The sequence below is a fragment of the Vulpes lagopus genome, chromosome 12, assembly GCF_018345385.1.
Source record: "Vulpes lagopus strain Blue_001 chromosome 12, ASM1834538v1, whole genome shotgun sequence".
NCBI classification, from domain to species: Eukaryota; Metazoa; Chordata; class Mammalia; order Carnivora; family Canidae; genus Vulpes; species Vulpes lagopus.
Window position 1 is genome coordinate 69,150,745 of NC_054835.1, and position 144,179 is coordinate 69,294,923.

General features: G+C 44.0%; 1 protein-coding gene across 5 annotated transcripts; it reads left to right on the forward strand.

The window, feature by feature from the left end:
- The first annotated feature begins 36,744 nt into the window (after positions 1-36,744).
- Positions 36,745-120,175, forward strand: KIT (KIT proto-oncogene, receptor tyrosine kinase). Of its 5 annotated transcripts, none has more exons than XM_041726464.1 (21): positions 36,745-36,932; positions 72,656-72,925; positions 75,699-75,980; positions 77,062-77,198; positions 81,592-81,763; positions 85,727-85,916; positions 88,838-88,953; positions 103,173-103,287; positions 104,968-105,161; positions 106,372-106,478; positions 106,572-106,698; positions 106,984-107,088; positions 107,176-107,286; positions 108,478-108,628; positions 110,517-110,608; positions 111,093-111,220; positions 112,323-112,445; positions 115,987-116,098; positions 116,212-116,311; positions 116,678-116,783; positions 117,862-120,175. In XM_041726464.1, the coding sequence occupies exons 1-21, from the start codon at positions 36,866-36,868 to the stop codon at positions 117,988-117,990; spliced, it is 2,934 nt and encodes a 977-aa protein (XP_041582398.1). In that variant the 5' UTR covers positions 36,745-36,865; the 3' UTR covers positions 117,991-120,175. The 5 variants fall into 5 exon arrangements, with proteins under 5 accessions (XP_041582398.1, XP_041582400.1, XP_041582399.1 ...); XM_041726466.1 differs by having other exon boundaries at positions 104,968-105,149; XM_041726465.1 differs by having other exon boundaries at positions 81,595-81,763.
- The last annotated feature ends 24,004 nt before the right edge of the window (positions 120,176-144,179 follow it).

Consider the following 144,179-nt stretch of genomic DNA (forward strand, 5'->3'; position numbering starts at 1 on the left):
TGTTTCGTGTTTTTTTTTTTTTAAGATTTTATTTGCTTATTTATTTGAGAGAGAGAGAGCATGAGCACAAGCAGAAGGAGAGGCAGAGGGAGGGAGAAAGAGAGAAGCACGCTCTCCACTGAGCAAGGACCTGGATTCAGGGTTCGACCCCAGGACCCCAGGGATCGTGACCTGAGCCGAAAGCAGGTGCCTAACCGACTGAGCCACCCAGGTGTCCTTTTGATGTTTCATGGGCTTTTAAAAAGATTTTATTTTTTCATCTGCAAGCCAGGCAGAGGGATCTCAGGACTCACTGAACATGCAGATCAGGGATGTCCCAGCTTCCAGAACTTGGAGAAACAAATGTCTGTTGCTTCAGTCACCCGGTCCATGGTGTTCTGTTGTCACAGCCTGAGCCGACTATGACGAGAACCATAAGTAGAAGAGGAGGGGCTGATGGAACAAACAGAAAGGGGCAGCTGGTCAGTGAGGAGCAGACTCTGGGTCCATCGGGAGCCCAGAGGAGAAGCTCAGCCCTGCGAAGGGGGTGAAGATGCTTTTCTGAAATGGGGGAGATGGGGGAAAGAAGAGAATAATAAGTGGAAGATAGTGGTGTATTTCCATGGAGAAGGAAGAAAACTGGGACATTAGAGTTTGACCTCATCCCTGGGCAAGTGGAGAAGATGCTGCTGCTGACAGGGCTGGAGGGAGCAAAGGGGGGCTGCAGAGGGAGGAGACTAGGGACCCCCAGGCAGGATGGCCACAGCCCCAGACTTCCTGGCACAGCCCTGGGTGCAGGATCCTCTCCCATGACCCCCTTCATAAACTCACTCAGGTGGACACTGATCTGTGTCAGACCTCATGCCCAATTTGGGATTCGAAAATGTGGTCCCACCAACTGGGGCTGAATAAAAGGAGCAATGAGCAGTCTAAAGCAGAGCTGGGATTGGAGTGAGCAAATCCTATCGGCAGCCCTGGGTGACTCTCTCTAGCTCCACAGGACAGTCCAGAGAACCAGAACAAAGGAAAGCTCGGGAGGGGGACGCAGTGGAAAACCAAATGGTTGTAGGGTTCCATGGCCAAAATGGAAAGGTAGGGGTATGGATCCTGTCCTGATCCAAAGCAAAGGAAGCTTGGCTTATGCCCCCACCTTTCTCAAAGAGTATTTCCTGTGGTCAAATAAACTAAGAAGCATGGTGCATGATATTCTCCACGGAGGATTTATATTTACAAATCAGCATATTAAAGGCTCTGAAAAGTCCTGCAGTACAGAAATAGCATTGAATACATTTTTTAAAAATGCATTTTAATACTATTGCTCTCTGGGAAAACCCTACAGGTGGTTGAAAAGAGTATTTTGATAATCTTAGTAGATCCTTAGTAGGATTGAGGCAGTACTGAGTCTATAAGGACCACTTAAGAGACAACAGATGGTCCCTGAAAACCCTCTATGAGAAGGGGAGCCAGTCAACTACAAGACTTTCGTTCTACTGAAGGCGATACGCAGGCTTGAGGCCAACATTCTCAGGACAGTGAAGAAACTGGATGTGAATGAGGGAAGGACAGAGAGGTGTGTCGAGAAAAAGTGATCTTGGAAAAGAGATGTGTCTCGTGAGGATATTCAAGATAGCTTGCTGTGGGTAGAAGGATAACCCGTCTTCATTTTCCCTGAGAAAGCCCAGCAAGGACTGAAAAGAATAAAATCACAAATTGGCTGCCTGTAATGGAAATGTCCCATGAAAAATGGTGAAGGGGTTGAATGCCACTAGGCATTCAATACCATAGGGGTTGACATGGTATTGGCGTAGGAAGGTGGGGGGGGGAGTTAAATGTCCAGCTGGGTTATATCCATTCAACCCAGTAGTCCCCAAATGTACGTGTCCAAACCCTACTTTCTTGTCTTGTGACACCTATTTACATCTCACAACCAGTATCCCTCAGATCCAAATTTGGGAGCACCCCGGTCTTACTCATTCCCCTCTCGCATAATCTGACGACAGCAGGGAGCTTGAGAGAGTTCTAAATTTGACTTCTGGCCAAAAGAAGCAAGGATGATATTTAAAATACCTAAGAAGTCCAGCCTGCTTTCCAGTACGTGAGGGTGGGCAACTGCTAACCCAGAGCCTTCAAGCTAAATATCAGTCCTCCCAAATCCTGCCTGCTTCTCAGACTACGTTTAATTACCTGAGACTCATCTCTTAATTGCAAGAAAGAAGGGGCCTTAAGAAGGGGCCTCTGGCATCTTATTCTTCAATTCCTTCTTGCACAGAAGTGGAAATCACTGGTTAGTTGGTGACACAGTAGGGGCTGAGACTCCAACCCACTAATGGTAGGACACACCAGGGGTTACTTTGTGAACGGCAGGGAGTTCATCGCTGCTGGCTATCCAAGACCAAAGTCATCAGATGCCGCTGTCTTCCTTCTGGCCCCCCTTCCCAGCTTGCCCCCTATCCGGTTAGGGTCTACGGTGGCGCATAAATCCTGCGCTCCGGGATAAGACCGTAGCACTTGGGCATTGCCTGAGTGTCTAAGGAGGACCTCTCCGGACCTGGTAGGATGGGCTGCTGTAATAAAAAGACCCAAACAGGTTGTGGGTCAACACAACAGAAGCTCATGTCTTTTCCTCACATGAGAGTCCAGAGTGGTCTAGTTCTGGGAAGTAGGGTGTGGTGTCAGGGACGCTTCGATTATTCAGGAACCTGGACCAATGGCATTGCTGCCACCCTTAGCATACGCCTTCTGAGGCTGCCCCCGGGAGCTCCATCTCAGGGCGTGGGAGGAGGACACTCGGAAACTTATGAACTAGACCAGAAGGAGCACACATCACTTTTGCTACGCGCCCACTGGCTGGAACTCAGTCACACGGTCACTGCACGGGATGGGAACTGAAGCTCAGCTGTGAAACGAAACAGAAGAAAGGCATTTTGGTGAACAGAATCTCTGAGCCTCATCTTCCCCTGAACTTACGAAGCAGGAGGATTTGAGGTATCAGCTTACCCATCTATAACCTTGTGGATAATAGAGAAAGAAGACCACTGGTTTAATTGGTGTCTTTTAGGTTTTGCTTTTTTTTTTTTTTTTTTTTTACTTCCAAATGTTTCTGGTCAGCTGATTCATATTTAGGATCAAAGCTGGTAAAAGTTGATTGTAAATTGAGAGTTCTGTTTCAGCTTCATATAGGTTCCAATGGCCCTTCTTCCTTTCCCTCCATTTTATGAATGTGCTGGATCCCAGAAAGCCTATTGGTGTAAAAGACACAAGGTTTGGATCCAAACTCTTCTACATCCTTGCTACGTGAGCTAGAGCTGGTCAGTTAATCTCCTGGAGCCCCAGTGTCCCTTAATTGTAGCTTAAAAATGCACATATCAGCTCTACCAAGACATCTGGTCCAGAAAGTAGAAGTGTCTCCTCCGTCACTTCCCACCCACATTCATACCAGGATCCTTCGTGGAGGACTCATTTCAGACAAATGGGCATTATTCACATAAATTGACCAACATTCCTGTTCTGGGACTGGTGGGGGGGGATGAGGAGGAAGGCTAAGTCAAACACTGTCAAAATATCACATTTGAATAAGGCCATTTTGGCGAGTCATGTCTGAACTGTTCCAGTTCCTGGAAGGGCAAATTTTTCTATAAATTTAATATATATATATTTGCCATTTCCAAGCCACCAGTAGTCTGTCTGAATTTACACCCTTTTTGTGTTTGCATCAGTTCTTAAATTAAGGTATATTGCAGGGTAGAGATTTGGGGAACAGGATTATACACGGAAAAATTAGTGCAGCTGATGAAATACCATGAACCAGAGCTATATTCTTATTTCCCAAGATACACCAGAGTTCAGGATAATTGAGTTTTTTTGACATTCGTAGGATCAGTGATTATTATTATTATTATTATTTGCACTAAGAATACAGTGCTGATTTAACAGGAATATAAATAAATACGTTAAATATTACTATGACATCCTCAGACATCTTAGTGGGTATTGAGAGGAAAGGATACGGTAAGGTCACTAACCTGCTAGAGTTCTTTCCTCCCAGTGGATTCTAGGAATTGTGCTAATAATGCAATTTGTCCCGTACAAAGTGAGCTGATACCCAAACTGTCTCAATTTAATAAATGAAAAAAATGAAGCCAAAAGACGGATATTCGCAGCTTATCAAGTATTAGGTGTAGGAAAGCCATGATGTAGGTCTCCAATTTTCTGACTTCCATCCTGCAGTTTCCGATTCATTTACTCGTTCACACGCTCATTCATTCACTTACGTTGTCGTTCAGTCAGCACGTACACTGGACGCAGCAGTAACAGGGGCTGTGAAGGACACAGGAGAGACAGAACACAATGCTCGGAGTCTAAGAGCATTCTCCCGTCAAAGGGACAAAACCAACACAGCAAAAAGCAAAAAAGCAGCAAAACCAAATCCGAATGATTGAAGCGCCTGGTGAGAGGAATGCTCACGGAGTTCAGAGGGTGTCCACTTCGTGTGGCTGCTGGCCTGGCAAAGGTGAAGTTTTGCAAAGCTAGCAGAACTTGGTCTCAGAAATAAAGACACGGCTGGGTGTTGTTGTTAGTGGGGGTAGGAGGGCAGGGGGTGGGGGTTAGATGTGTCAAAGGGAAAAATTATGAGCAAACCAGTAGGAAGACAGCGATGAACATGCTTCGCTAGGGCACACTGGGAACTGGGTTGACTAATCAACATTTCTTTTGTAAGAGAAGCAGCCAAGAGAAGAGAGAAGGTTAGGAGAGAAACAGCAAACCAAGGAGAAAGGAGACCGGGTCTGCTGCCCATGCCCCTGACTATGGACGTGCAGAATTCTTGCCTATTGCCTTCGACTGCACACACGCACCACAGAAGCTGAGGGCAAGACCAACATTCCAGCACATTCTCCGTCATCCAGCATCTCCAGCTTTTGAGCATGTCACCTATGCCTTGCCCAGAAAGGCTCCAGGTTTGGCTCCTCTGTGCGTGGTCTTGTGACCCTGAATGATTTGAGCTTTGAATTTGCGTTTTGTAAGCGAAGTTCAATGGCAAGATGGGGCAGGTGCGTGAGCAGACGAGATACGTGTGATGGGAGCATCTGTCCCCCTTCCTTGACATGCCACCCCCAAGTAGCTCTGGGGGCACAGAATCTGGGATGCCCTCAGTGTGCAGGAGCTCAACAAAACGCAAAACTAGCCCACAGTGAGTGCACTACCTATACAACTGGACACATAGTACAACCCCGAGAGGCCACACCTTCCCCTTGAGGCCGAACCTTACTTAGAACACAGGAAAGAGGTAAAGATATTTTTCAAACCATGAAACGCCAGGGTACCTGTGTCAGATCTTTTCCTATTTGCTTACCTTTTACTTCCCTGTAGATTAACCAACCACTTATGCTAAAAATGAAGACCTGCAAAGAGAGGGAAGGGCAGGGCAGCCCCAAGTTCCTTTCCTTTTCTGTTCTTCCTTGCTCATCAGCAAGCCAAAGGCACAGAATCTTGATGGGATGTGTGCGTCTCAAAAAGCGAATTAAACCTGCGTGGCTCAGTGGTTGAGCATCTGCTTTTGGTTCAGGTTGTGATCCCAGGGTCCTGGGATTGAGTCCCACAGGGAGCCTGCTTCTCCCTCCACCTATGTCTCTGCCTCTCTCTCTCTCTGTGTCTCTCATGAATAAATAAATAAATAAATAAATAAATAAATAAATAAATAAATAAATATAAAAGAAAAAAAAACATTGAATTAGTCATGGGCCATGTTTCCCTTATTCGGATAGGAACAAAATACATATGCATATACAAGCTACAAAATACAGATCGTGGGATTTCAGTGATTCAACATGCAAATTAAGGGCTGTTCTATTTGTATTTGGAACTGGCATGGCACAATGGAAAGATAAATGGTGAAACTCATGCTAATAATTTGAATTTTTAATCTTCCTTCCCTGAGGAAGGCATTGACAGCAAACGGAAAACACTTTTAGTTGAGAGACTCCAGAAGAAAGGAAAAGGCTTTATGTGCTAGCCAACAGCACGTTTTTCCTTCTTCTTGACCAAAGCGTCCTGCGTTTTCATGTTGCGAGGGGTCCCGCGTAGTAGGTAGCAGGCCCCAGGCCCCAGAGTGAGTCCTCTGTGGGAGATCAGAAGGGTCAAATAGTGTGGATGTCACTCCTGTCATTGACTTCACTGCCACTGTCTGAGGCTAGTCGTGGCTCCTGGTTCATGTGGCTTTCATCACAAGATGAAAATAATGGGAGTTCAAACTAAGTGGAGATCCTTACCTATTTTGAAGGCGATTCAAGGTCTGGGGTTTAATAATAGTTTTAAATTAATTTTAATTTCTTTTGTTTTAAATTAATTTTAAATTCTTTAATTTTAATTTTCTAATTCTTTAATTTTGACTCTGAGGCAATACATTTGTATATTTTTTTAATATTTTTTTAATTGAAGTTCGGATTTGTATAATATTTCAAATAGTGTATGACTTTTTATATGATATATCTAATTTGCCTACAATAACATTCACCTTTTCTTTCTTTCTTTCTTTTTTTCTTTCTTTCTTTCTTTCTTTCTTTCTTTCTTTCTTTCTTTCTTTCTTTCTTTCTTTCTTCTTCTGAGAGGGAGGGGCAGAGGGGCAGGGGGAGAGAGAGAGAATCTTAAGCAGACTCCACACTCCAGCATGGAGCCCACTCAAGGCTCAATCTCACAACCCTGAGATCATGACCTGAGCTGAAATCAAGAGTCATATATTTAACCAACTGAGCCACCCAGGCGCCCCAACATTCACCTTTATTGGGGACGCCCGGGTGGCTCAGTGGTTGAGCATCTGCCTTCACCTCAGGTCGTGGTCCCCGGGTCCCGGGATCGAGTCCTGCATCAGGTTCCCCGCAGGAAGCCTGCTTCTCCCTCTGCCTATGTCTCTGCCTCTCTCTCTGTGTCTCTCATGAATAAATAAATAAAATCTTAGAAAAAAAATTCACCTTTTCAAAGTGTACAATTCTATAGTTCTTAGTTTCACGAGATTGTACAACCATCAACCATCGATTCCAGAATATTTGTGTCATCCCAAAAAGAAACCCGTTACCTATCAGCAGTCACTCCACATTTCTACCACTCCACCCTTGCCCCAAGACCCTGGCAACCACTAATCTGTTTTCCGTCTCTGCGGATTTGCCCGTTCTGAATATTTCACCTAAACGGAATCATACAATAAGGCCTTTTGTGTCTGGCCTCTATCACTGAGCATAATGTATAGAGCAGTAGTATATTTGCTGCAGCAGGTATCCGCACTTTAGTCCTTTTTATGGCTGAAAAATATTTCATTATATGGGCACGCCACGTTGCGTTTATTCACCTTTGGAAGTGCAGTAGACCCTTGAACAACACGGGTTTGAACTGCACGGGTGCACTTATACATGGATCTATGCCACCAAATACTGTACAGCACTGTACGTACGATTTTCTTGATAACGCTTTCTTTTCTCCAGCTTGCTTTATTGTAAGAATACGGTGTATCATACCCATAATGTACAAGGTTGTGTTCAGCAACGGCTATGTTATCAGCAAGGCTTCTGGTCAACAGCAAGCTCTAGTAGTTTAGCTTTGGGGGAGTCAAAAGATCCATGCAGACTTTCCACTGCGGGGAGTCAGGTGGCCTAATCCCCGCTTTACATGAAGAGTAAACTCTTGCTCCATTCTTTCCTTCCCCACCTTCCCACCCACCCCGCCAAAGAAGCCATTGTCTACTTTTCAGTTACTTCTCATGGTAGGCACCTTCCTGTTTCCATATATCATCTCCATACAGCTATTTCTTTATAATGTTGAGATATTTATTATATTCCTACTTTGAAAGATGATCACGGGTCACTTTGACAACTCCCACATACCTACTCTCGCTTCTTCCTTTCTCTTAAGACAATTTCATGGACACTTTTTGGTGAAATCTATCACTGTTGAGCCAAGAATTGTATCATTGTCACTTCTGCTTTCCTGAACCTTCCTGTGCTGGAGTCCCCCCGCAGCCCGGGCCTTGGGCTACTTCTCTTCTCAGTTTGCACTCACTCCCTCTCCCATCCCTATGGCTTTAAAAATTATCCAAACATTGATGACTCCCAAACCCAAATGGCCAGCCTTATCTTCCCTTGAATTCCAGGCTCCTGTCGTCCACTGCTGACTTGACATTTCTACATGGATGTCCAGCAGACACCATATACTTAACTTGTCCAAAATAGAACCCCCCCTCTTCCCCTCCTCTGGAGCCACAACCTTCCCCATTTCAGGAAATGGCACTTCTGTCCTTCCAGTTGGTTAGGCCTAAACCTTAGAATTATCTATTGTCTCTCTCACTTTTTTTTTTGTTGTTGTTGTTGTTTTGCCCTTTCATGCCCTATATCCAATCCATGGAAAATGTGGCCAACTCTACTGTCAAAATACATCCAAAATCCAACCACTACTCACCAGCTCTACTCCTACCAACCCAGGTACGGGATACCCATCATATTTCACCTACATTATTACAATAACCTCTTGACTGGCCTTCCTGCTGCCGTCCTTCCCCCATATACCTCATTGTCCAAACTGCAGCTGGAATTGTCCTTTTATCACACTCTTTCTCTGCTCAGATCTCTCCTGTGGTTTCCTATCTCACTCAGATAAAAGGTACTGTAGGATCTGACCATGCTATGTCTTTGACCTCATCTTCTTTTAATCTTCCCCTACTCACCCTGTTCCATCACCAATAGCTTCTTCACCATACATGGAACCCTCTAAGTTCATTCTAACCTCAGGGCCTTTGCACTTGCTGTTTCCTTACCTGGAATGCTTTGCTCCCATATAGCAGTATGCCTTACTGCTTTACATTTCTCATGCCTTTCCTGCTCAAATATCGCCTTATAGGGAAGGCTATTCCTGATTAGCCTGTATAAAGCAACACCCTGCTGTACCCCTTATCCCTCTATATCTTTTATACTGCTTTATTTTTTTCACAGTATTATTTTCACCCGACACCTTATCTATTTGCTAGTGTGTGTTGTCTGCTGTCTTCTCCCTGGAAGGCAAAGATCATCTGTTATATGTACTACTGTATCTCCATTGTACTGAATGTGCCTGAAATACCACCTAATAAATATTTGATGGCTGGAAGAATCAATTTAAAATTGTCAATAAGTGCGTGTATCCAATCTACAGGTTGAATTCAGAAGCAGAATTTCATATTCTGCATTAACATTTTTATGTAGTTTCCCTTCATGACTGCCCCCTGGTTGGTATGACTCTGCATAGGCCTTGTTCCCTTCCACTGGACCGAAGCTCCTCAGGGGGGTTCTCAGTTCCTGGCCCAGGGGAGACCCTGAATAAAATGTCCTTGGGACTTGTAACATCTTAGGGGTTTTTAGAACTAATATAACTGCTCACCAAGGTAATGTGTTGCTCATCCCTCAAATATATATTTAGGATCAAACCCAATACATTTAAGATAGAGGATTCTACGACCTCATCCTTCCATTTATTCATCCAAGCATTTGATCTCATATGTATCAAGCACCTTCTCTGCGAAAGCCTCTGGTTCCTAAATACTTTGTGTTCTTGTCTCTAAATTACCTGCCCTCCCCCATGCTGATCCAAAATGTTATTTTTTGTTCTGACCTCAGTGGAGCTTGGAACAGCTGGGTACCAGCATCTGTCTAATCAGCCTTCATCCCTTGGCAACTATTAAGACATGCCAGGATGCTCTCTGCTGATCCTCTCAGATTTAAAATGGGGACACTGGGTATTCAAAATAGAGGGCCTTGACGTTTAGAATACCTACCCCTCCTTTCTTTGCCTGAGAGAAATGCCTGGCAGTTGACTTTCAGGGTGCGGCACAGGCCAGCCATCCTCTGGAGGGCTAGTGTTTGGTTTGGTGGATTGATTTCATGGACGATGGGCACATTTTCATAAGTCATCACACCAGGAAACACCCACATTGTGTGGGAGTGTGATGAAAGAGGGGTAGGTAATATTTTATGTACGGAACTTGAATTCTACTCAGCCAGTCTGGGGTCATTTAAATGAGGCCAACCGGGAAACAAAGCCCCCACCTCATATAGGAGGGCTTTTTTGTAGTCTGGTCCTTGGACAGTCTTACAAAGTCCCAGGGCTCAAAGTCACTGGGCTTGCTCTACATCCTTCCATGTTCTTTGCTTTAGTTGGAATGAAAAGGTGTCCTTGGAGTGTTTCCTGAAACTCCGTTGTGTTATGTAAATAAACCTGCTTAATAACGAAGTCTCCTGGGGGCCTTTTACTGGAGGGTCTTGTTTTTTAGGTCAGAGGTCAAGAAAGAAGGGCGATTACTCATCAATATTGTTTTGCAACAATCCCTCATTGTTTTTTCGTTAGCATCATTTTTATCTCCAAGAAGTAGAGGTTGTCAGTGGAGAGGCATGTTTTACTTCAAGAAACAAGAGGCAAAAGAAAGAAAGAAAGAAACAAACAAACAAACAAACAAACAAGAAGCAAAAATTTTTCTTTAAACAAACAAACAAAACTGAACCCAATTCTTTTATCCCAAGAGGGGAGTCCTTGAAGTTGCAAACTCTCCTATTGTATTTAAAACGATTCAGTTTGCACAAATGGGTATGCTTTCTCTCTCTCTCTCTCTCTCTCTCTCACACACACACACACACACACACACACATACAATTTGATTTAAAACAACCAGGTTTTTGCTTTTATTTTATTTTTTTTTACTTTGGTGCCACGGGTTCCTTGCTATTGTGTAAAGGAAACTCTGGCCACACTTTTGCACATGGGGCATTAGTAGGGGAAATGGGCTCATCTGCCCGGAATGGTGAACAAGGATTGCAGGATATAAAACTGATGTGACCTGATTCCTATCGGGTGCATTTGCCTGTGAAGTGATCCATTCAGCTGTAATGAGGTGTGGTTGTTGCCTGGGGCCAGGTTGTTGGGAGCCCGCCCCGGAGTCCTCCGCACCCACCCGCAGGTGGGGGGCCGGGGGCGGGGCCGGTTTCTGGTACAGCTCCTGGGTGAGACTAGGGCTTCTTTTGTTTTCCTCTGTGAGTTTGGCTCCAGCCTCCAGAAACTTGCTTGTGGCTGGTTCTCCTGCCAGGTGACTCTGTCCTTGAGAAGGTGTGCGCTGTGAACACAGGGACACAGGGTCTGTAATATTTAGGAGATACTGCATTTTTTTTCAGATACGCACAGCCTTTTGCCAAAGATCCTTCTTTGCCCTTGACCTCAACCATAGAAGTTACTCTCTTTGGCTCTCTTTCAGGTATTTTCCAAATCCTGAGTTCTTTAGGCTAACTTCCCAGCTTTTACCCTGTTCCTAACTGACCCATAAGCCCCAGGTCGGAGCGGTCCACCCACCTGGTGGTGCGCTCAGTTTCCACTTGAGCCACACTTGCTCTTAGCAAGGATGGAGGATGTGAGCAGGTTTGGGAATCTTGGGGATGGAGGCCCTTAAAGCACTTGTACAGTCAGATCACCCAGCTAAACAAGCAGTGTTTGTTTTTGATGGGGATAAATTATCAAGGATCGATTGGAAAGCAAATTTTAGGGACATGACTGCAAATTCCTTTCATGATTCTATCATAAACTCCTTCTGTGACCTCGAGTTTGCAAGACTTATCACAAATACAGAGATATAACTGCAGATAACTTCCAGGGCTATTTTGAATTATACACTTTAACTGGTTAAGTAAATAATGCAGCGATTACAGATCACTCTGTAAATGCGAAGCTCTCTCTCTATGTATACAAAGTATGCATGACTTACCAAATGACTGGACTTAAAACAATGGAGAGAAGTCCATTTTGTCCTATAATAATATATAAAACATATAATATATATAGTGAGATATATAATAAATACCTCAGCATAGGATAAGAGCTGACACGTATTAAGCTTTTACGTACCAGGTGCTGAGCTTAGATTATCTCATTTCGTTTCCCCGACATCCCTTGCTGGTCAATACTTTCATTTCCCCCATTTTAGAGATGAGGACACTAAGGCATAAAGAAATTAAATAATTTCCCAAGTCTTACAGGCAGAGAAAGCCAGAACCAAGGTCTGGACCTCGACTGTTCATTTTTCATGGTTCCTCTTGCCTACTCTGCTGTAATGCCCACCTCCGTCTGGAAGTCTCTCAAACCACTGCAGGGAAGTTTGGTAATTCTGTTTCATTAAAATCTTCCATGCATCGGATGAAATAATAATGAACAATGAATACTTGTTGAACAATTGCTTTGGACAATTACCCATAACCAACTGAATTCTCAATCAACCCTACGAAGCTGGTACTTATGTTAGTCCCAGTTTGTGGACGAAACACAGAGGATATTAAGAAGCTTATCCATGGCCATGCAGTTAGCAAGTGGCAGAGGCTGGCTTTGAACCCTGGCAGTCTGAATCCAGAGTTCTTAATCCTTAAATTCTTCAAAGCCCATAAGACTCTAACGTGCCTGCCCTTCTCGATAGGAGTCTGGACTATAATCATGGAAGCTTCTGGAACAAGTGGATAGCAGCCATTAAGGTGCTAGGAATTGGAGACAGGAAGTCTCCACAAGCTTGGGTTTTTACTCAGGAGCCCTAGGACACCTGAATCCAGAGGTGCTGGTGAGCCTTGCAGGACATAAAAGCATTTGGCAAGACATTGGTGTTGGGTCAGCTCCAGGGCAAGTGAAGAGCTGGTGTGGGGGACAGATGCAGTGTGGAGGGGCCCTGGAGGAGTCATCTGTAGAAGGAGGTGGGAATGTGGTTTCTGAAATATATATAAATTGGCATTGTGTTCCATGAATTTGGAGAGGACATTGGAAAAGGAGGAGAAGTTACTATTTGATCAATGTTAAAACATGAGTCTGAGAGTTAGGGCAGCGTGTAAAGAAAGAGCCCCAGTGCCAGGGCTTGGAATCGAACAGGTGTGGGTTTGCATCCTGCCGCTGCCACTTCTTAGCAGACCCTGAGTAAGTGCCTTAATTTTCTCCTTGACAAAACTGGGATCTTACTGACACTGAGCAGAGACTCAATAAATGCGACTTTCCCTTCCAGCGGACCAGGATTGCTTCTCTTCCCAGCCTCACCCCCAAACCCGAGAAAGTCAATACTCAATTAACGCTTAGCCGTGATGAAAAGCTCTGATCTTAAAGAGGGATGAAGACGTCATATCTGCCCTGTTTTTCCTTTCAACTTGCTTTAGGCTACTCAGAGAGCTCGACCCTGATCGCAGATGAAGGGATGGGAAGGCAGTGAAAAGCAGCAAACCAAGCACCTGTGATCAGAGGAGACCAGCTGGCTCCCAAAAGTAAATATAGCAGGGCTCCGCTGGAAAAGGCATAATAGGAGTGTCCTGTCCCCAGTCCTGGGTCCTCACCTCCACCCTGGGTAGGGGTGGTATATGATTCCCTGATCCACTTCCCTGGACAGAGGGCTAGACATATGATGTCCACTACTGTGCCCAGCACAGTGTAAGGGCATGGGTGGTGCTTATTCCCTACCCCTTCTCGGGACACCAATAGCAGGTATTAGTGGGGCAAGTGTTCAGAGAGGGGTTTGGAGAGGGCACTGGGACACTTGGCTGGCCTCACATGTTGAATTCCATTCCTGGGAAAGCAGATTTTTTTTTAAAAAAGATTTTATTTATTTATTCATGAGAGACACACACAGAGAGAGGCAGAGACACAGGCAGAAGGAGAAGCAGACTCCATGCAGGGAGTCTGATATGAGACTTGATCCCCGGATTCCAGGATCATGCCCTGGGCCAAAGGCAGGTGCTAAACCGCTGAGCCACCCAGGGACCCCCATGGAAAGCAGATTTTGAGATTTGTATGCAGGAAGCGCATTGGGAAGTGGTCTTAGGATCAACACGTATGAAGGGATGGGGGGGAGCAGCCTGGGGAGGAGGTAGACTGTGACAGAAGATACAGCAAAGACTTCAACTTACATAGTGGGGAACTCAGGCTTGACTCAAGGGTAGGACAAGGGACTGAGCTTTCCCATCTCTACATCTAGTCATTGTATGTGGGTTGCCCAGGGAGGGGCACCATGTTAACCAAGGTGACTTTCTCCCACCAAGGGCAACCCTGGAGAGGGATCCGTAGCAGCCAAGCTGTCTGTCCTGGAACTGGGAGGGTGGATCCTCTTCTTGCAGGGGGATCTGGGCAGTGCATCATCCCACCCAGCACAGCAGCCAACCCTCTTGCCTTATGGAGCGAAGACCAGAGATAACACAGATGATGAGTCCTCGCAAGGTGTGTGGCTCACAGGCCCCGAGGCTGAGAGCATGCAGTCCCAAGCAGGTCACCCTGATTCCCAGTCACAGCTCTGTTCCTTCCTGTGTGTGGTTTGGACCTGTTACTCAACCTTTCTGTGTCTCCACATCCTCATCTCTCCACTGGGGGGGATGGTACTGACCTCTGAGAATTGGGGCAAGGCTGAAGCAGATAGTCCATGTGCACTGGGGGGTCCCCTAGATGTTAGATTTGGGGGTGATTACTATTCTCACAGGATCTCTTTCCTACTTTATCCCTATGACTCAATCCCACCTGTGTAAGGTGTGAGCTGAAAAGGAGAAGGATGACTCCTACAAGGACACTTATCATGACTTCAAGATACCTATCAGAAAAACCAGCAGGGGGGCAGGGATTGGGGGGCTAAAGGTGGCCAGGAGGGGCAGTAAAGGCAGACACCTGCAGCCCTGCTGCTTGAGTGAGACTGCGTGCCACCAACCATCTGGTTGGCTCTGCAGGGCCATTTTTAAGATCTAAAGGAGGTAGTTGGGGTCAAGCCCTTGGGATGCTGCCCAACACCCTAGGGGTCATGGTGTTTGCTATTCTCAACCTTAAGCTGTGGCCTATCCACAGAGGCAACACTGAGGGAAGAAGGCCCTGATTCAGACCTTGCAGATTTCCCACGATGTTTAAAACCCCAGGGGACAGACAGAATTTCTGAAGTTGACTTCAAACTCTGTTTCTTTTTCTTTTCTTTTTTCTTTTTCAAATTCTGTTTTGTCCGTTACTAGGTTAGCCCTGGATTCTCTGGGTTAAATGTTGAATCCTTGAAAGGTGTTACCAGGGTGGTCAGAGAGGCTGGCAGTGTTTTTCTTTACTCTGAGGTGGGACTGGCTGAAGAAAAGAGGTGGAGGACAAATGACTCCAGAGATCAGCTAAAGGAAGTGGTGTTCCTTGAGAATCCCGTGCCCCCACCCACCCACTGCCCCCCACAAAGTAACATAAAGGATGTAGGTAGGGCAGGCTGTACTCTTTAAGCATCTGTAACCTTTTCTTAATTCTCATCTCACCTGGGGAGTTCACACTTGAGGAACTTCAAACACTCCAACTCTAATCAATCTGCTATGTTCTCTTGTATTTAGATATTCCCCAGGTTTCTTTTTCCCTGGCTGAAACCCATGCTGGGGGGACACCTGGGTGGTTCAGTGGTTGAGTGCCTGCCTTTGGCCCGGGGTGTGATGCTGGAGTCCCAGGATCAAGTCCCACATCAGGCTCCCTGCATGGAGCCTGCTTCTCCCTCTGCCTGTGTCTTTCTCTCTCTCTCTGTCTCTCATGAATAAATAAAATAAAATAATAAAATAAAATAAAATAAAGAGAAGAAACCCATGCTCAGAAGGGGTGCAGAAGATGGGAATGATGAGAATGAAATAAGGGGCTCAGAGGCAGGGAGGAGGAGTTTAAGGGAACATTCCCCTTGCAGAGGGCCTGGGTCCCAGGCTGAGAACTCCTGCTAACTCCCCCTGCCCCCAAGCTCTCTCCTTGCCCCTTCCTTGCATCAGGTTGAAAAAAAACATCAAGAATTTACTCTGATTTACCTTTCCAAATGTCCCTGATTTCCAAGCCCACCTTGTGGGGAACACTGCCCCACTCACTGGGTCCAGGCTGGCTTCACTGAGTTCTTAGAACCTGCATTAAAAAAATAAGTCATGGAATCCCAAGTCCCAGACCCTGTCAGTTCGATGGACTCATTTAAACTTTCTCCAAGACTAACTCCCCATTCATTTTATTTGAAGAGTCACAGTAAAGTCTCTTCTGCAATCATCATGTCAGTTTTCTTTCTTTCTTTTTTTTTTTTAACAAGTAAGCAATAAAACACATACATTATTTTGATAAGAGGAGCAGCCGTGCTGTTTGTTATCTTTCAGAATGCAAAGAACTGATGACCCAACTTCTTGGCACTAAGGGAGATATTTACATGGGATCATAGCCTTGATTTTTATCTTTGTGGACTTAAAGTCCATGAAAGTCAGTTCACAGAGATGTCATTACTAGGCCAGAATGGACTGTCCATTTCCTGCCCTGGCTTTTTTGTAACAGAAAGCATAGTTGACTTTAACCTTGTGTTTTTATTCCTCAGGAAAAAAAAAAAAAAAAAGAATAGGCAAACAGAGAGACTCATGGGACCTAAGGGAAAACCCCCAAAACAAAATGTATCTGAAATCTGTGTCCTTCTTCCTGTCTCCAAAGCCACACTGTCTTGGGGCACCCAACCATTATCTTGAGACTACTACTTATCATGGCCTCCTAATTGATCTCCCTGTGTCAGTGCTTGCCTGACCCCTGTGTGTTTTTTGCACACACAATGGCCCTGGTGATTTTCAAAAAGTGTACATCAGGCCATGTCACTCCCCCCACTGAAACTGTGTAGTAATTTTCCTCACTCTTGGAGCAAACCCCAAGATTTTCCTGAGGATACATGGCCCTGCTTGTCCCTTCTCCGTGCTCAACCCACTGTCCTCTAGCCTCACTAGCTTTCAATTCTTTAAATAAGCTCTTGCAAACCTCAGGACCTTTGCATATGCTCTTTCCTCTGTTTAGAAACACTTTATTCTGATAGGGGGTTTTAAATTGGCTGCTTCTTCCATGACGTAGTTTGCTTTTAGAGTTTTAATTTAACTCTATATGGCATGCTAATCATCTGGTAAAATCACCTAGTTCTAGGTTTCGTTGAGGCTGTCTCCGTCCTCTGCTTTCTCACATTTTATTGTCTTGTCCTTTACGAATCCCACGAAGATGAATGTATGCTGGAATGTAAGCTTCATTTTGTCTGTTTTGTTCCTGCTGTATGTCGAATAGGGGTTGGCACATAGTAGTCATTATATAAGTACTGCTGTTACAGAAGAGCCATCCAGGTTCAAATTTCTGAACTGATTTAGTACTGAGACTATAAATCCACAGAGCACTGGTTCTTAAAATAGAGAATTTGCAAACTGGCTAGAGGTATCTTACAGAAGTGTACTATTTGACTTGGATAGTATTTTAAATTGTTTTAAATCAATTGCCTATATTTTAAAATTAGGATTTCAGGGGCATCTGGGTGGCTCAGTCAGTTAAGCATCTGCTTTCAGCTCAGGTCATGATCCCAGGGTCCTTGAGATCAAGCCCTGTGTCAGGGTCCCTGCTCAGGGGAGAGCCTACTTCTCCCTCTCCCCGCTACTTGTGCTCTCTTTCTCTCACTATCTCTCTCCCTCTCAAATAAATAAATAAAATCTTAAAAAATTGGAATTTCATATAAATATTTTGACGTCAACTTTTCTTGGAAAGCCAGAAGATCTAGCCACACAGGTTCCTCTTTGCCACATGGCCCAATGGGCTGAAGCTGGGTAGTGGCCACCCCTTTTGGAGGCTCACATCCTCTCTGTTTGCTTTTCCTAATAGTTTGTGTTGATGCAAGAATTCTGCCCCAGTGCAATTATCCTGAAAATAATAGTGGGGGATTTTTAAAGTAGGTAAATACAGAGTTTCATCAGAAGACCCACCAGAAATGGAGAACCATCTGAGGGAATATTTGTGCAAATTGAGATGGAGTTAGGCCTGATTAGTCCTTCAGAGATTTGCTCAAAGCTCTCTGCAAGTAGTGCAGTAGGTAGTGGCTGGAATAGAAATTATTTACCCTTGAGATCTTCTATGTTGTTAAATTCTGGGCATGGAGTAAGAAGCTAAACTGATTTCTTCATCTTAGGACCAAGGTAACTGAGCTCATAAAAGTTACTCAAGGACACCATGCCTCCAACTTCTAAAGAAAGGAGGAAACAAATATAGGCATTATTTAAATCTGTTCCTGGGCCCCATGTATTGAAAATTGGCAAAAAAACAAAAACAAAAAACAAAACTAGTGTCTGGACAAACAAGTCAAAGTGCATATTTTATCAATTGATGATGAGTTAGCAGCAGCAGAGCATTGACATCATATCCTCACCAATGAAACCTGAGCTTTCATCTGAGCATTTGAAAACAAGTTAAGCCCCCAAACAATATAAGCAACTGTTTGAACTTGATATAAAGAGGTTCTAGTTACATTTCATCAGGAAACACTTTGGCCATGTCGGCAATAGGGGTCAAAACAATAAATGATTTATGAGACCTGGGAAGGAGTTATTGGCCTAAGTCAATCTGGGCTGATTTCAAAATGATAATTAGGTTTATTATAAGCATTTTCCCTTGAATTTTATTTTTTTGCCTCTATTCCTTTATTGTTTTGGTCACTATAGGGGAAAAAAAATAGGCCTGATGAGGGCAAAAACATCCAAGTACTGTGCAGTTAGATTTAGTCTAGCAATTAGATAGATTTTTACAAGTGCTACTAATTGTCCCTTAAAATAAACTGGAATGCTATGAAAATGGATGTTGCAGTCTAAAATTACTCATCTATTTTGAAATCTAATTCACAGCTTCCACTTAAATGTTTACAGATTATAGTTTAAAAAAAAGAACTATTAAAATTATAAAATGTTTAAGTATAATTTATGAGGAATCTATCATTCATGATTTAATTTCATAGTTCACTGCAGCTGTTCAGGTTCACGCTGGAATAAAAATATCTTGCACCCAGCAGTACTATTGAAAATCAAAAGTTTTACCACAACAGGATTAGAGTTTCTTTTTTTTTTCTTTTCTTTCCTTTTCTTTTTTTTCCCCCCTAAAAGTGTGAGATGTAAGAATTTGGAAAGACATTGGAAACAAATTCTAAAACATGGAAAAAATTAATGTGCAGTCACTCACTGGAAGAGTCACACTGCTCTACGTTCACAGGGTTGGATTGGGATTTATGTGGAATTCGGGGTCTGGTCCACATTTATTCCTCACCTAGAGTGGTCGAGCTTTAGACTCACTGAGAATCATTGATGGAGCTTATGAAAAACATACATGTCCCTAGAGCTTCAGATTGCTCTGTTCTAGGAGCCTGGAAATCTATCATTCTGAAGATTCTTCAGGTCTACCTGATGGTCAGCCACATTAGGGAAGGGCTGGTCTAGTACCAGGGGATTCGAGAGACAATAGAGGGACCTGGAATGCATCTGTCATCCAACCGTCCTTCAAACTCCAGTGAGTTCTGAACCCTGTTTTGAACTAGGCAAGAACCCTCCGGGCTGATTTGATCCTGACATCCCAATTGTCTCAGATTCTAATGACTGATCAGAGGTGAATGATTCTAAGGGGATTGGCAATCAGAGGACTGGGGTTCTAGCCATCTTTTTTGCTCCCACCCAGCTGTGTGAAATTTCTCTCTCACTCCTGCAGCATTACCATATGTAAGATGAAGGAGATAGGCTAAGATTTCCCTAAAATGAGAATTGCAACCCTGGGGCTTCAAGCCACTTCCAGGCTATAGATTGACTTTACTTGGACTTACATGACGTTTGAAAATAAATTTCAGTTAGTTTCCCCACAGGGAGATTTCCCACCAAACTTAGATTTTTAGCCTCTCTTGGAAAATTGGAAATTCTGGGCAATAATGGGACGCTCCTTCTTACCTAGCCAATGTCACCTGGGAAAAGAAGAGTTTGTTCCTTTTAAAAAGGCCACAAGCTCTTATATTCCAATAGTAGCCATGCTTTTCGTCCACCAGCCTACTCACACGTGGATGTTTCTGCTTGGTACCTAGAGGTGGTCCAGCAGTTGGCTCTTGCTTGCCCCCAGGGTCATTTTCAATACTAGCATCCTTTGATTCTCTAGATTACATTCTAGGGGTAGATCTTTTAACCAGATCTGTGCCTGCTTGTTCTTCCTTAATTTTTGAGTCAGGAAAGCAATTTCTGCTATTCCATTTTCAGGGCACAGGGAGTCTTTAAGAAAGAAGCAAGGAAGTAGGAGCCTGAAGGAATGTGGTGACTGCTTCTCCAGAAAGGACCTAAAGAACTAAAATTTCTATGTTTACAAATTCCTAAGTACAATACACCCAAGTGGGCCTTAATTTAGGCCAAATGTTTGTATCACTGGTTATGTGCAGTGCCAGCAAGGGTAAAGACATTGCTAAATTGCCAGGTCTTTGCAAATTATAATGAAAATTGTATGGCATGGAGTCCAAAATCCTTGTATCAATATAATAATTACTGTATGACTAGAATTACTGCAAGGAAGTGGCTTTTCTGGGAAAACACAAGTGGGAAAAATTCTTTCAAGTTTTGCAGAAGCATCTTCAGCCTCAAGGTGGGCAGTTGGGGTGGGGGTGGAGGTCTCAGGAGAGGCATTTGAACTGATATAAACCTGATTGGAATTCCTCCGATCTCACGGTTATTGGAGGGATTGACCGACTCGGGATATAGTTTTCCCACCACTTCCACCTAAATTCTTTCAAAATACACCAAATGTAAAGAGTGGCGAGTATTGATATTATTCTCAGCTTGCCAAGACCAATTAGTGCTAAAAGCATATTCCCTATGGTCACTTAATTCAAATCAAACATTTCTTACCCCCTAATTATGCACATGATTCTAGGTTACAGAAGATGAATCATTTTTGACCCCAGAAGTCATGGTATGTTACAGATATCTATGTGAGTGAGTAAAATATCTATTGGCTGTTCTAAAGGATTCCGTTGTTGAGAAATGAGCAACATGCTATGGAAAAGGAAGGAGGATATCATTTAGGTTGGGCCTAGAAAGATGGGTTGAGCTGCGTGGTAGGATGACAAGGAGCATTTAGGTACAAAGGGCCTGCCAATAGGAACACATGTTTGGAGAATCCTGAGTGGTCTGCTTTGATTGGAATGGAAGCTTCCTGAGTGATGAAAGAAATAAAAGGAAGGAGAATTGGCCAGAAATAAGGCTAGAAAGCTCTATACCAGCCGAATTGAGAAGGCCATGTTAAGGCCTTGGAATATTATTTTTAGGTAATGGTGAAAGCTTTCTGAGGTAGTCATGGGAGTGATCATATTTCCATTTTCTTTTTTTAAAAAATATTTTATTGGGATCCCTGGGTGGTGCAGCGGTTTGGCGCCTGCCTTTGGCCCAGGGCCCGATCCTGGAGACCCGGGATCGAATCCCACATCAGGCTCCCGGTGCATGGAGCCTGCTTCTCCCTCTGCCTGTGTCTCTGCCTCTCTCTCTCTCTGTGACTATCATAAATAAATAAAAATTAAAAAAAAAATTTATTATTAACAAAATGAAAAATATTTTATTTATTTATTTATTTATTTATTTATTTATTTGAGAGAGAGAGAGAGAGAAAGAGAGAGCACACTAGCAGGGGGAGCTGCCGAAGGAGAGGGAGAAGCAGACTCCCCATTGAGCAGCGAGCCTGATGCAGGACTGGATCCCAGGACCCTGGGATCATGACCTGAGCTGAAGGCAGATGCTTAACCCACTGAGCCACCCAGGCACCCCTTCATTTTTGAAAAATAACTCTGTGCAGTGTGCAGCATGGGTTGGAGAGGTCGGGGTGTGGGACGGGAAGAGTCAAAGTTATTTTGAGGGTTCTAAGTTAGGTTGATTTCTATCTTGTGCCTCAAATCTAAAACATAAAAAAATATCTATTAATTTATACTTGGTTCTGTGGTGTGGTTTAATGTTAATGTAATGTTATACTTGAGTCACTGTGCTCCTAGCAAATGGAATTATTTCATTAAAGCATATACATATTATTTTGTTCCAATCTGCTCTTTCATTAAAAAGTAGTATAAGTGGAAAAATAGCTACATTTATTTAAAGATACCCCCTCCTTCACTTGATGGGATGTTATACTATATATATATATATATATATATATATATATATATATATTTATATATAAAATACATATTAAAATATATATAAATAAACAAATATATTTATATATAAATTTATATATAAAATGTATATATATAAAATATAACTGGGTATTATAGGATATGTTGATATAAATAAATAAATAAATATATATATATATATATGAACTTATTTAAAGATAGCTCCTCCTTCTTGATGGGATGTTATACTATATATATATATATAACTGGGTGTTATAGGATATGTTGACAAATTGAATTTAAATTAAAGAAAAAGGAAAAGAAAAAAAAAGATATCCCCTCCTCTTCGTGACTTTTCTAGGCTTTTAACCTCCTTTCCCCTCTTTTCCCCTTCACTGCGTCCTGAGTAGTGATTGTATCTCTAGAGCAGTAATGCGAAGCCTACCATTGAAGCAGGGATGGGCAGGCATTGAAGCAAGGAGGGTTTCAGATATGGTTTGGGGGTCTGAAGGACCCTCAATGTCCCTGTTCTTTTTTACAACAGAGAGCTGAACAGGGTTGTAAGAGCTGAAAGGGTTGTAAGATGTATGAGATGGAAACTATCCAATCAAATGTAGTAACAAGCCAATAAACAAGAAATCTGATTATGACAAGAAGTAGTAATGAAAAAGAAGCTTAGCCTACTGAGAAGGGGAAAAACAGAACACACATACTAATATTTCTAATATGTTTTATATTGGTCCATTGTATATGGAACTAGTTCAGGCTCATGGAAAATGGATGATTTTCAGTGGAGTCTACCAATGACAGGCCTTTGGGGGTTTTGAAGAGAAAAGGGACGCTTCGTGTATAAAATACAATTACAACCATGTGAAATATCTTATTGCCGGGTCTGGGTTATTGCTGTGCACTGGTCGAGACGTACTTTAATGTTTAATTCTTGTAAAATATGGGAAATGACAGCTGATAAGGAATGGAAGGCTGTTTCATGACTTTCACATAACTTGGGGCACATTTTGCCCACTGATACGCATAGCTGAAGAGAAATTCCATGGAATGGGGAAAGGCTGGATTTCATATTTTGTTACTCTGCTAACACTTCTCCTATTTCAGAGAACTATTTGCAAACTGCTTTCTTACTAAATAGCATTGTTACTAATCATAACTCGTTATCTTAATAAAAACAAAACAATCTCAGACCGTTTTAGTTGAAAGATGACAAAGGGCAGTGAGTACACTCCCAGAGTTCACATTTTGGGCAAAGAGGAGAGGTGGCGCCTCGAGGTTCCTGAAGAGTGCCAGCGATGGACAGTAGGTCCCTGGGTCAGTGATTCTCTGTTATGCAACCACAGAGTCCACAGCTAAGCCAAGATCATCTGTTTCCGGCCATGCCCAGTATCAAGGTGAAGTCCTCCAGAGTCAGACAGGCTCGGACTGAGCAGTTGCTCGGCGGCTCACAAGCTATGTGGCTAGGAAGAGCTACTCTACCTCTAATCCAGCTCATGCCTCAGTTTCCTTATCTGTACAATGGAGACAATACTCTCTTGGGGCTGTTTTCAGTATTAAATGAGCTGATTCATCTAAAGCAGCTTATTAATAGTTTATTAACCTTGGCAGTCTCTCGATATTTTGAGCTGGATAATTTTTTGTCGTGGGAAGGGTAGCCCTGTGCCCTGTAGGAGGTTTAGCAGCCTCCCCACTACCCCTGACCTCCATCCAACCAAATGCCAGTATCATCTCTCTCTGCTCCCCTCTTCCTCAGTGGTGACAATTACTGTCTCTAGGCATCGCCAAAAGTCCCCAGTTGGGCAAATCCACTGCCCCCCACCCCCCAACCAATGATCTCGGGAAACTACTTGACACATAGCAATGTGCTCAAAAGACATTCTCTATTATTATTATCATTTTGTATTGCTTTTAAAAAGGAGCGACCACTTCGGTCTACAACATCTCTTTGTTTCTTTCCTTGGCCTCCGTGAGAACGTGCAGAATAAAAAAAAAAAAATGGTCAAATGCAAGGAGTAGGAAAGGATGGTCACAAACTATATAATCAGCTCCTGACAGTTTTGTTAAATGTAGTGATTTTCTTTTTTTTTCTGCCACTAAGGAGAAGAAGGTGACCGAACCCTGGGATCTTCCCTGATATTTTCCAGATTTGACCGGCTGCCTGAGTAAGAGAATGTTGTCACTTTCCCAAGGCCTGCTGTATGAGACAAGGGAAAAAGATAATATGGTTAAGTCACTTGCCTGCGATTACATGAGTTGCTCTGCTGCTGTCCTCGAATGTCATTTCCATGCATTTCTTCACCTCTCGCCTCCCAGCATCGCTATTACTTAACCCACTGACCCAGAGAGCTGCTTATTAACATTTAATACATGTTGAAGTGTTAGTGGGCTTTGAACGAAACATGAAGAAGTTTCTGACTTGCTTTTAGCTCTTTGCCCTTGTACCATTACATGAGTAATTCTTTAAAGCTCTACTCTGCCATTGCCATAACCGTGGCATGTATTTTTCTTTGAGATGAAAATGAACGATTTATGAAAAGAGTGTGTCCCTCTGATGCATGCAAGCTTTCATCCATTGAACGGATTTTTTTAAATTTTATTTATTTATTTGAGAAGGAGAGACAACAAGTTGGGGGGTGGGGAGGAGCAGAGGGAGAAGGAGAAGCAGACTCTCCACTGAGCTCCATCCCAGGACCCCAGGATCATGACCTGAGCTCAAGGCAGCCGCTGAACCCACTGAGCCACCCAGGCATCCTCCCGCCCCCCCCCCATTGAACAAATGTGGGTGAGCCCCTGTTGTGCTGGACACTGCAGGCTAGGGAGGCTCAGGGGTGGAGTTGGTGTTAGTTTTCTAGTTGCTGACAGGTGGAGAAGGGAGAGAGGGGGGCACTGGGAGACACAGGCAGGTAAAGGGGTGAGAAGCACAGAATCACAGATGTGCCACCAATTAAAACACATGGCAGGGGGGCCCCCGACTCAGCCCTCAGGGGTGAGAAATGTTGCCTCCCTTTAAAGACAAAAGAAAAGAAAACTATCCCCATTACCCTCTCCTCCTCAATAAAGTCACGCCGAGGAGAAAAATACAAAATTCAGTCAAGGCGCAGAAATTGGAAGTTTGTGCCATCCAAAGTGTGTGGCCCGGGTCTGTGCAAAATGCAAAAACACTTGAGACTAGGAATGTTTAATTTGACACAAATATTTATTAATTCCGGGGTTCGCTGCAGAAAATATTTGACGTGGCTCCATTTGGCCAAAGAAATCCCAACTTATTCTTTCATTTTTAAATTATAAAAGTCATGCATGAACATCCTTGAAGAAGAGTTCCAACAGCACAGCAAGGAAAGGGGGGACGGAGTGAACTTCCTTCCCTACTTGCCCTTCCTCCTTCCCACATGGGCCCTCCTGGCCAGAGGTGACAGCCCCTCGATGGTTTGGAGCGTAGCCTTGCAGAGAATGGGTTAGATATTAGGTGGAACCAGGTAAAACTGCGGGCTTTGTGGTTCAAAAAGGGCACAACCTGCAGCACCTTTGTATGGTTCCACCTACTATGTAACATGCTCTGGGTCATCCTGCACATGTCATCCTGCCACCTCCTCATTTTCTTTAGCAAGCCATCCTGAAACTCGATGTGAACACAGAGATCGCCTTTATTTTGGGGGGTTGCATGACATTTCTAGAAGAGCTGTTAAGAAAATAATCTTGGGAAGATAAATGAATGCTGCCGAGAGAGGCAGAGAGGCTGCAGAAGGCACAACTGCTGGAAAAAAGGATGCATAACATGCTCCCACTTGGAAAATAAACTGGTCACCGCAGGTCATGCCCAGAAGGCCCTGTTCTTCCCAAGGGGCCAGGCCCTACAGGGTGAAGAGGGTGGCAGGGTGGCAAAGGAGGCCCGCCCCCAGCCCCTTCCCTGCGGTGGGGACTCCTGCGGCCTGGTGTGACTCACCTCCCCGCCACCCAGCTTCCACTGCTCTGGGCTGGGCTCCAGGCTGTCTGGGAGAGACGCTGGCTGGCTCCGAGACGCAAAGTCCACAGTCTGCAACCAGACTAAGTTTTTGTGTTAACAATAAATGTTAACTTCGTTTCTGATGACTGCTGGAGTCGGAGGGTAGTACCTGATTCTCCCAGATTGTTGTTTAGTATAAATTTTCATAATTGCTATCTTTCATAATAATGCCCTCAGAGGGCAGTTGGAGGGGAAGCAGCATTGGATTTATGGTCAGAAAAACCTGCCTTTGAATGTCTGCCTAGGTTTATGAAAACTGATAGACTTCGACTAAACCACTTCTCCTCGGTGGACCACAATTCCTTTGAATAGCTGTAAAACTAAAATAGTGGAAAATACCTTGGCATTTATTGGGTGCTTCCTATATGCCGGGTGCTGCTTTTTGCACTTGATGTGTATTAACTCACGCAATTGTCACGGCAGCCCTATGAAGTGACCCTCTTCTTATCCCATTGTATAGGTAAGGAAACAGGTGCAGAGGTTAAATGACTGGTCCAAGGTCACACAGCTAGGGAGTAAGAGGAGTGGAAGCAAGAGGTTCAACGTGTGAAGGTTAAAGAAGAATGAGTGTTCTGGGCAGCTCTGCTTGGCCATCATGGCAAGAATTTGGTGTTTTTTTTTCTCTTGGACTTATTGCCCCCAAATTAGATAATCATGAAAAATTTGGAGCTGAACAGACCCTCAGAAACTGTCAAGGGCACACCACTTTTCCTTTTAAAAGAGGAAGACATAAGTCCGCGCATCCACGGGAGTTGGGCAAAGTTCGAGCTGATGAGCATGGGGGGCATAGATTTTGCCTCCTGCCCTCAGTCTTTTGCATGGTTTTCCCATTGGGTTAAACACTGCAAGAAATTTTTTAAAAACTGTCTATCTTGGAGAAAGTTAAATTTCAACAATAGTATAGGAGAGCTCTGTGTCTCACCACCCGGCTTCACTGGCCATCACCCACTTGGCCAATCTAGCTTTATCTATATTCCTGCCCACTCCCCGCCTTCCAACCCCTGCTGGAGAATTTTGAAGGGAATCTCAAGCATCATACATTTCAGTATAAATCTAAACAATAAGGACTCTCTCTCTTTTTTTTTTTTTAAATATCAGCACAATGCTATTACCATACCTCAAAAATAACAATATCGCTTAATATGATCAAGTGGCTTGCTGCTACTGTTCAAATTGCCCTCTTTCCCGCACGCTTTTTTTAATAGTTGGTTTGCAGTGAGCAAGTTTTGAACTTTTAGCAAATGCAAGACAGTGTGGAGGACACAGGGATGGTTAAAAAAAAACAAACTCTACTCTTTGGCTCTGAAAGGTCAAGAATGAATCTGAAACTCTACTGTTAAAGTGGATCAAATGTACACGGTGGTGCAGGGGGAAGCGATACAGGGTGGATGGAGGCTTGCTCACTGGCTGCCTGGACCTAAGCCTACCTCCACCACCGACTCACCAGGTGACCCTAAGTAAGGCACATGGCCTAGCAGTGCCCTCCCCTCCTTACCTATAAGATGGGGCTGGTAATACCCTGACCTCAAAGCCTTGCGATAATACAGGTAAACACTTACATCAGCACCTGAAACATCATAATTATGCACTAAAGACTAGATATTATTATAATATCCCAGCATGGTTATGACCCATTAATAAGTCTTGGAGGCACTTTGTAGTGGATGGTGAAAGGTGGATAGTTCTGCTTATTATGCCACGAATAATAATACATAATAATAATTATTGTGGATGATGATGATGATAATGATGATGATGATGATTTGGGCCAGGGTTTATTTTTTTAATGTGCAAGTCAATTAAAATTAATTGCCTTTAATTGTCAATTACCAGTAACGCACAAGTGTTTTTGCACTCATATTCTGTCTCTTTCTTTTTCTCTCTCTGCTCACACTTTTCTCCAAGCTGAGGTCGTAAAGGCTTGATCCCTGAAGCCACATCTCCAAGGCATTTCTTCCCTTCAGGGCCTAAAGGATACAAGAGATCTGATTCCTAACTGAAATGGGATAGCAGCAAAGACGTTGCTGTAATCCCTATGCTCAGGATAACCGTCCTTCCTAGATTGCTTGATTTGGGCGGGTTGTCCTCTTCCACTCCCCAAACGGTCCCAGTTTGGGTGATGAGTTATGTGATCACCCTACCTACACCTAAAACATGAGGCATGTTTTAAAAAACGTGGTTTGGAGTCACCCTTCCCCTATTTACCTTGTTGCTCACCTCTACCCCTGTGCACCTGCCACTCCCACCCTGCTGGGGGTATGCCCTGGTCTCCGCTGTCACCTTGCTGACTAAAGGCCCATGGACAAGCTCTGCCCAGAGCTACTTATTTCTATCACTAACAATGGTTTATGCTACAGTTTTGGGTTGTGTAACAAGGACCATGCTCCTATCGCTCTCCTTGCAATTATGGAAATCATTTCTATCAATCAAGAATGAGGGGTGGGGGGTGGGGCACCTGGGTGGCTCAGTGGTTGGGCACCTGCCTTTGGCTCTGGTCACGATCCCTGGTGTCCGGGATCAGGTCCCACATCAGGCTCCTTGCAGGGAGCCTGCTTCTCCCTGTGCCTGTGTCTCTGCCTCTCTCTGTCTTTCGTGAATGAATAAATAAACGAATTAATAGAATCTTAAAAAAAAAAAAAAAAGAATGAGTGGTGGATCCCTAATCTGAGATCATTTAGCTGCCAATTTTAGGAATTGCAAATATATTAAAATGTCTGTTTCCTCCCTCCCTTACCAATCAAGAGACCTGATTTATATGTGCTTTGCGTCAAATACATTTCTTACTCCCTGTATTTACTAACTCACTTCATAACTTTTAATCTTTTTTTAAAAAGATTTTATTTATTCATGAGAGAGGCAGAGAAGTAGCAGAGAGAGAAGCAGGCTCCATGCAGGGAACCCGATGCGCCACTCGATCCCAGGACTCGATCCCGGGACTCTAGGATCACACTCAAAGCTGAAGGCAGACACTTAACCATTGACCCACCCAGATGTCCCAATAACTTTCAGTCTTAAAGCAAGTTTTTCTTACCCCTGCAGTATGACTTCTCTATCAGATCCTTAGGAAAATGTAAAAAGGTGAAAAAGTCATGGTGCTTAGTATGAGGATAAGACAGATTTGGATTATACAAATGTATGACAACAGTAATACATTCTTTTTTAAGTTGGCTTTCTTGGAGCCAAAACAAATCCTAATAAAATAAAAATCGTAGAAAAAGCACCCAGATGCATAATTTGTCACTTAATTCCATTTTGCAGACAGGCAGCGCCTACTGCATGCATCATGGCTTTGTATGGGGCAAGCCTTTCAGTAAGATCCACAGTGGAAACAGCACGGTTTCCTCAAAGAATGTATTATTTAGTGGAGAGGCTATGACAGGGTTGCAAATAATCCTATTAAAAAGCAATGAAAGATATATGACTTAAGAGAGAGAGGTCTGAACCATGTGCTGTGGGGATTTATAGGACACAAATGTGACTCTAAAGTTGAGAAATACTCCTAATTCTGGGAAGTAGCGTGGATTTAGATAAGAAGCCCTATCTTGTTGCTTTTTTAATTTATTTATGTTTGTAGAGTGGCCCAGGCATATGAAGTTCTCAGCAATGGTTGTTGATAATTACAATAAAGCAATCTTGTGGTGTCACATTTTAAGTACTAGAGGTAGATAGTCATGTACATTACACACATACATGTAAGGCATGTTCATATAATACACGCCACACATTTATGCGTACACATCCATATATACTTATATATATAATATGTATAAAATATTAAGTCCTATATAAATATGTAGAGAGAGGAGAGTGGCATATATGTGTATGACTCTAGGGTTTTCTTTCTTTTTAAGATTTTATTTATTTATTCATGAGAGACACAGAGAGAGAGACAGAGACACAGGCAGAGGGAGAAGCAGGCTCCATGCAGGGAGCCCGACATGGGACTCGATACCGGGTCTCCAGGATCATGCCCTGGGCTGACGGCAGATGTTCAACCACTGAGCCACCCAGGCGTCCGACTCTAGGGTTTTCAAGTCAACTCCTACATCTCTCCCATTTCTCACTTCTTTCTTCTGTTTTTCTCATGTTTCTCTGTTTTCTTCATTCCCTTGTCTTGGCTTCACATTGGGTTTCCACCTCCCTTTTCCGACCATCCTCCCCCAACAAAAAGATCTTCAAAATCTCCCCCTTCTGGTCCTGTCACCTTCCTTAGCCCACAAATTTCTCAAGCTCCCCAGATTCCCCTCAATCTCTTGCCCCATCCCCTCCCTTCTTGCACCATTACGTTTTTTTCTTTCTTTTTCCTTTTTCTTTTTCTTTTTCTTTTTCTTTTTCTTCTTTCTTTCTTTCTTTCTTTCTTTCTTTCTTTCTTTTTCTTTTTCTTTCTTTTTTCTTTCTCTCTTTCTTTCTTTCTCTCTCTTTCTCTCTCTCTTTCTTTCTCTTTCTTTCTTTCTTTCTTTCTTTCTTTCTTTCTTTCTTTCTTTCTTTCTTTCTTTCTTTCCTTTTCTTTCTTTTTTGGGGAATGAGATTGAGCAGAGGATAGGGCCAAGAAAGAGAACCTCAGCAGACTCCACGCTGTGCGCAGAGCTGAACATGGGGTCCACCCCATGACCCTGAGATCATGACTGAGCTGAAATTAAGAGTTGGCCACTTAACCCACAGACCCACCCAGGCGCCCCTGCACCATGACATCTCTTGAAAACTTATCAAACAATAAATCCTTGGGTCCACTTCTTTGCTTCAAATTCATTACTCAATCCTCTGCAGCCTGGATTCTGGCCCCACAAACTGTGTGTGTGTGTGTGTGTGTGTGTGTGTGTGTGTGTCCAAGGGTGAGAGCACATGTTTAATCACCAAAGAGCTCTGGGTTAACCAAGAAAGTGAGGTATCACAGTAATTAAGCACAGTGCCTATGGACTCAGCCCACCAGGGGTTCAAATCCTGGTGCAGGTTATTTAATTTCCCTGTGCCTCAGTTTCTTCAACCATAAAGTGGAAAAAGACGGACAAGTTATCCGGCAGAGTTCCTGTGAAGATTAAACGATTTTGTGCCCATAAAGAATTCCGAACTAGGTGTTGCCAATTCCTATTATGGTTACAAACTGCACTGGATGCTTTTCTGCCCTTATCTAATTTGACTTCCCTAAGAGAGCAAATACAACCGAATCCTCCGACTTCCCTGAAAATCTCCTTTTGCGGCTCCCCTCTCTGTTTTTTTTTGCCTTTCTGACCCTTGCTTCTCAGGTTCCTTTGTGGAACCTGTTTCTGCTTGTCTCTTGCATGTGGGTGGTGCCCAAGGCGCTGGCCTCAGCCCTCTGCTCTCCTGGTGGGGGGCACTGGCTGGGGTGACCTCGCCTGGTCCTCGGGGGCAGCAGCCACCTCCCTACAGCCTGATCCTATCTGAGCTCCAGGCCTGCATCTCGAGCTTTCAGGAACTTCCTGAGCACCTTGAACTCAATATGCTGAGCCACTAGACCTCCAGCTGCCACTCCAACCCCACTTTCCTGTTTGGCCAAAGGGAAGCACCTTGTAGCTCACACTTGAAACCCGGGCACATGCTCTTCGCAGTGATCTTCCGTAGGGCTGTGGGTGATGGGGGCCTACCCGGTTACCTACCTTCTCTCTTATCCGCCTCTCTCACCTTCTCACCTGCACCAACTTGGTTCAGCTCACCGTTTCTCCTGGGGATCACCCCACCAGGCTCCCTGCTATTTTCTTCAGGCCCCAAGGTTTGTCCCCTTTCAACTCACCCTTGACTGGGCTTCCCCGCTCTCTTTCCAAAATGCAAACCTTACCGCATCTGGCCCCAGCCTAAAGGCCTGGAGTGACTCTTCAGAGGATGAAGTTCATGTTTCTTGGCCCGTATGGGCCTTGTTTATTTCTGTGCTCCCCACTTCCCCTCCCTGCACGCCCCATCTTGCTAGCTGTCCTGTGCTTCATGACTTAGGGTTCTGGAATCCTGGTGCTGTGTCTTGCCTCTGGCCCCTTCACACCTGTGCTTTCTGTCTCTTGAACATAGTCCCCTGTTGGCTCTGCCTTCCTCTCCTCCTGACCCCTCCGAATCTAAGCGCCACCTCTTTGGGGGAGCTACACAACGTGATTTAGCTGCTCATCTGTGTTCAGACATCGCTCTGTGCGTATCTCCATTTGGGTATGTGTCACAGCTTCATCTCTGACCCCCTTACGTGTCCCTTCTTTCTCTCCAAGTCCCAGGGGGGCAGCATCTGTGTCTTACCTAACTTTGCATTCCTCGCACCTCGGCTGGCACATCTGGCACACGGAGGGTGTTCAATAAATACAGAATGAAATCTTGAGCCAAGGGCATATATCATTTTCTTTCATCTTCGTAAACTGTGAGGTGGCTATGGTTAGACTAGGGTCTACCAATAAGGATCGTACGTTCGTTTCTTCCACTTTACAGACAAGAGACTTTCAAACAGTTGCCAGGAGAGTCGGGACTACGAAGTGACAACCTGGAAAAGGATTGTACCCTTTGTGTAGTAATTCTATCTCTAGAAATCCCTCCTAAATAATCAGAAGCAGAAAAGCTTTATTCACCAAGATGCTCATCACCAAGTAATTCATGATAGAAAAAATACTGGAAAAAATAGAGAAATAATTCAACATCCAGAATTATGGTACATAATGCAACTAAACGTTATAGTGCCATTATACACGGCTTCCAAAGAATGTTTAATCACCCAGGACAACGCTTCTGTTATGCCTGGTAAAAAAAAAGATGGATAGAAAACTAACAAAAATTATAAAATCTTAAATCACAAAAATGAGAAAAAAAAAACCTTACAATAAGCAGAGAAATAAGATTTGACAGAAACATACCAAAATGAACTCTTTAGTAGTTATGTCTTGGGTGGTTTTTGTTTTTTTAAATAATCTTTGGCATTTCTTTGATTTTCTACAATGGGCACCTTTGCTTTTACAGTCAGAACTACAAAAATTGTTAAGTTGTAATGAGCATCTTTTGTTTTGTTCCTTCTTCCTCCCGTGGGAGTACCTCAGTTTTTCTTTGGGGACACATCCTTCCTCATTCTTAGACCTCATGGTGTGGGTGAAGTGGATCCTCAACCCCGGGCTCCAGGGGTGGGTGTGGGATCCAGACGCAGTCAATCATCATATTGTACCCATCTGGCTTCAGTGATGGGTCCCAGGTGAGCATATGACTCAAGCCGGGTCAGTACTTCTATAGGAGATGTTCATGGGGGCAGAAAAGCTCTGCTCACATTCATACTAATACGCTGTGAGCCTAAAGCTGCCTAAGTGCATATGAAGACAGGAAGCCATACAGGCGTGTGCTGCTGAAAGATGGACGTGGAGAAAATGCATGTACACACACACACACACACACACACACACATCACTCCACACCACACCACACCACACACATTACCTTCAAGTCCTGGTGACTTTGAATTCTTGAATCTAGGAAAGTCTCGAATGCGAATGCTATCATCACTGGACTTTCCAGTTATAAGATCCATAAATTTTAGGTTTTTGGTTTTTGGGTTGAGTACGTTTGAGGTGAGTATCTTTTCTTTTTTTTTTTATTTAGGATTTTATTTATTTATTCATGAGAGACAGAGAGAGAGAGAGGCAGAGACATAGGCAGAGGGAGAAGCAGGCTCCTTGCAGGGAGCCCGACGAGGGGCTCGATCCCAGGACCCCGGGATCGCGCCCTGAGCCAAATACAGATGCTCAACCACTGAGCCACCCAGGTGCTCTTCTTCTTTTTTTCTTTTTTTAAAGATTTTATTTATTTATTTGATAGGGGAGGAGGGGCAGAGGGAGAGGGAGAAGCAAACACTTGGATGAGCAGGGAACCCAACATGGGACTTAATCCCAGAACCCTGGGATCATGACCTGAGCCAAAGGCAGATGCTTAACCGACTGAGCCACCCGGGCGCCCTGAGCTGGGTTTCTACAAGTTGCAATCAAGAGTCCTCACTAACACAGTTATGAAAACAATGAACTATGTAAAATATAATTTATAAAGGGCTGTAGGAGGGCTGTCACACAAAAAAAGTACAGAATTGGCCCTGTACACCCTACCTGACGACGTAAAACATTTCCATCGTTGTGTTTCTACTGGACGTGTTCTGAAATAGAGTTCACTCGCGTAGCAGGCCACTCTCAGTACCCTCTATATGCCTTCTGTCAGTACATGGCTGGCATGAGGTGTTATTAAAAATAGCTTGTAACCCTAAAGGCACAGCGGCTGGCGGCTTCCTGTTATGCCTGGCATTCAGTCTTTCATTGCTGGACCTGAGGAGATTTGGGGTCTCTCAGGAAAGAGCTTGGAGTGAACGAAGGGGTACTTGGGGGTTTGGGGCAGGGACTTTTTTCCCAGTTGATTCAGAAGGACTTCAATATTCTAACAACCTGTATGGCCAACTTGGTGTGTCTTGGCTGAACACAAACCACGTTAGCAGAGATCAGAGTTTCTTTGGGGGGATCTGCCTACCTTCCCAGGCAAGGACTTTGTCTTTATGAATTATTGGGGGTCTTGTGCCTACCAAGGTGCTCAATAGATATTTGGGATGACTGACAGCCCAGCATTGTTTAATTCCCTATTCTGGTTTTTTTTTTTTCTGATAGAAGTTTCCTGCCTAGAATTAAATTGCAATATGGTCCCTTTTCACCCGCTCTTCTGAAGACTTGTTATCCTCTCCAATATCAGTTGATTGAAGAAGAAAATTGTAAATTTTCTCTCTCAGGCATAATGTTGATATTTTAACTCACAGTGATTTTTTTTTCTTGCTACAAAATGGATTTTAGAAATAAATCAAGATCCCAGAAACTTATGATTGCTTTGAGTGGTAGCTTTTATCTCTGTCATCCCAAGAAAAAGATGTGGTCTGATGGCCCAGAGCACAAACAGAGACCTTTGAATTTCAGTTTTCCCACAGCTGTATGACTTGACATATTTGCTAGGACATGACATGGGGGTGGGGGGTTCCCAGTCTTGACTCTAAGGAGGGTGGCAGGGTCCACCTTTGTCTATTAAAAATGGTCCTCCCGGGGATCCCTGGGTGGCGCAGCGGCTTAGCGCCTGCCTTTGGCTCAGGGCGCGATCCTGGAGACCTGGGATCGAATCCCACATCAGGCTCCCGGTGCATGGAGCCTGCTTCTCCCTCTGCCTGTGTCTCTGCCTCTCTCTCTCTCTCTGTGACTATCATAAATAAATAAAAATTTAAAAAAAAAACGCTTAAAAAATGGTCCTCCCCGTACCCAGCTATTCCTTGTTAAGAGTAGACACTTAGATGCTTGTTGAATGAATACATGAGTTTAAGGAGAGGCAATCACACATATTGACCTCGAAGTGATAATTTTTTGAAAAGAGTATTTATATATTTATTTGAGACAAAGAGAGAAAGAGAGAGAATGAGTGCAAGGATGTGCAGAGGGAGAGAGAGCAGCAGTCTCCCCCACTGAGTGGGAGCCCGATGAGGGGGGCTCCGTCCCAGGACCCCAGGATCATGACCTGAGCAGAAGTCAGATGCTTAGTCGACTGAGCCACCCAGGCACCCCTAGCAGTGATCATTTTTAAGTGATTAGCTTTAAAACTCATTTCTTTAAAAAAAAAAACAAAACTGACTTGGGTCCTATCATTATCCAACAGGAGAGCTTTCGATATTAAATAAAGTGGGGCGGTTACTTACACATTTTGGATGTCATTTTAGAGAAAAGTCCAGGTATATCTATATTATTCGACCACTTTTTCCGATGGGCACCCTTTTTTTGTCTATTTTCCACTCTTAAGCTCTCTGGTAAGGCGTTTTACTGGGTTTATTAAGAAGCCAAAGGGAAAGGCCATCATACCTGGAGTCAGCCTTAAAAGGACTCCCTGGCCCCTGTACCTGCTGTGCGATCTGAGGGCACTTTTAAAGCCCAAGTAAGGAGCACTGCGCTCCCCCTGCCTCGCAAAGCTGCTGCTGTGAGCCTCAAACCGGATTCAGAGCCCGGAGGAGCGGCAAAGCCCGGGGTAGCCTCGGGTGGAGCCCCTCCCGGGCGGTGGAAGCTGGTTGAAGAGAATTATTTTACTAATACGTTGCCCCTGGTGCAGGTTAGGGCAGCTAAGGGGACCGGGGACGGTGCTCTGGCTCCGAGGCAGGGGCGCCGAGCGATCGGCCGGGTGCGGGGCTGGGGGGTCGGGGGTCGGGGCTGCCGGATTGCTCAGCGCTGCAACTGTGGCGCAAAGTCGTCTAAAAACGCGGGCTCCCAGAGCAAACTTCGCCGCGGCCGCCTCCCCGGCCCGGCTCGCAAGCCAAGCCCGCTCCTCCGAGAGCCGCGGCGGGGTGGGCGGGCGGAGGCCGCAGCGCCCCGGGGAAGCCGCCGGTGCGCTCCCGCCGCGGAGCAGGTGGAGCCGGGCGGAGGGAGCGACCTGCGCCCGCTCGGGTCAGGCGCCCCCTGGGGCCCCCTCGACGGACGGCGCGGGGGGAGCGAGCGGGGGCCTCGCCGCTAGTGCCCGGCGCGCCCCGCCCCTGCCGGCTCCTGCACCCCCCGCCCCGGAGCGGGCTCGGCGGCCGCGCGGCGGACCTCATTGTCTGGGGAGCACCTGCCAGGTGGCGGGCCCGCGCCCTAAGGTGCGCTGGGTGCCCGGCTTCACGGCCCCTCCCCGGGAGCCGCGCCGGGCGCGACCACATCACAGGGGAGGCGGGGAGGGGGCGCGGTGCAGGGCCCCGGGACCAGCCCGTCGGAGGCGCGGCGGCCCGCGAGCCCGGGGCGGGGGGGAGGCGAGGAGGGGCGCGGGGAAGGGGCGTGGCCGCGCGGAGGGAGGGCGCTGGGAGGAGGGGCCGGCTCGGCGCTCGCCGCTCGCCGCTCGCCGCCCGCCGCTCTGGGGGCTCGGCTCCGCCGCGCTCCGTGCACTTGGGCGCGAGCAGGAACGGGGAGCGGAGCTCCGGTCCCGGCGCAGCCACCGCGATGAGAGGCGCTCGCGGCGCCTGGGATTTCCTCTGCGTCCTGCTCCTGCAGCTCGGCGTCCAGACAGGTGGGCCCCCGGGGCGCGCCCCCCGCGTGCCCACCCCGGCGCCGCCGGCGCGCCCCGGGGCTGCAGTCCGCGGGCCGGGGCCGGGGCCGGGGTGGGGTGGGGATGGGGCCGGGGTGGGGGTGGGGCCGGGGCCGGGGCCGGGGTGGGGGTCCGCAGGGGTGGCCGACGCCCCCCCGGTGCCCGTGCTCCTCCGCCTCCGGAGGCTCGAGGCGTGCCCGGGACGCCCCGCGCGCTGCCTCGCTCACCTGCGCGGGGAGCCCCTGGGGCGGGCGGCGGGGGCGCGGGGCGGGAGGGCGCGAGCTGTGCGGCTCGCGGCGGCTTTTGTGCGCGGGGCGCGCGGGGGCCGAGGCGGGCGGGCGGGGCCGGGTCCGCACCCAGCGCGTTACCTCCGCGCGGCGAGGCGCGGCCGCTGCTTCCTTTTGTTGAAAGTTGCGCGTGTGGCCGGAGCGCGCAGGTTCGCGGCCGCGCCGAGGGCGAAGTTGCCGAGGCCCCTCCGCACGCCGCGGGCGCCCTTTGCGGCCCGGAGCTGGGGACAGAGCCGCCGCCGCCCCCCGGGTCCCCCCCGCCCCCGGCTATAGGCGTGTCCGCCCGGGGACCGGACCCCTGAGCCCGGAGGCGGCGGCTGCGGGGACAACTTGGGCAGGGCGCGTGCAAAGCAGCCGCTAGGCTGCAGACTTTCTGCTGTGGATCCCACGCCGGAGGCTCGCCCCTTTCCGCCGCGGGGCCGTTTCTTTCCTGCCACGCGCCTCCGAGCGGCCGGGAGGCAGGGACCGCGCGCTGGGCGCCCCCGCCCCCGCCCCCGCCCCCCGACAGCCCGGCGGGGCTCTGCGAGCCGCTCGAGCCGGGTCTGCGCCCTGCAGCCGCGGGGCCGCGTCCTCCCGGGAGCTGGGAGGTCTGCAACACCCCGCCCCACGTGACAGCTGCACTCCGGGGCCGCCGGGGCGGGGGTGGGAGACGCAGTGGAACTTTCTGCAAACCGTGCTTGCATCTGTACTGAAAACCCGGTTCTGTGTGCGCGGGAACTTGGGTCTGAAGGCGGTGGTGGAGGAGGAGGAGGACTCGCAGGCTCCTGGAAGCCCTGGGTCAGATTCCTCCCCTCCCCTGCACCCCCCCCCCCGTTTTTTTTTTCTGGGTGTCGCTAGTGCACGAGCGAGTGCAGGGCGCCCGGCTAAGCCGTAAAACCCAGGTCATTTTTTTTTTTTTTTTTTTTTTTTTTTGCAAAAACCCTTTAAGGCCACCCCGATGGTGCAAGGACAGAAAGTGAGTCTGAACTGGAATTTAAGGGGCTTAAAAAAAAAAGAAAGAAAAGGAAGCATCGTTATGAACTGTCGTGTACTCCATTGACCGCCGGCCCGTTCCCCTAAAGTCCCCGGGTCCAGCCGGCCTGCTCCCGGGCTCGGAAGGAGGCATTGTGCGGGGGAAGAGAGGCCTTGCATCTGGACCCTGTGAGATGGGGGGGGGGGGGGGCGTGGATCATGAACCAGGGCCCGGTTTCCGTGGCGGATTTGACCGCCTAAGCTTCAAATGACACATTTGGTCCTCCTGTCTTTGTGCCTTGGCATTTTAAATTGCAGTTAAGGTATGTTCAGGGACCCGAATAGGGCGCCAGAAAAGACAGACCACGCAGAATAGTTCCCTTTTTAAAAATTACATGAATCGGTCGCCTCTGTCTTCATGAATATCCTGCTCCCTTCAATAGATTTTTGGCAGAGGGAGTTTTAGGGCTGGCTCCTGGGGGGCAGTGTGGTATAGTGACAGAGCCTTGAGCTGCCCTTCTCGTTCTCCTTTTTGCAGCATGTATTAGCGGTGTGCCCTTGGCAGGTCATTTAAATTCTGGAGGTCCCAGTGTCCTCCAGAGAACAGTGAGGCATCGGCATCATGAAGGATCCTTTGGGTTCCACATTCTCCTCTTCCAGTGTTCTGGGTGTAGACTACAATTTTTCTGAATTCTTCCCCTGATTCGTTTCTGGCTCCCTGAAATTGCTCTGCCTCTCCCCTCTGGGGAACCACTGGTGGTTGCTACTGCTCCAGCCTTATGCTAAAGCAGGGGGGTGTGGTTTATTCCTGCTCCCTCCCCAGTCCCCACCTTTGCCTTGTTTCCCTTTGAATACAACCTAGGAGGTGCCAACTCCGTAGGACCCTCCATCACCGCTCCCCTCAGTATTTACAACTCCTGTGCCCGGCAACACGAGCCTGCCAGGAATAGTGAATCACACTTTCCTCTCGTTCCTGCAGGTGTGAGGCCAGAGTCATACCCAGCAGCTGGCCAAGGGACATTTTGGTTCTTATCCTGTTGGGAATAATACGGTGGTCCTGTAAAGGGATCCCAGCAAAGTCACTTAGCCCCATTCTGGTCTTTCCCCCTCATCCACACATTTTTTTTTTATGACTTGATAAAGTCTGTATGCTGTGTTATTGCGATGCATTCTCTGAAGTGCCTTACATTTCATTTTGTGTGTTGTGTAGTTGTTTTTTATTCAAAACTGGGCTAGGTCCGTGTTTTGGGGTGGGGGAGTCGGGGAGACGGTTTCATGTGGTATTTCTAGTCCTCCCAACAAGCCCTGGAGGCAGTAGTCTTACCATCCTTACCATTTTTATAGCTGGAGACAGTGGCTGAGGATAAGTCTGTTATCAAAATCATCAATGGTAAAGCCTGACATTAGCCCAACTGTATATCCATTCACAGCCTTAACAGAATCAGTTGTGAGATCCTTTGAAGCTATTCACTGAGCACATATTGTATGCCGGGGTATCGCTGGAGGCTCTGAGAATATGGGATGGCCCTCCAAATTTTGGTAAAAAAAAAAAACAAAACCTAGAATTGCCTGTCTTAGGACGTCTGACTTAAAGTGTTCTCAGTTTGAGGGAAGTATTCACTGGGGAGGGGGAATCATTCAATATAGCTTTGATGGGGGGGTACTTAGGCAACTGACCCTGCTCCTGAGGGCTCTGGTGTTAGCTGTCCCATTCCTAAGGCCTCGGAAATGAAGACCAATGGTCTCTCAAATGATGATGAAAGTCAGTTGAGATTTTTTGTTTCCATCCCCCTCTCCAAAAAATTAAAATGCTCTTAGCATTATCATATACTTGTGGCATAGCTGTGAAAGAGCAGACTCCCAGGAATGAGTTCACACCACCGGCCATTTACCCTGAATGGGCACAGTTGAGCCAGAAAGGCAGTTTACCACTCATAACCCCAAACACATCCTCATCAGAAACGTGCCAAGTGTCTCGTGGGCTTCCCTGGTCGTGTGCGTTTGTTTAGGGACAGATGTTGTTGTGCTGATGGATTTTGCTGCTGTTGTTGACAGCTGCCAGAAGTTGCCCTTAGGATTTTGACTCATTTCCTCAAGTCTCCCCCCACCCCCACCCCCACCCCCCCCCAGCCGATGAGAGGACACCGGGAAATGAGCCACGGTGTCCCGTTGTCCCGAGCAGAAATCTTAAAGCTGGCCTTGCAGGATGAGAACCTCTCCCTCTGAGGCAGTGGTCAAGGCTGCAGCAGCGTTGGCTCCAGAATGGATTTAGTTGGAGGGTCCACAGGCTGGGACGAGGGAAGTGCTTTGTTTTGCAGCATGCACGGGAGGGGACTTTCCAAATAAGGGACTGAAAGGCCTTGGAAGGAATCTCAAGTGTGCAAAATTTCATAGGCGGTTTCTGTAACTTGAATAAGGATAAGGTGGCTTTGTGACTGCAAGTCCAGAGCGAGGAGCACCTGCCAGGGAGTAAGCAGAGGTACCGGTGTGAGTCGAGGGCAGAGCCAGGGTAAATCTGTGTCGAAGGGGAGGGGACTCTGAGGAAGCCTGGCCCAGGACCTCTGATTCCGGACGTTTGGGACCCGAGACAGCCCAGCTTTTGACTTCAGACTCTAAGTAGGGAGACTTTACCGGCTGCTGGCCCCTGGACATGTTTGTTTTGTTTTGTTTTCCCCCACATGCTGCTTTTTAGGAAAACATCGAGGCAGTGCTTAAAAATCTGGAGAATTTATGTCAAGTTCTCGATTTCTCTGTTCTCTTGAAGAACGGAAAACTCTGCCTCTTTAGATGGGACTTGTGCTCCTTAGGAGGCTCCAGGAGATACCACTCTTTGCTGCCAGCCCTAAGACATTGTAGGCTTTAAGCCTCAGGCGCTGGTGAGCATAGATGGGCCACGCAGGTACCTAGTGGACAGGTACCTGGTGGACAGGTATTTGGTGGATGGGTATCTGGTGGGCAGGTATTTGGTGGACAGGTACCTGGTGGACAGGTATTTGGTGGACAGGTACCTAGGGGACAGCGCAGGCCTAAGGAGTGAAGACAGCCTTGTATTAATTAGTCTGCTGGCTTCGTGGCTGAGACCTTTGGGGGCTTGGAGCAAGTCTGTCACCCCACTGAATTTCCTTTTTCACCCTCGTTTCAGCTGTGCGACTTTAAATTACGAAACCATTCTGTTCCAGTAAATCTGTTCTACGTGTAGCGTTTTTAGAATGGTTGCCAGTACAAGCTCAATACATGTCAGTCAATAATTACCATCTGTAAAATAGGAATTACTGTTTTCCCCAAGATGGAAATCATGCCTACTCTCATATGATTGTCCTAAAAATCAGAAAGAGATTCTTGTCCAGATGCTTGGCACAGGGCCTGGGATGGGATGGGCACCTAATGAGTGAGTGAGCTCTGTGAGGATGTAGAATTTGACGGTTTCTCTTTGGAACCTTTCATGCAAGGTACCAATTAAGTACTAACATGACAGCTTTTAACGTGAAATAAACTTTACTTCTTGTTTTGAGTTTTATATAGCTTTTGACCTAACCGTTGGGAATCCCTACTCGGAGACTGGATGGATGTTGAACTTTTTTTTTTTTTTCTCCCCCAGAAAGACAAACAACTCAGACGATTTCTCCAGTGAAAACATTCACATCTGCTGGTTTTTCCATTCATCCTATGCTCTGGCCTTCATGCTTTATTTTGGTTACCACACACTTTGTTGGGTACCTGCCTCCTTTTCTGATGGTTACGTTTTCCACACTTGCAAACCTCAGGCCAAATTGTTATCCAGGGCGGGTGGCATCAGACTTAAGACCTTGGGCTCCTAAACGGGACCACCTGGGGTCTGTGTCTACTTGGGCCCCTTGCCACCTGTGCGATCTGGGTGAGGACTCTTCCTCTCTGTAAGCCTCAGTCCTTCATGTGTGACCCGGGGATGATGGCATGGGCTCCCAAAAGGGGATCACATGCCCTAGCATGGTGTCTCACGGGGACAGCATGGGAACTCCACATGAGGCTGATTCCATGGCCCTCTTTCAGCTTTGTCTCTTAGAAAAAAAATTGGAAATGGTTTGAAACCAGATTTTGTAGAGGGCTGTTTTTGGTACTAAGGTGAGAAATGTGTACACTTCATGTCTAGCTTTTTTAAAAAAAAAATCCGCTGGTAGTGGCAATGCATAGTTCTCCCCTTGGTTCTTTGTTCCACTTTATTCTTAGGCCTGTCTTGGTGGATCCAGATTTCCAGACGAAAGTTCAGGAGGGGACAGGTCTGTAGAATGGCCATTTTCTCAAGGTGAATAAGTGGGTCCAGGGTCCAGGGACCTTGTTACTTTGTGAAGTGGGGTGAAAGCACCTCAAGAGTGGGGGGTTTTTCTGTGACCACCTTCCCTAGGAGTGAGGACCCGGCTGACCTTGGCCTTTGCCTCAGGCTGGACACACAGCGGTGCTCCGTAGATGTGAGCTTAACATCTCCCGTTCTCCAGCACTTGTGCAGCATTTGAACATAGTAAATGCTCAGTAAACCTTTCAGAACGGGTCTTAGGAAGATCTGTCAATCCCTAGGCCTTGGTCCTCGCAGGCACTACAGGTGTGGGCCAGAGGGGAGGGGGGCCTGAGAGCAGAGCCTCCAATTTAAATCCAACTTGGTGTCAAAAGAAGTGCAAAGTGATTTCTGTGCGTTGGAGGGTAGAGTGTAGTTGAGGCTTCAATTGGGAAAAAACCGTGGGAACAGAGGACAAGTCTTAGGATCTTATTTGAGGATTGTCACATCTTCCAGTTGGTGTGGTGGTTGGTGTGGGTAGGGAATCGAAGGGGAAGAGAGGCAGGAAAGGTGGGCTCTTTGATTAGCCTCAAGGAACATTGGAGGGAGGGAATATTTATTGTTGCGTTTGGTCCAGATTCTTTTTTTTTTTTAAAGATTATTTAGTGTTTTATTCCTGAGAGACACAGAGAGAGATAGAGACATAGGAAGAGGGAGAAGCAGGCTCCCTGCGGGGAGCCCCATGTGGGACTCGATCCCAGGACCCTGGGATCATGACCTGAGCCGAAGGCGGATGCTCAACCATGGAGCCACCCAGGCGTCCCGGTCCAGATTCTGAAAAGAGCTGAGAGGTCAGGGCTAGTGTGGACCTGACCCCGTAGTGGCTCTCTGGGTTTTGCTCACCATCAGGCCAGGGCTGCTCGCTCCACCATTCCATCCAATCCCCAACCTCCCCTGAAAACTTGGACACCCCCTTGCTGTGGGTAGCCAAGACCAAGGGAGGTGTGTATGTGCTTGTGTGTGCATTTTAGGAAAATACCCATAACGTAATATTTACTATCCTAATCATTTTTAGATGTACGTTCACGTTGTTGGGCAGTCCGTCTCCAGAACGTTTTCCATCTTGCAAAACAAACTCTGTGCCCATTAAACACTAACTCCCTATTACCCCTTCCCCCAGCCCCTGGCAACCGTCATTCTGTTTTTCTGTATTTACGAGTTCGACTACTCTAGGGACCTCATAGAAGTGGAATCGTTCAGGATTTGTCTTTGTGACTGGCTTAGTTCACTTGGCATAATGTCTTCAAGGTTCATCCACGTTGTAACATATGTTAGGATCTCCTTCCTCTTTAAGGAGGGAAATGTATGTATATGTGTATGTATGTATGCATATGCATATGCACATGTATAAGTTTATGCCATATTTTGTTTATCCTTTCATCCATCAATGGACCACTGGGTGGCTTCCCCCCTTTCGGCTGTTCTGAATAATGCTGCTGTGAACATGGGCGTATAGACACCTAAGGGAGAGTTTCTCAGGAGCCTCTTTGGGGACAGTCAGTCTCATGGCTTTGATGGGGAGCAGGGTAGAGCGATGGTCAGACTCTTTAGGTGGCCTCTGGGGGAAGGAGGGGTGAGGGCCTGAGTGTGAAGGGTGCATGCTCAGGGAAGCAGGGAAAACACTAATGAGATGTGGGGAAGATCAAGATGGCAGACTTAATTCACTTGGCAAATTTACAGGCATCTTGGATGTGTCAGGCATGGATGAGATTGAGGGGAAGGGGAGCAGGAGTTCCCAGTAGGCATGGGTAACTGGGAGAACTGGTGGTAGGTACTATGTCATACATGGAAATAAAGCCAGAGGAGGAGCAGTCCGTTTGAGGGGAGGAAGAGGAATATGGCGTTGGACTCTGTTGTGTTTATTTATTGACTATTTACAGCCCACATTTCCTTGAAACTCCATTTCATGATGGTAGATACAAATGGGATACTTCTTAGGGTCGGGTCCACGTAAGAGCAAAACTGTGCCCCAGAAGTCAACAGGACATGGCTGTGTGATATGAATGGTAGGATTTGGCGATTTTTAAGGAATTGCGTGTTGTGTGTCAGTCATACAATGAAAGGTAAATTTTCACGAAAACAAATACATAGCAGGAGGATAATTCTGCATTTATTCTCCACATGAAGCCATTTTTCAAGAGTGTTTGTTGGTTTTCTCAGAGAACAGAATGGACAGTGTGGGTGTGAGGGAGGACAGAGTTGATTAAAGCTTTGGCAAATAGGCCCTTTGAAGGCAACTTAAAGAAATTGGATTTATTAAGCCTGGAGAAGATAAGGTGAGGAAGTTTTAGGGAATGACAGTCTTCAAATATTTGCAATATGTGAGTGAAGAATGGGACAAAGTGAGAATAGTTTAAATTGCCCCAGAAGGAAATTGAGATTTTTTGGGGGGGCGGGGAGGGGTGGATTCTTTGATTGGAGCTTTGGAAAATACGTTATTGCATTGCCAGAGCTAGTTATAGGGTCTTTGCTGAAAGTATGAGGAGAGCCAGATAATTGTCATTTGAAATGGTTAGGTCCTGCTTACCTCAGCTGGTCTGATGACCCTTTAAGGGCCTGTCTGAAATCGTTTCTAAATAAAATCACCAGCCACTTTTTCCTTCTTTCCTGCCTTGGATTTGGGGAGAGTGTTTCTCTAAATTCTGGTTCGACTCTAACGTGATCCACCACTCTTCACAGTTTTTGGCCATATTGAAAATAGCCAATAAAGAACCACAGCTTAAGCCTGGGTTATTGATCTCTTAGGGTTTGGGGCTGTCTCACCAGAGTGGATCATGCAGTTGTGAGATCACTTAAGCCAAGTGCCAAAGTAAGAGGAACAAAAGGAAGTCCGAGGTCCAGAGGAATCTATAATCGATCATAATTCACCCTAACCTGAGAACCACTGTGCTCTGTGATCCCCCCACTGATAATTTTGAGAGAAAGCCAGCCGTGCTGCAGCTAGGCCCAGAGATCTGTGAGGATGAAGGAAGTCCTTTTTCCTTGATTGCTCAGGGGTGGATTGCTCGCCCTGTGGCTTACCTACCACCCAGACTTCCCTTCCCACCTGCCCTTTCCCTTGGGTCATTTCATGGTCATGGCTCAATGGCACAGATCAGATCAGTCAGCCGTCCAGTAGGGAAGACGGTAGAAATGAAATTGCAATTCAACAGCTTCCAGTTGATTATGCCATTTCACTTGTCATGTTGAAATGTGTGATGATGCTCTGAGATGTGATCCCTGCCTTGAAGGAGCCTGGGAGCTATGGGAAGATAAGGGCTGGGGTCGGTGCTAATGTAATAGGATTTGTAATAAGATTTAAATACCAGTCCTGGACCAGAAGCCAGGATGCATATTCATTACCACTGGATTAGAGGCATAGGCATCCCTTCTGGAGGAGAGAGGCTGAATCAGAGGAAGATGTGGGGCCTGAGTTAAATCTCGGTGAAGGCATGGGGTAAGGTGTGAATCTTAAAGGAAGGGGTTTCAGCTAGCCAAAAGACTCCCATGGAAAGAATCTACTGGAAGATGAGATAGGGTAATTTCTGAGGATTTTTTTTTTTTTGATTCGTCAGTAATTGTAGTATTTCCTCCGGTGCCATATGTGAGGAGATTTTTGTTAAGTGTAATCTGGTCAGGTAGTTACTTATTCAGAGAAATTAACTTTAAAAAATGGAAAAACTACAGACTTTCTTTTTGCATGTATTACACATGATGCATGTACAATGCAAATCCAGAGTAGGGCCACGGATACGTACTTTGAGTTGCTTTTAAGTCCAGGGCTAATTACCCTCCCTCACCTTCCTACCTCCCCACCGCCAGCCAAGATTACAGATTTCATAGGCTCAACGTCCCGTAGTGGCACTAGATGGTTTTTTTGGTTCTTTACTTATTAGCAGATTTTAAATATTTAGTAAAATGATAATCCAGGCATGTGGCAATCTGCATACATCCATTCCTTTAAAAAAAAAAAACCCACTCCAAAAAAACCAGGAACAAGCAAAGCCTCTCAACCTTGATAATCAACCTCTCCTGTAGGGTTTAGGACATCTTGAGGTTCTGTTCTGGGTTCTCCACCCTGCACTAGAGGGCATTTAGAAGGTAATTGGGGGCACTGGTTTCCTGCCCTCCCCAAAGCAGGGAGCCTTGGGTGAGGAGGTGGCTGTTGGTGGGAGGAAAAGTCAATCACTTAAAGAAAAGGTGTGAAAAAAAAAAATAAAGGTGTGTGATGGCACTCACCTGGGAGTGCCTTTGTTCCTGACCAAGTGGGAAAAAAATAATAGGGAAATATGAAAAGAGGAGACACCCTCACTCCTTCGCTTGCATCTTTTAAGTTCCTGAGTGAGTTGAGTGAGTGAGGCAAAATACTCACTAGCTTCTTTGGGATTTTTACCCCAGATGACTCAGGTTATTTCAAAGGGTGTTAGAAAATTCTTCAAAAACAATCCCAGGCTGCCAGTAATTTACATAGAATGACCTATGGAGGTAGGCTGGTAAGCAGCAGCAGAATTGCTTAGCAGAGTTAGAACAAAGGGGGTATCATCACAAAGAATTTTGGGGATTATTTGGTGTGTCTTTTTATTGGAAGGAAGTATTTATAGAAAGGTTTCTAATATAGATTTGGCTTCTGGGGAAAACACTGGCGATTTTAGAAGTGTGATGGGGTAGGGAGGTGGGGGCATTGGCTCTCTGTTACTGGGCTGGCACATGTTTGAAAGAAAACAAGAGCATGTTAAAAAAAAATTGAGAATTCTTCTACTTGGAAAGGCTATGGGTACTTTTAAACCGACTCGGTCTTTTTGGCTTGTGAAGTGTTTTAAGTGCATTTCCATTCTGATTTCCACTGATTTCTCTTTTAATGGGTGATGTTGAGTCCATGTACCTTGGGAAGATCTTCGTTTTAAGAACTGGCCTGGTAATAAAAACCACACAGGGTGGTCTTTAGGCTTCTTGTCATTGTTAAATGAAACCCGGATTCTTAATCCAAAAGATGGCATTAGAAGAGCCACTTGAAAAGGTTTAATTGGGATGTGGAAAAAAATTTTTTTTCTACATATAGTATCGTCAGGGTATTTACTGCAGGGAAATAGTAGACACGTTTCTAGCTCAACCCAAAGGCATCACTTTCTTAAAAAAAAAAAAAAAAAAAAAAGAACCCCCCCCTCCTCTTTTGCTTTTTAAAATAAACTAGCATATGTAGAAGGGTTTATGAATTTTTTAGTAGATCTGAATGTGTAGCCTAATTTACATTTGTGCATTTTCAAGGGATATTATTTAAAATGATCACCTTAGGATCGGAATGACTGCCTTCCAAAGAGAGGCTGGCCAAGGGAGGGGGATGCTGGAGAGCTGAGGTGGTGGCGGGCCAGCAGGTGAGGACAGTTCTTAGCAGGGTGTAAGCCAGCTTCTCTGTCCCTATGGGAAATCTGGACCAGCAGCTCTATCCATAAAATTGTAGGCTTATGACTCAGTTTCATTCCCTTGGTCCCTTCTAATATCTTTCAAACTGACCTTTTAAAATAAAATCTTTTTAAATTTAATTTTTAAAATTTAAAATTTAAGATCTTTTATCATTCATAGGTTGGCTCATCCAGGATTGTTAAAGCATCGGGGGAGTGGGGAGAGCAGTGGGGAGAGCACCAAGCAAAAACCCTCATCATCTTGGGGCTTCTGTTCCAGTGAATTCTTTTTTTGGCTCATGAGCCCAGGCCCCACAAAGAGCCCAGAAAGAGAAGAAGAAAGCCTAGGGTCTCTCGTAGAAAGCGGCTTAATATAGATTTATTTCAGTTCTGTGTTCTGGTCACTCAGGGAAGGGAGCAGAGAAAGGTAAAGGTTTCTCAGGGGGTCTGGGCGGCCTGGGTTCATGAGGAAGGAGGAGGGACTGGAGAAGGCAAACCAGAAGGGGAAAGAGGAGAGACAGGGAAGGGGCGAGGGGCCCAGGGAAGGGGCCTCCAGAACAACGATGAGCCACATGAGCAGGTTTTCCTGGAAGGACCCACCGGCTGGAGGCTTGGCATCATTTTTCTCAGAATGTACCAGAATGCTTTTTCACAGCTGAGAGAGATCCTCCAGGGGTCCAAGCCTGAGTGCTCTTCAGGTCGTCTCCAAGGACTAGAGACTCTTCATCTCCTTTTTAAATTCAGCCTTTTCTTGTTAAAATCGGACCATCTTTGGGTTTAATGATAACTACGATCCGCCGATGGCAGCTTGTGTCCGACTCTGGGCCATTCAGCCCAGGACAGGTATTGGGTGCATCGTGTGCCACTCTCTTGTCACCGTAGGTGGCCGGGGTGGGGTGGCAGCAGCTTGGCTTCAGGTGACTCTGCATCGCCTGAGAGGGGCCTCTCAAAGATCCATGAAGTGATAAGCTCTCTAGTTTTCAAATCTAGGACTCCCCCAAATGAGAATTACTGAGGACTAGAAAGTTCCTTCTCTGTCGGTTTCTTGGGCATCGAGTAGGACTCTTGTCACCTTTAGTATAGTGTGGGTTGATGCTCAGGAAGGAATCCAAGATACAGACCATCTGGCGATGGAGAGTGGTACCCCTGTGAGTTGTGGGCAAGACGGTGCGGCCCCAGTGACCACAGCTTTGGCGGGAAGGCCTTCAAGATTTCCCCAGGTGCTTGGTAGGGTGTCAGCTAACAATTTGGCTGAGATGACCAGCTTTAAGATATACAAGTGTGGGTCCTTAAATAATGATGGGACCCATTGCTGTCATATACTTGCTTCACGTTTGACAAAAGACTGGTGTTTCTAAGTCAGGGAATTATTTTTATCTAGTGTAGTCATCACTGGTTAGTTCTCACTGTTTTGGGTGAGAATTTCAGGGCCTAGTTTAAATAGACCCTGTTTAAGTTTGCTATCAGTTAACTAGAGAAGGGTTAAAAAAAAAAAAGTAGGGGGCCTGAAACTTTTAGACTATTCCTTGGGTTGTCTGAAAACCTAGTAGTAGCCATTTTATCTTAAGATGGAGCAATTGAGGGGCACCTGGGTGGCTCAGTTGCATTAGCATTCCACTCTTGGTTTTTCAGGATGGTGAGATCGAGCCCCATTTCAGGCTTCGTGCTCATCGGGGAGTCAGCTTGAGATTCTCTCCCTCTCCCCCTCCCTACCCCCCTGTTTTGACACATGGGTTCTCTCTCTCAAAAAAGAAATAAATAAACCTTTAAAAAAAAGATGGAGCAATTGAACTTCACATTAACTTTAAAATATAGAGGCACCCAGATGGCTTAGTTTGCTAAGCATCCAAACCTTGATTTGGGCTCAGGTCATGATCTCAGGGTTGTGAGATCGAGCCTCACTCCCTCCCTGCTTAAGATGCTGCTCTCTCTCCCTCTCCCTCAAACCCTGTTCCAGGCACTCATGCTCTCTCTCTCTCTGAAAAACGAAAATGATATATGTGTATATACATAAAAATTGATATATATCTACATATCTAAATATATAAAGCACAAGGCTATTTCAGACCTAGGTAATGGTGTAATGAACTTTCCTATACCTACCATCCAGCTTCAACAGTTGGATCAGCAAGCAGCCTTTTCTGTTTCATCTTTGTCCACTTCATCCTTCCAGTATTTCGAGGTACCTCTCACACATCGTGGGATTTCATCTAGACATGTTTTCAGTATGTAGCTGTGAAATACCAAGATTACCCCCCCATATGTAGTGATAATGCCAGTGTGACAGCTTTCCAAGTCAATGTATTTCCCACGATGTTGTTGATTACACAGGAGTCACAGTTCTTCTGTGGAAATATAATACCTATAAAAATAGGTATGAAAATAGGCACACACACCAATTTGTACACATTTGATACAGAATCCAAATGAGATTTCCATATTGCAGTTGGTTCATGTGGTCTTTAAGTCATTTCTTATTTATTTATTTATTTATTTATTTATTTATTTATTTATTTATAATATTTTATTTATTCAGTGTAGACATAGAGAGAGAGAAAGGTAGAGACACAGGCAGAGGGAGAAGCAGGCTCCATGCCGGGAGCCTGACACAGGATTCGATCCCGGGACTCCAGGATCGCGCCCTGGGCCAAAGGCAGGCGCTAAACTGCTGGGCCACCCATAGGTCCTATTCCCCCATTTCCGTTGAAGGAACTGAGTGCTGGTCCTGTGCAGGATTCTGCTGATTCTTCTGGTTGCATCCCCATGGTGCTGGTGAACAGGCTCTTTGTTCCCTATATTTCTTATGCATTTGTGATTTAGAGATTTGGTCATATTCAGGTTTGATTTTTTTTTTCCCTAACAAGATTACTTAATAATTGGAGTGCTCTTCTGTTAGTCTACTTTCTTTCTGCTCTTTTGGTATTCCTTGGGGTGCTGGCAGAGATTGGTAGTTTTTCATTCTGCTGGTTGCTTTTATGCTGATACTTTTCTATATCCTTGTTTCGCTCTTTGGTGGTGGTGGTGGGGTGCTATTTTCTATTGGTTTCCTACTGTGAGTAACATTTAAATTAGCTAGAAGCCTGTTCTTTCTTCTCCCTCCCTCTTCACCCCCAGCTTTCATTTGAAGTCATGTCCTTTCATTCCAGTTACTATCTATACAATCGATTGATAATATACTACTTTTCAAATGCCCCTCCCTCCCTCCCTCCCCTAATTTTAATGATAGCTGTACTAAAATTGCTTTATCAGAATATATGATAATTACATGTTCTCCTCTCTTCTTTGTTACTGCTCTGTTCTCCTGGTAAATATCTATTTGATGCTGGCCCCTGGTCCTTATGTCCTGTCTTTCCTGGCTGTTTGTTTTTCTGAAGCTCATCCTCTCTGCTAGATGCTTCAGGAAGCACTCATGGGAAGTATTTCCTGAATTACATGTTCACAACAGCTTGTCTGTCACCTTTCTACTTCAAAGTCAGGTTGGCTGATGTAAAATCCTTGGCTCATCTTTTCTTTGCTCAAGTATCCTTAATATTTTACGGTACTGTCTTTTGCCATAAAGTGTTGTCGAAGTCTGCTGATACTCTGAGTTTCTTTTCCTCACATTTAACTTGGTAGGTTTGCCTAGATACCCAAAGGAATGTGTTTTGCTTTTATTCTTTGAAGTCCAGTAGTATTTTATGGTGTCGGCCACTCTGTGTTGAGTTTTCTAGTCACATAATAATGCTACTTAAATGTGTAATTACTCCGGAAAGTTTTCTTGTAGCATAGCTTTAGCTGTTTGTCCTATTCTTTTTTCTTTGGCTTCAGAAACTCCCATTATATGTGTGTTAGATCTTCTTTGCCTGTCTCTATGATGATCACTTTCGCCCAAAACCTTTCAGTGTCTTCATCATTTATGTGAATTAAAAAATTTTGTTCCTCTCTATCTTCCAGTTCTTTTAAGGCACAATTCATTTTATGTGCTGTGTGTGTGTGTGTGTGTGTTTAAAAAAATTTACCCTTCATTTCTTTTACTTCTTTTCTTAGTTCTTTTCTTGGTTTTTTCACTACCTCCACTTTTCCATTCTCTCCTGTCAACTAATTTCTGGGTTTTAAAACTTCTTATGTGGTTCTTTATAGCTTCTTTGATTTCATTTCTTTTAGCTTATTTTGAAATACCGGGTTGTAGTTTACATCTGTTTTCCTTCTTTCTGGCATGATTTTATTGTCTGTACTGGGGATGTCATTCTGCTCCTTATTTTTTCTTTAAATAACTTTGGAATTCAGCTGCGGTTCCTTTCTGTTGCTCACTATGGGTTTTCCTGTGCTTTTAGTGGGGCCAGTATAGCTTTCCTAGTTTCACAATTCTGGACCACTTACGTTGTTTTCACAGAGTGGTATGTGGACTCTACTTTTCAAAAGTCTAAGATCTTACATTTTTGGTTCCCATTCCCACCTGCCCACCCAACGTTTGCCCCTGTTTTGCTCATCTTAGATTCATCCTCAGCAGTTTCTCCTCCATAAGAGGGCTTTCTCCTCTCTTGTTTTTTTATAAGAATCAGTCCTCCCCCCACCCAGGACATTGCAGCACTGAGACATCCGTGGGTCACAATTCCCTCTGCACTTAACTAGGGAAATTAAAAACTGTAATGTCATCTGCCAGTTTGTAGGGGGTGTTCTCAGAATGGCTCTCTGAAATTTCTTGAAGCTGTTGGTTGATATTCCTCATCTTGTCATATATAGGATGGGTGGGAATACTCTATCACCTTGGGTTTGTTGTAGATGTTGTTCTTGGGGTTTTGGTTCTGCTCTATTTGTCTTTTTTTTTCTTAGCGTTAGGGTGGGTGCAGGTAGGGGAGATTCAATAATTAGGCTACTACCACTGCTGCCACCTTGCCAGAATCTACATAGACTTTTTTTTTCTTTTTTAAGATTTGGGGGTGGGGAAAGTGGGAGAAGCAGGTTCCTCGCTGAGTGGGGAGCCAGATGAGGGGCTCAATCCCAGGACCCTGGGCTCGTGCCCTGAGCTAAAGGCAGACACTTAACCAACTGAGTCACCTAGGTGCCTCTACATAGACTTTTTAACATAAGATTTGGTAACTTTTTGGTCTACCAAATTGGGACCAAAGTAGAAAAGTCTTGAAACATCACTGGTAGCGGACTTTAAAAATATTTTTCTTACAAAATAAGTTATTAAAAATGTGGTGTAGAGAGAAAAGTTAGTAGTTGTAGCTATCTGAAAACCAGAACTGAACACTTTATGGTCTACCTAGCATTAACTTTCTAAGCTTATTTATGACAAAATGTAATGGTTGAAATCATCAGAGTACCAGGAAACTCCTATCTGAGCTATTGTTTCTGAGAAAAACATATAGAAAGTGACACGCTTTTGCCATTGTTTGGTGTAATATTCCTTGAATTGTGAAAGAGAGAATGCTATTTTATGGTTTTAAAAGCATTAAACCACATAATATTTTTAATACCATCTAATGTAACATAAAATCATTACTTAATTAGGTGCATTTTTCACTTTCAGCTTTTTTTTCTCCTGTGAAAAATTCACATATCTTTAATTATAGTCATTTGAAAAAAATATGCTCTCAGGGCTTGACGTAATATTAATTTAGATTTCCAAAAATACTAAATTTCTTTCCTCCAGCTTGAGTTTCTTTCAACTGGCCATTGATTTAAATTACCTACTAGAAGGTTACAATTTTAGAATTGGCCTCTTTATCCCCCCTGCTTTTAAGGATAGCCATCATTCTAAAGTCATATAAGGAAGAAGTAAAACTTTCTCAATGGACATATTGGAAACTTTTTTTAAAAAGTTCTGGAAAACAGAATAAGATCATTTTCAGACATTTTCTCTTATTTTCTACAAAGAGATGAGAAGAAATCATTTTGAAAACAGAGCTGGTCATTAAGAATTCTTTGCAGAAGGGTAGCCAGCTTAATGTGTTGTTCTAAGTGAATGTCACCCAAGAAAAATTAAGGGAAAAGTGAGCACTCATTAAGCAAATTGACCAGCAAGTGTTCTGATGAATGTCGCAACAAATTTGAATAAGCTAATTTTGTCCATTAGTGTGCTTTTAGGACCATTGTGATTGTTTTGGTCTAATTATTTTTTATTTTGTTTATTCAAATGTAGAATGCAGAATTAACTATTGCAGCAATTTTCTGATTAGCAATTTAGAAAATTGGTGGATGGTATCTGACTCCTCACCAAGAAATGTCTGGTATTTGATAGGGCCATGTGCAAGAACACGTACGGTCTCGGGAGAAGCCTGTGCTGTTTGCTCTGTTTCTCACCCGCTGCAAATGGGAGCTCAGAGGCCCGCACTGGATTAGCAGGGGCTGTGGGCTTGGGCTCGGGGCCCTCAGATGGAGTGCACCAGATTGAGGTCTGATGTGCTGCAGAAGTTGTATTTGCCACCCAGTGTCACTATTTGGAGTCCTGTAGCTGTGACTGGTGAATTCTGCAACATTTCCCACTTCTAAAGCTTGGGGATTTGAGAAATCTGGTGCCCAAGTGGCTGCCAAAGCTTGTCAGGGGGACCCAGTGCGAGGCCGATTTCTAGGTGTAAAAGCCAGGCAGATTTGCTCACTCAAGAAAATCTGTTTTTGTAGGTTTGCTCTGACTTCCAAGATACAGATACTGGTAAAATTTTTCTTTTCTTTTCCTTTAGTTTCATTTTTTTTCCTTTTCTTTTCTTTCCTTCTCTGTTTCTCTGTCTCTCTCTCTCTTATTCGGCACTAATGCCATGCATGGGTTTCTTTTGGTAGCTGATGGTCTTGTGGGGTTGAGTAACTGCTTCTCCAAGTGTGGTCCTGGACCGCAGCAGGGGCATCACCTGGGACTTCTCAGAAGTGCAGACTCTTCCCTCCCCCTCACTCCCCCTCCCCTGCCCCAGACCCACTGAAATGGGAAGCTCGGGGAAGGGCCCCCCAGTCCATTTCAACAACTTTCCAGGTGATTCTGGTACAGGCTGAAGTTTGCAAACCAGGAGTCTATAGTTACTGGGCCTTGTCACGGCGTCAGGCAGTGATAATTGAAAAGCTAAAGCGCATGTGGCCTTGTGAGTGCCAGACCAGGGTGCAATTCTCAGTTCTCTTTCTGTTGCACTAAAAAGATAGATATGAATTTCGGTTAGTGCAGACAGGAAAACAGACAATCGCAGTGCTGGCGGACGGTGCCTGAGTAGAGGCTGCAGGGGGCCTTCAGAACAGTGCATGTGCCAGAGGGAGAGGGGACAGGAAGGCCCCTCTAGAGGTGGTATTGTATTGTATTGTATTGTAATTTTTAAAGGTTTTATTTATTTATTTTAGAGTGAGCACATGTAAGTGGGGAGGGGCAGAGGGGCGAGGGAGAGAGAGGGAAAAAGAATCTGAAACAGACTCCCCACTGAGTGTGGAGCCTCCTTGGGCTCAATCCTAGGATCCTGAGATCATGATCTGAGCCGACCCCCCAGGACCGAGGTCATGACCTGACCTGACCCATGACCTGACCGACTGTGCCATCCAGGTGCCTTGAGGTGGTATTTTGAAAGGACAAATATGACCATGCCCTTCTCTGATTAAATCCAGGTAGATCCCACTGGAGGCCTCCAGGGTCTCCTTCAGACCTCTGTTTTGCACACAACACTTGCCTCATCCCTTCCAGGTATCCTGCTCCTTGGAGCTGTGGCTTCTGCAGGAGCCTCCCCTCTGCCAGCTGCCAGGGAACCCTGTTGCCTCCCTGGTCTCTAGTGCACTTCAGATTGCAACTGGCTTGTTGCCTTTGCAATCCTTTCTGACCCCCCAGTGTGGGTCAGGTCAGTTCTCACTGTACAGTGCACTTCATCATACTCATCACATTGTAATTATATAATTATATAATGATTGGTTTATTCCTCATGCTCATCCCTGGAGCTCAATATAAATTCCAAGAGGGGGAGAGACCTTGCATATTCCCTGCTGCCCAAGGGCCCAGCAAGGAGCAAGCTTTTAGTAAACATTATCAGATGGATGAATGAAGGAATGAATGGGAGGGCACACTCCTCTTTTTATCCCTGGGTCATAGGACTGGATAATGTATGCATTTGGAGAGAGGTGTCCCCTAATAAATTTTATTTATGGGATCATTGTCACCACCATCGAATCCTACCACTGGACTGGCGAGCCCCTTGCACAGTGGCAGCGGAGTCTCACAACCTGATTCTAATTTGGGGTCTGATTTTTGGGACATCCAAGAATAGAAGTTCTTGAGTATTACTATCCCAGGAGTATGGGAAAGGAGAGAGATCATATGATCTTGGAGACATTCACAGTACATGTGCTAGAAGCCAGCAGCTCTAGTGGAGGAAGTGGCACCTGAGAAGTTCTCAGGGAAGCGACTATTGTCCCCACTCCCCTCAAGAGCCTCCAAGAAGGAGGCTGCCTGCTTTGCTAATAGAGTTTGATGCTGGGGCGCTATGTGTCTTCCCACCCACTTCCAAGTCCATTTAATAGAACAGAGATGTCCTCCTTTGCCTTATTTTAGTCTGTTGGTCTTGACCTGGATAAAGTAAGACTTTTTATTTCTGTTCCAGAAGGAGAGAGCATGGCATTTGCTTCCCAGAGGCAGTAGCTTCAAGGTGGGGGCATCTGTCTCGTATAAGACACCAAGTAAGCTGTGCTGATATTTAATAGGATTGCCAAGAGCCTGCACGTGTGTAGTTTATAAAAAATACATACATGGAGAACAGGGGCTCAATTTTTCTTTTTTCTTTTTTTTTTTTAAGATAGGGTTTTCAAGACCTAGAGGGTAAAGATGCTGACATGCTTATGGGAATCTTGCTATTAATAGAACTGATCCGTTGCCTATTTGTCAAGCGTAGTTGGTTGTTATGCTGTGTATTTTTTTTATTTTTATTTTTTTACATGTGAGGCTTAACATACTCTTAGACCTATTGTAAACTCCTTTTAGATTAAGCGAATGTAATAAATGCAATGTGTTTTGCAACAAAAATCATAAACACAATTTCTCACTCAAACAGCTATCATCAGAATAGCTATAATCTGCTGAGCTGGCCAGGAGCGGGGATGGCACACATGGCTGTAATTTTATGTTTTGGTGCCTGTGTCCTTTGTTTATCAGATGCCATCTTCCCTCCTCAACCGTGGTTCATTCCCCATCCCTGCTGCCTCCCCCTGCTCTCAGGCCCATTCTGGTTCCAGCCTGGCTCTGCTGCTTTCTCTGGGTCTCCCTCGCCCTCCTTTGTTGCAGCCAAGTCATCTTAGCAAGTGATTTGTAACAGGACCATTTGCAACTGCCAGGTATATGCAGGATTTGGAGACGAGGTCAGAATCTTGAAATATTTTACCCCCAGTGAGAGACGTGAGAACTGAGGCTTGGAAAAGGTCAAGGAGCTTCCCCGAAGTCTCCCAGAGCTTGGATTGGAAGCCATGCTTGTCTGCCTCCAAACACCTTTTTCTCATTCCATCCCTGTTGAACCTGCTCCCAGAGGCTCAGGGGAGCACCATCACCTCCAGCCTCTGAGCTGGCTTCAAGCCTTGAAAATGGTGCTGAATCCAGTCAAAGAAGTTGCAAGATGAGTCCCAAGAACTCCGGGATACCCTTCACCTAGACTCTCTAATGGTCACCATTTCGACACATTGCCTTTGTGTATATACATACTATATTTTTTCTGAACCATTTGAGAATAAGTTGCTAATATGCCTCCCTCCCTGAAGAGCCCTCTGAAGGCAACTCTCTCTCTGCTTTGTATTTTATGAGAGCATTGAGGGCCACCCAGAACGACCGACTGCCTTCTTCTGTCCTCAACCCCAGGGTGGTTCCCTCTTTCTTTTAGCATGGGACCATGACTCCAAGGAGGGACACCTCTGAGCTTTCTTGACTTTGCCCTCAACTAGACCCTAAAACTCATGCTCCTTCCCGGACACTGGCCCTCTCTAGCACCTGAAACCCAGAACCTGTTCTTGACAGGGCACTACAAGGGCAGATAGAGAGGGGTTTTTTGTATGTTTCTACCTATTTTGTGGCAAGGGGGAGAGGGGGAGATTCCGAATCCCTCAGCTTGTTATCCAGACCTGCAGCTAAACTGTGGTCTCCGCTAGTTCAAGTCTGTTTGCAAAGACAGTTATCAATGCTGCTAACCCTTTTCTCTGGCCACTGGCTCAGATAAAATTCCCTTAAAAAAAAATGACTACTTTTGTTTTTACTTCCTTTGGTGTAAACCAGCCCTGTGGCTAGAAAACGACATTTTGAAAGTGGAAAAAGAAGGAAAACACGTCCTGTCCGGTTTGGGTATGGGATGGAGGGGAAGGTGCAATTTCCTTCATCCGACAGGTCCATTAAAAGCAGGATTTGGAATTTATTATCAGTAAAACTTACTGATTTACCCATTATGGGGGAAATTAGCTTAAATATCTATTTGAGCCAAGCATAATTCCTAGCATTTTTTAGAACTTAATCAGGGAGGCCTTTCAGAAACGTAGATCCACATTTGAAGACAAGGTTTAAAAGATGCCGTAGGAAAACAGCCCAGATGTCAGGATGAATGGATGAAGATCAACGGGGTAGGTACTGGGATGGAATGTTAGTTACTCCGCTTTAAAAAGGAGATTTTGCTACATGCTACAACACCGAAGTACTTTGGAGACATGATGCCGATTTAAATAAGCGGGGCACAAAAGGACAACCATTTTATGGTTCCACTTATATGAGGTTTCTAGAATAGTCCATTCGTAGAGACACAGAGTAGAATGGTGGTTGCCAGGGCCTGCGGGGAGGTGGTGGTGGACTGGGGAGTTTCTGTTCCGCGGGTACAAAGTTTCAATGATAAAAAAGCTCCCGAGATGGATAACAGTGTTGGTGGTACAACATTGTAAGTGTATTTAATGCCACTCAGCTGTATCATTAAAAATGGTAAAAATGGTAGATTTTAGGTTCGATCTAAAGCAAAATTTTCAATGCCCCACTGGGGTTATCTTTCTGCTTGTGAGCCGAACCCCCTACTCATTGGCATTTTATTTGACATCATTAGAATTAGATGCTGTGGAATTAGAAGAGAGCTTATGGTTGGCAGGTATGTATTATGTCTTCGCATTTTCAGTGGCTGCGAGCTCAGCCTCATTCCCCCTCCTGAACCTGGGAGTTGCATTTTGAGGAGTTCTTGGCTCCTGCTGGGAGGAAATGGTATGGCCACACCTGCTCACACTGCTCCCCATTCCCAGGACAATGCTAAGGTGAAGGCAGTTGATGCCCAACAGGTCCTCCTGCAAATTCTTACGAGGATCTGGGCCGTGCAGCCTGAAGGGTTGGCCTTGAGATGAGACACCCACATGTGGGGCTTCTCCTTGGAGCTTGGTGAGTCTTGGGGTAGAGCTGGCCACTGACTTGTCTGGTCGATGACCTTCCCCATACTCTTTTTGCCCTGTTCCTTTTCACGTCGTTCCTCAGTCCTTTAAGTTAAGGAAGTTCAAGTTGAAAGAAGTCAAGAGCTCCCCTGCCCCCACCCCCACCCCAAACCCCACAGATGGCGAGGGTCTTGTGGTGGTTATTGTATTCAAACCCTTAATGCTTCTTATCTGGTTCCGATTTCAGTGAGTGCTTTCCAGAACTCAGAAACACGGAAGTCTGCGTATTTACAACAGGAGCTGTACTGGGCTATTGGGAAAACCCCCCTTGGAAATGAGAAAGTTCCTCTTTTCTGTAGCAGGGATGGATCCTAATATATCGTGCTTGTCAAATCCAGACCTTATCTGATTCCCCAAAGACCGACTTCATAATGGCTGAGAAAGGTTTCCTCTCCCTGTGTGTCTTTGAGATCAAAAGAGGAAGTCCTGCTTCCTCCAACACTCGGTTGTATTTTTCTTACAGTGAGTGAGTAGGAAATACATTAAGTCGTCCTATGAAAGCCTCTGCTGCTGCTGGCGACGTATGCGTAGCAAGAAGAAATTTTGCAAAATAATCAGCTGAGAAGGGCCTTTCTTCCAGGGTTGAATGATCTGTACCTTTCCACACTTCCTGTCTGCCTCCCCCTTTTGAAAGATTTTATTTATTCATTCATGAGAGACAGAGAGAGAGAGAGAGAGGCAGAGACACAGGCAGAGGGAGTAGCAGGCTCCTCACAGGGAGCCCGATGTGGGACTCGATCCTGGGACCCTGGGATCACGCCCTGAGCTGAAGGCAGGAGCTAAACCACTGAGCCACCCAGGTGCCCCCTTCCTGTTCCTTTTATAAGAGGTGAGGGCCAGGGATCAGATTCCACGTCTAGGCCCTTATTCTGTTGTTCCCACAGTAGTTTTAAAACAAAGTAAGTGATGAGTTACATTATTTATGTCACAAGAGAATCACTGCTCTTCATTCTTGCTGCAGTGAACTGAGTACCTGGTCTGTCCAGCCACTGTCCGGGATCTTGACACTTGCCTGGCCTACGTATTTGATAACAGATCCTAGAATCCTAGAGCTTCTGATGACCTCTTCATAATTTTTTAGAAGAGGACATGGAGGCCTAGAGAAACCTCAGTGACTTGCCCAAGATTTAGAATCCAGAGCTGCATTTCTCCACCATGACATTTTTTTTTCCTTCACACCCTTCCCTGAACTGCTTAAGAGCAAAAACAGGCTGTTACACATTTTATCTAAAGCCTACAAATATTGCATATCGTAGCAGAAACCAAACAATAATTTTGCTAGGCTCCTTCAACCTGAGCAAAGCTTTCATAGATGTTGTATCTTGAAAAGGCATTTACCAGAAGTTTGAACCTTGGCCCCTAGGTCCTCTTAGTGTAAGTGTCCTAAGAGGCAGGCAGAATGTTTAACATCTCCTTGATCTTGGGGGGGTCCTTTTCAAACATCAGAGTCAGCTCAAGGGGTGGGGGTGGGGGTGGGGGTCTTCTCTTGCCATCAGATGGCATGCTTGTGAATCAGGACCTCGTGACAGGGAGGGATCCAGGCTCTGGCTACAGTGAAGCTCCCCGCTGTGCAGTGTTGTGGGGACCTTAGTGGCAGGTGCTTTAAGGCAGAGGACCGGGTGTGCAGACTTTGACCAGGGATCCCGGTAACGGCCGGAAAAGCAGTGAATGCAAATAGTGCAACGGGAAAGGTGTGCTCCACGCAGGTGATTGAGCAGGCCTGGGGTTCTCCAGGCACGCACCCTACCGGTTCCGTGGTTAAGGCAGAAAGGAGAGGAGCCGGCCCGGCCCCCGGGAGGAAACCGCTCTCAGTTGCAGAGGCAGGAAGGGTCCAAACCACCGGTGAATCCACCCCCCAGCTGAAAAGCCCACAGAAAAGCGAGTGGGTGAGAAGGTAGGATGGGTGATGCGGCCTGGCCCTGCCCCCCCGGAGAAGAGCACCCACCCCTGGTGATGGGGGGACATCCCTTTCTTAGCACCGGGGAGCCTGGTGAACCACTGTTTCCTTGGACGTCCGTGAGAATGCAGGACCCACGTGCGGTACCCCTGGCCCCTTTGGGCCACAGGTATTTTTCTGAAATGAGTAGGCCCGGAGCAAAAGGGACCTGAAATTAGTGTTTTCACCTTGGCTTTGGTGCCTTTAAACCCCAAGTGGGCTCATGCCCCTTATAGCCACATGCCTCAGCCCCCAAGGTCAGGCAAGAACAGCGCACCAGCCTGTGGCCGAGATACTTTCTGGCCTTCTCTGCTGGTCGGTCCTCTCTGCCTGCCTTCCAATCCTCTTTGCTCTTTGTGATCCTCCCCCCGCCCCTGAGGATGCTCATCACCCCTCCCCCCCAGGAGCCCTTGGCTCCCCTGCTCTCCAGCTCCGAGAGTCCTCCCCCTGCTCCTCCCCCTGCCCCTGGCTGGCCCCGACGTTGCCCTCCCCCAGTAGCCCGAGCCAGCCAGAGCTCCTTCTCCCACCTGCCAGGACTGTGGCACCGTGGGAGATCCTGGTGCTATGGGCGTGGGGCAATGCCAGGAGTGAACGTGGGGTGAACGACTAGGGTTGTCAGGAGGCATGCAGGACGCGCCATGGCCTGTCCCTCCTCACGTCGGTCAGGGACCAGTCCTGTGCGCGGAGGGTGGTGGGCCTGGTTCTCTGTTCACTTCTGCTCCCCGTCTCTACCCAACTCCAGTCACCTTGCACCTGTCATTCCGTTTTGGGCCATCTCTTTGTACTCCCCATGCCCACCCTCGAAGATCTTATGAACATGGCTGGTTACTACCCCTCGCCCCCTGCATCGCCTACGGTGTGCTGCGGAGGACGTTGGTGGCCCTGACACCGGCCACCACCCCTGGCTTGATCTCCAGGACGTTTCAGTGCCTCCCACTGGTCCACATATGCATTTAAACCTGTTCTTCCTCTTCTCTTCTGTTGGCACCCCGTCTCCCCATCACCTAAGCCAAAAACAGGTGTCCTCTCTTCTTCCTCTCACTCCTTTGCTGCCCAGATCCAGCCCAGACCCTTACCCATCAGTCCTAACCCTCACTGCTCCCTGAGGGGTTCCCCCAAGCGCACATCAGTAGCTCCCCATCAGGGTGGGCTCACCCCCTTAACTGTGACACAGGGGGCCCTGAGGTGATGGTGCCCCCCCAGGACCCGTGGCCTCACATCCCGATGCTGCAGCGATTCTGAACGATCCTGTGATACTAAGCACACACCTTACTAGGTCTGGGATAGTTGCTCTTGCGGTTCCCACACCTAATAGACCTCTCTCCTCCTCCACCCCTGGGCTTCACCACGTCACACACATTCTTTAATTTGAGCTTTGGGAATCCTTTTCTGACCCTCCCGCCGCCCCAGTTTCCCCTGTTGGCTGTGCTGGCTCGCTTCTACGGTGATTATCTCTGAGTCCATCTCCCCCACTGGGCCCCAAGCCCCTGCTCTGTATTCCTGGTTCCCAGCCTCTCCCAGGACCACTGGTAGGAGCTCAGTTACCGGTTCATCAATGAAGACAGTTTGAGAAGTGCCTGCTTTGTTACTGATCCGTCTCTCTGCCAGTAATGACTAATGCTCCAGCTTTTATTTCTCTGTCCTTTGGTTCCCTTCTGTCAATTAGTTCATCATCATTAGGCCAACGCTGGAATACACTTAAGGAGCTGCTTTTTTTTTTTTTTTTTTTTTTAACTGTGTTTCAGTGAAGTCTTTCTTATTTTGGGATTTTAAACTGACTTCCAAATGGCTGATCATTGTACAAGGCTTGAAAACTGTGAACTGTCTCCAATACTGAAACACGTTTTTTTTTTTTTGTTTTTTTTTTTTTTTTCTGAAACACGTTTTGTATGATTTTGTAGTACCGAGCCCTGGCCCGCAAATAGCAAAGTTATTTTGTTTTTAAGGGCTAAGTACAAATTTGCACCGTGCCAAGGAATTGGTTTTTGAGTCCACGGACACAGGACTAGGACAGTGAAAGACTTAAGACAGTGAGGAGATCGTGTCAATTATTATAGTATTTACCTCCTGTCTGACCCGAGTAGATTTTCACAATGAGCTCTTTCTGGGTAAGTGCTTTAATCTCTGTATTACAAGGTTAGAGATACATCTGAACTCCCCCTTACCCAGAAAATCCTTTGGAAACAGCAGAGTTGTGAATCTGGAATCCTGTGATGCAGTAGGGGACTGTTTAAACTTGTCCATGGAGGTGCTGTTAAAAGTTAGGGATTGGGGTGTTGTGTTTGGGAGGATGTGGCTGGAAGGTAGTTAAGTTTCTCGGAAAGCTCATGTTTTTCCACCAGAATTTTTCTTTTACTTTCCATGTTATGATAGATAATATAAAAGCGTTTAAAAAATGATTTGTCCCTGCAAGAAATGGACCTCCCAGAAGACGGGGTGGGGTGAAAGCACCCGAGATCCCGAAAAGCACTCCTCTGTAGGATGGTGTTCCAAATTACCTTCCCCTGTCCTGCACCTCCCCAGTTAATATATGTAGTAACTCTGTCACCATGCATTTATTGTCCCCTTCCATATTTCTGGTGCTCTGTGAGGCTTTGGGGACACAGACTTTGCTTTGGATTCTGAGAGCTTACCGTTTGAGGGTGAGGTAGGAGCAGGAGGCAGGGGTGCTTGTAGGGAGGAGCTTTTCCTGACTACCACACACCTCTGCACTCAGAGAGCTTTGCCTTTGCCTTTCCCCTCCTTGATTACACATAAACATGGACACATGCAAATGGACCAGGTCTTACTGGCCCAGCTCTCAGGGCCCCCATCCCTCTGGACATTTTCATGGTGCTCTAGGCCGAAGAGTAGCCACTCCCTTTGAGTCCTGGAACGTGTTCATCCCCTTTCCATGTTTTTATTTCATTTGTATTGCATTTGTCTCTGAGCTCCTCCATCAGCATCTGGTTCACTACCGTTTTAATGATTATGCAACAGATGCATGGTGAAGCCAAAGATTTCAGTGCTTATGGTAGCATGAACTCACCACAGTAGAGTGGGGGCCATTCTGGGATCCTCCATTGCATGGCTTCCTTCACTCTGTAAGGGTGATCCAGAGTGGATTTACAGTGCCGCCCCCCACCCCCTCTCTGGGCAAGAGCATTTTTTTTTTTTCCAGATTTGTTTGGTTTTCACTGAGCTCATACTCTGTCTCCTCCCACCCCAGCTTTATTCTATTTCCAGTATCATCTACTTGTTTTTAAAGCCTCATGGGTGTTGTGGGCAATTACTAGGATCCTTCTATCTTGGTTTTTATCCAGTTTATTCCTGTGGGGATCTAAAAGTATGTCAGAAACAGTAGGATATACAAATCATGAGCTTTTTTTTTTCCCCCCTTTTCCTGAATCACAAATTGTGGTTAAATAGTGCATCAGAAAGGATGAATTCCTACCATTTACTTCGACGTGGATGGAACTGGAGGGTATTATGCTGAGTGAAGTAAGTTGGTCGGAGAAGGACAAACATGATTTCACTCATACGTGGAATATAAGAAATAGTGAAAAGGACTATAAGGGAAAGTGAGCGGAGGGGGCTGGAAATTAGAGAGGGAGACAGACCATGAGAGACTTTGAACTCTGGGAAACAAACAAAGGGTTGGGGAAGGGGAGGTGGGTGGAGGGATGGGGTAACTGAGTGACGGACACTGAGGAGGGCACTTGATGGGATGAGCACTGGGCATTATATATTGGCAAACTGAATTTAAATAGAATATTTAAATAAATAGTACATGAACTAAAGAGTAGTTGGACTGCAATGGAGCTTGGAGCTTTGTCTTTGCTATAGGTCCTTTTCTACTTCCTCAAAACCAGAATAGGCCTCTCTACGTGGGTTTTCCTCCCTGCCGTTATTTTACCTGGTTCCTTATATTTGTGTCCAAAGGAGAAAAGGTTTTGAAATGACTTCCTTACTTTTAACTCCGGCTATAAATCCAGTTTTTGCAGCTTAGACATTTGTGAAGTGCACAGACCCCTTAGGGCGGAGGGATCTTTGAGACAACATTTGCAATAATGGGTGGTCCAGCCACCGTGGAGCTGACCAGGGAGCGCCTTGCACTCAAGCAGGTGGTTCTTACGCTGGTCATCGAGAACATTCTATAGGACCAGTGCAGCCTGGACTCTCAATTAGTCTTTTAATCGACAGATGGCAAAGATGACAGGTGTATCTTGAATAGTTTATTTTCCCTTAAGAAAGATGGACAGCTGTGTTCATTTTGATGGAGAAGCAGAACCTTTTCTTTGAGTTTTGGTTGACTTTGAGTTTGGGATGAGGGGCGGGAGTTCTCACCACACACCACAGCCAGAATGCAAGCCAGGTCTGCAGTTTCTAACTTCAGTTTCCTTTGGTGTAGTGCTTATGAAATAGCACTTGGGATAAAGAGCCCCCCTGCCCTTGGTGGTCACCACCCCCCCAGGTTCTCATGTTTCAATCCCATTTAATTGGACACTCCTTTTAGTTGAGTCACCCTTTGAGGGTTTCTTTGTTACCAGAGAATCAACAGCTCTTTTTCAGTGTGCACACACACACACACACACACTCCTGTTTCATCAATTTTCATAACATGCACTTAATCTGTATATATAATACGCCACAAGTCTAGCTTCTGTAGACAGTTTGAGAATAAGACCACGTGACTCTGATGGTGCAAGCAGGAGAGCAGAGGTGCCAGAGAGAAGAACCTCACAGTCTTGAGCACTCAAAGTCCCCCAGTTTAAAACTTAGAGCTTATTCAGCCCAGAAAGTTGAAAGCACTTTTATGAATGCCTGCTTTGTGTCAGGTAGTGGAGAGATGGGAACCAAGATGGTATGCTTGCCCGCAAGCACAACTGTGTGGGACAAATACAAATAATGACAACAATTAATTTTTTTAGATGGTGTGATTTAAAACAAAGGCAGGGGGCTCACTGAGGCCAATACCAGAGGTCAGAGGAGTCAGCTAAGAAAGAGCCAGGAGAGCAGAGCAGCTTTGAGGCTCACCAGCCAGGGCTTTGAAGAATTGTTATTTGTTTAATGTTAGGGTTTTAAAATTTATTTTAAATTTTTAAGATTTTTCTTAAAGATTTTATTTATTTATTCATGGGAGACACAGAGAGACAGAGACACAGGCAGAGGGAGAAGCTGGCTCCTCGCAGGGAACCCGATGTGGGACTCGATCCCAGACCCTGGGATCACGATCTGAGCCAAAGGCAGACGCTCAACCACTGAGTCACCCAGGTGCCCCTAGGGTTTTTTTTATTGTGGTAAAATACACACAGTACAAAAAGTACCATTTCTAAATGTCCAGTTCAGTGCCATTAGGTGTATTCACAATGTTGTGAATGGAAATTCTGTACCCATTAGCCCCATTAACTTTCCATTCTTCCCTCCCCCTGACTCTTGGTGTCTACATTCTACTTTCTGTTTCTACAGATTTGTGTACTCGAGGTGCCTCATGTAAGTAGAATCATACGACATTTGTCCTTTTGTTTCTGGCTAATTTCACACTGCAGGATGTTTTTGAAGTTCGCGGATGTGGTAGTCTGTGTCAGAATTTCCTTCCTTTTCATGGCCAAATAATATTCCATTGCACGATCTTGCCACTTGTCCATCCATTGACCTGTGGATGGGCACTTGGGTTGTTTCCACCTTTTGGCTATCGTAGATAATGCTGCTGTGTACATGGGCGTGCAAATATCTGTTTGCATCCCTACTTTCTCGGTTCTCTTGGATATGGTTGGATTTTACATGAGCGAAAGGGGTTATAGAGGGTATGTTGGCATTTATTGTGATATTGTTAAACTCTTGCAACCTTATTGACTGTTCATAAATGCTCCTTTTCTCCCTCATTCTTGTTCTTTGAGAGCACGGACTGCCTTCTAGGTTCAGCCCTTAGCCAGGTACCTGGGATAAATATATCAATATTTGATTAGTTCCTGGAATTCTTAGTCCAGAACCATCATATGCTCTAGTAGTTGGCCCCCAGAATGGTAGGTTTTGCCATCTATCTTGTTTTCTTTTTTTTCTGGCTCATTAATTAACATGTGTTCAGGGAATAGAAAACAACTCTTAAATTAGCCTTAGCCAAACATGATTAGGGAAGTACATTTTCTAATGCAGAGACTCCTAATGTAGATAAAACCCAATTCAACAAACATTTGTTGAGAACTTGCTATGTACCAGACACCTTTTTAAAATGTGTATTTTCAGGGCAATTTCTAAGCTAGTTGGAATACCTTATTGGTATTGAATTTTAAATATAATAAGGGTAGGTACATACTTTTTAACATGAATCTCTAGTCTTTATTGTAAGAGCTTCATAACAACATTCAAAATAGTTTGGGAAAAAGAGAATAAATAATACCTAGAGTCCCATTCTAATATAAGCTCTATTTTCATTTTGTAGGATGAGTTTGAGGGTTGAACTTATAAGTAATTTACTTTGAAAATAAAACCCTTAATCTTTTGGTGCCAATTATCTTAAAATTTATTCTCTAAAGCTCTAGAGGTAAAGCAGAAACCAATGACCTCAAGTTCGGAGGACTCTTTTTTAGAAGCATCCATAGCAGTTTAATGGATGCATAGAACCCCACTCCTTTTTCTTAGTGGAACACCAGAAATGACATCTGTCCTCTTTTGGGGATAGGTCAGTGGACTGTTGACACCCGTTACAGGGTCTAGGTATTTAGGAATCTGTCCTTCCTCTGATCTTTTCTATGTTCGGGGATTGAAATGTATGTTTTTATGGCTTTGCCAGGGGGAAAATACAATTTAAGATCCTTGGAGTAGGTGGAGGAGGTAGGACTTAGATTTAGAACACGGTGAGCGTCAGAACAAACGGATGGGTAATGGGGCTGGACATGATTGGATGGAGTTAGTGAGGGCAGGTGATCGTGGTTAGGGACCAATGCCTATGGAAAACAGGGCTTTCCACATGGCAAGAAGGTGAATTGGTGGAGTAGATGTGTTCTGGGGTTGGGAATGGGGGCGGGAAGATGGGCCCACGAAGGGATGGAATTGTTTATAGGCTCCTTAGCCCGCCAGCCTAAGACTCTGTCTTACTGGAGAGGGAGGTAAAAGTCCAGAGGAAGCAGCTAGAAACTAAGTCCCATGCAGGTGCTTTGTGAGCTATCCATGAGGTCAGTGTTAGCTGCTGCTGCCTCTGACAGAGGTTTTTGAAGCTGGGACTGGGGTTGTTGAAGGACAGTGTTTTTTTGTTTTTTTTTTTGTTTTTTTTGCCTGATGGATCTCAGGGCTATGAGGTTTGATGAGTTGGGAGTTTGATGAGCTGGAAGCACAGAGATCTCCTAGGAGAAGATGTCATCTGTCTGGGTGGTAGTAGGTGGCTAGTCTGGGGTGGGGCAGCAGGAGAGGAAAGGCAGGCAAAGATGAGAGGCAGAGGCTCCAAAGGAGAGATGGCTGGGATTTGCTGCCAAGGAGGCAGAAGTCAGGCAGGAACCCATTTGGGAAATGATGGAACCGTTTACATTCATGGGAAGTGAGTGAGTCAGGACTGACTGGAGGGGTGATAAGAGGTTCTGTTTTTAGAATAATTGTGTCTAACATTTATTATGTATTTTCTACGTAATAAAAACAGTTCTGAGTGCTTTGTATGACAGCCTTATGAAATAGGTTCTGTTGCTGTCCCTCCTTTGCAAATGAGGAAACCGAGACAGAATTGATTAGTAACTCGCCTCAGGATCACACACTTAACTCCTTGGCAGAGCCAGGATGCAAATCTAGAGTCTTAACTCCAGAGCCAGGCTCTTACTGAGTATGCTCGACCATCTCAGTGTGAAAGCCAACATCTTCAAAGTGCCCTGTCCTGTCTTAAGCTCTTTGCATGGATTTGTCACATTTGATTCCCATAAGGACTCTAGGAGATGAGGGTATTTTTATCATTTTCCAGATCTGGAAACTTGGTCACAGAGAAATAGAGTGGCCTGCCATTGAGGTCACGCAGCGAGGCTTAGCTTCCATTGGTTACGGTACTTCTCCAGAAGTTGGCGATGGTTATTCAGCTGGGTTGCCATGCACCTATGGCCCTTAAGATCCCCTCCCGAGAAAGCTAAATTGATTGAAGTGTATTGCAGTATAAAATTCTTTAAGGATTTTTGGATTAAATTTTCTGTCAACGTCACTGCTATTCCCTTGCAACAACTCCCTTTTTAAAAGGGGATAAATAATTGACATAATAGCGTCTCCATTTATTGCTGTGCCCATTTTCATTATTTAACACTGCATATGACTCTGAAAACAATCCCAAGCACTTCGTTTCCTATTCTGGCCCCCTGCATTGAGATGCTGAGCCCAGCAAGGGACAGATGATCTTGCCTATAGCCCTTCATGTGTTATTGGTGCTTAATAATGTTTGATGATTGTAATCGACCTTGTTGTTACCTTCTGCGAATCGAGGTTTGCTGAGTATCTTCAATCTGGGGTGTACTTGGCATGACCTCACGCAGCTGCAATTGAAGCCATGGTTGAAAGGTGCCCAGATGAAATATTGGGTAACAAATTGGAATTGAGACCAGTCATCATCTATATGCACCTGCAGGGGATGGTTTCACTGCTGCTCTAGAGCATCTTTGGTCTGTCCCTCTCCTCTTCTGTCCTCACATGTCAACAAGTCTCGTCTGGGACTGACTTTCTTTCTTTCTTTCTTTCTTTCTTTCTTTTATTTTTATTTTTATTTTTATTTTTATTTTTATTTTTATTTTTATTTTTATTTTTATTTTTATTTTTATTTTTATTTTTATTTTATTTATCCATGAGGGACACACAGAGAGAGGCAGAGACACAGGCAGAGGGAGAAGCAGGCTCCATGCAGGGAGCCCGATGTGGGACTCGATCCCGGGTCTCCAGGATCACGCCCTGGGCCAAAGGCAGACCTCGACCACTGAGCCACCCAGGCGCCCCTCTTCTGGAACTTTTCACCTCATTTGACTATAGATCTGTTTCTGTGCCTTCCGGTGCCATAGCTTCTCACAGAGGTCTACACGTAGAGCCTCTGACCTTGGGAGCACATGGAAATTCCCACTCACCTGAAATTGTACTCTTGCATTTCCTGCAGTCTCTTTCTCACCAAATAGATTTGGTTTGTTCCCTTGGTCACTTTTGTTCATCCTCTTGATCTCGCTCAGCATCTGCCCTAGTCCCTACCACCTCTTTGAAACCTTCTGATGTGTTGCCTTCCCCTCCCACCCTCTTCCTTTCTGGTGGTGGTTTTGTTGTTGTAGCTTGTTCATTTTTGTTTGACTTTTAAATCTCAAATCTATACCCTCTTAGCTGGAAGAGCTCTTCAAGATTGGTATTTTGTGTGTGCCTCTTTTTTTCCACAAGCCCTCACCCTTGACTATCTGATCCTGCCTTTTTTTTTTTAAAGATTTATTTATTTGTTTATTACTGAGAGACACAGAGAGAGAGGCAAGACATAGGCAGAGGGAGAAGCAGGCTCTCTGCGGGGGAGCCTGATGCGGGACTAGATCCCAGGATCCCAAGATCATGACCTGAGCCAAAGGAGATGCTCAACCCCTGAGCCACCCAGGCATCCCCTGATCCTGTCTTTAACTTCACACGTTATTTGCTCTTCCTCCACCATGTGAAATGCAGGTCATAAGGTGAGAAGTCCCATCCACTGGCCCGGGAGCCCCTGAGAGCAGGGCTCTCCTGGCCCCACACGTTTCTGATCATGTCTCCCCACCCCCAGTCATGCCAGACTTGGGGAGAGCTTCCTGGCGTGGCTTACCTGCTGCCTTTGCCTCCCACCTGCTCCTTTCTCCACCTGGATTGGAGGATTTTTACTCCAACATCAGAACTCAGGTCGCTTCTTGTCTCCGACCTTGTATGTGTGCAGAGGGGATAGATATGCCATTTTGCCTATGACCCTGCAGAAGTGATTGAAAGCTCCCTCCCCCTCCACCCCCCCCAGTGGGGAGTGCTGTTACCCTGTTGCTCTAGCCTACCTCACCCGGGGACCCTTTCTTCCCACTCACTCACCCAGGTCGAATGTGAGTCAGTCTTTGTAGTTTTAATTACACTAGAACCGTTAATGTGTTTTTCCTCTGATGGTATAATAATGCTCCTTTAGTCTCAGATCCTTACTGTAGGTCTTATTCCTTCTGCCAACCTCTGAGGACTGGAGCTCTTCACTGAGTTCCTTGAATCCAGAAGATCTCGGTATCTTACTGTGCATGTCACTTTTCTGCTGGAAAATATCGAGTGTCTCTGTATGGTCTGTGTGGTCTCTATGGTATACATCTACGGCCCATGTCTGTCTTCTCTTTCACCTCTTCTGATATGGTCAAGGTCCAGCCCACCTCTTCCTTCTTCTTCAGCTTGAAGCCAGAACAGCTGCGTTTCACTTATTGTGACATGTGAGTAGTGTATTCTCTAAACTCTGGTGTGCGTGTAAGAACCAGGTGTTGCACTTATGTGGATGTTTCCCGAGCACCCAGCTCGAAGCTTTTGCAGACCGTGAATAAGGAACAGGTACATTTGCATTCATGCAACAGATGGATGAATGAATGAATGAATGAATGAATGAATGAATGGACTGCCGTGAATTTTCTAAGCTTCAAGTTTCATACTCCGAGTCTAAAGTTTGCATCTTTATATTAAGAAGCCTATCTAGGCATTAGTTTGATTAGGCTGCAGCCCAACATATGTCATGAGTTATGTCATGGTCTGATTTTTTTTTTTTTAAGATTTTATTTATTTATTCATGAGAGATACAGAGAGAGAGAGAGAGAGAGAGAGAGAGAGAGAGGCAGAGACACAGGCAGAGGGAGAAGCAGGCTCCATGCAGGGGCCTGATGTGGGATTCGATCCTGGGTCTCCAGGATCACATCCTGGGCTGAAGGTGTGAGCCACCCGGGCTGCCCTCATGGTGTGATCTTTAAAATGGGATTTTCATGTGCTGCCTTATTATTTGAGACTCTTAAATAGTTCTCCTTTTGGGGAACATCACCGTATAAGGAGAATTTCACACAAATAACTGAATTCACAGCCAACCCATGTCATGGTCATGTACATTTTGCCAGAAGAGTAACAGGCCAGTAGGTCTTTTTGTTTGTTTGTAATAGTGTGGGGTTTTGTTTTTGTTGTTTCTAAGCAGGGCGTCAGCATGTCAGTACCATTTCGATGGCCCATATTCAGAGTGGAAACTTGACCCAGCTGTGTGTTTCACCCGGAGAAGGGCCATGCGTGGCATCCCGCGAGGATGGCTTGCATACCAAGTGTGACCCTCAGGATTAATGGAGAGTTGCAGAAAATAATTTTCTCGATGAACTTAAGAAACTTTAAACAGAACTCTTTCTAACTATAAATAGTGGGGCAGCTTTGTCCTATTTTTATTGTAGAGCGCACAGAAGATGGAAATCAATATTGGAAGAGTTGCTTTATTTCGCCAAGGAAAAGATCATACTCAACACGATTCTTATTTTTCTTGGCAGGCTCTTCTCAACCATCTGTGAGTCCAGGGGAACCGTCTCTCCCATCCATCCATCCAGCAAAATCAGAGTTAATAGTCAGTGTCGGCGACGAGCTTAGGCTGTCCTGCACCGATCCAGGATTTGTCAAGTGGACTTTTGAGACCCTGGGCCAACTGAATGAGAACACACACAACGAATGGATCACAGAGAAGGCAGAGGCTGGCCACACGGGCAATTACACGTGCACCAACAGAGATGGCTTGAGCAGGTCCATTTATGTGTTTGTCAGAGGTAAATGTGTGGCTTTCTTTCATGCTATGCTTTAGAGAACTTAATATCCTGTTCTTAATTATGGATGACATAGAGATGGCTGAGCCATAGAGAAAATATGGCTAGGTCTAGAAAGCCTAAAACAAATTTTTCTTTGTTGGTTCCCCCCCCCCCCCCCGCCCCCCACCATCTCTTGATACATCGTGGCTGTGGGTATGACTTCAGCTGAAGGTCTGTGAGCCTGCGCTGCTCTTCCTAATGAGATTACAATATGGTTAGCCCATTTGTCCTGGCACTCTGAGTAAACCCTGAGAATAAATTAGGCCCTTTGGGAAAGCTGCATTTTAATGCCTTGAGATCCTAGATACTCCCACTTAGTAAAAACACTTCAGGGAACGAAAGGCCTCGGAAGGCCCAAACAGACCAACACTTCAAAAAGAATTGACCCACTTTTAGGGAGCAAATTCCAGAAAAATAACCCAGTCAGCTAAATCACCCCATGTCCCTCTTAGGTTCTTTAATAGTTGTCAGTTGATTCGTTTAAAAAAAGAAAAGAAAAGAAAAAGAAACAAAGAACCAAAACAAAATAGTGACCTTTTTAGAAACAGAAGAAAAATATGAATGTTGGATTTCCGTACCTCATTTCCTATGATAAACTCGGTGATTCGCCTGTGTTTGCTTAACATCCTTGTCAAGAGGAGGTTTGCTAATGTGTGGGAGGCAGGAGGCTCTTTCTGTTGATGTAAAAACAAGTACTTCGAGCTTTAGGAGATGCATCCTCAGGTCATAGGAGGAAGAATAGAGTCCCGGTCCTGGCTCTGAGTTTCTGTCCAGTGAAAACGGGACTACGTAGGAGGCCTCATCCACAGTATTGTGGGGGAATAATGAATACATCTGTCCTAGATTGCAGGTCTGAGGGACCTCAAGAGTTTCGGTTTCTCACCAGAACACTGAGAGTTTCCTGCCCTGTCTTCCTGGTGTAATTGTTGTCGTTCAGGAGACCAGAATTGTGCAAATTCTAGCTTTCTCAAGGGTTCATAAAGTTGACTCCCCTCGTGTTCGCTGTAGAGAAGGTTGCCTCTCCTCAGTGTATCTGTTATTCTCCTACGTGGGTAAACTGAGACCTACCCGTTGATAAGGCACAGCTTAGCCTCTGGGTATGTTTCTGTAATTGTGGAGGTATCCTGTGTGCTGGTCGTTGGCATTCGAGAAGATACTCTAATTTCCAGGTGGTAATGAAATCTCATTCTGCATATGAATACAGTGGGTAGATGACTGAATAAATGGGGGGAGACTGCTCAAGTAGCCAAGTCAGTCTCGCAGAGTTCATGGATTTTTTTTTTTTTTTTAGAAGGGAAGTCTTCCTCAATAAATCAGAGCTACACTAAACTACTACTGATTTGAGATGTTTTGGATACTTGAGTGGTTTATGTTACAGCAGTGAAGGAGATTGGGGCATTGTAGGAGCTGGCTTCCAGCAACTGAGAAAGAGGAGATGGAATGATAACCAGCGATGGTTTCGGACCTCAGTTCTATCCTCATGACGTGCTTTATTCATAGAACAAAGGAGTGAGGCTGGGACATGCGTAATTATTCATTCTAGAAGTTGTTTTTTTTTTTTCCTAAAATCAGATGGTAAATCTATTTCACCACTGTCAAATTGATTTTTTGTGGGACACCGAATTCCAAGTGGAATGGACAATGAATAAAGAAATTTTTTAAAATTTATTTTATTTTTACTTATTTTTGTATATTTTTTATTGGAGTTCGATTTGCCAACCTATAGTATAAAACCCAGTGCTCATCCCATCCAATGCCCCCCTCAGTGCCCTTTAAAAAAAAAAAACATTTTAAACATGATCTGTTGGCCCAACCGTCTATCTGTATTATCTTTACATGGTAGGGGTGGCCGCATATTGTGTGTACAGAATGAGGTTTGTCGTTGCTTATAGGAGGTCCCAGTCTGCCCGAGGCTTTTCCAGTCCACACCTGGTGTCCTGGCATAATTATTAATAGCACTCCCCTTCACTCACAAGTGTCCTGGTTCGGATGATGAAGTATTTGCCACAGCATTCCCGAAACTCATAAGACCCCCCTTGGGAATATGGCTTCATTTGATTTCCAGAAGTTTATGTTTATACATATCTTTCAAGAAATAGGAAGAGGGGGGCCCATGATGACATTTGTACAGGGTGGCCGGCTGATGGTCTCCCAGGCTCTATGCAGAGGCTGAAAGGTCCTGGCCACTGGGAGTTCTGGAAGGGCCCCCGCCCCACCACCAGAAGGGTAGAGAAAGAACACCTTTCCCTGACCCTAATGGGTATCATCACACAGCCTTAGTCTTAGCCCATGCTGCTTGAGTATTCCCTGTTGTAGAAGAATAGTAACTATTGTAGTAAAATACCCTCCGAGTTTTAGGGGCTCAAATCGTGGTATCAGTTGGACAGGGATTTGAGTTCCGCTCAGCCATTTCTGGGCCATGTCACTTTTTTAGGAGAGTCACTTTTGAGACTTCAGTTTCTTCACCTCTAAAAGGGGGGGGGGGTAAGCATGTACCCATCACGTCGGGGTGCTTCGAGGATGAGATGAGCTAAAGTGTAATGGTCCGAGCTTAGTGTCCGACACAGGGGAAGTGTATAACAAATGTTAACTGTTACTCAATTCGTAGTATTTGGATAAATTCTACTTATGCTTGCAAAGAACGAACAAAATGCGGAGTCATCCGTGATCTTTTAAAAATGTTCTCGGTGCCTGTGGCCTGCCATTCAGACGACTGATTTTTGATATGCTTTAGATCCTGCGAAGCTTTTCCTCGTTGACCTTCCCTTGTATGGGAAAGAAGGCAATGATACGCTGGTCCGCTGTCCTCTGACGGACCCAGAAGTGACCAATTACTCCCTCAGGGGGTGCGAGGGGAAGCCTCTTCCCAAGGACTTGACTTTCGTCGCTGATCCCAAGGCTGGCATCACCATCAGAAACGTGAAGCGCGAGTATCATCGGCTCTGCTTGCACTGCTCTGCGGACCAGAAGGGGAGGACGGTGCTGTCCAAGAAATTCACCCTGAAAGTGAGGGCAGGTAGGGGCCCTTTCTCTCTTTCTCGTGGGGAGGCGGAGCATCTGTTGATGGAGGGGTGACTTGTCTCCTCTCCCTGGTCTGTCTTACTCTCAGCGGTCAGGTGGCTGGCTCTTCATCACTTTCCCCAGCTCCCAACTACTGTCAGTGGCCGGTGAATTCTTTGTTTCGTAGCCCCAAGCCCCACACCACCAGTGCACGGCCACCGTTGGCAGGTGCATCTGCCAGAAACCGGTGTGTAGACTCTCCCGGGGACAGTGTGAAACCTCACAACATCAGGACCCCCAGAGTTTCATAACCGCATGAGGTGTGCTTCCAAGGGAACCTCACTGGGGAGCTTTGATTCCACTGTTGGGAAAGATTAGCATATACATTATTCACCTCTTGATTTACTGTTGATAGAGGAATTGAGTTTCTCCTCAGCGATTTGATTTTAATGCATTCCCAGACTTATTCCCAGTCTGAGGAGGAAAGCACCAACAGAGTATGGCCCTTGTTATCATCGTGGCATTATGTTGATTAAATTCGTAGCTGGAAGATGTCTAGATTTTTGTGTCTCCGAGCTCATCAAATTCAACACCGGGTGACATTCTGCTACGTAGGGGTTTTTATGAAGGCTTTTGAAAAAGGGCGCTCATTGGGATTAAGGAAACTTTGACTATTTAAAATGGAGATTTTTCAGAAATGAGCAAGATATTATTACTACGGCACATGGGAAAGATGCCTGTTTGGTTGAAAGAATATAATTAGTCGTAGGTCACGTCCTCATGAAACCATCAGGGTTAAAGCCACTTTCCCTGTGCCAGGGCTTCTGCCTGTTTCAAAATAGCTTTGGCCAGGAGCATTATCATCTCAAAGCAGACATTCCTATTTTTTTCACTCAATATTAATGAATTTGCTTGAAGGATGCAAGATTTAATTGCTGATGTCTTCAGATAGGCAAGTGATACAGATTGATTAGTACTTGAGATTTTATTTAAAAGACGCCCAAATAAGTTGGGTGCATTTGAGGAAAAACAGTAGGTGACAGTGGCATATGATCATGGAACAAATAATTTGAGGGCCACGTTTCTTCTTATTCTAGCCATCAGAGCTGTACCAGTTGTGTCAGTATCCAAAACAAGCTCTCTCCTGAAGGAAGGGGAAGCCTTCTCTGTGATGTGCTTTATAAAAGACGTGTCTAGTTTCGTGGACTCGATGTGGATAAAGGAAAACAGCCAGGTAAGTGGCTTGTTTCCTTTGTTTTTCTCAATACATTGTTCTCTCTGTGGGGGACATTTTAAGGTTTTCCCCTTAAAACAGTCTATTAATTATCCTGGGGATGGCTCAGCTGGTGTGTCTGTCTGAGGTGGGGCTGTCTGGGCGTGTGTCGAGATGCACATTTCCCCCTTTCGTAACACCATATGTGGATGTGTATATTCATTATTAGCGGCAAATACGTGTCATTTTGTAAATTTATTTTGAGAAGACCGAAGAGAGAACTTCAGACTCCTGTTCTATACTGTGTGCTGTTTCTTTGACTTTTGTAGGGAAAATTTTAAGAACACTTCTTGTTAGCCATGTACGTTAACCTTGATTTTTAAGACTCTTAAAATTATCCAGGCCAGATGATTGAAAATATTGGGAAAAGTTGTCAATTTTTTTCCCCCTTCCATATTTAAAAACAGTCAGTGATCTCAGATACTAACCGGAGCGCTCCCTCCTTTCCCACAAAGTGGCCTATCCATTTGAGAGCTGTGTTTCCTTTTTTATTGATCTGACTTCTCCCCTCTGAGGCTGGTTACCTGAGATCAAGTTGCTAATGGTTTTCTATTTGTTTTAGTCACTATTAATAAAATGGTTATCTTTAATCTGAAACATTTGGACATGTTTAAGTTCTCATTCATTTAACAAATGCATATTGAATGTCTCCTATATGTCAGATACTGTGAAAGGCATATCTTAAGTAAAATTTGGCCAGTTATATGTTTTTTCCCCCCCTATCTCTCTAAATAATCATTAATAGCAAGGTCTTTCAAATTCTAATTTCCCAAATATTTTGCTTTAAAATTCCCATCGACCGAATTTTCAGTAATTTTTATTTGCATAATCTTGGCCATCTAAGGTAAGTTGCTATCACAGTGGTTTTTCTTCAGAACACACATATGCATTACATGGGAGAAAAGAAATGATATATTTTCCTCCTCCTCTTACTCCTCTTCTTCTTCCTTCTCATGCTCTGTATTCAACATGGGCAATTTCATGCCTCTTTAAAGAATTCTTTGCTCCATAAGTAACCATGGTGATTAGCATAATGCAAAGTACTATGATGGTATTCACATAGACTTGTGATGGATGATACCTTGCTAATGAAGCCTGCCATTGACTAGAGAATGGATTGTACTAGAGTCTTGTTCTTTCAGACCAGTGGCTCAAAGAAACAAGTTTTAGTTTCTATATCATATAATTTAATAAAAACAATAGCTTATGTATGGATTTTTGACTAACCCTACGGAACGCGATCCTATATTAATTGGCTTTCCATAATCCTTGATTTCAGATGAGAGAACAGTTTAGACCATGTGTGTATTTGAGCCTCTGTATAACTTGAAAATTAGCCTTTTTTCATGAGAAATTCAATTGCCCCAGGCAGTTTTGTTCTGAACCACTTTTCCCAGGAGTCCTGCATGCCATTCCCAATTAATCCACTGGCGCTGCTAGATAAGCCTTCAGTGTTGGGAGCTCTTTGGGGAAATCCCAGTGTGCACCTCAAGGGTTAAGGAAAACCAAATCACATGCAAACAATATGTAATGTGTGACTTGCAGATGGGGCTCGTGGCTCCATGCCAAGGTTCATCCATGAATCTTTTGTTGATATCCTTTGGCTTCATTCGGAATACTTAGCACTGTGAGCGCTATCAAATTATCTTAAAAATTCCTGGTATTTGATTCTGACCGTTTAGAATAAGTTTAAAACTCACAGAGAAATTTAGGATAAAATGACTATTCTAGAGTTTTTGCAGTTGTTTGTTTTAAACCCTAAGAGAGTCTTGGAGTTTATTCAACACTTGTGAATCTTGGTTAGCTTTCCTAGTGCCTCTAAACCCTTGTATTTTTACTTTTAATTATGTTATTTGGCATCAGCCTGAATTAAGGTCTTTGGGTTTAGGTGTTGATATTGTGTCACATAGGACCAAGCTATTCCTTCCTGCGCTGACATGTGTTCATTGTTCCTGTTTAGCTCCTTGTTGTAGACCCTTGGGCTACATATATCTATACGACAAATCTAGAATGTGGTATGTTAGCTGTCTGTTGTCACTCTGCCTTTGCAGAGAAGTCTGTGACCTGGTGGACTGGGAGAGGACAAAACAGTGTCCCCTCACCTTGCTACTGCATCTTCTTGATTGCTCTTCTGCAGTGAAATGGCAGATTTCTGCCAATTATTAGAAGAATCTCTTGGAAGAGAGTGTCTTCATATCCGCATTGTGCTTCAAAATGAAAAGGCCTTTAAAGACCTCTGTTTTCTTATTTCCTTTTATTTATTTGAGAGAGAGAGAGAGAGAACAAGCAAGGGAGGGAGAATCAGAGAAGGAGAGAGACAGAGGGAAGAGCAGACTCCTGCTGAGCAGGGAGCCCAACGCAGGGCTCCATCTCAAGACCCCAAGTTCATGACTTGAGCCAAAGGCAGATGCTTAACCTACTGAGCCACCCAGGCGCCCCCCGCCCTCTCATTTCCTTATAGAAACAAAAGCTGAGACTAGTAGTATCCTTGACTTGCTCAAGATCTCACAGTTAGTTAAGAAAGCAGGTTTCTCTTCTTTTTATTTCAAAACATTCCGCTTTGGCAGTCTGCTCTTATGTATGCTCATTTTAATGTAAAAAAAATTTCCAAAAATATAATAACATGAGGAAAAAAGAAACAGATATAATTCCACCATTGCATGTTGTAGTGCTATGCAATGGGAAATAAAATGTGAGCCTCCTATGTAATTTAACATTTTCTAGTAGGCACATGACAGATCAGAGTAAAATCGATACATTTTATTTAACCTAGTATAGCCAAAATATTATCTTATCAATGTAATTAACATAAAAAATATCAATGGGTTATTTTGCACTACTATTTTTCATAATAAGGCTTCAAAATCTGGGGCATACTTTATATTTATAACACAAGTTGGACCTCAAGCATTCCAAGAGCTCAGTATTCTTTGTGTGTCTGGTCTTTATAAATACTATATTGCCCACTTTTTTTTTTCATATTTCTTTTCCCTCTGCTCCCATGCATATGTATTACCACATGTTTGCAGTTGTAAGGTACACTCGGTTTATGCTTATTAAGTAATATGAACCTTTTTCTTATTTTCACATTTATAATTTTGATACTTGGTATACATTTAGGTCATCTTTGAGATTTCACTGCAGTAAATATTTTGCAGCTTTTTTAAAAAATTGAGTTATTTCCTTGAGATAAGTTTGCTGGAATTGATCAGGGGTATGAACAAACAGCCAAATTGCTTTCCACAGGGATTGTTCTGATTTACAGTAGTGTCAGAATGGTCTCATGCTAATAGGTTGACCATAGCCTGGCCAGCGCATTACCCTTGGTCTCCTTTTATGTCAACATCAGCTCCTGTTTCCTTTTTTTTTTTTTTCCAGTTGTTATTTTTTTTCTGTAGGAATGTGTTCATTTTACTGAAAATTTGGAAGATGCAGAAAGTTCTATAGTACTCCCTCTAATATTTTCAGAGTGACTATAGTTTATGTTATGTTTTATTCCCATGATGTTTTCCATACAAGAAATCTCTCTGTGTCTTGTCTGCAGACAAATAATACAAGTAAAATGGTGATATCACAAGAGTAAATTTGCAACTTTTTCTCTTCCACTCATGCTTAAATAATTTGGGGTTTGGTCTTAGACGTCTCACATACTTTGGAACTCTTTTTAATAGTTGCCAAAATTCTACTGGATAAGAACTGTAGGATGAGTTTCCAAGTTAGTTTTAGACATTGTGGTTCAATTTTTATTCGTGAAAATAATATAAATGTTAATAAAATAGAATATTATTATTAGTGATTTCTTTCAATCACTGGGATATAGAGATAATGATATGACCTAACTATGAACAATTGGTGTCGCTTTTTTTCCCCTACTCTGGAAATCTCACTATTTATTTTCTAAGATCTGCTTAATGAGAGCAGAATGTAGTGAATGTACTGGATGTTTTTGATTAACTGGAAGATTTGAGTTCTTGATACGACCTGACTATGCTGACTAAATGTAAAGTATCAGTATTCAGTAATATTTCTTATATAGTAACTTCTAAAATTTGGCACTATTAAAATATTTAGTGCTGCAGAGAATTTGGAATTATGTATGCCATGGTTATTATGAAATGAATTTTCATGTTTTTTCCAATCATTAATAATGACTATCTTTCAATATAATCCTGTAATATGAAGTGTTCCAATGACAGACTTGTCGTGATGCTTTATTATTCTTACTTAAGTAGTGTATAATGAATGTTAATATGGAGAAGTTAATTGCTGCTATTTTTAATTTATCTAGGAAAGATCCTGAATATAAATTTTATGGTAATCTTTGATTTTTTTTTTTCTCTCTTTCCAAAACCAGCAGACTAATGCACAGACACAGAGTAATAGCTGGCATCACGGTGACTTCAATTTTGAACGTCAGGAAAAGTTGATTATCAGCTCAGCAAGAGTTAATGATTCTGGAGTGTTCATGTGTTACGCCAATAATACTTTTGGATCAGCAAATGTCACAACAACCTTGGAAGTAGTAGGTAAATATCTCTATCAGAATGTATAAATTACTGGCAGTAGTGAAAGAAGAAATTGCTAGATAGCTTCCTTTTTATGTTAATAGAATGTTGAAGAGATTACTAGAAATTTAATTGTCACCACATGAATGAATGAATGAATGAATGAATGAAAATGATCACTGTCGCCTTTTCCAACCAGAGCACAAAAGCAAATTCCACCAGTTTAATAAAGAGGAAGTAGAAACTTGTAACTGAAGTTGTTTAAATGGGTAATTTTCTCCCATCCCCCCTCCCCTCCCTACTAAACAAATAAGATGTTAAGTAGAACTTTTTCAAAAATTCTAGTCTTTACTGAATGACTTGAGTTTAGAAATGGGTGTGGACTTTCTCAGTGGAGGAGTGCAGATGCTGAGAGCCTGAAGTAGTTCTCTGAACCTTTTAGGGGGGCACCTGAGCCTTTGGTTTATCTTTTTACCACTCATGGGTCTAGTTCATTTGTCACAGGAAGGGCTGAGTTGGGCTGCTTCTTCCTAGGACACCGCTCACTTTACCCCATCCTCCAGCCTTGTAGGCCATAGTGTGAACCTTCAGGAAGGAGGTCCCCTGGGGCCTGAATCATTGGTTCTGCGCAGCATAAACTGGGTCATGGTACCCTATAATCCTAACCCCATCATAGCTGGTATGCACAAGTGGTTTAGTTTCCTTCCCTACTCTGGAAATCTCACTAAATATTTATTTTCCAAGATTTACTTAATGGGAGCAGAAGATAGTGAATGTCCTGGATGTTTTTTTGATTTACTGGAAATAATAGTAATTTTTAAATCGCTTTATTTACACATTTTTTTGTTTTGTTTTGTATTGTTTGAATTTAATCTCTTGTGCTTTTTTTTTTTTAATGCAAGTACAGTCTCTGTGCTTGACTTTGATTAAGTACTGGTAGGGTGGCAAATTTCTTCATCATGAGCAATAATAAAATGATGTGATATTTGTTTTCATTTCTCCTCTTTCCCCCATGTTTCCTCAATAATTTATGAAGCAGTGTTAGAGGTCTGTGATTTATCCCACAATAATCTCATATAATTTTGGCATTTCTGCCCATGTTGTAATGGAAAGCATCTCACCAGACTAAACGTGGGAAACACGCTTTACTTGCAATGATAGAACCAGCATGCAGAAAGAGTATTACTTTTTCCCTAAACGTGATTGTGAACCATTTATTAATTTGAATGGAAAGCTATGCTTTTAAAATATTAAACTCCATAAGTGCTAATTTGCTAAGTTGATTAGGGAGCATGTTGATATATCAGCTTCAGCTCCAGAAAGCAATTAGTAAGGATGTTTTGAACATATTATTGTATGTAATCAGATTTTTAAAATCCATTCATCAATTTCCAAGAATATAACTGTGTAACTGGAAAGGCTTGTGGCTCTGAAACCTGAATCTGGTTTTTTATTGTTTTGGGATGGGTTGGGATGGGACATGGAACAGGAGGAGACAAAGAGAAAAGTAATTTCTTTGGGGGTTGGGGTAGGAGGATTTGGATACCATGTGGAGTGGCTTTGGGATGGTCCCCACCTGGTTTTAAGTTGGGGCCGTGCCACCCAACTTTCGAATGCACCCTACTTTAACTCTGCCTGCATTTTCTCTTCTGAGTAACTCTACCTCTAACTCCAGAGGTTATAGAGAGGAGAAAAGGCAATAGATTTCATAGAAGTACCTCGCATAGCATTTGTACTGATTAAATATTAATGCATCACCAATTTCTTAATGCAGAAGTACCTGAAAAAAATCATACTTTATGTTAAAACAACCCTGATGGAATTCTTTGAATTGAATAATTCTGATACTTCATGAATTTGAAGGACATAAAAGTATATTGAGCCAAAGGGCTCTGGAAAACTCAGGAGGAACTTAAGTATTTTATGTATGGTGATGATGAGGGAACTCATTTCAGTGCAAATATTGTGGTCCGTAATATTTGAGTATTTTGCATTGTGTGGGATCAATTTATGACCTTAAGAACCTGAAACTGTAACATAGCGCTCTGATGAAAGATTTATTCCTTCAAAATTAACTGAAGATCTAAATTTGCTTTAAAAATGGCAGAGGGAGCTTCATTTATGATTCAGGCATTAGAACAGGGTGGTGGTTTCCATCTCCAGCTTTCACCCGGGTGATTTTTTATTCTCATCTGTGACACATCCTTTTCATTGGTGCAGTTGGACTCTTTTTCTTATTCTGAATCTCTAGGAAACTAAAGGGCAGTAAATACTAGAATGACAACTCATGTAGGACCTTAACATATTCAACCGAATATGTTATAATATATATAATTATTATATAATATAATAATATATATAATATAATATGCCATATATAATATAATATGCCAAAAATAATGAGTAATTTTAAATTTTATAATTCTTAAATTTGGGGAAAGAAATGGAAGAATAAAATGTGAAAACCCTTCTACTAATGTGATATAACTGTTTTTAAGATTTGGTGAATTGCTTATATTTTTAAACGCAGCAGGGTTTCAGTTACACATAGGATGTCACTCTCTCTCTCTAACTGAAAGTAGAGAATCTAGGGAATTTGCTACTGTAAGAAGAGGCCAGCCTTGGCTTCTCATGAACCTGTACTCCGATCTGGGCTCTGCCTTTGGGTAGCTAACCATTTAGTTTTCCAGGACTGGATATTTTTCATGTATAAATTAGGAGTTCTAAGTGTTCTCTTTCAGTATTGTTATACAATTATATATTTGCCATAATTATTAATTAGAGTGTATGCTAAACTGCATAGGGCAGTTCTTGGCACATAGTAAACATTCCATAAATGGTGGCCATAAAACTAATATGGGCAATAATTTTTTCCAAACTCTTTCTTATATTATTATTATTTAACCATTTCTAAGGGCTGCTTGAGAAACCAGTTCTCTGATTATGTCCAGGGTAGATAGCTGTTCCTTTAGTCTGTAGTTATCCACTAAAAAGGGATCTCAAATGGGAATTACAGGGTTAAATGGGAGAATAGCTAATTATAGAAAATCTATATTGCTAAATGCTTTCTGAAAGAGTTGTGCCAATTTACAGTGTGTAATTCGGCGTGCTACTTTTACCACACTTGCAAAATTATTGAGTTTCTTTCAAATTAGTTTTCCTATTTTTCCACAGGATGGATATACTTTATTTTTTAGCAGCTTTATTGAAGTTTTGCTATTTTTAATAAGTGAAGAGTGACGCCTTATTTTAAGTACTAGTTTAAATATTTTCCATCTATATTTTCATGTTCTTTTTCTTATTACCTTACTTTTACTATATAGACATTTAAAAAAGCTTATATATTCAGATTCTTGGGATTTTTATGATTTTATGATTCTTTTTCTTCCGTGGTTCCTAAAAAGCCTAGAAAACTGCCCTTCCCCCTCTCCACCTAGAAGTTTGATAGGAGTTAATTCTGTTTAGTTAAAAATACGGTAGGGTTATTAAGGTGCTGTCCTTCATTTCATCTGTGATACATGATGTGATGAGAAGATGGATGTTTATTTTTCTTCAAATACTAAATGGTGTTCTTTCAACATCTTCATTGACCATTAGGATCTCTTCTTCATCTTGATTTTGGACACCTTCATATCATCACATTTATATTGAGTCTGGGTATGACTATTTAGTCCAAAGGTTTTTTGACCTAAGAAGCATCAGGACCAGTCATTCTAGAAGACTTTTAACAAGATGGTGCTAGATCTTTAAGAGAGTTGCTTGAGAGACAGGTGGGAGAATGAACATTTCAGGGCTGTCCTTTCTCACTTTATGATGGTGATTCTACAAGAGCAGAAAGACCCAAAAAAGGTACAATGGCAAGTCAAAATATTCTTAATACCTGACCCCAGTCCGCTGTCCTTATAACCAAAGGTGAAGCTGTGTTTTCTGTTGTGTGGTTGTGAAATCACATAGTTTCTCCCTGTTTTATTCTGTTATAACTAGATAAAGGATTCATTAATATCTTCCCCATGATGAGTACTACAATATTTGTAAATGATGGAGAGAATGTGGATCTGATTGTTGAATATGAGGCATATCCCAAACCGGAGCACCAGCAGTGGATCTATATGAACAGAACCTTCACTGATAAATGGGAAGATTATCCCAAGTCTGACAATGAAAGTAATATCAGGTAAGAGAAGAGCCTTGCACTGGGGATTAGACATTTCCCCCCACTTCCCTTGGCGTACCAGATCCTATTTTTGTGGCCCATAAGTGTGTGAGAGGACACCTGGCATAGGAGGAAGTGTGGGGCTCCTTCCTGAGTCCTCAGGCCAGTGTTTCCTTTTGTGTCGTGTTTAAAACCCGCGCAAAAAGTCTGTGCATCAGTTTTCACATTTCTGATATGGAGGATGATTGAAAGCAGGGAATGGCACATTCTCGGGACACATTAAATTATTTTTCAGAGGAAAGAGGAAAGTGAGTGCTTTGAAACCTTTTTAAAAATACTGTCAGGGGCACCTGGGTGGCTCAGTGGGTTAAGCATCTGCCTTTGGCTCAGGTCGTGAGATCCAGCCTTGCGTTGGGCTCCCTGCTCAATGGGGAGTCTGCTTCTCCCTCTCCCTCTCCTCCTCCCCCTGCTTGTGTGCGCGCTCTCTCTCTCTCTCTCTCTCTCTCAAATGAATAAATAAAAATCTTTAAATAAATATAATCTTTAAAAATAAAAAATGAGAACTGTCAGAAAAAGAGAGGTGCCTGTGTCATTAAGCCTCTAACTCTTGATTTCTGCACAGCTCATTATCTCAGGGTCGTGGGATCAAGCCTGGAGTTGGGCTCCCGGCTCAGTGAGGAGTCTGCTTCTCTCCTTCTCTCTCCCTCTGCTCCTTCCCACTCTGGCCCCACAGCTTGCATGTCCTCTCTCTCTGTCTCAAATAAATAAATAGATATGTCCTCTCTCTCTGTCTCAAATAAATACATAAATACATAAATAAGTAAATAAATAAAACAACCAACTAAATGAAAACTAAGCCTCATTCATTCAGTAGCTTTGGTCCAGGCAGTGAACTCCACTCCAAGTTCTATGACATCACACCTCTCTCTCTCTCTCTCTCTCTTTTTTTTTTTTAAGGATTTAATTTATTTGAGAGAGAAAGAGCAAGCGCACACAGCGAGGAGCCTAGGGAAACTTTAGCAGTCTCCTCCCTGAGCTCAGAGCCCATGCGGGGTTCAGTTCCACGACCCTGAGATCATGACCTGAGCCAAAACTAAGAGTTGGATGCTTAACTGACTGAGCCACCCACGTGCCCCCACATCTCTTATTTGATCCTCAAGACATTTCTAACAAAAAACAGTAGCAATCATAAAATAGTAAAAAATAAAATGAAAATAGTAAGTAAAAATAAAATTAATAAAAATAATAAAAATTACAAAGCAAAAGCATAAAAGTAGCTTACTTTATGTAGGCTGCAGGTGCTCTTGCCTGCCCTGCACTGTTCTCAGTACCTTCCATATATTAAGTCAATAATTTCAGTCCTCACAAACCCCATGGACAGGCACTTTTATTCTTGTCATTTCTGAGAAGAGGAAACTGAGACACAAATGAGTCTTGATGTAACTTGACCAAGGTCAAATGGCTAACAGAAGTGGATGCCTTCATAGACTTTTTTTTTTTTTTTCCCCCAGTGAAGAGCTATGGGCTGTTGTAGGAATATGGGTGAGAGATGAGGCTGTCCTGGGTCAAGGTGCAGGGGCTGGAGGGAGGAGGATGGATTCGGGAGATATCCAGGCTACCTCTTTAGTAAGACTCAGCGATTGAGGGGATAGGAGAGAGAGGTAGGAGCTGAAGATACCCCTTCAGATTCTGTATTTATCAGCTACGTTGGATGGTGAGAGGTGATGTCTTTCAAGGAGGAGGGGGAAGGGTTGGGAGGGCAAAGACCATGAGTTTTTGGGGTTGGTTGAATTTGAGAATGTCCATGGGCTCTTGAGTGTGGACATTCAGGTAGGAAGTATCAAGGGCAGGTTCCCTAGACAGAGCCTGAGACAGGGATTCTGGGTCAAGAGCTTCATTAAGGGAGAGGGAGAGCAGGACAGGAAGGGTAAAGGAGGAAAGAAAGGATGGATGGGTGATTGGCAGGCTGATCTCAGGGGCGCTCTCCAGAGCTTTTGTCCCTCCCCACGGGCAGTCACTCATCAGCCCTAGACCTAGAGAGGCAGTCAGTGTCCAAAAGGGGCGAAGTGTCCAAGGGCAAGACTTGGGAGGATGTCGCAGGTGTGAATCATTATAAGCTGTACCCACGAGGCAGGGAGATGCAGGCATGCAAATAGCTCTGTAGAGGAGGCGAAGGACCAAGAACTCTGAACCAGAGGTAAAGATTTGAAAGCTGTGAGCAAACAGCAAGGAGTTCATTGTGAGAGTGGATCGCTCGGGGGCGTGTGCATTGTGAGAGGAGATGAAAGTCTGAAGAGGCCACTGTGTATGTCTGGGCGGTTGTGTATGTTGCTCACACGGGTCAAGGGCTGCCCAGGGCGCTCCACCCACACCAGTGCCCATGTGGGGAACTCCCTTGGCAGGCCTGTGGGCTCAGTCTACACAGCCGGATCTAGTATCATCCCGGTAGGAAAACAGAAGCTTGAATAGCACATACTGGAAAGGATGCCAGGAAGAAGTAGTGGGGGTGAAAGGAGAAATGGGAGATTATGATCTTTGCAAGAAGGAAGGTGAGGGTCCTCCATGTGGGCACCTGCTCGTCTGGGGGTCCTGCCAGGGGCACGGCGTTATAGGGCAGCAGGGCGGGTGAGTTCAGGACACCGGGGAAGGATTATGGGCAGATGGGGACCTGGGCATGAGGACAGCCAGGAGGCCAAAGAGGCTGCGGCCTCCACGAGGCCACGAAAGCCTCTCCCCACTCAGCCATTGGGCCCAAATTCAATACATGCCTATAGGTTTGTATCTGTTAACATGGATCCTGTTAATACTGAGTGAAGTGCTAAGTCTGGTTCTTCCTCCCACAGGCGTGTGTTTCCAGAGAGAAACTGTGGACAAGATGCTCACCCGAGGCAGCCCGTTCACGAGTGCTTGATTTCTTTTCTTTTCTATTTTATCTTTTGTAGATATGTGAGTGAACTTCATCTAACCAGATTAAAAGGGAACGAAGGAGGCACTTACACATTTCAAGTGTCCAATTCCGATGTCAATTCTTCGGTGACATTTAATGTTTATGTGAACAGTGAGTAAAACGAACGGTCCCTTATCTTTTTATTTTTTATTATTTTAAGTTGTGGCTCGTGCTTGGAACAGCTGCAGCACTGAGCTCGTTGTGTACTATGTAAATAATGTTTCATGATAATTTTGACCTTAACAAAGACCCTGTGGTTTGGTGGTTGGAAGAATGTGTACGAAAACCAATTCCTTGCCCTACATTTCACTGACCACGCGACCTTGCAGAGGTCACTCGGATTCCGGGTGCTGCCGTTGAAGCAAACAGAGGAGCCAGAGAAGTTAAAAATAACCGTCATGTGAGGGGGGGGGGAAATGTATTATTATTGATTGTTGAAATGGGGAGCCAGAGGTTGAATAGGACCTGGATTATGGTGTTAGTTGGGCAAGAGATGCTATCAGGCTCCGTCATGATTTCTCTGTTAGAGCGCTTTCTCTTTCAGGGTTGTGTTATTATTTGTGTTGAGATTGTTCTCTCACTAAGACGAATGCAGTATCGATCCAGCTCAACGAGACCCTCCTGCAAAGCACGTGGGGACTGTGGGAGAGGGAGCAGGTGGTTTGGGCGGGAGGATGGCTTTGGGTGTGGGAACCTGAACACTTGAGTCCTGCCCTGCTGTGGCCCCTGCAGCATCTCAGAGAAATGGCTTTGCACAGAGGTTGAGGCCAAGGGAGCATGCTCGCCAGCTGGGGGGCTTCTGCTCCGTGCAGGGCACCCTCCTGGCTCTCCTCTAGGGCCCATCTGCACATCCAGGGAAGGACAGCAAGTGTCTGATGCACCACACCAGCCAGGGGACCAGGGGACCAGGGGATGGGAGGCCTCCACAGACACAGAATTCCAGGGGAGTGGTCAACAACAGGACCACCATTGGGATTAGCCATCCTGGGTGTGTGTTGGGAGGTGGGGGATTAGGAGACAATCTGGAACATTCCCTAGGGGATAGCTTAGTAACTGTGCTGAGTGCTTCATGTGTGTGTGTGTGTGTTGGGGTGCAGGAGGGGCTGTGGGAACAAAGGAGGGGTGCCAGTTTCTTGTCCTCAAAGAGCTGACCTTCTGTGAAGTCATTTTACAAGTTACTTCGTTGGTGCTGCAGCTCAGCCGTACGGGGTAGGGGTAGCATGATCCAGCTGCAAATGAAGACAGAAAAGTGATACTCAAGGCTTTGGATTCCTAATCTGGAGTCTTTTAACTCCATCCTCATTTCCAAGAACAAGAGGCTCTTATCTGTGGAGCTAAATAAATTTCTTAACTATAGACCTTGTCAGGATCCTTAAAATCACATCTGTGGAGCTAGACAAATTCCTTTTTTTTTTTTTTAAGATTTATTTATTTATTTATTTATTTATTTATTTATTTATTTATTTATGATAGACATAGAGAGAGAGGGGCAGAGATACAGGCAGAGGGAGAAGCAGGTTCCATGCAGGGAGCCCAATGTGGGACTCGATCCTGGGATTCCAGGATCACACCCTAGGCCTAAGGCAGGTGCTAAACCGCTGAGCCACCCAGGGATCCCCCGCCAGACGAATTTCTTAACTACAGACCTTGTCAGGATCCTTAACGTGCCAGGAGGAGGCTGTGGGATGGGGTATACAGCTCAAACTTGTTTGACCACAGAATTTACCCTTTTTTTTTTTTTGAGGGAATCATACTCATTAACGTCTCCCTTCCTCAGAACAGTGTTGATTATATGGTATCTCATTGGCCTGCATTTCAAATAGCTCTAGATTAATTCAGATGTTAATCAGAGGAGCTTAGCATATCGCACATGGGCAAAATTACCTGCTTCTGAAAAATCTCAATATTCAAGTAACTTAAGAGACGATTACAGGTAAATCAGTATTCTTATGAGCCGAATATGCATATTATCCACCCAAAACTGGATTTTTGGGTGCTCTAGTGCAGTGCTTCTCAAACTGTCTATGGGAAAGGACCTTTTTTTTTTTTTAATTTTCCAAATTATTCGGGATCAATCCTTGCTACAAAATATGGTAAGAACCTATCACTAGGAAAGTGAATTGAATAAGAATAGAGATGTATGCAAAACCCAATTTTAATTTTTTTTTTTTAAGGAGATTCCATAGATAGAAAACCGACTGTCAGGATGCTCCTGCTAAGTGCTTCTTGTCAGCTGCACCTCACGTCTTTGCGGACCAGTAACAGCAGATCATGGCCATGGCCTACTCCACAGGCCTCACTTCAGCCCTACTTGGGAGTGGGGAATTTTATAAAACTCCGTGCCATTTGCATCTGTCTTTCCCTGGCTTCAAGGTCAAGGAGGCTGTGGGTCACTGACCTTACAAAGATGTCTCTGAAGTCCCATTTTTCTGGTGACAAAATTGCTGCCATTTTACTTACCAGGCTCATTTGCCATCCTGCACGATTGGTGTTAGTCACCTCTGCTGGTGAACTCCTGCCTCTTTGAAACTAGATAGGGAACCACATTAAGCTTCCCAAATGATTTTTTTTTTTTTTTGGAGGGGGCGGATTCCCTGTTGGGGCAGGACTTTGTTTATTCAGGGGCCCAGGTCTCAGATGCCCACCCAGCATCAACTGATGAACAGCTGCTCCATGGCACTGGGCACACAGATAAGGGTGGTTTAGTGTCTCCCCACTTAGGTGAAGTTTTTCAGGAAGTCTTTCGTTGCTGTCAGTTTGTTCTAAACCCTTAACCGACAAAAGGCATTTCTTTCATTTACCTAACACATTGGATTTCTTGAGCTCCACATGCTTTGACAGAGGTGGTATTTTTGTGTGAAACTTAAAAAACATCTACTTCTTGTGAAGTGTGTCCAATCGCTCTTTACAGATAATGTTAGCTAATCACTTTGTCGATTTTTTTTAATTGGATAAGGTTTCTAATGTTACACTTTAAAATCAAAAGCTAAAAATAGTTTTGAAATTTAAAATCGGAGCGGTTGTGTCCGTTTTGACATAACATTTCAGCTGAGCCAAGTAGATCCACTGTGTGATTTGTTCTGTAAATAAGCTTAGCCCCAAGGAGGGAAGGAATTCTGCTGTGCAAAAATTAGAATTGATAAAAATCAGAATAATAAATGCATAATATTAGTGCAGAAATTCAGTGACTTTTCCTCAGTGACATTGCTGCATAATTGCTTAATAGATTCAACTGGGAGAAATGCTTATGAAAATCCCCGATTTTGAATGGTTAAATGTTTGATCGTTGAAAAATTCATTTGTTTTAAAAACTCCACATGTAGATTTGAGTACATTGAGCATGTGCGTGTACGTGTGTATTGCGTGTGTGTGTGTGTGTGTGTGTGTTTTAATTGCTTATGTGGGAGGCTTTAAAAAATACCATGTTCTATCAGTTTGTGTTAGAGAAAAATGTGTAGCATATTAAACTTGATAATGTTTTAGGTCTGTTTTTAACTCCCCTAACCAAGCTATGATTTACATGGGTCTGTTAGTTGGCTCCATGGCATTAAAGGTGGTGTATAAAGGGCAAGAGCTATATGACATGTTTGCTATTTTTGAGCAGAACTCCCAGTGGAAACTGATGGGAGTTTTTTGGTTTTTTGTTTTTTTTGTTTTGTTTTGTTTTATTTTGGTTTGGTTTGGTTTAGAGAGAATGAGAGAGAGAGTGTGTGGGGTTGAGGTCGGGACCAGAGTGAGAGGGAGAAAGAGAACCTTAAGCAGACTCCACACCCAGCACAGAGCCTGAAGGGGGGCTCCAATCTCATGACCCTGGGACTGTGATCTGAGCCAAAATCAAGAGTAGGACTCTTAGCCAACTGAGCCACCCAGGTGTCCCCCCACCCCATTTTTTTTTGGCTGGGGGGAAGGTGGGGCGGAGTTTTTATTAAAAAAAACAAACAACAAAAGCATTGAATTTGCATTACTATAATCACCCTTGCCCTACTTTTGAAGATGTATATAGAAATCAGGTTCTGGGACTCCTGGGTGGCTCAGTGGTTGAGCGTCTGCCTTTGGCTCAGGGTGTGATCCCGGAGTCCTGGGATCGAGTCCTACATTGGGCTCCCCACAGGGAGCCTGCTTCTCCCTCTGCTTGTGTCTCTGCCTCTATCTCTGTGTGTCTCTCATGAATAAATAAAATCTTTTAAAAAATTGAATTAAAAAAAAAAAAAGAACTCAGGTTCTTAGTTCCAAAAAGAAGTGTGAGGGGCACCTGGATGGCTCAGTTGGTCAAGCATCTGCTTTTGGCTCAGATCATCATCTTGCGGTCCTGGGATCCAGCTCCGCGTCGGGCTCTCCGCTCAGTGACCAATCTGCTCCTCCCTCTCCCTCTTCATCTCCCTCTGTGGTCTCTCTCGCTCTCTCTCAAATAAATACACAAAATCTTTTTTTATTTTTAAGTTTGAGATCTTTGGTAAAATTGGCCATTTGTTTCCTTTGCAGATCAAAATTGGGAGGAAAGAGTTCTAAAATCTATAGAGCTACCCAAACGTGCTTTCTTGTTTTAAAAAATATATTTAGCAGGATCCCTGGGTGGCACAGTGGTTTAGCGCCTGCCTTTGGCCCAGGGCGTGATCCTGGAGACCCGGGATCGAGTCCCACGTCGGGCTCCCGGTGCATGGAGCCTGCTTCTCCCTCTGCCTGTGTCTCTGTCTCTCTCTCTCTCAGTGTGTGCCTATCATAAATAAATAAAAATTAAAAAATATATATATTTAGCTACAATGACATAATAAAAGTGCTTTCCTAATAGGACCTACTCTTTCTAAAATTCTTAGAGGTATTAGAAAAACCGACACCACCAAGGTTCTATATGTAGCCTATGATACTTGGTTAGAAACCTATGGTCTCTTTGTTTGCAATAAATGTCACACAATTGAGGTTTTTACTAGATCTAGGACAAATAAAAAGCCAAATGCACATTTAACTCTAAGTGATCCACTGTCTCTTTTCCCTCCCCACCCAATATTTCTTGATTAAATCTCAAACGTTGCAGTGGACTTAAATGTTAGTAGTGTACATATTCAATGAGTTTATTTTGACATATAATTTCAAATGCCCCATGTGAATCCTGAAGTAACCTACATGATGGTGGAAAGTATGATTAATATGATAAAACAATTGTTTTTTCACAACTGTGGAATGATTTTTTTTCCCTGTGGAATGATTTTAAGAAGATCTAATAAACTTATAATTTTATCAATTGTACCCCAATAAAGCTGGGAAAAATAAGATTTTAAAGTGTATACATGATTTTGATATATGTAAACATTTTGAAAAAACTGCCCCCCCCCACACACACACATCAAGTGAATTAACACATCAGCTTACGTGTTAATGTTTACCCTTCTTGTTTTTGATTTTCTGGGGTTTTGGGGGGGCAGGGTGCTTGTTTTGTTTTTTGGTGAGAACATTTAAGCTCTACTTTCTTACCAAATTCCGATTATGTAATACAGAGTTATCAACTATATAGTCACCATGTAATTCATTAGAGGCCTAGACCTTACTTGTCTTACACCTGTTTGTACTCCTTTAATGCCTCTCCCCATTCCTCCCATCCCTTAGGCCTTGACAACCACTTTTCTACTCTTTTTCAATGAACTTGATTTTTTTTTAAAGACTCCATCTAAGTGATACCATGCAGTATTTGTCTTTCTCTATCTGGCTTATTACATGGAACATAATACCCTCTAGGTTTATCCAACCTAATTTGTTGTCGCAAATGGCAGGATTTCCTTCTTTTTCAGGCTGAACAATAATCCAGTGTCTGTGTGTATCACATTTTCTTATATCCACTCATCCATCGAAGGAAATTTAGGTTGTTTCCATACCTTGGCTAGTGTAAGTAATACCGCAGTGACCATGGGAGTACAGATCTCTCTTCAAGGTAATAGTTTTGTTTCATTAGGATATGTATCAAGAAGTGGGACTTGCTGGATCTTTTGGTAGTTGTGTTTTTAATTTCTCGGGGGGAACCTCCATGCTCTTTTCCGCAGTGGCACCAGTCTGCATTCCCACCAACAGTGCACAAGGGTTCCCTTTTCTCTGTGCCCTTGTCAACGTTTGTTATTTCTTATCTTTTTGGTAATACACGTGCTAACGGTGTGGGTGATCACCTCATTTTGGTTTTTTTGATTCACCCATAGTCTTAAAATGCCTCTTGAACACATTATCAGGTAACCTTTCCAAGATCAGCTTTGTGAATCTAAAATTTGGGGTAAATGGTATCGAGGGGCCATAAGTAGATCTCTGGCCATTCTTAAAGGTCTGCCCTTTAATCACAAACCTCGCCAGGTGAGTCAGAGTATTGTGGTACTGGGGGGGGGGCTCAGGGGGTGGTCACAGAAAGGGAGGGAGGACAAGCATATAGAGAGAACTCAGGGGCTTGCCCTTCACCATCGGGCTTATGTGGAACACATGTCCTGTTAAGCTAGATCGGCTATCCAAAATGACTGCAGAAGTACACCAAATTAACTTTCAAAGTCACCGACTCTACTTCATTTACGGCAGTGTTAACAGTGGGTTGAAACGATTTAAGGAAATGCTAAATAATGCATTATTTCTAAATCACCGTATCATGTAATTAACATCCTGTCTGGTATGAGCAATTATTTATAGATCATACAGCGTGCCCGTATCAGTCAAAGTAATAAATCATCCAGAGTGAGGTCTCTTGATGAGAAAGTTTCTCTTTGACCACGTTTGCAAAATCTGGGCTGCCTTTTATGTAGATTTGGTCATAGTTCAATGTGTCCTCCTAGGGAGAAGCCGCTCTGAAGGGGAGCACCCCGCAGACAAAGTGGCACATTTGCCAAAGGTGAGGGCAGGTGTGTCAAGTCAGCCACATAAGTAGATGGCTTAGACCCCCTGGCCAGCCAGCCCTCTGAGTCACCCACCTGGCTGGAAGTCCTCAGGGACCTTCACCCAGGGTTAAATGGTAATGTGGGCTGGCCTTCAAGGATTGCTCAGTTTAGGGGCTTTGGGTCTGTGTCTTTCATGATCCCTGTGAGATGAGAACAGAGTTACTAGAACTTTCCCTCTTTGGGAGGAAGAAATGTTTTCTACCATCTGTCTCCCTTTTTTTCAGGGCTGATAGGACCTTTCAAACATTTGGGTGTCCAAACCATTCTTGCATTAGAGGCTAAACATTTTAATAAGGCCTATGACTAACACACTTGACCATTGAGTTTTGCTTAAGAGGTTTTGCTTTTTAGTGTTTTTTTTCCCCCTATTAGGTGGATTCTATTAAATCTACTCTAATATTAAATTATTGGAATTCTTTTTTTTTTTTTTTTTTTTGAGAGAGAGAGAGCACATGAGCAGTGGGGAGAGGCAGAGGGAGAGAGAGAGAGAGAGAGAGAGAGAGAATGCCCCAAACAGGCTCCACACCCAGCCCAGTGTGGAGCCCCACCCGGGGCCTGATCCCACGACCCCAAGATCATGACCAGAGACGAAATCAAGAGTCGGACACTCAACCGACTGAGCCGCCCAAGTGCCCCCAAATGACTGGAATTCTTAAACATTAAATAAAACCAGTGCTGAATAGAACTCCTTTCTGATTGATTTACTCGCTTTTGAAAATTTGCTGTAAGGCTATCACAGTAACCAGAAATGTAGCTTGGTTAGTGCAAACATATGTATACATAAAACAGTTTTAAATTAAAACAGTTTTTTCTTATTGTAAAAATGTCACACAAAGGATAGTAAAAGCTGGAAAATGTAAATAAGCAAAAACAAGAAGCACATTTTAATTGTGCCTCTTAAAGTTGGTTTACATTTTATATTGTTGCTTAATATATCCCTTATTGTATATGTTCTTTGTGAACATTTTTTGTTAACTTTTTTTTTTTTTTTACAAAACTGAGGTCCTAATGCTTCATGAGCTTGTGTTTTGGTACTGAATAATGAATGCATTGCGTACACCTTTCCATGACATGAGATACCTGTCTGCAACCTCATTTTGGTATCCTGTTGCATGGATAGTGCATCATTTTTTTTTTAACCCACATCTGGTGCAGTTTTGAGACATTGTATAGTATGGGATGGGTCACAAATGATTGACTGGGGTTTTAAAGAAACCCATCAAATGCTTATTTAAGGTTTATAATTATCTTGTTTAATCTCAAATGAGTGACCTAGCTTAAGTGCCTGGCAGTAAATAAGGTTATCATCTGTCATTATCTTTCATGCTCGCCCATGTCTTAAACATATGTCACAGAAGATTTCACTCTCCTGGCTTTTGGGGCAGTTCTAAATTAAGGAATAATTTTCAGGTCTTCTTAGTATGGTTGCTAGTCTATGTAAAAGTAGTCTCTTGTCTTTTTATATTAATCTTTTTATAGGTAGCGCATGTTCATTTGTGATACCTGACAGCGTCTGAGCTCTGTTTTTCAGATTCTGTTACTGAATTTGAAATGAGTTTTTGTTGTTAAATGCTTTGGAGTTATGAGTGTTGTTTTGATGTGACACTTTAATATCTCCTTCTCATAATGAAGATCTCTCTGTCTGCAAGAATTGCTGTAGACATTTGAGTTGAAAGAAAAAAGGGATATCACTGCAACCTACCTTTAAAGTCTACTTTGATTCTCTTATGTGCTGAAAAAATTTAGGAAATGTATTAGTATTCTTTTTCCTTTGTGTATCATGAGAAAGTTGGTCGGGTGGGGTGTATTGCTAATTTGGAGGATCTAGTTAAAGGCCGAAACTGAGAACAGGAAACCCGTCTAGATCGTTGGGCCCTTTGTTGGTGTGGTCTGGCCATCATTTCGTGCTTATGGTAGAAAAGCAGGAGAAACAGGTTTAAGTTATATGACTGTGTCAGCGTCTGCTAGGAATGGACCCTGAATTGGGGCATAATTTTCTAAAGACGGTGTGAGTACTCTTCCCTCGTGTTAGTGGAACTTCGACTCTGTGGAAGTTCCCTTGCTATCTGAGCCCATATATGTTTTTACATCAGATTAGCTCCCTTCATTTATACGTGGATCCAGGCTCACCTATAATTTAGTGTAAATTTAAATTAACCCGAGAATAGGTGCATGATTTTTCCATGGGTTTTATGGCAATAACCCTTGCCTTCCACTTTTGAATTATGTTGGAAATGAATTCACTGCTTTTACTGAATAGAGAAATAGCACTTATGTCACATGCCAGTCCTCCACGTGTGTGTCTACACATGCCCTCTGCGTGTCTGGGTCACATGGCGGTGGTGCCCTGTAAATCGAGCATCGTGATTCTGGCTGGGCAAGGCTTTGTGCAGTTAGTTGTATCACTTTTTAAATTTTTTTTAACTTAATCTCAGGACTAGGAGATCTTTACTGGCTGTTTAGAACAGATGTTGGCAAACTGTAGTCCTAGGGCCGGAGTCAGCCTGCAGCCTCTTTTCAAAGGGCCCATAAACTAAGATTTTTGGTCGAATGGTTGAAAAAAATCAGAAGATTTTGTGAGACGTGAAGATAAAATTCAAATGTCAGTGTCCATAAGTAAAGTTTATTGGAACACAGCTGTGCACATGGCTTTGCATGTCTGGCTACATTTGTGGTACAGTGGCACAGTTGAGTATTTGCAAGAGAGACCCTAAGGCCCACACAGCCGAAATTGTTTACCACCTCAGTCTTTACCATAAAAGTTAGCTTACTCCTAGTTTAGAATGTCACTGTGTTAGGAGGGTGATTTTTTTTTTTTAATAGTAAAAACTCTGTTAAAGACAGCTGGATACAGGCAACTATAATTGAAGTTTTGTTTCATTTGTTAAACAAACTTCTATCAAAGTGCCCATATGCCAGTTTCTAACAATCTTTTTTTTTTTTTAATTTTTATTTTTTAAGAGAAGGGGAGAGAGGGATGGGGAAGGGCAGAGGGGGAGAGAGAGAGAGAGAGAGAGAATCTTAAGTAGGCTCTTTGCCGAGCATGGAGCCTGAATCCATTCAGCGGGGCTAAATCTCAGGATATCTATTCCAGTTTTATTTTGTTTTTGTTTTTTAAGTATAGCCTTATATAAGTGAAAGTTAATCTGAAATTTTTTGTAGTCCTTTTTTAGCTGATTTAAGTTCCTTTTTCATAGCAGTGTTATGGCAGGAATGTAGATTTGACCCAGGCCCAAATAGGGCCAAATTGCTGGAAAGCATTGCTGTGTGGCCATTAAAACTACAGCAGACCCACAATCGTAAAAACAAAATGCATCCTTATGATCCCTCTTCATTTAGTCTTTTATTGCTTGTGGAGGCTTCAGTCTATGTTCTTTGCTGGTTATAGAGTGTGGGCAAATGTGGTTTATTAGCAGGAACTGGTCGAGGTGCTCAGGGGCAAGAGGGGAGCTCAACTCAGAAATGCTTCCCCATCAATGACTCGTGCATCTCCTCCCACCCCACCCCAGCTCTTATTATCTGTGCTGTGTCTTAAAAATTTGTTTTGTTCTTGCCTCCCGTCTGGACCTGATGGTGGTGAGAAGGAGTATTTTTTCAAGATCACATATCTTTGGGGTAAATCAGCAAATGGTTAGGGTTTTTAATTGCACGAGCCATAAATTCTCAGTAGAGTCGTAAGCACTCTGAAATCAGCCTACAAGTTGATCAGTGTTGTTGCAGACGCTGGAATGACCCAGGCCCACAACGCTTTGAAAGGAGAAAAGGCTATTTTCTTAATCTCTGCAGGAAATACATAACTCATGCACCTCTTAGGCTTATCCAAACCTCCAACCTGGGAGGAATTAGGGAATGTGTCATTTGGTATACTGCTGATTGCCGAATATCTCAGAAACCACAGCTCAGATTTAACCTGGAGAATTGCAGTTATGTGTCTTTAAAAGCAAAATGCATATTTAATGCCTTACACAGTGCATTGAGGCACTTACAAAATGCAGATGAGCCCAGATTTTCATTTTTAGGAATCAGATTTATACCTAGCTCATTCTTTATGCATTAAACATTTTCGTAGTGCAACTTGCCATGTAGAGCTGAAACTGTACTCATGTAATTTAGCCTTTTCAAAATGAGGTCTGTCATCACCAATGTTAGGGACACGACTGGGATTAGGGTGAGGCGCCTGGGGTGTAGAATTTAAGGAAGAGCTCACTCGAGGTGCCAGCCCTGTATTTGCAAGACCTTGAGGAGGGTGAGTGCCTTCTTAAATTCCACACCTGATGTGCTTCTCTTGCCTCACCCTCATCCTACCCCCAGTCAGGATCTTTTTTGTAGGTCCACTAAAAAGGTGCATTGCTGGGTCAGATCCTTGGCTTACTGAATCTCTGGCTTGGGGGTAGGGGTAGGGGGCAGAAATGTCTATTTTTTTAGTTTTTATTTTCCTAATACTTCGAACACACATTAATGGTTAGAGACCTTCTGGGCTTGGTTGGCCAGGCTAAGGACCAACAGGACAAAGCTGCTCTGCTAGCCTCGGGTTACAACCGGCCTGAGACGGTAGCTTAAAAGTCTGCCCAATTAACCAGCACATGGGAACAAGTAGGCCAGCCGGACTGCACCACTTGCCAGCCCTGGCCGTTGTGTAACTGCCACCAGGTGTCACGCTGGAAGGCTTGGATCTTGAACACTTGTAGCCAGAGCTGAATGTAATTGATTATGTAATTTTGAGCTGTTCCAATTTTTTTAATTAAAAAATGTTTTATTGGTTCATTATTAGCTACATGTTCACCGTAAAAAAAAAAAAAGAGAGAAAATAAGTCAAAAGAATAAAGTAGAAACTATCCATAATCCTTTTACCCAGAGGTAACCATCGTTAACATCTTAAGGTACCCTTTCAGCCTTTTTTTTCCCTATTGAATTAATATTTAATTCCACTCTAAGAAATCTAATCATTTGGATTAGGAAGGATGGGTGGCAAAAGGAATGTCGATGGGAGGGAATCCATCTTAGGACCTCGATTCCAGTCTAAGTCCTATCCTGTTACCTTTGCCATCTCTGTGTAGACCTCCCCTCTCACCTACAATCTCTGTGTTAAAGAAGAATTCACCTGGCCAGGTAGATGTGTGGATAGCTTCTTGTAAGAGTGGGAAGAGAGCCCCTAACACAGCAAAGTCAACATCGGGCTCTTGTCCCAGGTCCCTTCTTATGATTCTAATCGAATTCCTTGGACTCCGAGGAACTTGGTTTTTTAGAGGGGACTTAGTGGTTCAAACAGCTCTTCCTTTTTGTGTCTGCCACAGGTCAGACTCTGCTCCGAGTCAGAGGTACAATCAGGGAGATGTGGTTCTGCCCTTGAGAGCATAGAGTCTGATGGAGGAGGCAGCCCAGGAGCTTGTGTAAGAGTGTCAGGTGCTCTCGCATGCTGCGGGAAGAGGGAGGAGAGACCAACCAACTTGGCTTTGGAGAGTTGAGGATGGCTTGGAACAGGAGATGACACTTGAATGGAGTCCAGAGAGACCTGCCTTATGGCGCCTGCCGTCTTCAGCAAATAGCATTCTCCTAAAGTTCCACTGTTTTTTTGTGTTCTGTCCTACTTTTCAGCGCAATCACACAGTTGCCCATGATAATTAAATGAGACTTGCCAGATGGATACTTTCGCAAGACGATGGCTCGTCTTCTTGCTCTATTTGTGAAAGCTGGCATTGGATCCAAACTCTCAAGGATGCCCCTACCTTGAGATCGCTTTGGAGTGCCACTCTTTTGTGTGTATTTGCCAAATGGCCTGCCCATGCGTCGGGCCAGGTTGAGTGACAGGTGGGTGTGCCATGCATGTGGACACTGATCCCCGTCAAGCCGTTTTGCCTGTAAGGAGGTGAGGTGCTGAGAGGTGGTTCTACAGTGGTCCCTTCCCTTGAAGAAATACGCTCCTGAGCTTCCGATCTGTCGGTCCCTATCTTCTCACCATGTACAATTTTCCTATCAGTTGCAACCTAATCAAGGTCAGATTCCCAACGCGTCGGGTTAAAACACTCATTATCACACTATCTGAAGATTTTTAGATCACTAAAGAGAATATTCCTGGTGGCAAACACAGTTGAGGGGTAGCAAACTTGATTAACCAGAGAGGGTAGGTATTCCAAAATAGGAAATGATAGCTGAATCGTTAATAAATTAATGGTTAATAAAACTGTCTCGTGTCTGCGAAACATTCTTCCTCCTTTGGGTGCTCCATCTCATTTAATTGTCCCAGCATCGTTATGAAATGGGGACTGTTGTTATTCCCACATGACACACGAGGAGGCTTGATGGAGGGACAGATTATTGGTAAACGTGGGAGCTGGCGGCAGGACACCCTTCACCCCCCCACACACACAGTGGGGTGCATCCCATTCTGTGTCTGATGTCATACTGAGGATCCAGGGTGAGCGCATCCCCGCCCCTGCTATCAGATCCTTACAGGTCGGCTTACTCGTTCTCCAAGGCTTAGACCCCTTCACTTATATTTCCTGTAGAACAACTGAATGTAATAAGTTCATTTTCCTTTCACTTTAGAAAATAATCTCAAGAATTTGCAGTGCTTTTAGGCACCCTTGATTGAATGAATATCAGTTGATTATTGTCGTTCCCCAGAAATGTCAAATTAGAGCATGCCTGCTGATACAACCTACTTTTTCAGTGATTATATACAGGTTTAGATAGACATGTGAATAAAACTCTTGGGCTGGTTTCCTCTTAAAATTTTCTGTCCATATTTTGCATTTGAAATACAAATTTGGAGTTTAAAAGCCCATATTGTATTTTACTCTTATGTTTTGGCTTCTCCGTAAATAGGGTGATTCAGTTCTTTTATTTCCACCCACTCCCTTCTGCCCCCACCCCTAAAAAAGAGGACATTCTTGGAGGGGGGGAAGTGGGTGGGGGGGCTTCTCATTTCCTAGAACTCCTCTTAATTTTATCCATCCCAGTCTGTGCCATAACTTGAAATTCTCTATGACAGGTTCAGTAATTTGAAAGTCTGATGGCAAGAATCTTAAACATGATTTCCACCTTCACAACAGTTTGGAATCCTAAAGTTTGGATTAGAAGCAGTCTTGCAAATTCTGCCCCCCACCCCCCAACTGGAAGCAGAAACCCGGCCAGGGGTCCTGCGAACCCCACCTCCGTTCACTTGACCCCAAACAGGGAGTTCTCACCTGCAGTGTGGACAGTCCACAATGGGGCCAGGCAGCTCTAAACGGGGGAAACCCTTTCCTGGTCTGACCCTCGCTTCTGCCTCCCTGTGCCTTCCACTCACTGGTTCCGATGCTCCCCTTTGAATATGTTCCCTCAGGGTCCTCTTCAAACTCAAGAAGGTTCTAAGGATTTGGAAACTGTGGAGGGGAGCCTTGGTGAGGTGTTCCAGCAGTCTGACCTATGGCCATTTCTCTTTTCCTACAGCAAAACCAGAAATCCTGACCCATGAAAGTCTCACGAATGGCATGCTCCAGTGTGTGGTTGCAGGATTCCCAGAGCCCGCAGTAGATTGGTATTTCTGTCCAGGAGCTGAGCAGAGGTGAGAGGATTATTCTGGCTACTACTTAACGTGTACGAGGGAAGGACAGCAGGGTAGTTGAACTTCAGATAGGTTTTCAGATTCTTTTTTTTTAAAGCTTTGTTTGATTATCCTTTTTTTTTTCCCTATCCATGTGCCTTTTTAAGGGGGGCATAATTGCTATATTTTTCGTGGTAGACATTAATTTTGTTTGCTGAGAAATGATTACTGAGTGACTTACTTCTCTGTTTTGGTGGTTATCTTTTGGATTTATCATGCAATTTCTAGCCTGCAGGTAGATAAAGCAATTTTCCAGGACAGAGTAATTAGATTTCCATTCTGTACACAGGAGGCAATGTGTGTGGGAGATGTGGCTGTAGTTTTCATGAAAAAAAAATTGCCTCAGAAGTTAATTGCCAAGTTACCAAAAAGTAATGATCGTGCAGTTACAACATACATACGGCATTTGTAAGCTGCGTGTTTTTAAAAGGTTTTTTTTTTTTCTCCTTGATTAGGTGCCCGGCCCCTGAGCAGAGCACATCTGGCAGGGTGCTTCCTCTCCCTTCCAATCTGCACTTAAGCCTTAAATTGTCCTTTCACATTACCTGAAGATGAAAATGGGGTCACCATGGCTGTTTTTATCCATCAAATGCTATTTTGCGCTCGGGCTTTAAAAGCCCAGTGTAACATCACAATTGAATAGTCAGGATAATAATAGAAATTTTATTTCTCACAGAATAGTCCTTTTTATCACAACACGTTGGAAGAGGTTACGTAGGATTGTTGTTTTCAGCGGCGTTTTAGTGGAATGTTTTCTTCGGGGAACAGTAAGAAGGACCCGAGGCCCCTGGAAAAGCCCCTACAGTGGAAGTAACCCCAGCAGTTACTGTTCTCCATACAGCAAATATTTATGGGGTGCCACTTGTATGCCATACCCTGGTCTAGTGAGCCAAACACACCTTGGAGTCCCAGCTTTGTGAGTTTATATCTAATGGGTAGAGAGAGGTGAGCAAAAGATGAAATAAACAGTTAAGTGCTAATGAGAAAAATAAAGCAAGGTATAAGGGAATAGAAAAATATTAGGTATATGGGGGACATAATTTAAAATGGGGGTCCAGCCCCTGATGGATGGGCTTTGCTACCTGGAGTACAAGCCAGTGGTCCGGCCTCTGTCTCCCTCTAAAACCTGGATCAGGATCTCAGCTGCTGGGATTTGGGGGGCTGACCTGTCTCCATCCTTGTAGACTTGAACTCTCTCCTCCTCTAAGCTCTTTTTTCAACCCTCACGCATGTACCCTTTCACAGTTACTTTATAAAGGTCTACTGTGTGCCAGCTCCCTTTCTTCCATTCATTTCCAGCCCTTTCCGTAACTCTCCAAAGTGGGTATTACCATCCCGATCTTCTAGCTGTAGAAACGGAGTCCTGGAGGGTTTTAAGTAGCTTGTCAATAAAACAGGTATTTGAATCCAGATTCAAACTCCTGTCTCACTCCCCATTTCTTCCTTTCTGCCCTGCTTCTCTTGCTCACGGCGCCAGGGGAGTGCTCATGCATCCTCACACCCTTGGTTGAAAAAGGACATTTCTGATTATGACCCACTCCCTTAGTTTTAAATGTATGCCAATTCCAATGTGATTGATTGATTGATGATTGATTGATTTTCCTAGAGTAAATCCGGGCTGTTATTTTCTTTTCCCTCTAGATGTTCTGTCCCTATTGGGCCAATGGATGTGCAGATGCAAAACTCGTCTCTGTCACCGTCTGGAAAACTAGTGGTTCAGAGTTCCATCGATTATAGTGCCTTCAAGCACAATGGCACAGTCGAGTGTAGGGCTTACAACAATGTAGGCAGGAGTTCTGCCTTTTTTAACTTTGCATTTAAAGGTAACAGCAAAGGTATATTTCTTTTTAATCCAATTTAAGGGGATGTTTAGGCTCTGCCTGCCATATCAATCATGATTAAGTCCATTCCATCAATGGCCATGTCATTTCTGGTAATTTCCACATTGTACCATGCTGTCATCAAACTCACTAAGTTTCATCCTGTACTAGTTTGTTAATAACATGTACGCAGCGATTTTAACCACATACATATATATTTACATGTGTATATGCACGTATGTATGTACGCTTGCGTGTGTGTGTGTGCGTGTGTGTGTGTGTGTGTGTATGTAGTGAATTGCGTATTTCCAGTCATTCCTACTGAAAAGGGGCGGGGAAAGAAAATAGGGAATTATATTTGCCTCACAGCCAGATATAACCAGAATTAGGGCAGTTAAAATTTTTAAATTGAGTTTAAAATTTTAGTCCTTGAAAATCGTGTATTTGAACACATTGCCGGATGCTATACAGGAAAGTTAACATTGCCTTTTATGAAGTTACGTCAGTGAGCCATTTCTTTCGTGTCTGTCAGATTTGATTCATGAGGGACTACCTCTGAACATTAAGTTAAATGATCCTTGTGGATACATTGATGAATTGGTATGAAGCTGGAAGACAAAGAAGCTGGGCATCTACATTCCCAGGGCTTAGTTTTGTTTTCTTGAGTTGGCAAAGATGTGTGCCAATAAGTGGTATACTTCCGGTTTTTGAGTAATGAGGGCAAGAATCTTACATTGTTCTTCATCACAGGTTTTTTTTTTCCCCCCCTCAGGCAATGAAAAGAACACTTTAAAGATATTTTCTTGGTTGTAAAAGAAATTCTTATCAGTGTAGAAAATTTGGAAAATACAGGAAAGCGTAAGGAAGAAAATATAACTATCCGTAAAGGAAACTTCTTAAAGTTGTCCAAGGCAGGAATTTAGTTGAAATACAAAGTTCATTTATAATGTTGCTTTTTATTGACAAAACAGCCATAAAATTATTTGTGGGCTACAGAAATCTCAACTTCCACAGTAGTCTGGTTTGAAGTTGTTCCTTCAAGAGATCCCTTTGAATAACCAGAGGAAGGTAGTATTAGCAAGGCAAGGAGTTGATGAGATGCCCTTGGCTTTGAATCCTGCCATGGTCTGTAAGGTGGGGGATGGGTGAGTTTGGGGTCAGGTGGTTGTCATGAAGCTCCACCCCTGCTAATACGTTGTGATTCCACATTCCCCTTTCATTTTAGAACAAATCCATCCCCACACCCTGTTCACACCTTTGCTGATTGGCTTTGTGATCGCAGCTGGAATGATGTGCATTATCGTGATGATTCTTACCTACAAATATCTACAGGTAATCATTCATTTGTTCTCTACCCTAAGTGCTATAATGATCGAGATGTTATTCATTAAAAGATGATCTGTCTCTCTTTTCTCCCCCAACCAGAAACCCATGTATGAAGTACAGTGGAAGGTTGTTGAGGAGATCAATGGAAACAATTATGTTTACATAGACCCAACACAGCTTCCTTACGATCACAAATGGGAGTTTCCCAGAAACAGGCTGAGCTTTGGTCAGTATGAAACAGGGGCTTTCCATGTAACCTTTTTGTGTATGTGTAACAATGACTTTAGGGAACCCCATTAGCTTCCTTTGTTCTGTTCCAACTGAGACAATAAGTATTTTCTGTGAAGTTTCATCACTTTTGATAGATTCCGCATAAAGCACCTTATAGAGAAATGTCTCTAGCTGGATTTGTCCTTAATTCCTTCACAATTCCTTGATTGTTGACTTTGAAATTACCCAGATGCTCCTTTGGTCCTACCACCACCCCTTACTCTTTTCTTCCTTTCTGCAGGGAAAACTTTGGGTGCTGGTGCCTTCGGGAAAGTGGTTGAAGCCACTGCATATGGCCTGATTAAGTCGGATGCGGCCATGACCGTTGCCGTTAAGATGCTCAAACGTAAGTTTCTGCAGGTGGCTGCATGCCCTCAACATTGGCTTGCCAAATTTGCTTCTTGCTAAAATGAAATTTTTTTTCTGATTTTAGCAAGTGCCCATTTAACCGAACGAGAAGCACTAATGTCTGAGCTTAAAGTCTTGAGTTACCTCGGTAATCATATGAATATTGTGAATCTTCTTGGAGCATGCACCGTTGGAGGTAGGGCCATGACCAAATTAACTTTCATTATCTTTCAAATTATCTAAAGAGGGGAGATTTTAATACGATTTCGACAGTGCTTGGTTATATCTTATTGCAAGATTTTTACCCGGGTTGTTACCTCTTGTAGATGTTTCACACCCCTGCCCCAAAAGCCATTCTTAAGAATGTATATTTGAGTTTTATCATCATGGGGACATACCCTTGTTACTGTCATGGGCGTTGCATCAGTATCAACCTCTTGAGGATCTTGAGAACCTCTCATCTCCTCCAGAAAACTTTTCTTTTATCTTTCAAGCTATTTTACTGGAGCATATCTAGTCACTAAAGGGTTACTATCCATAATTAAAGATAGACTTTGAAGCCTGCAAGTTCTCCAGTACACACCAAATGAGACAAACACTTCACCTCGGCAAAAAAAAAAAGTAAATTTCCAGTTGGAAGCAATTCTGAGGTAGAGCCTTCCATCAAGGATTTCTGCGATGTTTCCAGAAAACCTTTTGGTCTAAAGGAACAGAGATGTGTAAAATGAGCCATTCCTCAAGGTGTATTGAGGTTCACGGTCAAGTTGACAGCTTAACTTACTTCTTAAAACAGCCCCATAAATGTTGCTTCCACATCATGACCTGTTGGTAAAAATTCCTGCCCAAGTTAATCGGGTGCCTGTTGACTTCAGAGCTGCAGCGTGAGGTTTAATTACAGCCCCGGAAACACTGGTGGCCGGTAGTGCTCAGAAGGCAGGTGGTGTCCTGGCGTGCCAGGTGCTCACCCTCTCCAGGGTCATCTCAGCTGGCCATCCCGTGCCATTGGTTTTCCTCTGAGGCTGCACTTTCTGCCCTTCATCATTTCCATAATAACATGAGGAGAGGGCGTGAAGCCCTGTTGCAGACCGAAGTGGATGGAAGGATTCGTGCAGGAAATTATGATGATCGTAGGATATTGTTGAAAGTTGGTAACTTGGATGTAAGTCAGGCCAGGCCCCGAGCACTGACCTCACTTAGGAAGGGGTAAAAGGAGGCTTACTTGTTGAGTTGTCCTCCTCAGAATGCTGGTTTTTGCTAAGCCTGCTAAGTATTTGCCTTATCAATGAACCTGAATGAAAACGGTCATGATGGCCCCTGAGTCTATTTAAAGGGGGCAGGATCGTCTAGAGAGCTCACCTCTCTTTAACCTTCTCTTACATATCTGCAGGGCCCACCTTGGTCATTACTGAATATTGTTGCTATGGTGATCTTTTGAATTTTTTGCGAAGGAAACGTGATTCATTTATTTGCTCAAAGCAGGAAGATCACGGAGAAGTGGCACTTTATAAGAACCTTCTGCATTCAAAGGAGTCTTCCTGGTAAGACTGATTTACATAAATAGCTGTCAACAGGCAGTTCAGGGGGTCGAAAGGGTTTGCAATCAAGGCTGATTCTTTAAACAAATGAACAGAGGTACTTTGAGGCGCCAAATTAGAATTATTAAATCATTTAGGTGTCGTCAACAATTTAGAAAGTTTGAATAGCGTTTGTAAAGATTTAAATAGTGCTGAACTTAGATTTTTATTGATTTTTTTTTAATGCATCTTTAGTTTTTTTTTTTCAAAGTGTTCTGTTCACTTGAATAATTCTTTTACTTATCAGGGCTCTATTCTCGTGTGTCCTTTCATTTATTCTGTTGGGCTTGGTACTGTATGGATCTCTGCAGTGAGACACTGTTTGTAGGGAAAATGCTAAAGTCTGTCAAGTTGTCTCGGTAAATTTCTCGAAAACCTTTAACGGAGTGGCAAAAGAGCTCTGAACATATCTCTGCACGTAGGTTTCTCACCATCTACCGCTGAATTATTTCCGTATACCTTGCCCTTCTTTTTAAAAAAAAAAAAAAAAAAAAAACTCAGTCATGCTATAAAAAGGCACGATTCTAGCACGTGTTTAAAAATTCTGTACCTTATTTTCATCTCTTTTCCTCTTTAATATCCTTCTGAATTTGAATGACGTACAAAGAGCTTCAAATTCCTTTAAGAACAATTAGTGTGGCTTAACAACCAGAATAGGATTCCTCTCTGCCTGGCCTTACCTGTTCTTTCCAAAGGTTGAGAAAGATTTCCTAGATGCACCCAGCCCAACAGAAATCATATTCATCATGCCCAATCCCTTATACTTTATATTTCTGAAGTTGTGTGGTGGATTTTTTCCTCTCCTTTCTATTCGTTCTGTCCCCTACGTTTTGAGATGGCAAGACTGTGTTTCTTAAACTTAGCTCCAGGCCCTCGAGAAGGCCTCAGCAACTATTATTGATGGGTGGTTACTTCTTAAAGACCTTTTCTGTACCCCTTGACTAAAGGGTTTCTTCACCCCAGGTGAAGCCTTTTCATTTTCCTTTTTTTTTTTAGTCCTATAGACTTGGGTAGTGTCAAGTAGTAGTAAAAACACATTACAAACCACCTTTTGTTAGTTTCTCCAGAGCATATGCTCCTTATGTGAATAAATGAGCCACTTTGCCTTATTTCTAAAACCTTGGCCCCATACATGTTTTTCAACTTGCTGAAATAATGGCTCAAATTGTTCCATCCGATGTCGTGTTCTTTGTGCTTTGGGATCCCATATGGGACTGGAACCACCAGCACACTCTGAAGGAGATTGTTGTCATAGTGTTTCTATGCTAATCAGAAGCAGGAAGTACTAGAAATCTTGAAGACTTTCCAGCCAAATGTTGCAGATTCAAGAGGTCCAGATGGTTCAGAAAATCATCCAAATTATTGGTGTTTATCTGAACTAAACTTGGTTTTTTTAAACCTTCTTCCATCAGTCGCTCTATGTTAGCGATCCCTGCCTTCCTCCCCATCACACATCTCAGAGCTCTTGCTCTTCTCGTCTTTCTTGTGTCTTTCATCTTGTCTCTTGGGGCTAATTTAGAGACTTTGAGGGAACAGGGGATACTGTTTATGGTTCTCTGTTTCCCATTACACCTCTGGTGTCAAGAGATGGGACATTTCTAACCTGAGTCCCATCTATGAACACAAAAGAGACCGTCTCATTCCTGGGCATCGGGCCCTGATGTTGAATATTAAAAACTCCTGTATAATGAACAAGCTTTTCTTCATTCAAACCTAGTAATACTTTCTCTGAATAAAATCAGCCTCTTACGTAAAAAGGCAGTGGGGAGATAGAGCTTGCCCCATGGGAACTCCCCCATTTTCCCATTTTATTCAGTCATAATTTGATGGATGGATATTTCATCTCTCACAGCAGCGACAGTACTAATGAATACATGGACATGAAACCCGGCGTTTCTTACGTTGTGCCAACCAAGGCAGACAAAAGGAGATCTGCAAGAATAGGTGGGTACCTATCAAATAATAAAAACAGCTTCATTTACAAAGGCTTACTCATACTGCTGGGAAATACATTACCATGCCCCATAGTGACTGGTTCTCCTTTCTAGGAGGGCCCGATGGCAAAGCCACTGGTCAGTGGCAGGTCAGGGTTCCAAGCGAGCATTGGGGTGAGAGAGTGTTCGTTATCGTATAGGAGCATCTCACTGCACGAATGAAGATATATGTGTATCAACTATGTATTTTACACATCAAAAAGAAAATAATAGGAGATTTGTGTATTTATCCACCATCCTTCTCCCCTGAAGCCCCAGCCTGTGAATATTAACTTGGTGCTTGGGCACTTAACTTTCCTCAACGCTAGGTGGGTGACTTGCCTGCGCGGTCACATCAGTTCCTTATTACCAACCTTTGGTATTGTTGTTGTGCTGTCTTCTGTTTTCCAAGTTTTGAGGCTTAATTGCTAAGAAAGTCCTTCTTCTCCTAACAGGCTCATACATAGAAAGAGATGTGACTCCTGCCATCATGGAAGATGATGAGTTGGCTCTAGATCTAGAGGACTTGCTGAGCTTTTCTTACCAGGTGGCCAAGGGCATGGCATTCCTGGCCTCGAAGAATGTGAGTGGAAGTGGTTCTCGAGGAGTATTGCCACCCCACCCCCCCCCGCGCCGTGCCAACCCCCAAAACCCCCTAACCCCAGTGGCGCATTTTAGAGTTCATAGTTAGAATGCACAGTGTCGTTTTGAAGTGTGGTAACCTAAAACAGGGGAAATTTCATTTCTTCATGTTCCAACCGCTATCTTTTTGGAATTCCTATTCTCATTTATAAGCTTTAAAGTGTAAGCCTGTCTAAATGAACTTTCTATGAATTTTTTTTTTTAATGCAGCAAATTCATTTAAAAATCCTGGCTCTTAGAATACAGGAGCTGCTCTTAGAAAATAGAGAATGGTTTCATCAGCAAAGGGAGGAGGTACCTCATGCAATTGCAGTGCTTGGTGAAGCACGTGCTTGGGTCTTGTTGAAGAGGGGCCTCAGATATCGTGTGGCTTCATGAAGTGTGGGGGAATAAGGAATCGGAGAGAATAATAAGCATTTGGGACAAAGGTAGAAATGGGAAGAGAACGAAGGAACCAAAGCAAGGAACATGGTCTCTGGAAGGGTGAGAGGAATTCAGTAGCAAATGAGACTAGCAGACCAGGAGGAGGGAACAGATCCTACCCTTAAGTGTCATTGGTGACATTTCCAAACAATTACGAAACTAAAAGAGGGATATAGGATGGCTGAAATAAAGAGCCTCTTCCCTGTGTCCTCGGGAGACATCAAATTGGAGTTGCAAAGACATTTAAAAAACTCTATAAAAGGACATTCAAAGAGAAGCATGAAAAATGAGGTTTTGGTTTAAAAAATATGATACGACTATTTATAATGTATTTTCCTATGAATGAAAGCAAGTCATAAGAAGAAAAAAAATTTATTCGAGTTGGTTTGGAAAGCGATTATCGTAATTAAGGTCCTAAACGATGTGAAACACAAATTTTGAACATCATTCAGAGCATAATTTAGATCTTTATTTTTGGTGCACCGAAGAGTTTCAAGGCAAAGCCAAGGTACTGGATTTGTGTGACATAGCAGCATTCTCGTGTTGAACAGAGTTTTCATTCTTGAAGAGTTTAAAATAAATGTAAATGGTTTTCTTTTTCTCTCCCACTCTCCTAATAGTGTATTCACAGAGACTTGGCTGCTAGAAATATCCTCCTTACTCATGGTCGAATCACAAAGATTTGTGATTTTGGTCTAGCCAGAGACATCAAGAATGATTCTAATTATGTGGTCAAAGGAAACGTGAGTACCCACTCTGCTTGACAGTCCAGTGAAGTATTTTAGTTTCAAGTTTTTCTAAGAATTGCTTTTTATGAGTTTCCTAATGCAAATCCTACCTTTGAGATACCATGTATTTTAGCAGTCAAATTAAGTGTACTTCAGCAAAATTTGCATGGTAGGCTGAACATTACTACAACTAACATTCCGATAATAGAATTCCTAATTCTAATTGTGTAATTATGGGGCATGTGAAGGAAACAGAAATAGCCTTAATTTTCATTATAGCCTGAGAATAGCAATGAACTCTATTTTGTTCAAGTGAAACAAATGTGGGCCTGAAGGTCACAGCAGGGGAATTTTAACTTGGAGATTGACATGCTATGCGCAAAAGATTAAAATCTAAGATAATGTTCAGAATTAGGTATGTAGAATGTTGGATCTTCTAATCAATAGAGAGCATATTAAATAGGTTCGTAAGTAATAATTGGGTTAGAGAACATAGTGATTTTATTTCAAAGTGCTTTATGTCCCTGCCAATTCTCCATGTAGCATCAGAACAAGCCCCTGGCATTGGAGTGCAGTGTCTTCACATTTTCAGCGTTGGAGAAACTAAAGCTCAGTCTATTTTATATATTTTAGTAATAAGCATCAGCTAAGTCTGAGATGACACAGGTCGGTAAAGGCTGAAACCAGAGCCCACGATCTCCAGAGCAACGTCCCATTAGTATGGGAAGCCATATAGTCCTGTATCTATGTATTCTTTTACATCTATTTGCCCAGGCCCATTTCCCCAGTCCAGATTTATTTCTGGAGGTAACTATTTATGTGCCTTATGATAATGTAATATTTTCTCCTCCATCACCATGGCATCTCTGTACTTGACTTGGTTTTGTAGAAATGCTGCTGGCTTTACTTCCTGATCAAATCATGTATTTCTTTCCTTGTTTGATTAATTAATTAATTAATTAATTAATTTATTTGAGAGAGAGCACCAGCAAGGGGGAGGGGCTGAGGGAGAAATAGCCCGAGCAGGGAGCCTGATGCAGGGGTTCGACCCCAGGACCCCGAGATCATGACCTGAGCTGAAGGCAGATGCTTCATCCACTGAGCCACCCAGGTGCCCCTCAATGCATGCATTTCGAATAAACCTCTTCTAAAACTAGGTTCCATCATTATGAGGGTTAATGGAAGCAAGTTCTCTCCATTCTGGTCCATGCAGTATTGGAAGAAAGAATGAAGGGCACGAGGAGGAAGGCAGCAGGTTCAGGACCCAGTCTACCCCAGTTTGAATCTGGTTCCATCGTTAAGTGGCTGTGTGTTATTATTTGGCAAGAATTACCCAGTGCCTCTCAACTTTGCTTGTTTTCCTCCTCTTGGGAATAATAACTGTCACCTGACTCATCACGTTGTGAGGATTAAATGAGTTAATCTATGTGAAGTGCTTAAAACAGTGCCAGCCACGTTGCAGCTAATACATGGCATTTGTTCTTCCGAACTGTTGTTTATAGATGGCTGATTTGGAATATAAATAATCATGACAGTGGTTGTTAGGCTGCAGCTTCTTACTAGCTTGTTACTGGTTAGTGACCATAGTTGGAATGAAAAAGGATGGGTTAGGTCCCACCTGGCTTCAAGATCGGGGGCTCCAGCTCAGGGCCATTGAACTAACCAATTACAAATCTCTCCTCACCAAGCTCACACAGCTTGTTACCACCCCAAATTCACTATATCCAGTCACTGAGATGTCCCTGTGTCGGTTTCTCAGAAAGGTCTTTCACAGGCCCCTGAACCCAAGACACCGGTAGTAGGTCTCAGGTTAAGAGCCCCCATGGGAGTACTAGCATAAAATCTGGGAAGGGGATACTAGAAGGCTTTTTTCCTATCTTTTAAAAATATTTTATTTATTTATTCATGAGAGACACAGAGAGAGGCGAGACACAGGCAGAGGGAGAAGCAGGCTCCTTGTGGGGAGCCCGATGCGGGACTTGATCGTGACCCTGGGGTCACGACCTGAGCTGAAGGAAGATGCTCAACCACTGAGCCACCAAGGCACCCACTTGCTCTCTTTCTTACTTTATTTTTTCCTGCTGGCTAAAATAACTTAAACGCTATAAAAAAGATGGTCTTCCCAGTTTTCAACCCTAAATGGATTAAGAGAAGGATTGATGTAGCTTTTTATGGTAGATTAAGATCCAAGAACCCACAGTGTCTATAAGAGGAATAGTCACAGCAAGTTTGGCTCAATTTTAGCAGAAAGGGTTTGGGATGTGAGGTTCAGCTGTTGAATTTAAAACCCGAACTGCCGCTCGCCACCTTGGAATAGTCATGGTCACCATAAGCCCCTACTGTTCATTGTGTGTCTGCTTATGCGAGGCAATTGCTTAGAGATTAGTGAGTCAGCAGTACTGTGCTAAGCACCTTTGGCCACCCACACGATCTCATTTAACCTGCAAAATGACTCATGAAATTTGAAACGTTATTTCTTCTTGACACAAGAACATATTGAGGCTTACTTACAGATACTTAAGTGACGTTTGCAATGTATTTGTAAAGGATAGTTTGGGTTTCATGTGAGAGAAAACCCAAAAGAAGAGTCAAAGAAGTGTCATAGCCATAGGCCAGGGCAGGTGTAGAGCTTCTGTGAAGCACTAGGGACCACGTCCTTCTACTCTTCTATTTTCTTACCATCGCTGGTGTGGCCCTCCTTGGGCCACGATGGCCACCAGATAGCCAGCCACCAGAGCCAGAGGCAGGATGGAGGACAGACAAGAAGGAAAAGAGCAAAGGGCACACGCCAGCCATGTCTTAAGAAGGCTTCCCTGCACCTGCCATATCATACTTCCCACTTAGTGGTCTCTTATCACGTCTTATTAGAAGTCTCTTATCTTCCAACAGATGACCTGACCCTGAGTCACGTGGCTCTGCTAAGCCGCAAAGGAGCTGGGAATGTATAGTTTTTATTGTAGGAGGACCATGTTTCTCTTATTAAGGAAAAAAGGGAAAACATATTCAGTGGCAACTAACAAATCTCTGTGTTAATCAAGGCCAGTGGTGGAGCCAAGAATAGAACCCGTGTGTCTGTCTCTGACATCTGTGCTCTTAACCACCATGCTGTATGGACTCAGGGTGCCCCCCCCCCCGCCTTTTTTTACCGATTTTGTAAGAGAGAAATTGAGAGGGAGAGACAGCATGAGCAGAGTGGGGGTTGCAGAGGGAGAAACTGACTCCCCACTGAGCCGGGAAGTGCCATGTGGGACTTGATCGTAGGACCCCGAGATCATGACCTGAGCCGAAGGCAGACACTTAACAAACTGAGCCACCCAGGTGTCCCTCAATGTCCCCATCTTGAAGATGATGGTAGTACCATGTGAGCCACCTATTTCAGAAGTGGGGAGGAGTCCTCTGAGGTCATAGGGTAAAAGGCCTTTGTGAGATGGCCGTCACCTTCTCACCCTCACCCCCTCAGCTGGAGTGATGTCTGTAGGAATACTTTCTATTCTTTTTTTTTTTTTTTTTGAGCTTCTTAATTAACATTGCCGGATCTGTTGTGCTTCCATTACAGGCTCGGCTACCTGTGAAGTGGATGGCCCCTGAGAGCATTTTCAACTGTGTGTACACATTTGAAAGTGATGTCTGGTCCTATGGGATTTTTCTGTGGGAGCTCTTCTCTTTAGGTAAAACGCCTGGGCAAAGGCACCTTGGTTGGACGAGAGCATCTTCTTTAAGGGGTTAGCAGGGTCCTGCTTGCTTATTATTAATGCTGATTTGCAAACCGTTTGTGCCTCAGGAAGCAGCCCCTACCCTGGGATGCCAGTCGATTCAAAGTTCTACAAGATGATCAAGGAAGGGTTCCGGATGCTCAGCCCTGAGCATGCACCTGCTGAAATGTAAGGGCCGAGATATTTCCCTTCAGATCATGCTTCCCCTTTTATTTTCCTTTTCAAAGACCGAAACCTGAGTGTTGAGGGTTTTCACTAGGGTTTCATGGTTTGAAACAGCAGTGTCTCCTGGTTCCTTCCTATGACGTGTTGTGATCAAATGTCATTTTTGTAGCTTCTTTTCATAATCTCTTGTCACCAAATATGCAGAAAGTTTCAGCAGCCTTTCACATGCACGGTGTTTTAGTTCATGCATGATACGTCCAGTTTGCATGGCCCTGGAATTATTTTTGAGACTGTTGCATGACACCGTGCACCATGAGAAGCCAGGCTAAGGGCGTTGAGGAGTGACAGGAAATGGTCCTCGCTCTGCAGGTATGACATCATGAAGACGTGCTGGGATGCTGATCCCCTGAAAAGGCCGACGTTCAAGCAGATCGTGCAGCTAATTGAGAAGCAGATTTCAGATAGCACCAATCATGTGAGTTCATTCCCGCCAGCCGTAGAACCTCCCTGCTTTCTCCTGGGATTCTCAGGCTCGGGGGGTTCTGTTATCCATCCCTTCTCTCCTTGGCTCAAGCAGCGTACTGGGCTTCGGGGAGTCTAGGAAGGCAATGAAACAGGTTCTTCCGGGCCAACCCCTGTCCTGAGCCTGCCATACAGATTTGCCATGGTTCCTCCCCACCCCAAATGCTGATCATGGGGTCGGCGTGGTCTCTGCCTCACGTGTCCGGGCCATTCAGCCTTGGGACGGTTGGGGTAACGTGAACTAGAATAAAAGCACAGAAAAGACAGCTTGTTACGGCAGTGAAATAAGCCTTCTGCTCAAACAAGCATAGCCAGAAATGGCAGCTAGCTGTCATGCCCACAAGCCATATAGCATGAAGAGCTTTTTGAGTTTCGGAGATCCCTGCCAGTGATTTGGGGGGACAGGGGTGGAATTCAAAAACTCAAATCCATTATTTCTCCTCCCCCTCTTATGGAAGAATTAGTGATCCTTACTTTAACTCAGATTTTTTTAAAGCTGCTTTTTGGATGGATTGGCCTGGAGCTATCCTTTCTAAAAGCATACCACTGGTATTTTGGGGTTAAAGCTTGCTCTTTTTGGGTGTCAGAGCATGTTTCAAATTAAACAGCATTCCCCACCTATATGTTTAATTCTCAGCAGAGGGCCCCTGGGAAGGCCACCCATTCCCCAGTAAATGACATCAGCTATTGGGTTATAGTTGGCTACAGAGGTTTAGAAACCCATTTAATAGGTTAGATAGTACTTGTTTCCATATGTGTCCCAGCAAAAAAGTAAATTTTTTTTTTTTTTTGGCCATCACTTCTTATGCATCAGACCTTGGGGGAAACGAGGAATAAGACAAAGCTTATATTTTCTTTCATCAATATGGGGTTTTGGCTGTGAAAGTCTTGTAAATCTCTTCTCCTTAAGAAGCTTTGTGAGTTATTTGTGATCTGAGAATGCAGATGTGCGCGCCCCCCCCCCCCCCCCCCCCCGCTTGCTGTGTCCGTTGTGGGGACTGGCATATTAACTGTGGACTTGTTTTCCTCAGATTTATTCCAACCTCGCGAACTGCAGCCCCAACCCAGAGCGCCCTGTGGTGGACCATTCCGTGCGGATCAATTCCGTGGGCAGCAGCGCGTCTTCCACCCAGCCTCTGCTGGTACACGAAGATGTGTGAAGCAGGAGGAATGCCGGGGGTCTCCCCAACAAGAGCGATCCCTGTTCTTTTGGTTCCTATACTGGTTATTCTGTCCTCCTTCGGCTTGCATCCTATTCCAGGGTAGCGGACACCCCTCTGTCCCTCCCTCTTTACGAGCACACTCTAACTAGTGGCCAGTGACTTTTTTCATCAGCCACCATCCTGTTGTAAGAGTTCAGACTGCATATTGTATTCCCAATAGCAAGGCAGCCCCCATTAATGAAAAAAAAATAATACAGACTTGGAGCAAGGGAGGATGGGATGGGCTAGACACCCCGAGTCCTTTCCAAGGCTTCTCCAGTTTCTGTTTGAAAAGCACAGTTGATAGTTTATTTGAATAAATGGCAGTGGTCGCCTTTGGGCCTCCTAACCATCCATAATGATATGATGATGCAGCAAGATTAGAAGCTGAAACCTGATCTCTTGATGTGGAAAATGGAATGTTATTAGAACAAAGGGCAGAAGCTTATGAATGTCTGGGCTTAAGAAATCTAGTATTTCATGCTGGGAATGAGACATAGGCCATGGAAAAATGCTCCCTGAGCATGAATAAAGACTCGCTGCTGTGCATGAGCCTTTGTACTACTGACCTGGTTTGTAAATAGAGTTTGCTATTAGGACGCTGAGAATTGGAGAGAAGGCCTCCCCAGCCAGCATCTGTATATACTCATCTATAAATTGTACATGTTCCTATATTTGAAGGGGGGGGGACCCACAAGATGTAGTTTCTGGATACGACCCTGGCTCAAGTCTGCTGTGTTGTAGAAATAGATGAAGAGCCAGACAGGATTGAAGGAAACCGTGCTTTTTCTTTTCTTTTTTCTTTTTTTCTTTTTTAAGAAAAAAAAAAAACCATAATTGCCAAGCACAATCTTCACAAAAATCTCCTTTTGTAGTCTATGAACTTGCTCTGCAGATTCTCCAGAACAAGCCTACCAGCTTCAGAAAGAATGGCATTGCGCTCAATGGATTTGATGCCGTTTGAAAAAGTGACTTGATTTACTACTGCATGACTCCCGCGGGAGTGACGATACAGTGCTCTTTTAGTTCGGATTCTTCGGTAGCCAGAAATTAAATTTAGATCCAGCCTCCAACTGCAGGCATGTCCTGGACGCCGGGCCAGTACCTATATAAGTGTGTGTGCGCGTGTATGCGTGTGTGTGTGCTTGTAGAAAAATATTTGGGGGGGTGTTCTTTGCCTTGAGCCCAAGAGTAGCTTGGCTTTTATCATCAGTACTGCTCGTTTCTCTGAACCTAGCTGTCTAGAGGAGCTTCTCAAAAGCTTACATAGCGTCCATATAGGAAGCAGAGTGCTTAAATATTTATTTGCAGTCCACCTACACTTCAAGCACTCTGTTGTTTAGACTCAATATACTGTACCCATTCCTTAGACCTAAGGCTACTTTCCCGCTAAAGCATATTTAAATTTTACCCTTTATGCTGTAGCCTGGATATTATTCTTAGAGTTCACTTTAAAAAAAAAAAAAACTCACTGCCCAACTGTCAGAGGTCCGCGTGTTTGCGGTAAGGTTCGTGTGTTGTCCTGCGAGATTCAGGTATGCTGCCTTCATGGTTCCCCCCTCCTGGGTCCCTTAGACTACATTTTAGAGAACTGTGGTCATTTATCTGGAAGTAACCATTTGCACTGGAGTTCTATACTCTTGCACCTTTCCAAAGGTAACAGGTTTTGGGGTTTTGTCGTCACATAAGAGATTGTCGCTGTTTGCTCTCCTTTGTCAGAAACTTTCCTTTGTGTTTCTATTGACTTTGATTATGGTAAGAAAAGTGGTTGTTAATTGTAGATGTCTAGGTACTTCAGGGGCACTTCACTGAGAGTTTTGTCTTGGATATTCTTGAAAGTTTATATTTTTATAATTTTTTTTTTACATCGGATATTTCTTTGCAGTGGCTTAATGTTTGAAATTATTTTATGGCTTTTTTTGTAAATATTGAAATGTAGCAATAATGTCTTTTGAATATTCCTAAGCCCATGAGTCCTTGAAAATATTTTTTATATATACAGTAACTTTATGTGTAAATAAGTAAGCGGTGCAAGTTTAAAGGATGTTGGTATTCCATGTGTTTTTTTTTTTTCTTCCTGGTATGTTGTCCAATTGTTGACAGTTCTGAAGAATTCTAATAAAAATGTACATATATAAATCAAGTGGAATTGTTTGGTTATTTCTTCAAGCTTAGTGAAACCCAACCTCAGGGTGTTAAAGTGCATTCACTCTGACATTAAAAGTTTGTTCCTGGCGGGCCTAGGATCTGAGCAAGACCGTCGCATCACTAGGATTTATATACTTGAAGATTCAACAGATATATTAAGAATTTAGTATGTGCTGTATTTTCTCCTTTTATTTTTGCAACCCAGTGTCCCCGTGTAAATTGAAAAATAAATATAGGAAACATTTTGAGAATACTACGCATTGCTATGATTATAATTAGGTTGATTTGTGTGAAATAACCGTTTTTGTGGGCAAAATGATAGCTAAATAGCAATTTCATGTGGTTCAGTCTGATATAACTGGCATGTTTCCTCCTGAAAGAGATTGCCTAAAAATGAACGTGAACTGTAAAGTAATCCACAGGGTTGACATGAGGACTCCCAAGACACTGGTGTGTGTTCTTGTTGGCTTGGATTTTGAAAAGAGTTTTGGTCCATCATGAGATGTTCATGCTCTACCCTTCAACCATTATTCTCATTTACTTCTGGAACAGTTAAGCTCTGTCTCTTGCTTGGAGGAAGGTGATTTGTGCCAATTAGTTGGGTCCTGTCCTGTGGCCGGAGCATCCTTTGTGATTAGGAAATACTGTCCAGACCAGGGAAACCTGTCCAGGGCCTGCGAGTCCTCCCATCTTGAAACAAACAACAACCCTGAACCACAGAATCCTCCTAAAAATGAGTTAGGCACATAAAACACCATCAGTTTTGATTTTCTTTATTGACGTGGCATCCAAACCTACAGAAGTTCTCTCCAGAAAGGAAAAGGAAGAAGGGTGAAAGGTGCGACCTACAATGAAGAAGAATCCTTTTACAGGAGGGAATGGTGTGGCCAGGAACACTTCAATTGTCTGTGAAAGCACCCACATTTCTGCCAAGCTTTTTCCATTATTATATTACAGACAGGAACGAATGCTAATTGACCACAAAACAAAGAAGTCCTTTCTTTCTGAATGTTTTCAGTGTTATTTAGACTTTTTCGTTGTGTGAAATCTTGAGTTAAAAGCCCGTCGACAGCCCCTGTGTTATTAGGCTCTAGTTAGTTCCCTGACTGGCCCAGCTTTTCTCCTTTCTTTTTAATTCTTTTCAATTTTCTTTAAATTCAATTAACATATAATGTATTATTGGTTTCAGAGGGAGAGATCAATGATTCATTAGTCTTATATAATACCCGTACTCATTACATCCTGTGCCCTCCTTAATGCCCATCCCCCAGTTACCCCATTCCCCCACACCCCTCTCCTCTCCAGTGACCCTGTTTGTTTCCTGTACTTAAGAGTGAGTCTCTTATGGTTTGTCTCCCTCTCTGATTTCATCCTGTTTTATTTTATCCTTTCTTTCCCTATGATCCTGTTTTGTTTCTTAAATTCCACATGCAAATGAGATCATATAATTGTTTTCTCTGAATCTTCTAGTTCCATCCACATCATTGCAAATAGCAAGGTTTCATTTTTTGATGGTTGAGTAGTAGTCTGTTGTATATATCCCACCTCTTCTTTATCTATTCATCTTTCAATAGACATCTGGGCTTTTTTCATAGTTTGGCTATTGTGGACATTGCTGCTATAAACATTGGGATGCAGGTGCCCCTTTGGATCACTACGTTTGTGTCTTCGGGGTAAATACCCAGTAGTGCAATTTCTGGGTCATAGGGTAGCTCTATGGTCAACATTTTGAGGAACCTCCTCCATACTACTCTCCAGAGTGGCTGCACCAGCTTGCATTCCCACCAACAGTGCAAGAGGGCTCACCTTCCTCTGCGTCCTCGCCAGCATCTGTCCTCTCCTGACTTGGCGAATTTTAGCCATTCTGTCTGGTGTGAAGTAGTACCTCATTGTGATTTTGATTTGTATTTCCCTGATGCCGAGTGATGTGGAGCATTTTTCATGTGTCTGTCGATCAGCTCAGCTTCTAATCACACAGTAGCATCAAGGTGCTTGATGTCCTGGCTAAACCTGGGCTCAAGTCCTGGTTCCAGCCTTGTCTTGACCACTTACTAAAATGCGTGATATTGGGCAGATCGGCTCTTGAAATCTTAGTTTCCATAATAGTATGTTCTGCCTCAATGTACTAATGTGAAGCTGTCGACACCACATTCATATGCCTAATACATAAATAGTGCTCACAAATGCTAACTTTTGTCAAGACTAGTTAGGCTTACTAGGAACAAAGAAGATGCTCCTGTACCAGCATAACCCAGCTGGTATCCCATGTGGAACGGTACTGTCAACATTTGCTTCTAGTTGTTTTTTTTTCCCCCAAATGCAAACAATATCGCACTAGTTTGCTGTGAAATTTGACTTTGCTATGGAGATTTCTGTGTTTTATTAAAATTCCAACTTTTTAGCCAGGAATGCAGGGCTCCCTGTCCTTGATCAAGCCTTCCTTCCTGGCTTCTCTTACATTACCATATACCCATGAATATGCCCCACTCTTTCTGCCTCCACCCATTCAGACTTCATATTGTCTGTTCCTTTCCTTTCAGCTGCCACCTTTCAAGACCAGGGAAATGATCTCAGTTGGAAGATGGCTTTCGATTCCCATGGCGTTCTGTACGCATACTTAACTGCTCTTAAAATCTCTTCTGTCTTGTACGGTCATTATTTTGGTTCGTATGTCTCCTCCTCACCCCCCACTCTGTCCTGTCTTAAAATCAGTGAACATAAAATACCTCTATGTGCTAGGATTGCTAGGTTTAGCGATCATCACTTCCTTGTTAAAATATTTATCTAACACTCCAAAGGTTAAACTGCTCAGGAGGTTGTGAGAGAGCTTAAGACTTCCCTAAGTTCACTTAGGAGGAGTGACAAGGAGCCAGAATTTGGATCCAGATTGGAGACTGTCCTTTGGGGGTGGCGAGTATTCCCATGCTGACGTCCCTCACTGCATGTGCATGCAGACATCGCTCATCTATCACTCTTTCTCAAAGAGCCAAGGTGCCTTAGAAGTCCCAGTCTTCTCCAGGGAGCCCATACAGATCTATTGGAGTTAGCCTAAGCCTTGTCACCCTTAGATGATCACCACATTTCAACTTTCTTGAGACACAGGTGGTCTCTGTCTCAGACACTCAGGAAGATTCTAGGACAGTGCTTCATGAGTGATTAATATTTTTGAATGAATAATTAAACATCCCATCAGCATGGAGTAAGGGAGAGCCATCTGGGAAGACATGGGTCCAGGAAAGATAGGAACTCTACAAAAACACAACTTTTACCCAGAGTGGGACTTTATTTTACACTCACTAAGGGTGTGGGAGGTGTGTCAGAGGGTTTTTAAGTCTTTCTTTCGGGAGAAAGGGAAAGGGGAACGAGGAAACTTCTTTTGGGCAGGCTTGGTGAGGGGTGCACAGCTGCTTTGTGGGAGCGAGGAGCTAAGAAGTAGACAAAAGGGGGACTTAGGTGGATGGGGAAGTGTAGGCAGGAAGGAGCAGGGGCAGAAATTCTCTTTCCATAGCTGGAATGGGGGAAAGGCACTGGAGCTACCAACAAGTCCCTGGACTGGGAGTACAGAAACTGCTGATGGGAGACCTCCACCATTCTAGGCTTGATCTTAGGAGAGGGCTGATGGGGGGCAGCATCTGCATGGGGAAACATCCCCCATGAGGGGACTTGGGACCAGCTAAGCTGTAGCAGGAAGTACCATCTGGTCAGCATCCAAGGAGATTTTTGTGGAAGGAAGTATTAGTCTTCTGGGGCTTCTGTAATGAAGTAATGTATGTTGCAGGGGAAAAGGGGTGGAAACAACAGAGAAGTATTGTCTCACAGTTCTGGAGGTGAACACGGTGTTGGCAGTGTTGGCGCCTTCTGAGTGCTGCGAGAGAATCTGTCCCATGCCTGGCTCCTAGCTTCTGGTGATTTGCTGGCAATCTTAGGCATTCCCTGACTTGCAGAGCTCTGCGTCTTCATATGGTGTTCTCCCTCTGTGTGTATGTCTGCATCCAAATTTCTTCTTTTTATAAGGATAGTGGTCCTGTTGGACCTACTCCTGTATGAACTCAACTAACTGCATCTGCAATGACTTGGTTTCCAAATAAGGTCACCTTCTGAGGTCCTGGGAGTTAGTTACCATTATGACTTCAACATATGAATTTGATAGGACACAATTCAATCCATAACAGGAAGGCCTCAAAATCCCTCCATATTGTAGCCGGTGACCTGGTCCTCACTAGAGTAGTAAAATTGGCTCTCGAGGAACTTTAAGAATACAATCTCCAAAGTGCAAATTTCAGGGCACCTTTTTCAATTTTTCTTATTATTTAGAACAATGTCCACCACGCTCTCTGGTCTGTAGCAGACACTGAATACGTGTCAAATGAATGCAGCTTCATGTGATGGGAAAGTCCTCCTCGTTGGAACTTGCCTTCTGGCCTGCCCTCCCTGTCCTCCTCTTCTCTGTTTTTCTTCTTTTCACTCTTCGGAGGTTGGAATGCTGGGCCTGGTCCTTTACTGTCTTCTTTCACCTGACATGCCCTCACCAAGCTCAGATCTGTCTCATCCAGTCCCCACCCTGGGATGTGGGCGTCACCTATGAGCTGACAATTTCCAGTGCTATCTTGACATCTCTCCCCTCAAATAGACTGTGGTTGCCAGTAAAACAGAGGCTACCTAGTTAAATGTCCTGTGCACTAGTTGGCACACACAGATACTAATACCATTTATATGAAATGCAAACTAAACTGGGTTGCATTTTTGTTAAATCCACTAAACTGGGTTTATTTTGTTTGCTAAATCTAATAACTCTTATCTAGATTTGGGGATTCTTGAAGTTAGGCATTGCATCTAATTATTGATTATCAAGGCCCAACTCATGGGGAAATGTAGAGTTTCAGTGATAGCAAAACAAAAAACAAAAACCCAACATCAGGAGGAATTGGATTGTCGTAAAGGTCTGTAGGTGGCAAATCTCCTTGTTTTTGGAGTCTAAAGGTGTTATCTCACCTTTGTTCTTTTTTGTTTTTTAAGATTTATTTATTTATTTATTTATTTATTTATTTATTTATTTAAAGATTTTATTTATTCATTCATGATACACACACACATAGAGAGAGAGCGAGAGAGAGAGAGAGAGGCAGAGACACAGGCAGAGGGAGAAGCAGGCTCCATGCCAGGAGCCCACCGCGGGACTCGATCCTGGGACTCCAGGATCGCGTCCTGGGCCAAAGGCAGGTGCCAAGCCACTGAGCCACCCAGGGATTCCCCCAAGATTTTATTTATTTTAGAGAGAGTGTGTATGAGCAGGGGGATGGGCAAAGGGAGGGGAGAGAAGGCGACTCCCTGCTGATTGCGGAGCCCAGTTTGGGGCTTGATCTCAGGACCCTGAGATCATGACTTGAGCCAAAACCAAGAGTCAGATGGTCAACTGACTGAGCCACCCGGGGGGTCCCTCACCTTTAATCTTGAACAGTATTTTCACTGGAAATAGAATTTAAGAATGGCAATTATATTCAGCACATTCATCTCAGCACATTTATTTTCCTCTTTTCTGGTTTCCATCATTGCTGTTGAGAAGTCAGATCAATTTGTTCTTTTAAGGATAGTTATTTTGCTTTGTTTGTTGATTTTAACACTGTCCCTTTGCCTTTGGTCTTTGTAGTGTCACTATCGTCTATCTAAACTCGGATCTCTTTTTATTTATCTTCTGAGGGATTCTTTGGTTTCTAGAATCTGTGGACTGGTGTCTTGCATCAATGTTGTGACATTGTCAGCCCTTTTAAAATTGCCTCTGCCCATCATGTTTCTCTTCTGGGATTCCCGTTCAGTGCACCACAGAGTCTCTTACTCTGTTCTCAGTGTCTTCCAACCCAACTTTCACATTTTCCTTCTTTTTGTCTTTTTATGCTTCATGCAAGGCAGTTTCTGTTTTCCTGTTATCTGAATTCCCCTTCAGCTCCTGTCCATGGAGAATCTTTTTGGCATTTTTATTGAGGTATAATTAACATATCATAAAACTCACTCATTGTAAGTGTATAATTCAGTGATTTTATTAAATTTATAAAGTTGTTCATCCATCCCTATGATTCTGTCATTAATAGATATTAGTTAATAGATATTAAAATAGTTAATAGATAGATAATAGTTAATAGATAGTTAATAGATATTAAAATAATTTCCATGGATTAATTTTCAATATTCTTGCCTTGTAAGATGACACCACACGTCTGACTGTCTCTTACAGCATGCACACACTCATCCAGTCTCACTTATTGTCTCTGGGATCTTTCTAGATGTTTTGGTCATAAAATTAACAGTGATAACTGATAGGTTTACCTTGTTTGGATCATCATCAATGATGATGATGATGACGGTGATAATGATAATGATAGTTATTGAGTGTCTACCGTGTACCTGGATCTACATCGGCTGTTTTATACATATTTCCTTATTTATGCCTCACATTACCACCAGGAGGTAGCTATGATTTATCTCCATTTAAGATGAAGAAACGGGCACCTCGGTGACTCAGTTGGTTAAGCATCTGCCTTCAGCTCAGGCCATGGCCCTGCGGTCCTAGGATGGAGGCTCGAGTCAGGCTTCCTGCTTTTTGGAGAGTCTGCTTGTCTGCCTCTCCCCGCCATCCTGCTTGTTCTCCCTTTCACTCTCTCGCTCAAATAAATAAATAAATAAATAATAAATCATTAAAAAAATAAGGATGAAAAAACTTTGCCTCTCAGAGGCTCACTATCTTGCTTAAACCTCATGTTTAAGAGCAGTGGAGCTGAGAGGCAAGTGCTAGTTTGCTTGACCTCTGAATCCTAGGATTCTAAACAATAATGTCACCAATCCAATTGGTATATGGGCAAGTCCCTTATTATTCATTTTTTGGGGCTTTGGGTGATCTTTTAACCATTTTATTCACCTTCAAAAATATAAGAAAAGATAAATCAACCACTTTGATACTCATTACCAGCTCTTCTAAATGTTGGTGAGAATGGCAGTTGAAGTAAAAACTAAATGTGAGGTTCCAGAATTATCTATTGATCTAGCAGGTTCCTCATCTGTCCACTCCCTTTTGTACCACGCAAAGTTCCCCATACTCTCCAGGAACATTTTTCCCTTTATGTTTCAAACAACAGTTGTTCATTTGAGCCTCACGAGAAAAACAAAATGTTGGGTTGGTAGAGGGGGTGTGGTCTGAAGTGCAGAGAAGAGCAGGAGAGAGAGGGCAAATCAAGAATTTCGGTTCAGTGAGAGTAGGGGGTGAAAACACCACTTTGCCTTCGCTTCAACAGTTGTTATTGTTGGTTATAAATTAACAAGCTGTTAGCCATATGTCTCCTTCACTGTTGATTCCACTTTTGTTGGTTAAATGCAGCTTTTATGATGTGGGTTCTTCTATGAGGGGTTTAACCTCACAAGGGCTGGGTCCTCAGGGTAAATGTTCCTAGTTGAAATGAATGTTCTTGAGTGGTTCGCCCATGTGTCTCCGTCCGTAGCTGGCTTTGAAGTGTGCGTGCTTTTTCAAGCACATCAGCAGGACTGTGGCGTATTTTATGAGACTGACCTTTTTCTTTGTGGTCTGTGGCTTAGCAGCCACTCGTATTCTATAGCAAATGAAGAATGAGGACAGGCAAAAGGACGTTTTCATGGCTGCTTGTCTCAGGATGTGAATAAGCATTCTAGGGCTGCTAAAAACCCTTGTGTCCACACAGCAAGCTGCCTGGTCTGAGTGCCCAATCTCCCTTGCATGGCATCATTTGCCTCTAATAAAAATACGTTTTTACTTTTGCAGAGTGTTTGACATAGAGAACTGGTATGAGGGAACTGCCTTTCTCTACTGCTTACCTCTAAACATTCCAGTTGGCATTATAATATGATATGAAAATAGTTTTCATTTGGTGAGCCAATCAATTAACAATACATAGAGTGGCTTTGATCAGAAGGCTACAGAGACCTCAAAGAGATTCAGTAAAAAAGAATGCTGTCATCGATTTATGTCGGTGAGAAATGTAGCGTGTGATTTCACTTATAGCGCACACTTACATAGCTCTATGTTTTAAGTGCTTTGCGTACATTACCTAATCTGACCCTCTCAACAAGCATATGCAATAGTTTTTATTTTATGGATGAGAAAACTAAGGCACAGAGAGGGCAGGTAACTTGACCAAGGCCACATAGTCAATAAGGGCTGGGGCAGGATTTGAATCCAGGGAGTCTAGTTTCAGAGTTGGGGTTCTGAACATCATGTCAAACTTACTCTCTGTGTATTTATTATCCTGTTTCGATCAAGAGAGACTGCTTGGGTCAGTAAAGGCCTTGCATTTTGTCCTGGCCTACAATCCAAGAAGGGGGTCTTCACCATCACGATCACTAGACATGAGCTTTGTGTCCTACTGACCTTCTTTCCTCCCAGGCTGATGAGCATTTAGGAAGGAGCCTGGCAAAATGCGATGACTTTCTCAGGGAAAGAGGAAGTTCCCAGGATGAACAGGTGCTCAGAACACATGTTGGTGACCATTTAACCCAGGTCTCTGAAATGCATAATGTCTCAAGGTGACAGAGAAAGTTGAGGACAGTGGTATAGTGGAAGGTATTCCAAGCCTGTCACTTGCCCCACTTGTGCTTCTATTTACCATGTAGGTGACCCCTTTTTTCTTTTAAGTTTCCATATATTAAATGCTAAGTACCTAACTGCATTATTTCTTGTTATGCTCCTAATAGCCCTAAAAGGTCTGAATTTATCTATGTTACACAGATGAGGAAGCTGTGTGAGAGGGAGATGAAGTACATTTTGTTTGACTCCAAAGTCCCTCTGAGTGGAATTGGAAATTTTCAACTTCTTTTTTTGCTGCCTCTGCTGCAGCCCAAGTTACATGAAAATTCCAAAACAGTGGCAATGGGGTCCCTGAAGTCTACTTACCGGGCTTCTACACCCCCGTCCCACAGCTACCCCCAGACTCTCTCATCTTACAAAGACCACTGAAAGTCCTCTGCAGTTCAGAAGCTTAAAATGCCATCCCACCTGCTGTGGTTGGCTGTGGCTCATGCCTCTTCTTGCTGGAAGACACCCAGGCCTGCAGCACTTCAGGGGCAGTCCCCAGCCACTTAACTGCAGACTCCCCTTTTGACTTAGTAGGGAGACAGAAAAGAAAGTACACCTTCCTTGTCTGCAATATTTCCAGACTTCTCCAGCACCAATTTGTTTCCAAATTTCTTTTTAACTTGTATGTCATATACTATTATTTTGAAAAGATTTGTTGAGCTGTTACTGTCCCTTAGGTAATCAATGATCATTTTGGTATGGTTCCTTCCATACCTTTCGATATATATATATATATATATATATATATATATATATATATATATTCCTGTTATTTAAGAAATAGGGATAGAGGCGCCTGGGTGGCTCTGTCAGTTGAGCATCTGACTCTTGGTTTCAGCTCAAGTCATGATTTCAGAGTCATGAGATCGAGCCCTGAGCAGGGCTCCATGCTCAGTGACGAGTGATGCTTAAGATTCTCTCTCTCCCCCTCCTTCTGCCCCTCCCTCCACTCTCTCTCTCTCTTTCTAAAATAAATAAATAAATCTTAAAATTTTTTTTAAAGAAATGGGGATATTATTAATACTACAACTTACATTTTTTAAACTTCCAATATATGGTGATTATCACGACAGATCATCCCATATAAATTAAACATATGATTTCCCATAGGATGGATGTGCCAAAAACCTGATGTTTTTAGATAAGAGCTTGCCACATTGGCGACTGGAAGTCTAAGACCTAATATTTTTGGTCCACTTCTAAAAAATGTAGAGGATATCATGCATTGTTTTGTTTGGGTAAGAAGCTAAATCAACGGAAAGTATGTGATAATACATTTTATTCAGTTTATTAAATAAAGATGATCCATAGGAGAGGGTACAGAGCGGTGCTAGGTGGGTACATGCATTCATTATTGAAGACCGGAAGTATAATATCCTTTAGTTGGTAAAAAAAAAAAAAAAGGACAAAGAAAGTAGAAGGAATATTAGTTTGCCTGGATTGGTTTTTATTCAATGCATTTAAAAAGTAAGATTATTAGCTTTTCTTAGATGTCTAAGGGAAATTGGAAGAAAGGAGTTATTTCTCAATCACACCCATGCTTTAGAGCTCAGTTGTCTCTGAGTAAAATAAAGCCAAACCACACCATGGTTACATTAGATGTGAACTGTTCAGACTACAATAGGCTATCACTTTTTCTTCGAACTGCTGCCCAATGATCGCAACTCCCCTGCTCCCATGAATGTCAATCCTTGCCCCTCTTTGGGCTGATTAGTAAAGCATTAGTCTGCTTTTATCCTGACAGTGAAAATAGCTGCGTTCCAGGTACTTGTCAGGCAGGGTAACCTCCAACTCCCTGACATTCAGAATCCATTGAAAACCACATAGATAGAAACCATGCTTATGCACAATTGTCTAAAGAATAATTAGTTCATCTCCCCTCTCATTTGAACGTCAAGTTCTATCCATGAACAGAAGAAAGCTGTGTGCACAGACTAGGTTTATATTGTCCCATAATCCCCAGAAATTCTTTTGCTGAATTAGACATTGGGATATTCCATTGGCTTCCACCTTAGATTAAGGATATTATAAAAAAGAACATTATTGTGGTTAATGTTTGGTTGAAAAGACATGAGTTTGGGTTTTTTTTTTTTTTTTGAAGATTTACTTATTTCAGAGAGGGAGTGGTGAGGGGAAGAGCAGGAGGAGAGGTAGAGAGAACCTCATGCAGACTCCTCACTGGGTGCCGAGCTGTTTCAGAGCTCAATCTCACAATCCTGATCACAAACTGAGCTGAAACCAAGAGGTGAACACTTAACTGCACCACTCAGGTGCCCTGAGAAGACCTGAGTTTTGATCCCAGCCCTGCCATCTATTAAGTATAAGACTTTAGGCCAGTCCTGTAATTTCTCTGAGCCTCAGCTGTCTCATCTGTTAAATAGACATAACAACAGCTCCTAGCTCATAGGCTGTTTGTTGAATTACATGAGATAACCTGTGTTAAGTTCTAGCAGTACGGTACTCAGCTCATGGTCTTACTTGAGCATGACTTTCACCAGAGTCCTCTAGACCCTCTGTGAATCATAAAGACTGATGTCCAGACCTTCTGGACACTCTGGGCCAATAGGGTTATTCTCCAGTCTGCCCTCCCACTTGTGCTCATACCAGCCAAGTTGTTTTATTCCAAACATATTTATGTCAGTTGAATTTATCACAGTAATATATTTTGATATTTACATTAAAATGCTCCAATATCTATGACTGCAATTTATTTTAATAAAAATAAAGGAAAATATTTGGAAAAACTTCATAAAGATCAGTAGCCAAGAAAAATTGCTCTCAGTGTAGGTATGAATATAACAACAATTTTTAAAATGGGGGAAAAAAACCTATAAAAACCCCAGAAGAAATACACACTCAAAATACTTCACAATTTGTTTAATTTCATGCTCCAGTTTAACTTCAAGTCATGATGTATTGTGGATGTGATTTACAGAAGAAAGATGACACCATAACTCAAAGCAGAAGATTCAGAATCAAAGAAAGGGCCTTACCCTACCAAAAGATTGGGAAACAAACATATATTCATAGGATTAATTTAAATAAAAGGTATAAGGTGTGCCTGTATCATGATGTTTTGGTAAATAATTGCCCCCCACTTTAACCAGTATTGGGGTTCTGTTTGTTTTGTTTTTAAATCAATTAGTGAAATACTGTGCCCAGATCACTCCTACTACGTTATTGTCATTAACAGCACTTTTAAGACCCGTGAGAGAACTCTCTTTCCGGTCCTGAAACAAATGGTGCTTTTCCCTGAAATGGAATGTTTTGGCTTAATGAATTTTGCAAATCAAATGCTTCTTTCTCCTCTCAGGAGTCACTCCTAGAAAGGTTAGAACCAAATGAGTGATCCACCACTTGCAGATGGAGACAGTGTGATGATACGCACTTTGTACTAATCACATGCCTCGTTTGCCCCCCTTTCATTTTCCAGTATAGTTTTCTAAGGCTTATGTTATCTTATGGAACTTTGTGTATCATTCAAGGTACTGATACAAAACCCATAACTGTTCTGTTTCAAGTAGAGAGAGATTTAATACAGGAGATTTACTGTGTTTATGTGGGGTTTAAAGCGTTAAAAGGTGGGCTCTAGACCAGTCCTGTAAGTACGCCCTCTGAAAAACACTGCTGAACTGACTCACCAAAGGAGCTGCTGTCTCTGGTGCATATATTATATTATATAATATAATATTTATATTTTTATTTGCTTATATAAATATAATAGAAATATTTTATATAATATGTATAATGAATATTTTTGTATATTTAAAATTATGTGTTTATATATAAATATATACATATTTTTAAAATGTTCATATTAAGATATTAAAAATATGTTTTAAAAATATATAAAATGGTGTCTCCCCATCCTTCCACTGTCTCAGAATTTTTTTTAATTGCAGGAGTTAAATCCAGCTACCTCTATTGTAAAAACTGTCTTAGTAGAGTCAGCTAACTAATGTCTCTGAGCAGGAAATGAAAATCAGGAGGCCGCCACTGGAATTGTTGACTTCCAAAGCTCCCCTCGGAGCTGCAGTGCAGGGATGAAGACATGGCTGTTGGTGAGTTGCTGCTACTGCCTTTCACACCCATGAAGCTAGGGGCCAGGCAAGGATACCCCTGTCCCTGTGCCCATGTGGGCCAATGCAGCAGCTGAGGCGGGAGGGGAAAGATGGCCCTGTGTCGCTTTCACCTGCTCCATCTCACATAAACACTTGAAACGCGTGGAATCTAATTCATAGCCAGAACCCTAGCTTCAAGGGAGCTTAAGACATCCTGTTAGCTGCAAATGACAGAAGAAGGTTGCAATGGATGCAGGGGGCCCATTCCCTACACTACAAGTTTTTTTTTTTTTAAGATTGTATTTACTTATTCATGAGAGACACACAGAGAGAGAGGCAGAGACACAGGCAGAGGGAGAAGCAGGCTCCCTGCAAGCTGCCCAGCACAGGACTCAATCCCAGGGCCCCAGGATCAAGACCTGAACTGAAGGCAGACACTCAACCTCTGAGGTACCCAGGCATCCTCACTTTAAGGATTTTTCTGAGTCACTGTGCATCCTTTTGAGTCCAAGCTTGGGGGAATCTAATTACAAAAATACTCCCATCCCTTTACTTTCTTTTTTTCCCTAAGATTTTATTTATTTATTTGAGAGAGAGCATGAACAGTGGGAGGGGCAGAGGGAAAGGGAGGAGCAGACTTCCCAATGAGTGGGGAGCCTGATGTGGGGATCCAGCTCAGGACCCCGAGATTATGACCTGAGCTGAAGTCAGACGCCCAACTGACTGAACCACCCAGGCACCCATCCCCTTACTTTCTTAAGAGTAGCAAGCTCTCCCATGACATCATATCCAATATATTCTTTTTCTTTCTTTCTTTTTTTAAAGATTTTTATTTATTTATTTATTCTTTAGAGACACACAGAGAGAGAGACACAGGCAGAGGGAGAAGCAGGCCTCATGCAGGCAGCCCGACGTGGGACTCGATCCCGGGTCTCTAGATGATGCCCTGGGCCGAAGGCAGGCGCTAAACTGCTGAGCCACCCAGGGATCCCCCACCACCCTTTCGTTTTTTTAAAGATATTTATTTATTTATTTATTTATTTATTTATTTATTTATTTATTATTCATTCATTCATTCATTCAGTAGAGACACAGAGAGAGAGAGACAGAGACACAGGCAGAGGGAGAAGCAATTATATCCTTTTTTCTGAGACAAATCTTGGAAGTGATATTTGGAGGAAAAAGGAGAAGACCCTCTTAGTAGCCGTGGGACACTAAACCACTCGGAGACCCAGTTTGCTCATTGAGAAAATGAGAATATAGCAGTAGCACGTGCCCTACCTACCTCACGTCATAGTGCGGAGCCCAGAGAAGATAAGGCGCCAAGCGTATTTGGCTTATTTGGCTCCCTCAATCTTGTCTATGATGGGGATCTCAGCATTTTTGTCTCCAAAAGACAAGTCACATTTCTTTTTCTAAATCAAATTCTAGCTTCTCCACACCCCCATCCTACCAAGCTGGCGAGAGATTAATCATACGTGTTCTCACTAAAAAAAGAAAACAAACAAACAAAAAGTAATGATGTGAGATGATGGATGTGTGCATTAACTCAGTAGTGAGAATCCTTCCACAATGCACTTATATACCAAATCATGTCATCGCACACTTTAAATATAATATACTTACAGTTTAATTTGTAGATTATACCCCAAAAAAGCTGGGGAAAGAAAAGTCATGCACGGTCCCCTGGAAGCCAGGCACGCCTGTTGCTTTGGTGACTGCTGGGGGGGACCTGACCTTTGCCTTGGGCCTGGCTCTCTGTCCACTGAGGACTTGCCCCCCTACTGGTGTGGAGCCCGAATCCTAGCTGCCTGCCTTCCAGGGCAGCTCCTAGGCCCTATGAGGAGCCTCTCCAAGTCCTCCCCCACCCCAGTGCCTCCCACAGGAGTCCAGTTGCCACCTCACTCCCTCTGGGCAAACCTGCCTAAGGCCTTGCCGGGAACCCAGCCTCTAGAAAGCCAAGGCGACAGAAGGGAGAAGGTGTCTGTCTTCTAGCAGCATCTGCCTGTCAGGCAAACTCATCTTTCAACAGAGGACACCACCACATCCAAAAAAGAGCTTCTCCACCCGTCGGGTGTTAACACCAGCGCACGGAACACACGCCAGGGCTTTGCCACTTGTCCAGGGGCCTGTCGGTGGGTTCCAGCAGGCAGCGAGCGCCCTGACAGCCACCCACTGGAGCGTTCGGAGCACCCTTTTCATCACTGCTCGTAGTGGATTTGTATTTATTCTAAAAAGAAGCAGAGGGACATAGTGGAGGGCACATCTTCGAGTCTGGTTCATCCCACCCACATGCCCCTTGGCCCCGAGGTCACCTCCTCTGGGTCATTCAGGTTCTCTGGGGCTCGGGGTCGCCCTCTTTGAAATGAGCCAGTCGTGCTGCCTCTGTGGTTTTCAAAACACTCCGCGAGTGTGGAGGTGGGAGTGGTGGGACGTCTGAGTCCCCCCCCCCACCCCGGTGTTAACCAGAGCCCCCTGACATTTCTCTGCCGTGGGTTCTGGTCAGAAGACAGGGTCCTGCTGCTCAGGCAAGAGAAAGGTTCTGAAAACCACCAGTGGGTTGAGCTCTGGGGCCTGGGATTCTGTGAAGGCGGTGGCATCTGCTGAGAAGGGGGGTGACCTTTCCCCGGTCTGCTGTCCTACCGAGGCCCCCTCGGTGCTGTCCCACTGGGCCCCCCCCAAGGGCTTGCATCCCAGAGATGCTGCGCCAGCCCCGAGCCCCCTGGGCTGGGCAAGGCCCCTTGGGGATTGGAGTTGCAGATGCAATGCCCCCTGCCTCACCCCCCCTCCACTTTGGTGATTGCACCCCTTGCTTGCCCCACCCAGCCTCCCAGCTCGCCTTGGGCTGCACGAGTTGGTGGTACGTGCATCGGGACAGGGACAGGCGATTGCACACTGCCTTGGGGCCCTCACTGCGGCCTCGGCACCTGCAGCACCGGGCTCTGAGGGGGTAACGTTGGCAGAGCAGTGGCGCACTCCCTGTGAGCCAACACACACCCTCTGCGTGGGGACCTGCTGTGTGTGAGGTGCACGACTGGGTGCCAGGTGCACGTGGGAAAGGAGGCATAGCCAGCAGCCCTCGAGCAACGTCAGGGCTCCCGGGGCAAGCAGATCGTCCAGGGACAATCTATCATGACGACACCTGGGGCACACACACACCTTGGGAGCGCAGAAGGGGGTGGCCAGCTTCGCCTGAGCGGGTCAGGGAAGAGGCGTCAGGGAGCCCCGAGTGCACTGGCAGCTCCACTCTCTGTGGCAGGGAGGGATGTTTGCAACAGTCGGACTCCGGAGCTCTAAGGCTTGCAGTCGAACCCCAGCTCCGCTTCATTAGACGTGTGACCCCCCGCAGGCTTAACTCACTTCTGTGCGTCTCGGTTTTCCCATCTGAAAAATGGGGCCACTGGCACCGGCCTTCCCACTTAGGGCCTTTACAAGGCTTAAGGGATAACATGAGCCGTGTGGGTTCCCCTGCAAGTGTGCTGGGTTTGCTCATCGCTGTGGATGTCCGATGGGCCGGAGTCTGGAGGATGGAGGAAGGAGGGGAGGGTCGTGCACCGGATCCAGATGAACCACACAGGAGCGCCTTCTACTACCTCACTGAGGGAAATTGCTGTTTTGGGGACAAAAAAAAAAGTGGCCTGGGATCCACACTTCTCCATACCTGTCCCACTCCTTGGCCTCATGTTCTCTTCCTCCTCCTTCCCTTCCTTCCCTTTCCCTTCTGCTCTTCTCCTTCCTTCCCCTTTTCCTGCCTCCATCCTTCATCCCTCTGCTGCATTTCCTCCTTCCCCCAGCTCGCTGCTGCCCTCTGAGATTGGCTCTCTCCCTCCCTTCTCCCTCCCCTCCGATTTCCCCCTATCTGCATCCTCCTCCTCATGCCCACCCCAAACAGCCTGGTTCTATAAATAGTCCTCCCAAAGCCTGAAAAACCAAGTCCTCTTCTTCCCTGTGCCCTCCCTTCTCCAGCAAGAAACATGCTAATAGGATTAGGACAGACCAGAACAAAGAAAGAATTTTTTCTTTTTTTGTTACTATTGCTACTTAGTGAAAAGTACCAGTGGATGCCCTTTGTCGCCAGCACAGCCAGGGCTCTCTTGATGACATTTGTAGCTGGGGGTGGTCAGGGCCTTTGGCCTTCTAACTTTTCCCTGTCAAACACTCTAGCAGTTTTCAGAGTTTAAATGGCAGTAATCGACATGGACAGAACCACCCCTGCTGGCACCCTGAGGGGGATAAAGCCCAGATCCTCAGAAAGAAAAAAATTCATGAGTTTACTACACTCAGAAATGAATGCTCGGGCATGAAGCGTGAGGCCTGGAGCAGGGCAGAGGGCCCCCGAGAAGTCTAGCCCCAGGTGCTTCCCATGAGGGGCCTTCATTTATTTTTATTTTTATTTTTTCTATTCTGCAAGTGATTCCTGCACATTGACCATGTGCCAGATGTCATTCGAGGTCCTGGGGATGCAGCATTGACGGGGAAGAAAAAGTCTCTGCTCTCCTGGACTCCCCTCTACCTCTCATGGGAGAGGTAGACCATAAACATGTAAACACATGAACAAGACACGTTAAGGTAGTTACAAGTGTTATCAAGAAAATTTAAAAAAATAATGAAGGTATCTTGGTGGGGAAGGATTTGCTTGAAGTCACACAGTCCCCGAGAGGAGCTCTTTGGGCTGAATCCTCAGTAATAAGAAGGAGCCACCATGTAAAGACCCCTGGGGAAGGCTGAGCACCAAAGACCCAGGGGGCAAGGGTTTGGAGAAAAAGATCCAGAAAGATGGAGTGTAGGGACCCAGTGGGAAGGGTGGGGTATGATGAAATTGGACAAGGAGGTAGCATTTGTAAGGCTTACAGGCCACATTTACCGTAAACCGGTCCCTTTGTAAGTCACAGAGGCTGACTGGTTGATTATATCAGAGAAGGAATGTATTGAAAAGAGTTTAGGTAGGTTTGCCAGGGACAGATATGGAAGCATGACAAGGGAAGGGATGGCAGCTGGACTCGGACAATGCTACCTCCCCTGCCAGCACTGGTCGCCGGACACTTCCCTGGATGGCAACCAAGCTGCTTCAAGCCACCATCGTCAGGACGATTCCCTGAAGTCACCAGAGCCTGCAAGCGGTGGGTATATCGGGGTCCTTCAGAGAAACAGAACCAGTAGGATGTAGGACATGTGTGCTATGTGTGTATGGATAGATAAAGAGGTTTATTATAAGGAATTGGCTTAGATGATTATGGAGATTGAGAAGTGCCAAGATCTGCAGTTGGCATGCTGGAGACCCAGGAGAGCCAACGGTGTGAGTTCCAGTCCCTGAGTCCCAGTCTGAAGGCAGGGGGGGAAAAAAACCCACATCCCAGCTCGAAGACGTTCAAGCAGAGAGAGCTAACTCCGCCTCTCTGCCTTTTGTTCTAGTCAGGCCTTCAGTGATGAGGCTTGCGCACTCTGGGGAGACCTATCTGCTTCGCGGAGTCTACTGACTCAGACGCTTATCTCATCCACGAACACCCAGAATCATGTTTAACCCCACGTTTGGCCACTCCCTGGCCAGGTCGACTTGACACATAAACTTAACCACTGTGGTGGGTAAGCGCAGCCCACTGGCTGAGTGGTCACTTGCCCACATTTTAGGGGACACAACAGCCTGGAAAATGAGTATCTGGAGTGTTCTGGAGTGGGAAGTAGACTCTGGCACCCATCAAAACTCACAAATCAGGGAGTTCCCCAAATGTACAAAGCAGGTTTGGATTCTGAATCACCAAAGAAATGACAGATGTCTGTTCTGTCATGACAAAGTTAGCTTTTTATTTGAGTGCAAATAGGAAGTCATTGGAGGACCTTCACCAGGAAGCAGTAGGACCTGATCTATATTTGTCAAAGGTCACCCCGGCTGCCAGGTGGAGATGGGTTAACGTCGCCCTGACCAGTGTGGCTGCACTGAGGGCCACAACACGTGGCCAGCTTGAGGATTCAGTTTGGAGATGAACTGAGCAGCACTCGCTAACGGATTAGACACAAGGGATTGGGGAATGGGGGATAATAAGCAGGGGTGACTCTGGTTTTTCAATGAAAAAGTTGAGTGGATGGCGATATAAGTTATTGGGATGGGGAGTCTGGGGGGGAGGTGGAGAAGGGAGACTCAAGGGTTCATTTCTGACCCGTTAATTTTGACATGGAAGAGACGCCTATGCGTCATCCAGTCACACTACAAGATAGACGTCTTGATATGGCAGGTGTGATGCAGGAGAGAGAGAGGTCAGGGTTGGAGAGAGGGAGAGAAAGTGCCAGGATGGGCTTTTGGTTCTGCTAATAACCAGCTGTGTGAACTTGAGCAAGAAGTAATGTCTCTGAACTCCAGCATCCTCAGTGATAAACCAGGGCTGCATTAGTTTCCTAGGGTCACCCAGACTGGGTGGTTGGAAAGTTCTGGAGTCCAGAGGCTGAGAATCAAGCTATGGGCAGGGCTGACCAGCCTCCCTCTGAAGACTCTAGGGAAGAACTCCTTCTTGCCTTCCCAGTGGCTGGTGGCTGCAGGCGATCCTGGGGCATTTTCCAGGCTCTGTCTCTGACGTCAAGGGCATGTCTCGCCCACCTTCCATGTGCTTCATCTCCCTGTCCTTTCTCTTACAAAGTCACCAGTCACTGGGTTAGAGGCCACCCTCATTTACTATGACTGCATCTTAATTTGATTACATCTGCCAAGATCCTATTTTCTTTTTTCCCCCTTTTTTAAAGATTTTATTTATTTGTGACAGACACACAGAGAGAAGTAGGCTCCTCGAAGGGAAACCTATGTGGGACTCGATCCCAGGACCCCGGGATCACGACCTGAGCCAAAGGCAGATGCTCAACCACTGAGCCACCCAGGTGCCCAGAGAGTCTATTCTCTAAATAAGGCCACATTCACAGGTAAAGGGGGGCTAGTCGTTCCACGTATCTCTTGGAGGGGGGGCACGATTCAACTCTCCACCAAGCCGTCCAGTAGACAATAATCTCTCCACAGATGATTGCTTCCATTCTTTTTGCTCTCTTTGGTGTGCACCCCATGGGAGGTTGGTGGGCGGCTCTGAATATATGGGGGGAAGGCCATGGCCACACACATGCCACCCTAGCAGGGTAATTCTGGATCCTTACCCAGTAATTAGACCGAATTTTTATAGCTCTATTGTTTGTGTATTTAATCATCATTTGAAAAACTTTCCCATTGTATCGAAATCCAGTCAATAAGCATTTATGAAATCAGTATTGCCTCGATTAAATTGTTCTTATGTCGCTCCCTTCTAATGTTCCCTTCTGGAGTTTGGGTAGTATGTGGGTTCTCTACTTTTCAGCTCTACGCTCAGAGCCTCAAGCAGGGCCTGACACATAGTAGGTGCTCCGAATTGATCAATGAGAAGGAAAGACATGCGAGTGTCACAGACATTCTATATTCCCAAGTTTGAGGGACACTAAACATGACTTGTAAGTCATTGCCAATGCCACTTACAGAATCTGATTGCTGAGTCCACCTGTAGGGTTACGGGGGGACACCCTTTTCATTACACCTAGCTGGGTGGCTGGGCCCGGAGAACCACGCAGAACAGGCTGTGGCGGGCGATTCAACCATTTATTCAGTTATTTGTGACACGTATAAACTCAGAAACCATGTCAACTAGGGTCTGTGCAGCGGAGGTATCCAATAAGCCAGTGCAAATTTTGAAATCTTTTTATTTTGAAATAACTGCGGACTTAGAGAAAATATGCCAGAATCAGAATTGTACATAAAACACAGCGACTACCCTTCACCCAGATTCACCTATGTGTACTTATATTTGTGTATATATGTGAAATGTTTTTTTTCTGAGCCATCTGAGACTAATCTTCATTCACTATTGCCCCTTTTGCTTAAATATTGGGTTTCATGAAAGTAGTGCCGTCGTCCAGTTAGATCTCTTGATCTAGTCCACTCCTTTTGCACAGCATCAGGTATTGTGTTTCACTGTTGTGTCTCCTTTGATCTGGACTATTTCCACGGCCCTTCTCTGTCCTGCGTGACGCTGACACTTTTAAAGTAGATCATTCCTCACTTGGGGTTTGAGTGATGCTCATCATGGTTAGACGCAGATTTTGCATTCCAGGCTGGACTCTTAAACCAGCAACGTGCTCTTCTCAAGACTCACCTCTGAAGGCCAAGGAGGGCCGCCCGTCCCACGTTGGCAAAGTAATTGTTTAATAGGTATTTTTATTGAAGTGGAATATACGTTCAGGAAAGTGTACAAGTAAATGGCTCCATTTCCTGAAAAGAGCGTATCTTCCTCTCTGCTTTATTTTGCCACTTTAAAAGTCAATAAAAGTGTCCATCTGGGCAGAAATCTATCCTGTGCTCTCTGTTTATTTGTAGATCTTTGTGCAAACATCACACGGTCTTTGTTACCAGGGCTTTATAATTAAGACTGGATGTCTAGTAATCTAAATTCTCTAAATTAGAACTTCTTCACGATGTAGGGAGTAGAGAGGCTATTCTTAACCCTTTGTACTTCCATATAAAATTTAGAATTCCCTTGTCAATTTTTGACAAAATTACCTGTTGGAATTTTTATTAGCATTGCATTAAATCTGTAGATTAGTTTGGGGAGATGGGTATCTTATGCTATTAATCTCTGGGTCATGAAAATTGGCCTAGCTTTCAGTTTATTTAGGATTTCCTTTGTCTTTTCTCTATTGTCTTTCCTTTCCCTCTTTTCTCCTTCCTTCCTTCCTCCCTTCCTTCCTTCCTTCCTTCCTTCCTTCCTTCCTTCCTTCCTTCTTCTTCGTTCCTTCTTTCCTTCCTCCTCCTCCTCTGCCTCCTCTCCCTTCTCCTCCTCCTCCTCCTCCTCCTCCCCCCGCTCCTCCTATCTAATTGGCTCGATTAAGGGATTTTTGATTCAGGCAGCATCCAATTTAGCAAGTAGGTCCTACCTAGGATTTCTTCAATTTCTCTCAGCAACATTTTATAACTTTCAGCGCATAGATCTTAACAGCTCTTGTTATATTTAGTCCTAAATATTTAATTGTTTTGAAGCATAAATGATATTTGAAGCAATATTATTGTGAGTGGTATATAAAAATACAATAATCTTTTGCATTAATGCCTAAGAAATCATCACACATATTAGAGGATTAAAGCAACAATTTATGATCTCGTGTGATTCTGGGGACTAACTTGGCAGTTAGTTTTTTGCTTCACATACAGTGTCAGCTGTGCCTATAGTCACGGTGGGGGCCAAGGGACTAAAGTCTCCAGACCTGATTTGCTCATATTTCTGGGACCTTGGTGGGGATGGCAGGGAGATTTGGCTCCACCGCTCACTGGGCTATGCTCTCACGCTCCCAGTGACCCTGGTGTAATCCCAGGACCTCTCCCCTCTGCACATGGTCTTTCCAGCAGGTAGCTGGGCTTCTTACATTTGGCTCAAGTGCGAAGGGCACTTTTTTTCCCATGGCCCACCGATGCCCTGTGATGGCTTTATTGGGTCCCAAGTCTTTTGACCATCAGTGAAGAAGGCAACAGGAGAGAAAAATACTCAGCTTTTCTAACCTCTGGGGATTAACTCCGTAGTTATTAGAAGATTACCAGGGACGTTCCTGGTCCCTCTCAAACTCAAACATTTTCTTTAAATATTGCCACTTTCTAAAAGTGGGTGAGCAAAGGATGAGAAGGGAGGAAAAACACAAATCTGTTCAAATGAATTTGTTTACCACTCTAAGAAAAGGTTTGATAAAGTAGACTGCTAACTAAATGATATTTAGTATGGATTTAGTACAGATATTTTCTCTGTGTCTAGAAATACCCTTATATACTTATACAGGTCTTATCTTTAAACTCGCAAAGCTTTTTGCACTTTTTTTGCACTTTATCTTTAGCCTTTTAACATCCCCAGAAGGATAAAGAAGATGTTTTCACTTTAATTTTATACATCTAGCAGAAGATGAAGGAAAGCTAAATAACTTCCTTGACATCATTCAGGCAACAAAACTATCCATCTAGTCATCAATTTTTTTTTAAAGATTTTATTTATTTATTCATGAGAGACACAGGGAGAGAGAGAGAGGCAGAGACACAGGCAGAGACACAGGCAGAGGGAGGAGCAGGCTCCATGCAGGGAGCCTGATGTGGGACTCCAACCCCGGGCCTCCAGGATCACGCTCTGGGCCGAAGTTGGTGCTAAACTGCTGAGCCACCCGGGTCGCCCTAATTTTTAGAATTCAATAAGAAAATCATAACGTTTTAAAAATGTATTCATTCTTTCAACATATAGTGACATGTATTTATCGATTGCCACTATTTATGAATTGCCAATTTCAATGTCTATTTCCTGATTACCAGGTCCTGGATTTGTGGTAGTAAGAGATCATTGATGAAGCTTATGTTCTAGGGGAGGAGCAGAAGTTAATCAAATAATCACACCTATTTAAATTTGATTACGGCTCGTAGTAACACATAAAAGGAACTGTGAATACGGATTGCAGAGATATACACGATCTACTTCAGGGGGTCAGAAAAGCTTTTCTGAGAAATGACTTTGGGCTGGACTGAAAACTAGAAGAATGTCTGGGCTGAAACTAGATGGGGTATAAGGCTCCAGGCAGGAAGGAGCTCTGGACCTTTGAGGAGCAGAGTGAAAGTCAGTGTGGCTGGAGATTCAACAGGCAAGGGGGCCGTGAATGCTGCTGAGGGGTAGAAGGAGGCCCTCATGGGGGTCTGGGAGGTTATGTTCATGAGCTGTAGGACCTCAATCATATACGACCCCTCTGCCCAAGTCTCCATTTTCCTGACATGGGGATACTTTTCAATATGTAAAAGCTCCAATCCTGACCTCTCCTCTGAGCTCTAAGTCATTCGGTGCCAATTTGACCTCTTCGCTTCGATACCCAACAGGCAGACACAACTCATTTTCAAAGTAGACCTACCGATTCCTGCAGCTCCAGCTCCTGAAACTTCCTCCTCATCTGCCTTCCCCTATTTCAGCGACCACTTCCGTCATCCACCCAATAGCCCAGGTCCAAATCCCAGGAATTAGCCTCCGTTTATCACTTTCCGTCATCCTCCATATGAAGTAGGCCTTGTTGGCTCTGAGCCAGGATAGATGCCAAGCCCAACCACTTCTCACCATCTCCATTGTTATCACTGTAATCCAAGCCTATGTTTTTTTTTTTCTTTTTTCCTCTTCTGTGGATTATTCCAATAGCCTCTGAGCTGTCTCCTTGTCTACTCATGCTTTCCTGTGATCTATTATCAGCTCAGTAGTCAGAATGCTCTTTATTTTTAAATGTATATTTTCAAGTCATCCCTCTACTTGAACACTCCTACAGTTTTCCTACTGCACTTA

Coding starts and splice junctions, on each gene's coding strand:
- KIT (XM_041726464.1), top strand. CDS start 36,866: ATGAGAGGCGCTCGCGGCGCCTGGGATTTCCTCTGCGTCCTGCTCCTG. Junction 77,199..81,591: donor GGATAAAGGAAAACAGCCAG/GTAAGTGGCTTG, acceptor TTCCAAAACCAG/CAGACTAATGCACAGACACA. Junction 107,287..108,477: donor TGGAGCATGCACCGTTGGAG/GTAGGGCCATGA, acceptor ACATATCTGCAG/GGCCCACCTTGGTCATTACT.